Source organism: Plectrocnemia conspersa, unplaced genomic scaffold, assembly GCF_051122295.1.
Source record: "Plectrocnemia conspersa isolate PC_06_02 unplaced genomic scaffold, ASM5112229v1 ptg000011l, whole genome shotgun sequence".
Taxonomy (NCBI): domain Eukaryota; kingdom Metazoa; phylum Arthropoda; class Insecta; order Trichoptera; family Polycentropodidae; genus Plectrocnemia; species Plectrocnemia conspersa.
The window spans coordinates 9,043,343-9,187,521 of record NW_028277175.1 but is presented as its reverse complement, the minus strand read 5'-3'; the positions used below and the strand labels follow the sequence as shown (position 1 = coordinate 9,187,521).

The window sequence follows — 144,179 nt, the reverse complement described above, 5'->3', positions numbered from 1 at the left end:
AATAATTGTGGCTAAGACAGCGGCTTTAAATTTAGATACATATCATTAAAACTTATATTAATTTGTCGTATTAAAATTATTATTTTAACCATATTTTTTTCAAAACATATTCGAATTTATCATATTACATAATTATGATTTTCTTTAAATGTTAATTCACATTAGAATAAATGCTTCTTGATAAAAGTATTATTTTATTTTAATATATTCGAAAATTCCTTGCATGTTTAGTTAAAATTTGTATAGGTGGACTTACATTACCACCAGGCGCGTACGCTGAGATACTTTCCCTTTCGCTCGCTCGCGTGTTAAGTGACGAGAGTGAGTGAGAGATAAGGGCGTGCGTTCCGCACCGTGCGTATCTCACCGTACGCGCCTGATCACCACACATATTTTTTGATATAAACAAATATTTTCAAAACGTTAAAAAATATATATTCACTTACATATGCACATATACAATATAGTACTTAGCATGATTACATCATTTTACTATTAAACAACCTATCTAATAGATAATTATTATTTAAAACATAACATCATATAATTAATGTTATTTTCTTAATGTTTGTTATTTTTCTAATAAGAAATAACTGACAATATATTTAGCAATATTTAATAAATAGTATTCTAAAAAATCAGTTATATTTATTTTTTCACATTCAAACGAAATATGGCTGATCCTTGTAGTCTACTTTGGAAGGTTTTTATTCATGTTTAATTGCACTTTAACATAGATTTATTTTATAGCACATTTTAGTGACGTAAATTCCGGACAACTTAATTTGACGCGAACTATCAAAATTATAATTAAAATGTATAGCAATTTTGTATGTTTTTGTCATCAAGATACAATAACTCTATTAATATGTAAAATTACACGCTGATTTCAGCTTTAATTTTTTTTTATTTTAACAAAATATTTTAAGCTTTACCTTAGTTAAATTTATATAACTGGCTAAGGCTAAGCTATATTTAAAAAGATAGTATTTTTTTGAGCATTGAATTAAAAATATGGCTTTTTTTGAATTATGTGAAAATATTGACAAAAAATGTTCCTTATTTTTAATAGTGATCCTTAAATAATATTTTTTTACTATGCAGTTTCACATTACAGAAAAGATTAATTAATTTAAAAAATATGCTATAATTTTATTTGAAACCAATAATAAAATAACAAAAGATAAAAATAATAAAATAACAAAAGATAAAAATTGCGTTTGCGCTGTACACCACTGAGCGGCCAAGTCAAAACATTTACGGAAATTTGTCAGTTAGTTAGTCAATTTAATAACTTTGCCAGGTAAAAATATTACAACTAGATAAATAATATAGTTGTGAGTAATATACTTAAATATCAGTAATCAAAACATAGTTTTCTAACATAAAAACATAGGAAAAGCGGCAATCTGCATAAATAAATATTTTTTAATTCGCCTCTGAATCGTCATTCCGGGCATTTTTTTTTATATATAATTTATTACATCAGATGGTTGAAAAGGTTAATATTTGCATTATATTTTTTATTTTGTACTGTTATGCATTGTTGTTAAGATTTTATTTATTCTAACAACAGTAATAGCATACTGCCTGACGGTATTACCACGATGTAAAAAATTTCTATTAAAAAAGTACCTTTCGTCCGATACTCTCTCTCTCCTTTTTTCACATGTTAAATCTATATGCAAAGAAAAGTCTGATAAATATAGTAATATGTATATTTTAAACATTGTAAGGCTGTGCCTTCTTATTATATTTTTTCGTCTTTGGGTAATTCAAAGAGATCATATTCTCATAATTTAATGCAATCTCTAATATACTTTCTAAATTATCTAAATACCTATCTATCGCCCTCGTTCCATTTATATGCAAAAAAATCTGCTTTCTCTGTAACTTTTTAATTTCAAAATTAATAAATAAATTTTAATTTTCAGTATCGAACAACTTTAGACGTCGATTGAAATCCGGAAGGAGAAAAAAATGAAAATTGGTGCGTTCTTTTCACCCATTCGCCCTCTGCGCTGCGTTTATGATACTGTATATTACGATAAGGTTGGCAACCCTGACAGGGGCGTATAGTGGCAAGTTTACTAAAAGGGTCTATTGGCAAGTCGGTGTGTTTCGTCGGTCGTAAAAGGAGATTGGGCCGAGGTGCGGCGAGACGACGCGTATAAATTAGACAAGTATGCTGACTCGGTAAGTGATTTTGTTTTGCTCGACGAGCATTTTTTTCACTTCTCTCTTCGTTTTTTCCGGTCCGTGAATACACGTGCCGGACAAATTGTTTAAAACGCTTCAGATACAATCGGGGTAGGGTTTTGTTTTCACGTCACGATCGCACGTGTGACGCGAAAATGCGACACGCATTATCACGGATAATGGCAGTGCTATATGTGCTGAAAAAAGAGTGAAAAAAGCTTTGATTCAAGTCCAATTTATAAAAGAATCACTTAAGAATATCGTCATGACAATATAGAAAATTAAATTTATTATTTCACTGTATAGCACAATTAGGTTTACTTTAATCGTAATGTTTTATTAATGTTATTTTTATTTTTTTATTTGTGAATCGCCCGTCAGTAGTTTAATTCACAATTATTTGGCCCACATTTTGTCCCCATTTCAATCGTACATATCTGCTAGCATATACATATATGCTAGCAAATTAAATATTTTTAATTTATAGGTATATATAATTGATAAATCAACGTAAAATAATTGTAATTTAAACTATCTAAGAAAAAATCTTATTTATCTAAGTAAAATTCGACTATAACAAGTTTTATTCCAATAGAACAGAATAATTGCAAAACACATATGTGTTTTGCAATAACTATTAGCTCTTGTATGCTTGTTATTAATAAAATAATATATAAATTTTAGTTTTACTTATCTTTGACTCATATCTTAAAAATATTATAAGCTTCATGCTTATAGATATTTTTCTTGATACCCCGGGTTATATTATTTGGTAAATATGTGACATTTTTTATGAAACTGTGATATTTATAATCTGATTCTCAAAACATCATCATTTCCTGATCTATGAAAATGCACAAAAGTCACCCCTATTCATAAAAAGGGTGACAAAATATATATCAAGAATTATAGACCAGTCGCAGTGTTGTCAGCTCCTGCTAAATTATTTCAAATAATTATTCATAAATATCTCTATAATCACTTTCGGCAAGTTTTGTTAGACCAACAGCACGGGTTTCGTCCTGCCCGTTCCACTGTTACCAACCTTCTGTCATTCACCAAAACGGTGACAACTTCTCTCGATGCGGGAATTCAAGTAGACATCGTGTATACAGATTTTGAGAAAGCCTTTGACAATGTTTGTCATAGGTTATTATTAAAAAATGGTTGCTCAGATAATTTAACTCGGTTATTCTCGAGTTATTTAAGCAATCGTAGACAGTTTGTAACCTATGGTGGACGATTGTCAAAAGAATATTTTACCCCTTCGGGGGTTCCTCAAGGATCCAATCTGGGACCTCTGCTTTTTGTGTTATTTATTAATGACATAAATACAGCAATTAAAAATTCAAGTTTTTTTTTGTACGCAGATGATTTAAAATTATATAAATGCATTCGATCTGTTGCAGACTCCTTCTCTCTACAAAGTGATTTAGACTCTCTGTGGAGATGGGCTTCCGTTAACCGTCTGCCCTTTAGTGTCGGAAAGTGCCATACTGTGTCATTTTCTCGATCCCGTTCGCCATCAGCTTATTTCTACCATCTCGGTGGTAACATTTTGACTAGATAAACTTCCACTAAAGATCTCGGAATCACTTTCGAAAGCAAATGGAGGTTCTCTCTACACATACACGACGTCTGTGATAAATCTTTCAAGATGCTCGGCTTTGTTATGAGGAATGCCTTTCACTTTGACGATCCGTCAGTTATTCGCATCCTCTATGACACCTTAGTTCGTAGCATGCTTGAATCGGGATCTATAATTTGGAATCCCCGAACAGCCAAATAAAACCTTTTAGTGGAAAAAGTTCAAAAAAGGTATTAAAGATACCTTTACAAAAGGACATTTGGTTATTATCCATACTTATATCCCAGCGCCTTTATTTTAGGAGCGTTGGGATATGATTCACTGAGTTCTCGCAAAAAGCTGTATGTCGCTAAGCATTTTTTCAAATTACTAAAAGGTGCTGTCGACAATCCAGCCTTTCTCGAGGAATTCCAGTTTTGGGTTCCAGAACATTTTCGAGAATCACGATCGAGACCTCTTTTGATGGCCGTTAGGGCTAGGACATCCGCACTTGCCGACTCGCCTATAGCTGTGGCCATCTGGCTCCTTAATACGCTGGCATTACATATTGACTTGTTTAATGTTAGCTACGAGGATCTGATCCAGTTTATATCATTTAATTTTGATATTTTATAATTTTTTTGTAATGTTTAAGTATTGTTATATTTATGTATATATACGTTTTTTATGTTTTATAAATTTAAAATTTGTTTTCGACCATCGTGGCGCATTGGGGTAACCTGTTAGGCCACAATGATCTTAATTTAATCTAAAAAATAAATAAATAAATATAATTTTTTTATCGCAGATAAAAAAATTAGCAAAACTTTCGTCGCTCCATTTCGCTCATTCTCGAGTGCCACAAAGATCAAATCTGAGTCCACTGCTCTTTTTTCTATTTATTACCTCAGAAAAAATATATTTACAGTGTGACCTGGAATCAATATGGAGGTGGTCGATCGACAATCAACTACCTTGCAGTATCGCAAAGTGTCACGTTGTCACATATTCCAGATCTCCTTTTCCGGCAGAATTTTTTTATAGATGCGGAGGTGCTTTATGCAGAAATACTTTTGTCAATGAATTAAGAATGACGTTTGAGCAGGGATGATTTATTTATATGCACATCACTAAAATTTGCAATAAGAAATCGAAGATGCTCGGTTTCGTTATGCGGAGCGCGTGTCACTTTAATAATTAATGCCAAATCACGTTCTGTACGATACGCTAGCTCGTAGCGTCCTTATATGTGGCTCCATTGTCTATATATAAGTAAAGCAAAGCACTCCTTATTGTTAGAGAGAATTTTTAATATACATACATCTACAAGAGGAAGTACGGGTCGTATTTGTATCCTAGTGTCTTTTTGCTAAATTTATTGAATTCTTGGCGTAGCGTTGACTCAATGAAACACTTGCCCTAAAGAGTCACAATCGCGAAAACAATAATGTTTTCTGCGATAGCTATGAGGAGCTGGAAAAATTTATTCAGAACCCAAACTGTTTTTATTTATTTTTAAAATGATCAATATTTGGTTAGATTTGTAATCAGAAATAAAGACAAATAAACTGTTACATATATAAAATGACAACAGGATCATAAATATTCTAGCTGTTAGCCTTACAAACTAGCTGTCACAGCGAAGCCATGGTGAGTTAGTCGCTTTAAGCAAAAAGATACATCGGTATAAACCAATGAAACTCGAGGAATAGATTTTTGCTATTAATGTCTATAAGCAAACCGCGTTTCATCACTCAGTTTTAGTGAATCCAGATTCCCCGGATTACTAAGCTTGAGAATTCAGATAATTTCAGAATTTGCCTAAATAACTTCTTTCTCTTCCATATTTTGAAACGTGTAATTACCTAATAAGGTACATATTTATAATATGTTTAAAATTATGATGGAGGGTTATGTGATTTAAAACGCCCGTTATTAAATCATTAATAGGTTATTTTAATTTAAATAAATATTTTTTTATTTTTTTATATTAAATAAATTAAAAATTTACTTGACATATAAATAAGTTTTTATGTGGTTATATATTTTTTTTAATTTTTGAGTTCGGTTCTAACTTACTGATGATTTTTTTAAACAAATGTGAAAGCTTCTCATGCGGTTAACTCAAATTAGTGGCCAATATTATATTGAGGAAGGATAAATGGATTTGATTGATCGTTTCTCGGATTACTATGGAAGCGATTAATTCAAGTCAGACAGGAAAACTTTGTGGTCGATATTGTAATTAATGTTAAATGAAATTTCATCTATATACAAAATTCATACTACTATATAATAAAACGCCAGAAAGCTTACACAATATTACATAATAATTGTATAATATTATAAATGTTTAATTTAATACAAAATTAAATCTATATTAAAATCTAAATAGATAAAAAGATTTATATATAATATAAATAGATAATATTTAATTTTAATATTTTGTATGACGCTCGTGATTTAGAAAAATAGTACTTACCATAGAACGCAAATAAATATCAATATATTTGTGAATTAAGAATCAAAATAAAATGGATTGAGAATCAAAACGGATTGAATAACCACAATATAATCAAATAGTAATTACTAGAAATATTTATATATCTAATAACTATGAATTTATGTGAATTGTTAGCGCTGTTTTGTCAGTTGCATGACATTCTTAAAGTTATTAGTAACCACATTGTCAGATATAATTGTGGCTTATATTCTCCTTTGTATCACTGTCAAATTAATCTCCATGCTCCTCTTCGATTAGTTTTTAATTTTTCGCTTAAAACTTGAGAGTCAACCCAATACAACTAGATTTTTTTTAATGTTTATTGTTGTTTGTATAATGGGCATCATGATACATTGGGAAATCTTGTTATATCAAATTTTCCTAACGCGGCATGATAGATATGATGGTCAAATTTGTAATAAAAAATGTAATTAGTCCAATAAGTGATTTATATTAAATATTGTCATGTATTGTACATTTTTTTTTAATTGTTTTTTTTGCTCTTACGATTGCGCAAAAATTATTTAATTATTCTTATAAAAATGATTACAAATAATTGATGTGCGTATTTTTAGTAGATAACAAGGGCAAATAACGAGTTTTATATTACGACAATCTACAAAAATAGATAACTGTTTCCCAGAGTTAAAATTAGCCCTAATAAAGGAGCCATCGATTGATTGTAAATATAGAGATGAGAGATCTCACATCAAACGAAAACGAGATCCCATTAATAAAACACAGTGATAACATAAATTCTCAATTCAAAGCACGATATGTAAAATCGAATAATATATTATCTAAAAAGTACAATACCTCAAAATCAACAACGAACAATAGGTGGTGTAAAATGTGTATTAGTGATTCATAATCGGTAATATAGTAGACCTGAATAACCAGTCGAGTCACAATTTCAATGCCAACGTGCGGAGTAATTTTCCGCCAGCCGAAATCCGATTTTCTGACAACACGTAACAGTAATTTTTGTGTGGTCCTTTAGATTTTTCGTCACGGTATGCGCATGATATTTATATATCAATATCAATAAATATACCAGAATGTCACATCATACATTAATAAGCAATGCGATACAAATCTATTGCATCGCATTAAAATTAGTAGATTTGTTTAAATATATATAATAATCTATAATTATTTTTATAAATTATTCTCAAAAAATAACTAATTTTTTATTTCATTACGAATTTTACAAAATGCAAAAATAAATGTCTATGAAAAATCATTAGTCAAACTATTATTTCTAGTATTGCGTATTACCACTATTGATACAATGATACCTTGAAAATACAAAAATCATGCGGTAATATATTAAAATTGTATTGGCAATATCAAAGCAAATTTTGAACACATCGATTTTCTTCAAATAACACAGTTATTGAATAATACACTGGCATATCGTATATTTTATATGACAGCCCTACTAATATTTCCTCCCAGAGCTTTTCAACCCCTCGCAACCCCCTCATCGGCAGGTTGTATTGCGGGGCGTTTTATTGTCTTCACGTCAATCATATTCGCGGAAAATAGATAAAAAAAATACGATATAAAACTCGGTAATTCAATGTGCGGGCGCCGTTTGATTGGAAAGCACATCGGAGGCTTTTATGATTTACGACGAAATATTTTACAATGGCGACCGTAAAAATATACCCCAGCACGTTCTAGTTGTCGAGTGCCATTTTTTATATCAATATTTGTATGTATATGTATAAATAATATACATAAATATATTATTCTTATGGGGTCATAAATCATCATCAAGGCGATGATAATCAGTCTTCGTTATCTTCATAAAAGATTCTTAATTTTTGTTTTATTATATAACATATATTTACAGCTGCGGAAATTTTTAACGCTTAGCTTAAGTATTTTTTATTGTAAGAGAAAACATAAAAATATTATAAACAAAATAAAAATTTAACGTCCAATAAATAAACCGACGGAATATTTCGAAACTAATAAAATCGAAAACTTTTTAACGACTCGCACAGGGGTAAATCGAGTTAGAGAACACGATAAACTTTACACTCCTTTCCGGAGGGTGGTGAATCAATATTTAAAGTTTCGTTTTGAATTTATCCATTTGATTACGCTTCCCGAAAATATCCCAAAAGCGATTCCCGGAAAGCCTTAGCGACCGGTCCCCAAAATGGACCACAATCCGAAAACTTGCGTAATTTTCACGTTAAATATGCAGTGTATTAAAAAGTTCAATTAACTATAAATATTTAGATGTAATGCTCCAACTTTAATAATTATTAGAAAAATAAGTTTATAAGAAAGCTCTAAATTTGTATACAAAAAATTGGTAAAAACCTGACCTAGTATTTCTCTCTGTTAAAATTACCAATCAAAGAAAATAAATAATCTTTGATAAGGAACTGAAACAATAATGAAACATTTCTAGATAATTTTAAATAAATAAAATTTTAGTTGACAAAAATATTTTTGCGAAAATTATGACTGAGAAAAACGTGTCGTTTCAACGTGTAGCTCCAACTAGTAAAATCCGTGAAATTGTGGCTTTAGTTCGTTAAAAGTTTTCACTATATATAATATAGTCAAAACTTATGTTTTATTATATAGTATATAATATGAATAAGTCGAAATAGCATACAAGCAAAGGATCAATTTTTTTTACTAAGATCGTATCTATTAAAAAATCAACGGAAAATATATAAAATAAGAAATAGTATAAATTAAATTTTAATATGTATTACTAATGAATTTCTACAATATTTAATATCAATAAAAAAATTAATTCAATAATAATATATAAATTATTAGCTTGAATAATAGAATAGTCGGTGATTAATACCTGAATTCGAATTTCACTTAATTTTTATTGTTTCTGAAAAAATAGTGCTTATTATATAATTATAATTCCGATCGAGCATCAAAGATTAGGTTTTCCTTATTTTTCCAAATATTTTCACGTATGAATTTCGTGATAAATAAATTAAATAAAATCGAGATAGATCATATATGCTTTTATAGTCGCTTATAGTGGCAAATATTGAGTTTTAATAATAGATTATAATTAATAAAATATATGTTAATTTACAGACAGATTTTAGTCTAGTACTCTACTACTTATTTAGTAGGCGTTGATAATTTAACCCGTTGTAATGCATTTGTAATGCAATTTTTAAGTTTATTTAGTGATAGTAGATAAAGATTTTATAAAAAAAGAGGTTTTAATGTGCTAGCTATTGGTGTTCTTTGATATTTTAGCCGAAATTCCGTATAATTGAACACTCACAAAATTGGTGCATGGCACGCCCGTTGCTAAAAATATGCAAAGTAAAAATTTCTACCCGAATTAATCATCAAAACATTGTTGATGTTTTCCAATTTTAACTACGTCGGCACTAAATTAGTTTTTCGCTCTCCGCCACCCAAAAAACTTGCCACTAGAGAACTTCGTTTAACTTCCGACTCAGATAAAATCTGATAGGCGCAACCAAAAAATGACTGTTTGGGCAAAGGCGACAAAACGCTGCTCTACCAGCAGAGCAATAATGAAATAGAATTCGCAAAAAAATACGTAAACGCAAAACGAGCGCCGGATATGAAGTACAACACAACGGGACGCTGGCAAAATGGCCGCCAGCCCCCGTTAAATTTTAAATAAAAGGCTTAACGTGAAAGCTGCAATTTGTATGTTAAAGCCGTTTTAACCGTGCCGCTAAAACGAAATTATCATATCATAAATTATTTATGAGCGTTTTACATTCGCTATATCATCGACAGCGATCCGTCCCGCGGATAATTATGTCCGCGGACCAAATTAAAACGTACAAATTGCACGTGACACACACGCATAGGGTTCAATTATAACTACTTGTGTAATTAAATGAAAAAAATATTATATAAGTTGTGGCGACGTTGACAATGTTCATTCTTCCACAAACTTGGTCCCGTAAGAATAACTTTTGACACTACTCTATCACCCAGTGTAGTCGCTTTCTAATAAATATTTAAGGCAATTTCTTAAACATTATCTTCTCCTTACAGATTTGACAAATATAGGTAAACTTAATATCTTGAAACTTTTTTATTACTAACAGCTTGACAACATTGTCCAAAGGTTATTCCCGTGACCTTTCACTTAAACTTGTCAAGACCAAGTACAAGATACAAGATATATCTACAAGAAGTACGGGTCGTATCTGTATTTATATCCTAGTGCCTTTTTGCTTGGAGCGTTAGGATACAATTCATTGCCTTTTTAGTGTAGCTTCTACTCGATGAAATAGTTTTTGAAATACCGTGCCGAACAATGATCACTTCTCAGAAGGCTAAAATTTACGTCAAAAGCAATAAAATCGTGTCGTCGCAGTGGTAACGCTCGTTATTTTATTGCTTTTGCCGTGAATTTTTACCTTCTGAGAAGTGATAATTGTTTTTGCGCTCTCATATTGACCAAAATTCGGTTTGAATATACTTTTATCAGGCCTCTTATATTGGAGGTTCATAGTAATAGTAAGAATAGCTATCATATTTTTGAAACATAGTGTAATATCAAATTGCAGACAAACTGTAAAACAATTCTGTTTTATTATTATTATCCTATTCTTCCGTTTTTTTCCCCTGAGAGATGAGTTGGCTTAGTATGTGTTTTAGACTTGACCTAATGAAAGTTCTAAAACTATAGTTGGTTCAAGAACTTTCATTAGGTTAGGTTTTGGTTTGAACAGCAAATGAACGTTTCGCAACTGTCAAATTAGGTTTAGAACAGCATATTAGCGCATATCTACTGGCGAAAATGTATATGGACTTACTAGTAAAAATATAACCATACCAAAAAATACACATTCGCTATATCATTTATAAATCGGATGAAAATAAATAATGAAATGTATATAAATATTTTATTTACTACATATAGAAAAGTCGAAATCATATAATTTATATTTTCACTGGTAAAAATATATATCTACTGGTGAAAATATATTCTGATTTAATTTTACATAATTGATTTAATATAATTCAGCTAGTGCTGTTGTTGATTTTTCATTTTCGCTTTGCTTCTTCCTTAGGTATTCGATCTTAATTTTCAGATCGAATATCTAAATTTACTGCTACTAATTTACATTCGTTGAATATTTACACCCATGTCTATTATTTTATAAACGTTCAAGAACTAATAAAGTAAGCAATTATTTGCAAAAAAAATTTAATACTAACGTAGCTTCGTCAAAAAACTAAAATCTGTCCTTTTGAATAATAATGTTTATTATGAAAGTACTACTTAGAAAGTGGGTACTTTTGAAGGCAAATTAATCTCACAAAAAAAGGGTAAAATATTCCAATCTCAATCCCATCTCTTCCTTGTCTTATTTGTCTTATATTTCTGATTAATCAGAAATGCCTTTAATTATTTCCTTATCGTTATAATTTGTACTTAAGGTTCGCAATTAACTACTCCTCGATATCATCTTTATCAGATTCTGAGCATATTGATATTTTTATTGCTTTCATAATGTCTTTTATTTTTTAACGCTTTGCAATTTATCAACAAGATCTGATTCACTGCTTCTGGAACAAAATAATTATACTGGTAATCTAGTAATAATCCATTTAATTAATATCAATAGTCGAAGAATCTACTTCCATTTTTGATCCATTAGTTATATTACAATCGTGACATTTGCTGAGAAGCATTTCATCAATCTAGTTTAAACACTCTATTGATGGATGCGAAGGTGTTTTATCATGTAATAACAATACTTATTTTTCTTTTCATCAATAGGATTTAGATATTTTTCACTTCCAAAATATTTATAATAAAATCTATTATATTTCATAATATTTCTTTCATCGATGCAGACTTTTGTAAAATTGCCCTTGACACTTGTGTATATATTTGGCTTTCTTTGTATTGATTTCTAAACCTATTTTAGCTGCAGCTCGCCTGAAAGCACTAAGCGTGTTTATACCCACTGTCTCAGACATTCATATTGTATCTCCATCGTCAGCATATACCAGCTTGAAACATTCCTCTCTCGAAAAATCCATAACACAAATACAGTACACTCTCTATTATCTGAGCTAATACTGCGGAGGAAGGTCACAGATAATAGAAAAGCAAGAAAAGCCCGAACTAATAATTTATAATTGATTTTAAAATATGCATAATAAATTTACAATACAATTTTTTTTTTGTTTTATGAATCTCTCAATAATTTCCGAGTATCAGTGCGAATTTTTCTGAGAGAATTTATCGATATATTCCAACCCTCTTTGGTCGATGTAGTGTGATCAGTGACTTTCTATAACTAATCTAAATGTTAGTATCTTTTTTACTTATATTTTCACTATCACTCACTTTTTATCCTGTTTGAGTGACAATACAAATGATATCCAGATCTTTATATCATTAAAAACCTAGAACATTAGAATTGCGATCAAACCACCCCTTGATGTATTTCCAATCAACATTTTCAAAGCATTTAATCTGCATATTTTAGAGCCTCAATCTCTTCAAAAATTACTAGAATATGTAAAATTATTTTCTATGAAAAATTACCATTTTTTTTTACTCTTACTAGACTTGAATAAAATTCTAGAATAATATAGATAATTCTGAAATCTAAAATTAAATTCTCTTTAGTTATTCGTATAAACATAGTGAAGATAATGCGAAAACATAGAAAAGCTTGAGTTGAATGAAAAAATGAGTCACGGTCCTTATCAATGAGTAAACATCTAGAAGAACAGAAAAATCCATGATTATTTTGAAATGTCACGTAACTCATAAGCTCACGTGGGCCATATTTCATACATTTATAATATTATTATATTGTGGGTATGTTGCCATTAATGTTATTGTGCGCACATATAGTCACGATGTGTCAGCGCACAAAGTAGACCGAAAAGCTTCCGCTTCCTTGAAGCTTTCGCATGTCGTCAAAGTATACAGTTACAATTTTCATCATGCGCGCTCTAATTACATTTCCATAACTGTGTTAATATGCAAATTCACACACACACGGACACACGCTTTTAGAATATGAAATTATGCACCGGTCGTCCCTTGGCAGCTCGTCCCCGACAAGTGTTTGGGAGCTTTCAAGTTTTGCGCTTTTCGAGCATATTAAACGATCCCTGTTTAATATAACTAACAATTTTCCAAATATAAGCATCAATCGATCGTATATAAATGACCTCGTTTTATTAACGCGTATATACGTGATCTTCCCTAGAGAGACGCAGTGCTCTCAGACTCCAGACTCGTGCAGCTCCTCAAATAAAATAATAAAACGCTGAATATAAGTATATCATTGACACTTACTATAAACTTTAATTTGCATGATAAATCCGATTATTCTTTAATTTTAGCAAAATTTATTGAAAGCTTAAAGCTAAAAAAAATATTTATTTATATTTTACATTTCATTTTTAGTACTTATTCTAGACGTCAAATATGTATGTTGCTATTGGATATTCTTATTTAAGTTAATTTAAGTTTATTTAAGTATTATTTACAATTACTTAAAAAATCAAAAATGCACTATTATTATTTAAGTACATTATGCAAACACCAGCAATTTCTTTATAAAATAAAATTTTATAATACGTAATAAAACAGTAACGCGTGTCATTTTCGTTACTGCCACTATAAACTAACTACTAATAAAAGATTTTTTATGAGAATGCAAATATTGACATATTGCCGTCATTGCCGATTAAATTTACATGCATAAATAATTTAAGGACATGTACATTTGTATTGTCATATGATATAAATTATAGTCGAAGTACAACTTACATCACATAATTTTGTGCAGCATTCAAACAATGAATTGAAGGGATGTCTACAGGTTATTTGATTGCTCATGGAGCCATTGGTGGAGTAACACCGAGCATAGCATATCGATAATTTTATTAAAATTCAACAGCAACTCATAATATATGAGCATAATATAGACAAAATATAATGGGTGGAAATCTTCTATTTTTATTACTTCAACTAAAAACTAAAAATCAAATACTGTCTTATGTATTTTAAATTATATCAACATTACAACTATATTATTATAGATAATTTTCAATTACAATATATGTATAGTTATTAAAAGGAAACTGTATATTAAATATTGTATATTACTATTTAGTACCATCCCTTTTATATAGTCACAAAAAATATAAAATGACGATATCCAGTAATAGATGCAAACAGAAATCCTCTTTTTATTTATCTTTGTGACAGCGATAACTGAACGTTTTTATTTACACACTTGAATTTATCAAAGACAAACACGTGGTCCTTCTCTCTCTCTCTCTCTCTCTCTCTCTCTCTCTCTCTCTTTATTTGTCTATTTTCCTCTTGATTAAACAGAAACACATCAAAATAGTACATAAATGTTGCTTCTAAACGATTGAGTTAACTTAAAACCAGTAAATTATATTAATATTACTATAATAATATGATAAATAATAATTCTTCAAAGCACACATTAAATGTAGTGCGTTAAAAGTATAATACAATAATTAAATAATTGAGATATTAAACACGAATTTTTCGTATTTTGAGAGCAAAGGGGTATTGCTTTTTAACCAAATAATTTATTTAATTTATAACACACATATACATATATATAAATAAATCTAGACGGTGCCATCAGGTGATAGAGTTGAAATAGTAGGCCTTAGAAGTCGTCTTATATATATATATATATTATTTTCGACTGTGATTTTTGAAATCTGTCGTTTTATAATGCTGTTTTATGACAGCTCTAGCGTATCGCAGATGATGTTGTTGTGAAGCAATTGAATTTTTTCTTAGACACCCCCTACACTTTAAAATGATATATATGGCTATTCCGGCGATCGGTAACCTAAAAATTTAAGAACAATAGTAATGTGCGCATGCTATGTAATGTCTAGCGCGAGTCCTTTCACGTCTTGGGACAAATTGGGTAGTTTGTGCAATATTTCAAATTAAAATCGCAAGTATTTAGTCACGAGATTTCTCTTTCATTGTTTTGTAAATATGCTGTGTGTCAAATTAATATTTTTTAATTAATCACTATCGAGGCGAATTTTTTTTTTCCTTTTTTCGAATGTTTGTTAGAGTGACCTCTAAATCATAATAAATTGTGCTGGTGGTTATAACTCCCACAGAAAAATATCCATTGTTTGTAATACTTAAAAAAATGGAAATTCAGCGCATTAATATATACTTTAATGTATCATTAAAATCTTACATCAATTTTAACTAACACAATCTTTCATATTTTACAACACAAATATTCAACCTTTAAAAATATTGGATTTATGTGCACATCATAATCTTAATTATTAAGTATTTTAATTCAATAAAACATTATATTAAAAAAATAGTATAAAAGTTAATTTAGATATTTATTGCTTTAAAAATATTGTTTGTACTTACATAACTACGTCTAACAATAACACAGCAATGTTACTCACGCTTAACTTGTACTACTAGAGAGTTGTATTTGATTATCAAAATAATGTTAAACAATTTAATAGCCTTATAATATACAAGCCTAAATTTACAAACATTTAACAGATAAATATTTAACATAGTAAACCTAAAAAATACATGAAGGAAATTTAATTATAAATATATGCTTATAGCTTAATAAATATCTTTAAGCATATTTGTGTAGTTCTTTACAAGCTTATTTATTTTAAATTCTAGGTGTATGGTAAAATATTCTAGTGGTTTCATATAATTATGATCTCTCTCAGTTTATTTCCATGTCAGTAATACCGGTAGATATCAGACTAAAAATATACATCAGATAAGGAGCGATTAAATCATCTCTGTCAGCTTTTAATTAAAATACTCGAAATTCTCCCCCAGCTTTTCAAGTTTGTTCGTACCAAGTGCCTTGTTTAGACGTTGGATTTTTATTATTGCTCGTGTGCAAACGTTTTGGTGTGTTTGTAACACGCGCCTCTCGCGTAAAGCATGTGTTTTACGCGGCGAGAGAAAATATTTATTCAGATAAGTAAAATTTATCTGTCTAAAACATAGCACAGTAACTAAATTTATATTACATGCATCGCGTATATATTCCACACTGAAGAAAATTAATCTCGTCCCTACTGTTTTACAATTTTCGCCGTGCGGGAGATACACACGTGTGGGTATGTATATATGTAATAAAGGCAAGTACAATGTTATAAATGTGTAATATGGCACGGGCTCATCCAGTTAAATTCTGCGTTTGAAGTAAACTTTCAGAGGTATTTCGAAATAATCTAGAAATCCAATATCCTATTAGAAACATAATATGACATATTTAAACTCATATGTTGAAGAAAATTATATACTAATGCATAAGTTCATTATTATAAATGAGTATTAATAGTTTATTGTTATTGAGGCAGTTACTATGTTTTTTTAATGTATGTAACTTTTTTACTAATCTTTTCAAATAGAAATAATTAAAGAACACTGTCATTTGCCTACCAGAAAATAACATAAAAATATTTCTTTAAGCCACACTAACCCACTACGATAAAAACCTTAAATATAAATACACAAAGCACATATCAACGGTTTTAGACTTTTAATGAAATGATATATTTCTAATTACAAAACCTTTAAGCTTCTCAAATTATATTTTTAATTTAAAAAAATAATCTGATCTTAATGTTAATATTTTTTGATTTTTACAATTTGCCCACTTTATTGATAATCTAAAAACTATTTTTATCTTATCGGTACATAATTGTTCTTAACATCTTAGGGCACTATTATAATAGGCTTTTATATTGCTCGCGCGTATTTCTTATCTCATTTTTTATTAAGTTTCTTTTTTAAATTATGACGGATTCTTGGGAAAAGTATCGTTGTTTTTTTACAAGTAATAAGCTAAATAAAATATTTTATAATTACTTTTTAGGACCCAACTCAATATAGAAGCTCCATCTTATACATTAATTATATTTAATAAAACGCTTAAATTTTACTTTAAAACCCTAAAAATAACATCGTCACCCCCCTCCCCTTACATATTTTTCATACATTGCCATTCTCTAAGATCCGCTTTCTATGAATTTAAATAGAACAAAAATGACTCGTTCCATATAATATGTACACATGTAGCCTAATCTTAAGATACCTTGACAAGACTAAGCTTTATTCTGTTTTTTAGTACGGTTTGTGTAGTATAAAAATATTTTAAGACCCCAATAATCAATAAGATGCGTTCCAGAAATGCGTTTCTCGCATTCATGGGCCATCTTGACAAATATTTGTATACTTTCCCTTAACCCTTCGTGAGAAACGAACCCAGGTGCTTGATTTCTGGAACCCTTTCAATAATTGAGTCTACGATACTCAAAGAAGCGGGTCTGCCCCTTGTTTGCGACTACTACATATATTTTGTTTTATTTTGGTGTCCTGCTTTGTACAAAAATCTACGGCACCCTTACTGACTGACATGAATTTTAAGAGGAACTGTTATTCAAATTTTTAAAGGTGTCAACAAATTTAAATCTAAGTTGCACTTTTATATCAAATACAGTGCTCTAAGTTGCTCTAAGTTGCTCTCTCCCCCCCCCCCTTCCCCCAACGTATGAAATACACACATTCAAATATCATACACTAATACTCCTTTATCATTAATTTTCTTTCGCATATAATTTTAAAATCTATTGATTTAACTACAAACATTTTAAAATTCATAGTAAAGCAAAATAACTACATATTTATTGAATTAAAATTATTTAACAATTTTTTGCAAGACAAAAAAATAGTTGATCAACGCTGAAAAACAGCGCCGAAAACAGCTGTATGGTAACCACAGAACAAAGAATATAATAGTAGCTATCCAAAATGCGCATAGAAGAGCAACGAGGTGCAGGGAATAAAATATACGATTATCATCGAGTCGCTTTTCTATAGTTGAAGCTACAAAAATATGTTCTAAACCTTTGCTCTGCTAACATAAAAAATATTATTAAATTTCAATGCAAGCTCTTTTTAATAAATGTATAATTATAACCTTTATTACTTAAAAATTAATTAGTATATATTTTACAGTTTACATTACAAAAAATATACATTTCAGTAGTATAGTAAATAGAATAACATGGACAACAAAATTTCGCTGCGAAACTCCTATTCGCAAAAATAGTATGATTGAGGCATTAACAGTCTAAAATTTCTTTGAAAAGATTTGTGATTCCGTCATAAACTTTAGGTTGTGGTACATTTATTAAAATCCTTCCCTTGATTTTTTAATTCGTATTTTATAAATATTGATATCTTTACTTTTAATTCCATAACATGAGTTAAGACAAGTCCATCTAGGAGCTTACAAAACTTCATACCCAGATCTTTCAACATTTTGGTAGAATATTTTAAAAATCTTAGATTTTAAACCCAAAACTGGATACAGGGTTATTACACATGCAAAAATTTTACACAGGGAAAACTCTGATAATTACTAATAATTTTAACTGCCATATATTTTACTCTATTTTTGAGTAAAAATGTGTATAATTATAAGAAAATATAAGTGTATCGTATCAATGTAAATTATTAATATATTTGTATTATATTAAAACATAATATTTTTAAATTAAAATCATAATAGATTACTCATCTATAATCAGAATTTTTGATGTTTGAAATTTTCGCTGTGTGCAATTTTTGTTTGTGTGATAATTACCGAGCGCCTAAAATCATATGAAGTTTACAAATTGAATAGAGTGAAAAATTATGTATTAAATGATTTTTTCTTGATTTTGATATCAATGTTTTATCACCACTTTAAACATATTTTTTTCTTTAACCTCTCTGCCACGACGTTTATTTGACGCAAGTGTTCCCTCAGCGCATCGGATATTTAATCTAACTAAATTTCTAGCACTCTATGTTTTTCAGCTTTGTATTTTAAAAAAATACACAATTTCACTATTTAAAAATGATACAATGCCCATTTGATAATAATATAAATAAATATATAGACGAGTGTTTCAAGTCGATTACTATTACTCGAAAGACCTGGGTTTGATTCCCATATGAATCTTAGTATTTTTTTAAATAATCAAAGCAAAAACATATAAGTTTTAATGTTAATTTAAGCATATGTGAATTTTACTCGCCTGTGAATTTATACTCACACTTTATTACAATATTTCATCGTTCTACGTCTGATAATAATATTAATAATAATGCAATTATTAATAATAACAACTATCTTTATTTAGTTTTGGTAAAAACATGCGATATTATGAGCCAATTATATGGTAGAGTTTGTGCTGATGACTTGATTTGATTGCACATCGCATGATGGGCTTCGCGCTGAATGGGTTAATGCACTATCACTAGCGAATCCCAACACTAAAAACACTACATTGCTACACTCACGCCTATAGGGCATTAATCAAGGTTTTTCAGCTGTTTGTTTCCACTTTTGGTGTCACTTTCAATGGCATATGCTCGATTTGCCGGATGTGTGAGGTTATTTTTAGTACTGTTTTGTATTTAAGAAAATAATAATATTTTATTATTAAACATCCGATAAATCCGAACTATTTCTAGTGATTTATACTATACTTATATTGTATAAATACAATAATTTATAGTTAAGAGGCAACTCACATTTTCTATAAAGAGGATACCACACAGATCGTCGTTATGTGGAAGCTTTATAAAAAATATCTTTTCCTTTGGCAATGGATAATATAGTGTGCGTCCAAAATCACATTATTAAACGCTCGAACGTGATTAAGAGACCACCTCTCAGTAAAAAGTCTCAATTCGACTTAATGTACTTGTTTACGAGCAACCAATCTATACCCCAACCATTCGCCATTTAAATTCGCAATGAGATTCGGCTCTGCTGTGGCGAATTTACATAACCGACACACAGCCAGCATATTAAATAAAACTTAAACGCAACGACTTTTTTCCCTCCCGCTCATTTGGACGTCGTTTTAGCCGGCGGCCCTCCCGGGATGTTTTTTCGCATTATCTAAATGGCCATAACACCCTTGGCTACAATTGCTCTTTACGGCCGCGGCCCGCTTTTGAAAAGGCCTGGCAGCGTTATGTCGGACGTCGATCTGTGCTGCGACGTCGTGTCATGTCGTGTTTTCTATTTTGTTACATGCTTTGTGTCACTATCTCGCTGCTAGCCGCACAATTGGGCCGGCTCTATGGAAAGGATGTGAACGAGCGAAATTCTTAAAGGGAGTCTATGGGTTCAAGCAGAAATATTGCCTATTCTACTTGTATAGTGCCCGTTGAAATATCGAGGAAAACGTAATCTAATGAAAAAAATTATTAGAGACGGACAGAAACTATTTTGTATGAGTTTTTATTTGAAACTGTGTAAGGTTTTTCGGAAGTACTGAATGTCGACAAAAAAGGCTTTTATGATACAATAGCAAACGCTAACTTAAAAAATATATATGACATATATCATTTCTGTCAAATTCCAATCGGTTAATACGAAGTTATTTTTAGGAACGTCACTGGATTAAGAAGCAATAGGAGCACCTTGCAACTTCTTAACTTGACAGTTGACTGTTCTGTTACAGCGTTACTTAAAGAGTATGTTAATGTAAAATCTATTCTCGGCTCACGTACTGTAGTTTACAAACCCCTGATCTATATGAATACATTTATTTACAACTTACTCATAAAAGTTTCAGTTTCGTTTTCAACCAAAGCTAAAACACAATATTTTGTTCGGCTACGGTTTCACCCAAAAATAAACAGTTTTAGTCATACTCTTATTGTAACGAATTATACTCGCATATTTAAAAATACATACAATGTATACATAAAAACTTGAATTCCCTTTAGAGCAATCGTATCCACCAAACTTTTAATGAGGTCAAAAAAGCATATTTTTAGATATTTCGCTTTCCGTAATTCTACATAACCACTCAGATAAAAAATCTGTTGGATGGTCTGACTTGTGAGCTAAAAGAAGTTATCAGAATATATTTAGTGAAGATTTAAAACTACATTTGCAATCCCATACGATTGATAAATAATCTTTGCTTTATATTAATATTACTTTATTAAAAGTCACGAGTTTTAACTAAGTATTAACATAGATGCCATAAAAACATAGATAAATGGGTACAGTACGAAGACCAAAAGCACCGTTTTAAAGTATGTTCTTCATTAGTTCGCAAAAACAATTGAGAACTATTTTTTAAGAGAATCTTGATTTTGTGATGAAAAATGAATTTTTTGGGAAAACAAGAAGAAATCAGATTTTTTTATTTTGATTAAATCTTTCGCTGTAACCTGACAGGCGTAAGCCCAATGCGTTACAACGGGTAAATCTGTACCAAGTGAGTAGAGTCTGGTGAAATTATTATGTGTAATAATTTATAACAAATAAATGTGCTAGGGCTGGTTTTTTAATAATAGCGCATTTTTTTAAATAAAAATTCGAGTGCCACTGCCGGGGCTTGAACCCGCAACCTCAAAGTTATTAGTCTAAGACATTACAGACATTAATTTGTCAGCAAAACCATGCTTCAAAACCGATTTTAAATTTAAAAAATATATTGTGACAGTATAGTGGTATTCTAGATGTATTACTTTTGTGCTTGCACTACACTCTCTGGAAGTTGTCCGAACCGAAGTTCAACTTAAGTTGGCCGAGGTCACCGACTTCCAAGTAGTGGCCACACTGCCACAAATTTCATATTCCATCCGGACGGTGGTCATGAATGACGTCCGCATGGCGGCTGCTGTCACGTACAGCTGGCATATTTGCGCGCAATCAAAAAATGTGCCAAATAATCGTAATTTTTAAATTGTCATATTATTAAAATTACGCTACTGATAAATATAAAAGTTTGTGTGGGCACTAACCAACACAATATCAGTGAAAACTTTTCGGTCGTAAATATTCAATTTACGCAAAATCTTTGTCGGCTTTTGCAAAATGTCATAAGGCATATAAATGATATTTCAGAATACGAACACAACATCTGTGACTATCAGAAAATTTGTCGCTATCGATTCTAAATAATAATTCGTTATGGTGTACCATTTATATAAACCGATCTAGGAAAATACATAAGGATATTCGAAACGATTTTTTTAACAAAATCAAGTAACACTAATTATTTAATTTTATATGGAAAAAATATAATAATGATATATGTTAGAAGAATATACTATCAAAAATATAATTAATCCCTTTTGGTGCCCTAAAATATTCAAAGATGTCAGTAAGAGTCTGTTGAAGTTCCCGATAAGCATGTGGTATTATAACTTGACTACGTGACCACGATGCAGCGCTCGTCATGCGTATTGACCATAGGACGCCTACGCGCATACTGAAATTGAACCGAGTTACTCGTTCTATCTCAGTTTGCGAAAAACCATATCATTATCTCTCTCACTGTCGTCACTTAACACGCGAGAGAACGAAAGGGGAAGTATTTCACTACTCGCGCTCGAAAGAGCAGCTCCGACGTCGGTCCGTTTGCCGATAATGTTAGGAAGCGCTCAAAGCTGGCCAAGTCGACTGAATTATCACCTACTTTACTTCCCGTTCTCGGTAACCTCGGACAACTTCCGAGAGATTTTAGAGCGGGCAGAACCGAACTCGACCAAAGTAACCCACTATATTCTCCGTCTTTGGCCAACCTTGGCCAGCTTCTAGAGAGTGTAGTGCAAGCATTAAGCTTATTATTATTTTTAAACCAAGCGAGACAATTACATTGGAATTAAAATGTAGAAAAATTACAACAATTAAAAATATTAAAAATTAACTATAAGCATCCGATTTTATATACACACAGATAATTTGAGATATTAAACAAATTAGGAACGGAAATTCTGCGGGTTATCACATTTTTAGACATTTAGATTTATTTTTTTGAAATACAAAATTCAATAATCAATGATTTTATATCTTAACAACCTATAAAAATAAAGATTTTTATAAACAATAAATTCATTCATTGTTGAATCATCGGTATAAAACCATTTCTGTATATAAGGCATATAATAACGTTTTATAAATAGTAACTAAAATAATAAGCTTTAATTGAAAATAAAGAGAATAATAAAAAACATTCAATCTAGATATTTGTAAAATAAACTAACATTTAAATATGATGTGATAGAATCTGATTCAGTTACAAACTAGTTTAAGATATTATTTCAATTAGTAATACCTAGCATAAGTTATAATAATATTATTTCTGTTTCTATCTTATTTTAGATTACAGTTTTAATGCATCGTCCATTTTCATTAAAACTTTTAGCAGTCTAGATTTTCCTTAATGAAAGATTTTAAACTAATTATTATACTAGCGCATATTTAAAAATAAATCATAAGCTAATAACTGTATCAATAATATCATTTTTGATATTTATACATATATATTAAATTTATTTTTATGTTAAATAAACACAGTTAATAAATCGCATATCAGTCTTCCATTATCACGTGATCTTTTCGCCTTCGAGATTTAGAATTTTTTATTTCGTCAAAACGAAGCATGAAATATTGTACCTTAAAAATGGGCCACGATAAGAAACGGTTTTCTTTTTTTATAAAAAAACTGTACGATACGATAACGGTATGGAAGCAGAAAAAGGGGAGAAAAGAAGAAAACACACATTTTCCATTGATAGCCGACGTTCGGCACGCGAGCCGATTAAAAATATTTTCGATCTGATACAGTTATACGTATTTATTATTCGTTATCTATTCCGTTATTGGTAACGTTTCATCAAGCGAACGCTTTCGGTTTCTTGCTCGTATAAATAAATAACAAATAATACGGTTTTTCCTTTACGGTTTCCTTCCGACTTATGAAACAATTCGAGATATGTTCATTTTAGTTTACTTTCGGCTTCTATTTATACTTCTTATTACCATATACTCTTATAGATAGAGACCATTAAAGTTTAGTGCTTTTCGATCAACACAGCAGTGTATTTATATTGAAAATCGATTTTATAATATATACACATATAATTTTTTTTATTCCATATTATTGTGTAATTTAAAGTGGATAAAAACACGTTGTTTTAAAATTCATTATTATAAGGTCTTTCTGAAAAAGCAAGACGACGTCGCAATTCAAAAGTCGGAGATTGAATTTCAAAGCGTTGACCAAAAATATACACAAAGGCTCGAAATCTGAATCGTATTTTACTTGAATTGATTTTTTTTATCATCTCCTCTGTCTTTTTATATCTTTAATTATTATTATTTATTTTAATTTATTTATGTATTAAGTGGAACAATTGCTTTGAATTTTTTCACAAAATCAAATGAGAGTAAGCAAAATAAATATACATGAGTAAACAAAATACAAAATTGTTACATATCCATTCTAAAACGATGTATCTTACCATATTACGAAATATTAAACCTTTTAATAATAATGAGATATTATTTTAATAATTAATATTATACTCAAACTAATTTTAAATTCCAAATTTCTACATTTCGCTGATATTATTTATTTATACGAATATACAGTCTTCTACATATTTATATGCTTACCCTAATATATACATAAATATTTATCTAAAATTATTTAAATGCTTAAAAATAGAAACATTTACGCTTGAACAACTACAAGTAAATAAATACATATAATTATTACCAACGTTATAAATTCTGTTAGCACATGAATATTTAAAATGTAAAGTAGAATTATATCAGTTAAATATTTTTGCGTTTTGCTTCAAAATAATTAAACATAATATTTTAACACAATAAATTGTATTATTAAAAATCTTGCAACATTTACGTTTTTAACGTTACTTACTTAATGCGCAGTATCCTCAAATATGAATTTCTTGTATAGTTTTTAATAAATTCTGTATTTCTGATAAAAAAATTTCATTATACTTATTGCAAACCTATTTATTTCGAGATTATAGTTCAATACTATAAGTTTTGTTTTTACGAAGTAACGAACAATAATTTTATTCTTAATATCACTGTACCACAAAATAAATTAGCTACTCTATTTTTTTCTTAAGAACACTAATTGATTATCACAAGGGTAGGGCCCCCGAGAGCAAACCCGGGCCCTGAAAAAATAATGATTTCAGACCTCATGACAAAAATTGTGTTTTATGTATTTTTTAATATTGTAATATAATTTCCAGAATAAATAATAATAGGTACGAGTTAACCTTTTCTATACTACAAATAAATATAAAAATTTGCCACCAAAATATTTTAATTAGGCATTAAAAATTATTGAAAATATCCCCTCGTAATATTTACTTGAAAATATGTCATGGGTTTTTTTGCTGCTCAGTGTTGCCATATAGTGAATTTCCAGTCCAGGTTAAAAGCAATAAAATCGTGCCATCGCGGTGAAAACACTCTATTAATAAACGTTTATATTAAGACTTTTTATAGCAATATTACGAGTGAGAATCGAATAAAGTACATATACACCAAATTTTTCCCAATAGGAGAGCGCAAAAACAATTATTACTTCTCAGAAGGCAAAAATTCACGTCAAAAGCTAGAAAATCGTGTCGTAGCCGTCGCAGTGGAACGCAGTGGGACGGCCACGGCACGATTTTATTGCTTTTAATGTGGATTTTTGACTTCTGAGAAGGGATGATTGTTTTTTGTGCTTTCCTATTGGGAAAAGTTTGGTGTATATGTACTTTATTCGATTCTCAAAATTTGATTTAGATGTTCTTCATTCGATTCTTAAACGATGTTGATTATAAAAAGTCTTAATATGAACGCTCGATAACTCAGCGTTTAAACTGCTCCCACTGGCGCAGACACGATTTTATTGCTTTTGACGTGAATTTTTGCCTTCTGAGAAGTGGTAATTGTTTTTGCGCTTTCCTGTTGCCCAAATTTTGATATGAAAATACTTTGATCAGGCCTTTTATATTAGAGGTCCATATTTATATCGGTAAGGATAGCTATCATTTTTTTTAAACAGTGTAATATCGAAATGCAGACAAACTGTGCAGCAATATGTGAGATGCGATGTCTGTCTGTTCTTATTCTTCCGCTTATTTTCCCCTGAGAGATGAGTTGGCTTAGTTTGTATTTTGGTCTTGACCTAATAGAAGTTCTAAAACTATAATTACTTTTAGAACTTTCATTAGGTTAGGTTTGGGTTTGAACAGCAAATGGACGCTTCGCAACTGTCAAATTGAGTTTGATGCATATTAGCGCCTATCAGTTCAATTATATTTTTGCTTGTAGAAATATATATCTACTGTGGAAAATGTATTTGGACTTTACTAGTAAAAATATAATTTTACCAAAAATAATATATTCATACATCGGATTTAAATAAATATTGATAAATATGTAAATATATACTATATATTACTACATATAGAAAAATTGGAATCATATAATTTCATTAGCACCTGCCAAATAATTTATATTTTCACTGGTAAAAATATATATTTACTAGTGAAAATATATTCTGATAAGATTTTTCCGACATATTTTTAAAAATATTTTCAGGATAGATTCGAGACTGTTTTTTCTAGATTTTCAATTTAGGAATAAGCACATAAAACTGAATAAAATATTTATTTATTTTTCTGCATGAAATCTAGTTGTCAAATTACCGATAATGCAATCTATAAAAGCTGGTGCTGTTGTTGATTTTTCGATCTTTCTTTGTTTTTTTCTTAGGTATTCGATCTGAAAATTCAGATCGAATACCTAAGCTGCTACTAAATTATATTCGTTGAATATTTTTTCCTATGTCTAATATTTTTTAAACGTTCAAAAAGCAATAAAAAGAACAATAATTTGCAAACAAATTTTAACACAAACGAAGCCACGTCAAAAAAATTAAATCTATCCCTTTAGATAATAATGTTTATAGTACTATATAGAAAATGGGTGCTTTTGAAGGCAATGTTCCGCTCCTTTCACTTCTTGTATGTATTAAAAGGACTGAAGGAACTTATACCTGAAATACATTAGTATATACATCTTAAACTGTATTTTAATGCAGATTCATTATTTAAGGTCGGTTTTTACTTTTTTTATAGATATATCCTTGCTATAAAATATTTTTACAGAGTCAAGCTCTGGGAATTTGTTCCCTTTCCATCCCCCCCCCCCTTTCTATCGGCAGGTCTGCTCACTATCTAGGCCTTGCATAGTGACATATATTGATTGTAAGCTGTAATACTATTTAGTAATTAATAAAATATATTTTACTGATTTTTAGTCTAATGTCTCACTATTTTGTAATTTGTTGAGATTTTGTTGACTCCGTTGTAACGCATTAGGCTAACCTTTCAAAACTTTTATTGAGCTGTAATCAAAAATTATTATTTAGGTATATTTTTTTAATTTAGATGTATTAACATAATACATAGCGTAGGTAACGATAATATGTACTTGTGTTTGTTGAAGCGTTAAGATTTATCTGAAAAAAATTGTCTATATTAATCTAAAGAAATTAATAACATAATAATAAAAATAATAACATGTGAAAAGTCTATATTAGTATAAATTTATAAATACCTTTAGGTATACGATATACGTACATATATACTATGTCTGATTTGTCATCCTATTAATTCGTAATCGCATCTAAATCCAGATAAGCTACATCGGTCCCGAGTTGCGATTATCGTCTCTCGTGTAATTTCCAAAACATTGAAAATTATCAAAACCGTTGCTGCCAATTCCGCTAACGATCGCAGAGGATTAAATGCAATCCTTTTAAATTATTACAACGCGTCGCGTGTGTGCGAGTTTCGCCAATTAACTTTGTTATTTTACTACGGCGCTACGCCGTAGTAACTGCGCGCATTATCAACTTTAAGAAGTTAACAAACATCATCAAGCTTTATGTCACGGAAAATCCCCTTTCGTCGTTGGTAAATCCAAAAGCGAGACCACCCTGTTACTCTAGTTTAATTAATGAGATTTCAACCTAAAACCGATCCGCTCGCTCGAGGCATCTTTATATCGGCGCTAGACTGTAATCGAACTTTTAATGCGGGCACGAGCTGTCTATGGCTTTGAAACGAAATTGAGTGAAAATTCTAAGAAATGCTTTGATAAACCAATTTTTTTCTTAAGCGCTCCATAAATATAAAATAAGAAAATACCTGGATGTTGTCAAATAATAAAACTGTATGTGTATTGTCTTGATTTATAATCAGGAAAAAACACGCTTTATTTTTTAAGCACAAGAATATATATTACACGAAAAAGCTTGTTTTCCCATTACCATGGCCTTTAGCTTGTTTCCATGACGCCCCTGGTTGTTATCTCGATTATTTTTAAGTTTTCTAGATAAAATACATTCTCAATCGCACATAGGTTAGCAATAAATGCGTTCAATTTTTTAGTTGTATTTTATTTAAAAGTAAATTTATATGAGGTTTTTTTTATTTATTTTAGACACCACAATTTTTTACAATTTCTTAATCTATTACTGATGATACATATATATTTATAAAAAAATAAGGCGATAAGAAAGGTATAAATTTAATGATTATAAAATTAGATATTATCTTGATATTGTAAATTGACCTAAATTACAAAATCAAACTTCACACGTAGCGCGTGACTTCCCGTACACCCACCACTCAATAACTTTTTAGTTTGACTTTTATTATCAAAACCTTATTTCATATTTATACGTCAAAATTCTTATAAAACAAATCCTAATTTGGTTCACAAACTAAGATGTTCTATCGCATTTTATACTTATACCTAGGGTTTGCAATACCGGTAATACCGGTATTGGGACAAAAATCGACCTTAGTTACTGCCGGTATTACAATATGAAATACCGGAAAAATAATATATTTTTTTTTTCAAATCCGTATATTTTATTTGTTGAAAATTAAGTCTCCGTGGCTTAAAGCTACGAAAACGACGATGCCCATATTGCTGTAAAGCAGAAGCGTAAACTAAAATGATGCTTATTGTAAGGGATTACGCTAAGTAGTGTTATTAAAGTAGAGTATTAAAGTAGAAAAATAATGTGCAGCATTTATATCATTTTTATTCTATAATAAACAATTTTAACTTAAATTTAATTAAACTTTAACACGAGTAGAAATAAATTAATATACGAGAGATAAATCTTTTGAATGTAAATATTATTGAGATATTCTAAAATAAATAATAAATATGCAAATATTAAAACAAATCACTTTAACATCACATAAATCTGTTTTCAGAAAAAAAGATGTCGCATTTTGAACAAATTTCTTCCGTGCTCCTTTCTCATAAGATTCTTTCGAATAATCGTAACTGACAAAAAATGATGAGTAGTATAGGAATATATTTTATTGGAATAAATTGCCTTGTGGGGCTCTGGCCCATGGAGGCATCCAGAAACGGTCGATATTTTTCTAAACTTATTGTTCCAAAAAAAATATTTACCGCCCGGATTTTTAAATTTTTTTGTATAATGATTAAATGAAAGTGACGAAATAAATAGAACAAAAACAATATACACAATCGTCTTATTGGTTTTTATTGGTACTCGTATGTAACACAATAAAGGATCAGCGTATAAAGTATTTTTAGAAGTACCCGAATGTAAGGAAGATTGTTTAAATGCTTCCTTTTGCTTAAAACGCGAAATATTCATAAATAATCATAAATATTGTCAATTAAAGTTTAACTTTGAATGAATATATATATATTTTTAGATAAAGCAACTAAAAAGTGTTTAAATACACTAAACATGACAATTACGTTTATTTGTAATGTAATAAAAAAATAATTCAAAATTCAACAAAAAAATCTACAACTCATAAATTTCTTCTGAGCTGGATGTAAACATTGTAAGCATTAAATAATGATATAATTAAAATATTTAATATATTGAAACAAAAATTGCCTGGGAATTCTAATGTTTTGCTTTTACTAATCAATTAACATGGTGAAACATGCGAGAGGTACTCGGATTATTTTTTGTTTTATTACTGATTAATTAATATATTACTAGTAATATCAATACAGATAATACCGGTATTGTCTGTTTTTCTCTTAGTAATACCGGTATTATTTCAATCCCTACTTACTCCTTTCAAATGTAGTTTCGTACCCGTTGCGAAATCAACCGAAATATTAAATTAATCGACACTTATAGTCAATAATCATGCTTAAAATAAATCTATTCATAGACTATAAATATTTTTTACTTGTTATATATGTTGTACGTAATATAAAAGAGCTGTTTAAAATCCTTTTTATTGATTATGACAAATGATAAAAATATAGCATGTTATTTTAAATCCAGCTAAATAATAAAAATAGGCAACTTTAAAACCATTTATACAATATTTAATAAGTATTAATATATTAACTATTAATATTTTTTACAGAATCATAGAAAAATATTATTTGTTTTATTACTAACATCTTACAAGATTACTTAATATATATTGTAATTATTAATGTTTTGAGACACGCTGATTAATTTCTGATCTTGTGTATGTACATATACATATGTATATAGCCGAGTATAATTATACGTATTCATTTCAGTTAATTAATAACATTATTTCTTATAACAGCATAGATAAAATTGACATTGCCACATTGAATATGACTTCATGTTCTATGGTTACAGTTATGATTAAGAAAAGCAATTTTTACAACAACTCAAATATAATAAGAATAACATTATTTAACAGTGAAATTAATAAATTTGCCATTTATCGTACATAAATAATATGTGTTTATCAAAAAAGCATTGTTACAACTTCACATGCTTTTAGACATAAAAAACTATTTTTTATTTATTGTTATTAAAAAAAAAGATATAGCTTTAATATAAATTTAAAAATTTAAGATAATTGAGGAAGCAAAAAACATTCATTTCTCACAGAGATATCGTCGAAAAAATTGGTTAACTGATAAAATATGGAACGTGATCAAAAAAATAAATAACTCAAACAATCAGGTATAATAACCAAAAAATACAATAATGTTATGCAAATCTACACAGAGAAACTGTAGACATGACTAGAACAAATATATATAAATGATATCTGCGCCGAAATAAAAATACAAATCAAACAAAATATCTATTGAATCGCGGGTCTCAAAACCATGGGTAATTGAGAACAGCTCAGGAAGTCCCATATTGAATCTCGATAAAGTTTTACAAAAATGGAAAAAATTTTGCTAAGAATTATATAAAGCAGACTCATTTAAAGAATTTAGCACTCAATGCGAATTCAGCTTTGAACCAGACATCTTACCTGCAGAGATTTATAAAGCTAATAAAAAAACTGAAGATGAACAAATCTCCAAGTAGCAATGAAATTCCAGCGGAAATTATTAATGAACTTGGAGACAAGGGACAAGGAAAAGCGGAATATGCCCTCAAGACTGGGTAAAATCTATATTTATTCCCTTGCACAAAAAAATGATCGACCAAATTTAAGAGCAACTGCGCTTATATCCCACACAAGTAATAAAATATTTTTCGTTGCAACATGACAGGTGTTAGTAAATACAATGTGTTTCAACAAGGTAAACACAATTAACAACTACTAAATAAGTAATGAAACACCAAACTGAAATATAAAGCCTTAAATTAATTATAAACTTTGAGTACAGCTTCCAATCAATAGATATATGACCTAGTTTAATTTTATTTTAATTATTTACGCGTGAGATTAATAAAATCTTTAAAAACACCATCTGTGATGATCGATTAGAATCATAATTAAAAACTAAACATTTATTTTGATCTTAGAAGCCGATTGAATTACAAAATTATATTGGATAAGTCATCAGTAAGATTAGGAAAATCTAGAAAACCCTTTCTTTTTATATGGATAGTCGTAATTATACATATATAATAATAACTAATTTCAATCTCCCAGATACCGCATAATTAAAAACATATTAGAGTTCATATAAACTTTCAAGTAATCATTGACTTATATTACTGGTATCGGTACAAAAATGGAAATATGTATAATATAATAATTACGGTTGTTTTATTTAATGAAAATGTTAATAAATAAAACAACCGGAAGAATAAGATACTGTTTAGAAAAATATTTAGACAAAGTACAGCACTTTGAGTATCTCAAACAATAAAAAAAAAAATAATTGTGAAAATAATAATATAATACTCTAATAGTAAAAGTCATGCTTATTATTTTGATAGACGTGAGTTCTAATTCAACACAAACCTAGAAAGTTTTTTTAGTTTCTATTGTATCTTTAAGATCGGAATTAATATGTTTTATAATTACATTTCTTATCGATACTCAGATTAGAGTTTCTTAGCTTTTCTCAAAATTTGCGGTAAAAAAAATCATGCTGATATTCGAAAACCCTTATAAGATTATTAAAAATAGATTTCCCTAATACATAAAATAATAGTTTATCTTGGGATATACATATATACGTATGTATAATAAAACGAAATAAAATAAATAGTATCAGATTATTCGTATCTCAATTCCGCACCATTAGCTCGTATATAGTTAACAAAACGTGATAGAAAAGAACGAGATAAATTAAGAATATCTAACTATTACTTTACTACAGTAGTATATATCATGTAAATTTGATAAATTGTGTATAATTTATATTTAAAGCCATCGAAATGACCTTAAACGTAAATTATTCACATAAAAAAGTTTCACACAAACGAAATCTATCTGATTCTTGCAGTCAGCGCTGAAATTTTGTTTAATGCTTAGAATACAATATTCTTATAGAGTATTTTTAAAAATGTATCAATACAAATAAATGTATGAGAAAGCATCAACAAAAAAATAATAAAAAAAAACAATTGAATTTAATCAAACAATGTAAAATCTTATCGCACGTTTGATTTATATTTTATCTGAATAAATTAGTTTTCAACAGACAGTTGAGATATTTAAAAAATATAATATTCACCTTTGATTCAAATATTTTTTTATTTAATGAAAAGTATATAAAACTACACTCACCACAGATATTTGTAATCCTGTTTATGCTGCCACCATTCTCCGGCACGCTCCTCCTTAGCGAACATTACTTTAAAAAATGTACAATGCAACCGTTATCATCCTATTCACATCCGACCATCCGCAGCTTCCCGCGGCGACCGTCCTCTCCCTTCGTCCGCGCCTCCTGCGCCTCGTCATCGTCGCCCCATCGTCGTAGCCAGATCGCAACTCGCGTCGTCACTTTCTTTGCGCAAAGTTGCCACGGCGCCCGCTACGGACCGACGTAGACCGGCTACGAGCCTCTACGCGGCACTGGCACGGCGGGCGAGTCTTTGCGCCGAGATTGGCACCGTGCGAGCGCCACGATTCTGCGCAAATCATGCCGGCCTTCAAACGGGACAAAAGACACTGTGCGATATTAAATTGTGTCCTAGTTAATCAGGTGTGTTACTGATGTTGTAGGGTTAAAATGGCCATGGCGCAATGCTTTATTATTTATAAATATGCCAAACTAATATATAAGATCACCGACCAATTTCATACTGAAAATATCGATGCAGCTTATACATGTTATTTCATTATATTCGAAAAAGAAAGCAATTACGCATAGAGCTTTACCATAAGACGTGATGCATTTGCAAACACATTAATAAAAGTTTCAATGAATGAGTTAATGTAAATGCATAAAATGCTTCAGATGTGCTTACCGTTTTCGTGCCACAATATATTTTGAACTACAGACCCATAATACCAGCTATTTTAAGAATTTAAAAAAAAACATGTCAATTGTTAACAACTTCTCGAGGACCCTTATATCTCAAAAGGAGCCTCCGGGTGCATTTGGACACTATTTGAATCTGTTAAAAATCTAAATTTTAGGATTATCACAACAACAAAAATATAAGATTATTTTTTGGTTTATTAACAAACTATCATTTTTATACAAAGTCAAAAATACATTTTTTTTTATAAAATTTAAACCAGAATTATAACAATATTAATCAGCAAATATCGGCATTTTTGCATGTCACCATATAATCTAACGCGTGCTAGAAACAAAAATATGTTTAGTTAGCTTCTACACCAATTATCATTTGTTATTGAAAATTACGTTTTATATATTACAAAGTCTCAAGTAGCTACTGGCAACCCTGGTGACGTTGAAAAGAAGCACATTAACTTTAAAATAGTTTTTATTTAAAAAAATTAAAAAATCAAGCTTTTAGGCGATGTGTCATGAACCTAGATTGTAATTGAACAAAATTGTGTAATGGATTACATAATGTACAAGGGAAAAGAGTTGCATAAAAAAGAAATACTACCAACTGGCGGTTTTTAATAATAGCGCATTCTTAATAAATAAAAATTTGCGTGCCGCTGCCGGGGCTCGAACCCGCAACCTCAGAATTACAAGTTTATAACGTTACAGATATATATATAACTATAATTTCGATCGAGCAAAAAAATTAAGTTTTCATCGATTTCTCTAATCTCACGAATGAATATCGTGATTAATAATTAAAATAATATCGAGCTAGCTCGTACATATTACATATATCGATTATGGGCTTTAATAATAGCTTATAATTATTAAAATATGTGTCACTAATTTACAGACTTTGATTTCAGTCTGGTGTCTCGCCTTTTACTTAGTAGTTGTTGATTGAATTATCGTTGTAACGCTTTTCATAATGCAACGGAAGATTTACAATAAATATAATAAAAAAAAAATCAAAAGTTTTTAATATTTTAATATAACAAATACATCGATCTATTTACTTAATTTTAATACATCAATAGCTGTTGTCCAAATGTTGATATAACATATTTGGAATGCTCATTAAAGATGCTAAGTATATCGTGAGGTCATGTTTTAGTATATTATATTAATTATTAATAAAGCTCCTTCTTCTTAACAATATACCTAACGAAAATACATTATAATACACATTCCCAAGTGAAACCCCGTAATATGATAGACTTAAGCTTCAAGATAATATTCACAAAAAATAATAACCTCTAATGATAGATTTTTATTACATAATTTAGTAATAAAAGGTTATACAAAAAATATATTATAATTTATTTTAAAAATAAGCAAATTATAATATTACATAAATTATTCAATAATTTTGTTTAGCTTGAATGTATTTTTTTAAAGATATTTTCTATATTATTAACAGTTCATTTGCTTTATATGTTTTGGACCTAAATAATATTAAAAGTTCAAAGTGAACAAACAATCCACCTAAATTTGTATTTAAAAGCTTAATAAAATAATGTTTTAATACCAATACATATCGTTTATATATGACGATATTTTATAAATCATAAAATAATTAAGATAAAATATGCAATTTATTAAAACATTTTTTTATGTAAAATCACTCACAGTATTAAATCACCTGTATATTTGACATGTGTCAAGATAAAACTTTTTTTAATAGTATACAGATAATGCCATTTATCTAATTATAGTAGGTAAATGTTTATTTTTCAATAAAATCTTCAAGATTAACGCCTGATAAATTAATTCTTAGATTACTGGATTAGAATTAATTAATTTACATGCAATTAATCAACATAAAATTATTTATAAAAGTATAGCGTTTATATGCGCAATAATTCAATTAACAAGCCGGCACGAAAACATCGATTCGTTCATAGAGGAGTGCGAGGGATCCCAATCGGAACTGAAAGGATTAAGTGTTATTAAAGGACCCTAATCCTCGGGTATCTCGGGGTCCATCCGAGTACATATAAATCAGTGTCCTGGACAAATTATACGGAATTTATACGAGAACATAAAATCTGAACCTTTACCAACACCTTTGTTAATACCTGTCTAAATCTGCCAATATAGGTCGGAATATATATATTTCGCATACATATGTATGAATTGATAGTAAACATAAAAGAAATTCATTAACGATTGCGATCGGAATCGTCTGATAAGATAAGCGGTTGTAAATATTAATATTCCTTCATAAAAATGTTCAGTGTTGTATTTCAAAGTGAATCATATCACCTTATCGTTATTGTAATCATCAAAATTGCACCATACTAAATATATGTTTACTACTAGTTACTTTTTTATGGTGCGAATATTTTTAATATAAGGTGCAAAATATTGATATTAAAGTATGATACCTCGTAACGTTTTCTCGAGATGTTTCTAAGAAAAAATACAACGAGAAATTATTGTACATCTTTGCAATACCTACTTTTCCGTATATAAATAAAATGTTAAGAAAAATCATAAAAAAATATATGCATACATGATTTATAATAGGTATGTAAAATATATGTATATGAAGATAAAATAATCATTTAACTATTGTCAAGTTTTGCGTCTGGGATATTAATAATTTATTGATAAAAACATAAAAATTTGTTGATAGTAATACACATTTTTCATATGAAAATAGTACGAAAATACTATTGTTATTTGGTTAATTGAAGGGCACTAAATTATGGTTTTCAAATACTAATACTCATCAGTCACAGAATTAAAAAAAATCTATTAAACGTCAAAACTAGTTTACATTAGAAATTTTATTCCATTTTTATTTATACTCAATAACAATACTATCGCTACCATAGTTTCTAAAATTTCAATAATGTGAAAGAACTGATTTAAACTTAACAAGACAACTACACTGTCTTAAATAGTTAATATTTAAATATAATGATTATTTATAAACTTTTGAGACTCACGGACTACAAATATAGTTAGACGGAAGTACAGTTAACTATTTTAAATAGTTTTAATTAAAATACACAAACGACTTTTATGTATTGTCTCAGAAGTGATAATCGATTTGGGTGTCATATTTCAAGCAGACTAAAAATTTCATCACACATAGAAAACATGCAATAAAGCCTATAAGATGCTGGGATTTATTTTTTTTTTTATTTTTTTTATTTTTTTTTTTTTCGATTAAATTAAGACCATCGTGGCTTAACAGGTTACCCCAATGCGCCACGATGGTCGAAAGCAAATTATAAATTTATAAAACATAAAAAAACGTATATATATAAATAAATATAACAATACTTAAACATAACAAAAAAAATTATAAAATATTAAAATTAAAAGATATAAACCGGATCAGATCCTCGTAGCTAACATTAAATAAATCAATTTTCAATGCCAGCGTATTAAGGAGCCGTATGGCCACAGCTATAGGTGAGTCGGCAAGTGCGGATGTCCTAGCCCTAACTGCCATCAAAAGAGGTCTCGATCGTGATTCTCGAAAATGTTCCGGAACCCAAAACTGGAATTCCTCGAGAATAGCTGGATTGTCGACAGCACCTTTTAGTAGTTTGAAAAAATGCTTAGCGACATACAGCTTTCTGCGAGAATTCAGCGAATCATATCCCAACGCTCCTAAAAGAAAGGCGCTGGGATATAAGAACGGATAATAACCAAATGTCCTTTTGTAAAGGTATCTTAAATACCTTTTTTGAATTTTTTCTACTAAAAGGGAATATTTGGCTATTCGGGGATTCCAAATTATAGATCCCGATTCAAGAATGCTACGAACTAAGGTGTCATAGAGGATGCGAATAACTGACGGATCGTCAAAGTGAAAGGCATTCCTCATAACAAAGCCGAGCATCTTGGAAGATTTATCACAGACGTCGTGTATGTGTAGAGAGAACCTCCATTTGCTCTCGAAAGTGATTCCGAGATCTTTAATGGAAGTTTTTCTAGTCAAAATGTTACCACCGAGATGGTAGAAATAAGCTGATGGCGAACGGGATCGAGAAAATGACACAGTATGGCACCTTCCGACACTAAAGGGCAGACGGTTAACGGAAGCTCATCTCCACAGAGAGTCTAAATCACTTTGTAGAGAGAAGGAGTCCGCAACAGATCGAATGCATTTATATAATTTTAAATCATCTGCGTACAGAAGAAAACTTGAGTTTTTAATTGCTGTATTTATGTCATTAATAAATAACACAAAAAGCAGAGGTCCCAGATTGGATCCTTGAGGAACCCCCGAAGGGGTAAAATATTCTTTTGACAATCGGCCACCATAGGTTACAAACTGTCTACGATTGCTTAAATAACTCGAAAATAACCGAGTTAAATTATCTGAGCAACCGAGGCTCGACAATTTTTTTAATAATAACGTATGACAAACTTTGTCAAAGGCTTTCTCAAAATCTGTATACACGACGTCTACTTGAATTCCCGTATCGAGAGAAGTTGTCACCGTTTTGGTGAACGACAGAAGGTTGGTAACAGTGGAACGGGCAGGACGAAACCCGTGCTGTTGGTCTAACAAAACTTGCCGAAAGTGATTATAGAGATATTTATGAATAATTATTTCAAATAATTTAGCAGGAGCTGACTACACTGCGACTGGTCTATAATTCTTGATATATATTTTGTCACCCTTTTTATGAATAGGGGTGACTTTTGTGCATTTCCATAGATCAGGAAATGATGATGTTTTGAGAATCAGATCATAAATACATTTTAGAGGAGCAGCGAGACTGACTTCACAACCCTTCAAAATAAAATCGGGAATTAAATGTCTTACAATACGCACTTAAATTGAAATGCTCGAGGACACTGTATGCTTTGTATAATACTTCTCTGGCAATATGCGAAATGCGACGTCTGTCTGTACTTCTTCCGCTTATTTTCTTATGAGGAGACGCCTCGCTACCACTCGCGCCGACTATTTTTTTTTTTTTTTTGTGAGGAGAGGAAATCTTCTAAAGATTTCACCAGCGTCCAGATTGCTAGTGATTGTGCCGGATTCCGCTGCAAGCAGCGACCTACCGGCTAAAACCTCTTCCCAGCCCTCTCCTGGACGGCCGGTACTATCTTCCGATATTGCACTTCGGCTAGGCGCCGACTATTACTATAGAACTGAAGCGGTCGTGTTTAAGCTTCTATTTTGTAGTTATCGGCGGGTCCGGTTGACGATTTGTGGTAGGACGTTTGTACAGCGAACTGTACAAAGTGGCCCTTGCGAAATCTTCCAGAAAGTTCTTGACGCGTTTTGACGGTGATCCTTCGACAGTCGTCGATGTTAATCCTCGAGCGCGTGTCCTGGAGATGGTTGCTCAGACAGGAGGCGAGGTGTAGAATCAGCGTTCAAGAGCGAAGATGAGATCGGAGCGGCGAGTTGTAGTCCAGTGAGTGTTGCAGAGTCGGAAGTCCGGAGTCGAATGAAATGTGAACTTTTGGCCCCGCCTTATATTCCCGGTCGGGTACGTTAAGGTATCCCCACTCCGCGCGTTGCTTGCGGCTGCGGGAATGCGGCGTCATTGTACGACGCCGCTTAGTTCGGGTGCAAGGCTCAGCGGGACTTCACTTTTGCGTATGATGCGTCCCGGACGGTCGTCTCGGGATCGCCATAGTACTCCCCCTCTTAGCAATTTACAGTTGCGAAATTCAACCAAGAGGAGAAATTATGGCTTGTTCTAATTGATGTGGTCTTCGTGCGCAGCGTGGGTCGGCGCAGATGAAGCAGAACCAGATGGTTGATGATTGTGTGGACGTATGTACAGCGAACTGTACAAAGTGGCCCCTACGAAACTCTCAGCTAACGGAAAAGTAGGGGTTCGGGGTCCGTTTGTCACTTGCGCATGACATGGTCCTCCAATGGTGTCCTAATGTGCATAGATCTACCTTAAAATATAAAGAATAATATTATTACTGTAATTAAAAAAAATATATTTCAAGATACTGCCTGCGTCGTTGTCTGTATGTGTAGAGCTCGTCTGTCGTTTTGTTGAAGCTGTTGCTGGATGCTCAGTCTTTCAAGCGATTTGGGAATTTCACTGTTCTTCCGCATCTTGTCTGTTTGATTACGCGTTCAGGCGGCCTCTCGTCCCGTGGAGTAGAGTCCGCTGGTATTTCTTGAATAGGCGCCGTATCTTGATCCGTTGTCTGGATGTAAGCCGGTTTCAAGCGGTCGATTGAAACGGTTTTCGGCTTTCCTCGAATATTCACTGTTACGCATTTGTCCGTTCTGCTAATAACAGCGAATGGTCCGTCGTATGGTGGCTGTAGTGAGCCTCGTGCTGCGTCATGCCTCACGAAAACGTGAGAGGTCGTGTGCAGGTCCTTGAAGACGAAGGTAGAATGTGGTCCATGCCGCTTGGGCGATGTCGGTGTCAATTCGGCCATCCGTTGTCGTAGTCGTTCGGCATAATCAGGAGTCGGTGACGTGTAATTATGCGTGCGTGGAGCCAAAAATTCTCCCGGTAATCGGAGAGGTTGTCCGAATACTAATTCGGCTGAAGTCGCTTTTAGATCCTCTCGCCAAGCTGCGCGGATTCCCATCAAGACTGCGGGTAATGACTCAGTCCATTGCTCGTCTTGATGGCACATGAGGGCGGCTTTCAGCTGTCTGTGGAGCCGTTCGACCATCCCATTTGCCGCGGGATGATACGCCGTCGTCCTTATGTGTGTAGATCCGGTTGAGCGGGCCAATTCTTTAAACAGGGCGCTTTCGAATTGCCGGCCTTGATCGGTGGTTATGCGAAGAGGTGTTCCGTAGCGGGAAATCCAGCCGCTGAAAAGCTCCTTAGCGACGGTTTCTGCAGTGATGTCGTCGATAGGAAAAGCTTCAGGCCAGCGGGTGAATCTGTCGACGCACGTTAACATGTACGTTTTTCCCTCCGATTGTGGAAGAGGGCCGACTAGGTCGATATGGATGTGTTCGAACCGTCCCTCCGGGGGCGGAAAACTGCCGATCGGCGTGGAAACATGGCGAGAAATTTTCGATCGCTGGCATTGTTCACACTCTCTAGCCCATCGCTTGCAATCGGTGCGCATACAGGGCCAGAAGAATTTCTCTGCGACGAGCTTGGTTGTTGGTCGTCCTCCAGGATGCGATAGGTTGTGGCACAATTCGAAAGCTTGTTTTCTAAATTGGAGCGGTAGATATGGTCGCTCGTTGCCGGTAGAGCTATCGCACAAAATTGTCGCATCGGATCCAGGAATGTTGACGGTCCGCAAATTGGTATATTTTTCAATTTCCGGATCTGCAGATTGTTGGCGCGACAGATCTTCATAATTTAAAGACTGCACGCTTTCTATTCTGGATAATGCATCCGCCACGACGTTATCGCTGCCCGAAATGTGTCGGACGTCAGTTGAGAACTGCGCGATGTAATCGGTGTGACGGAATTGTCGAGGGGAAGCTTTGTCAGGCTTCTGTTTAAATACATACGTCAGTGGTTTGTGATCGGTATGTATTGAAAATTCTCGTCCTTCGATCATGTGACGAAAATGTCTCACTGCTCGATATATGGCTAGCAACTCTCGATCGTAAGTGCTGTATCGAGTCTCCGTTGGTGAGATTTTCTTCGAGTAAAAGGCAAGTGGGTGCCATCCATCCGGTGTTTGTTGTTGAAGCACTGCGCCGATAGTCCTGTCCGAGGCGTCAGTGAAAAGTCCGAGTGGTAAACTTGGGTCTGGATGCACTAAGCAGGTGGCATCCGACAAGCCTTGTTTACACGCCGTGAAGGCTTTTTCCAATTCTTCACTCCACGGCACCGGATCGTTGTTGGATTTACTTCCCTTCAATTGATCCGTGAGAAGTTGTTGATTCGCGGACGCACTAGGGATAAACCTCCGGTAGAAATTTAACATCCCTAGGAAACGTCGTAGTTTCTGCATGGTGTCCGGGCGGGGAAAATCTGCAATGGCTGCAACCTTTTCCGGCAGTGGCCTGGTGCCTTCGTGGGAAACGCGATATCCCAGGAAATCAACTTCTGCTTTTCCGAAAACGCTCTTTGCTGAATTGATTAGCACTCCGTATTCCTTTAGTCGGCCGAATAGCTGCCGAAGGTGTTCATCGTGCTGTTGGTGGTTTTCGGATGCGACGAGTATATCGTCGATGTAGACGAAACAGAAGTCGAGTCCTCGAAGTGCTGAGTCCATAAATCGCTGGAACGTCTGTGCTGCGTTGCGTAGGCCAAACGACATAAAGGGGAACTCATAAAGTCCGAACGGTGTAGATATTGCTGTCTTCTTTATGTCCTCCGGAGCCACAGGTATCTGATGGTACGCCCGTACCAAATCGATTGTGCTGAAGATTTTCTGGTTCGCCAGTGCGTGGGCGAAATCCTCAATATGTGGCACGGGATAGCTGTCGGGTATTGTTCTTGCATTCAGTGCTCTATAATCTCCGCAGGGTCGCCACTCGCCAGGAGTTTTCTTCGCGACGAGGTGAAGAGGCGATGACCATGGGCTGTCAGATGGTCGAACGATTCCGTCGTTGATCATCTTCCGGAATTCCTCTTTGGCGATGTGGTACTTCTCCGGAGCTAGTCGTCGAGGGCGATTTGAAACTGGAGGGCCTGAACTGGTCCGGATGTGATGCACTGCTGTATGTTTCGGCTGAGGTCGCAGCGATGTCAATCCAGCTGATTGCGTAATTTCCGGAAAACGTTTCAAAATGTCGTGATACGTCGTCGTTCCGGAAATAGCTTTGATCTGCGGCAAACTATCTGTGCCTTGTACAATGCATTGAATGTTGAATGCAGTTGTACCGTCGACCAGGCGGGCACGTTTTAAATCTACAAGTAGATTAAAGTGGTGCAAGAAATCGGCTCCAATGATGGGTTTCGTTACGTCGGCAATGATAAAACGCCACTGAAAATCCCGACGAAGTCCTAAATCGACGGAGAGTTGTTTCCATCCGAACGTTTGGATGATGGAACCGTTGGCTGCGAAAAGGTCGTACGGAATAGCTGGAGTTCGAAGTCCTAATTTGCTTCTCGGATACACGGACAGGTCCGAGCCGGTATCGATTAAAAACTGTTCCTTTGTTACTTTGTCGGTAACAAACAGGCGGCTTGACTTCGGCCTAACATCGTCCGCTACCATTGACGAATGCCGGATTAGTTTTCCGACCTTTTCGAGCACGGATCCTTGCAACGGCGCGCCTTGTCCCCGAAAGTCTCGTGGTAGTAGCACAGTCCTGAATCGTTGCTTGGGCGTTTTTTCGAAGAGGAGCGACTTCTCGGGCGGTTGTTGTAAGCTCGGCTCCGGCTTGAGCTTCTTTGACGGTCTGTAGTAACGACCATCTTCTCCAAAATTGCAGTCATCCGGGACAGCTTTTCCTCGAGCATGTCCAATCTTGACGGAGTGGTTGGTGGAGGCGGTGCACTGACGGCGGCGGTAGTATTGTATCCGCATGGTTCGGCGTCCATCAATTTGTCGGCGATGGTGGCGAGTTTATCGATGCTCGTGTCGTCCAAAATCAGCATCATTTGACGCACGTGTGAAGGAAGACGGGCCATCCACACCGTGCGTAGGCCTAGCACGGAAAACTCTGAACCGGCGAGTCCTTCCAAGTGCCGTAAAAACTGAGATGGTTTCCTGTCGCCCATCTCCTCGCGCTCAAGGCATTGCCTTAACTTCGTTTCGCGTGATGATGAAAGGCGGCTGATCAGAGCAGCCTTTAACGTGTCGTACGCGTGCGCGGCCGGTTTATTAGTGATAATATCACGCACCTCTTGGATGGTGCGAGGCGGCAACGAAGACAACACCTTGTAGTACTTCGTTTCGTCCACCGTAATTCGAGCATGGGCCAGTTGTTCTTCAAGCATGATGAACCATAGGATAGGGTCATCGCTGGTGAAGGGCGGAGGCGTCACGGACACAGCATCGGAGTTGGCGGTTGGAGCACTGGTGTTGGCTGGAGCTTCCATCGTCACGTTTGAGTAATAGCTTCTTCGGGGAAAAAAATATTATAATGCGTTGGTGTCAAACACTGCCGGGGTTATACGCATTTAAAAATACGGTTGTGTTGGGTTCCGTCAGGACAGATATTTTTTTTGAGAAAAAAAAATAAATAAAAAAAAGCGTTGGTGTCAAAAACTGCCGAGATTATACGTATTTAAAAAAAAACGGTTTACGCATCAGAAGGGTGCGTTAAATATCACGTCGGGGTCACCAATGAAGCGGTCGTGTTTAAGCTTCTATTTTGTAGTTATCGGCGGGTCCGGTTGACGATTTGTGGTAGGACGTTTGTACAGCGAACTGTACAAAGTGGCCCTTGCGAAATCTTCCAGAAAGTTCTTGACGCGTTTTGACGGTGATCCTTCGACAGTCGTCGATGTTAATCCTCGAGCGCGTGTCCTGGAGATGGTTGCTCAGACAGGAGGCGAGGTGTAGAATCAGCGTTCAAGAGCGAAGATGAGATCGGAGCGGCGAGTTGTAGTCCAGTGAGTGTTGCAGAGTCGGAAGTCCGGAGTCGAATGAAATGTGAACTTTTGGCCCCGCCTTATATTCCCGGTCGGGTACGTTAAGGTATCCCCACTCCGCGCGTTGCTTGCGGCTGCGGGAATGCGGCGTCATTGTACGACGCCGCTTAGTTCGGGTGCAAGGCTCAGCGGGACTTCACTTTTGCGTATGATGCGTCCCGGACGGTCGTCTCGGGATCGCCATAGAACCAAACAACCTAACCTTTTTTTAATGATATTGTATTGATTTGTTCTCATTTCGGTATATCTTGTAATTGTCCAGCATCATCCAATCTATGACCAACTAATCCCGCGATCGCAGTGGCGTATGAAGCGACGCCTGTGAGTATTTGTGGAACTGATTTAGGCGCCGGCGTGAAACGTCATCGTGACGTCACTGTGGCGCTCTAACGCATGTATATTGGGAATTAGCCTACGGTTGGTGCGGTCTACCGTCACTAATAATTTAACTGATTGCCTTAACATATGTATGAAAATCAATTTGATAGTTGCAAAACGTCCATTATAAATCAAAATCAAAAACTACACTTAGTTTACATTGGGTCATATTTTTATTATTCTATGTTTGGTTTGATTGTATGAATTTGAAGCGTACAGACTGCACTCTTCAAATCCATAGAATCAAACCCAACTTGACTCAATGAAAACTAACTATATGTTTTAAACTTTTATTAACACAAGCTAGGTTTGGTTAATTTGCTTAGGTTAGGGTTGAGTTTTAACAGCAAATGGACGTTTCGCAATTGTTAAATTGAGTTTCATGTACATTTTATAGCAGCGTACAGGTCGTATGTATTAGCTTCGATAATAGATCTTCGGTTGCGTCGTCAGGTCCTTCTTCAGAAAAATTAAATATTAAAAAAATAAAAACAAATAACAAACCGCGGTAGACAGTACGCCAAAATAATTTTCTCGTCGTAATAGACTAAAATGCCTCCCCAAAAAATGTCACCTATTCATCTCGAGCAAATAAAAAACATTACTTACGAATAGCTTACTATATTTTCTTTAAAAAATAACTTCATGTACTCACTCGATGAAATATTCAGAAAAGGGATTCGATTAAAAAAATATTTTAGCATACTTAACATAATGTTTTCTAAACGGCAGATGACCACTTTTACATTTGAACGACTCACATGCTTTATTTTTATAATTGTAAATAATAATTTGAATTTATAAAATAGTTTTACGAAATAAACCACGCGACACTAGCGCCACTTGCTCATTCGCGCAATGCACCTGCAACATTGCGCAATATTTTTAGTAAACAAAACAAAATGGACGACTGCACTTTTCAGAAACATCAATAAATCTCGCTATAAATAACCTTACAAATACGTAAGTAGAATGCACGTGTAATATTTATGATAAAATACACTTTTTTTAATATTAAAAAACTTTTTCCCCTTCTTTACTACGCGGTTGACGTTTGCGGCGTTTGTCAGTCGGCGACGATGGGTCCCCTGCTGCGGTTCGCCGATTGCCAGCTGCTCCGTGATGGCCGCCTCCGAAGAGAGGACCTATGGGTCAGAGACGGAGTCGTTGTGGACCCCGAGGTGGTCTTCTTCATAGAGAAAAGTCAGGCCGACCACACGCACGACTGCCACGGCGCCATCCTTGCACCAGGATACATTGACCTCCAAATAAACGGTTAACGATCAATAATCTCTTCATGTATCCACGCACTGCATCGAATGCAAATGTTAAAACAAATAATTAACGGTAATGTGTATGGTGATTAAGTTCATATTTAAAACGCTCACATGTTCACAATTTATCTCACTTACTAAAACTTATCAGTGAGTGTGTGTGAGAGGTCAATACTTTTAGGCCACGTTGTTTAGCATTTGTATCGCATATAAGGAAATTTAATTTTTAAGTAAACATCTATTCACTTATCTTCATGCATGAATTGCTCAAAAGCAAAATTTTCTGGTTAAAAATACTACACAACTTAAATTTCCTTTTGAGTGAAAGTGTGCATGTATAGATTAGTAGTTCTTAAACTGTTGATTCTCACACTTTTCATGATTCCAGAAATTTGCTTTCTCTGATCATGTCCAAGAACAAGTCGAAATATTTTAATCGTTGGTCACATTTTTCTCAGGAATGATCTTGTAACCCATCTTAAACTTAGGGTTAGTTTCCATTTTTAGGCAATCCTATAAATATAACCATCTCAGTTATTAATTCCATAACACGAGTTAAGATTCATCCGACTAAGAACCGTCTATAATTCAACAATCATATCCGTATAGCCGAAATAGCTGTGAACATGGCTAATTTCAATCTTAAATAAATAGTCTTCGACGTCGACAATAATATTTTATGACAACTTTTGGAACTCTGCCTTCAGCAAAGCTACAAAAACAGATTTTCTTCTCAGGCTTGAAAGTGCACTTCAATGCATTTTTGAAGAATCCATCCATTAGTTGGAGCACATTTTTGTGATAGGCAATAATTAGCAGAAAATAAATTCGTATGCACAAAAATGTCTCAAAGTATTATTGTTGAAAATCTAAAATATAATCTAACGTGCAATGCTTTTTGCTCATTTCTATTTTATGTTACTTTATAGACCTGAAGATGCGAGTTTTGTACAGCTCAAAATCTTAGTAAGTAAATTTGAGCTTCTTTTGATTTAGAATTTCGGATTTTTGCGAAATGCTTATGCATCTTAGGAAACCTCATGTTATCTCCAAAGATAACTTTTCCACAAAAGCACCAAGTTTTTTCAACTTCATATTTGCCTAGAAAACACATGAACCTGAATTTTAAATAATCTTGGTTGTACATAAACTTGGCTTATAACAATTTATAGTGAAGAGGTAACTCATCTTCCCTAGAACTTATTTATACCTGTTTTAGAGGACATATTCACACAGTTTAAGAACCCCAGAAAAGTGAAGTTAAAAAATCAGTATTTTTTAAATCCCATTACTATCTTTAATGTAACACTATTAACGTATTTCAGGAGGATATGGAATCGACTTTTCCCACGATACGTCATCAATCGAGTCCGGAATCACGACCGTCTCCCAAAAACTTCTCAAACACGGCGTCACATCCTTCTGTCCCACAGTAGTAACGTCGCCTCCGAGCACCTATCACACAGTGTTACCGAAAGTAAACAAATGTGCAGGCGGAAAGCACGGTGCAACGATCTTGGGAGCCCACATCGAAGGTCCCTTCATAAACAAAGAAAAGAAAGGCGCTCATCCAATAGAATGCATTAAAGAACTGGATCGAGTGCGTCTTATCTCTGATAAGTACGTTTACTCTGCTTATCGTAAAAGTGATCATATGTTGTTTGTCACAGGGAATGGATACGCTATTGGAGATATACGGATCTTTAGATAACGTTAGGATCGTGACGTTGGCCCCGGAACTTGAGAATGGGAACGATGTCATTAAGAAGTTAACCCAGAGAGGCATCACAGTTTCTTTAGGACATTCCATGGCCAATCTTGTAGATGGAGAGAAAGGCGTATGGGCTGGAGCTACGTTCATTACGCATCTGTTCAATGCTATGCTACCAGTCGGTATTTTACTTACTGAAATATGCTAAAATGATCAATTTGGTATTATTTAATAATAATTTACAGTTTCACCATCGAGATCCTGGACTCGTTGGATTATTAGCATCAAATAAACTACCTCCGAATCAAAATGTATTTTTTGGAATCATCGCCGATGGAGCACATACACATCCGGCTGCTTTAAGGATTGCTTATAAAACGCATCCAGATGGTAATAAATATCAGTGTTATGAGTAAATCTATTTTTTCATCATTCTCATCAAATTCTCATATTATATCAGGTCTTGTGCTTGTTAGCGATGCAATGTCCGCTCTTGGACTTCCTGAAGGTCAGCACCACATAGGACAGCTCACTGTTGACGTTCAAGGTGGATTGGCATACGTAGCTGGAACTAAAACACTTTGCGGAAGCACGTCAGCTCTGGATCATTGTGTCAGATGTTTTCTTGAATCAACAGGTAGAAATTATATTAAGTATAGTGAAATAAAAATTGAGCCTACATTAATAAATTATCTATTATAAAGGTTGTTCAACTGAATATGCTTTGGAAGCTGCATCTCTGCATGCTGCAAAAACAATCGGTATACACAACAAGAAAGGAAACTTAAACATTGGATCAGATGCAGATTTCATATTACTAGACAAAGATCTTCATGTTTTATCTACGTGGATTGCTGGAGAGTGCGTTTATGAGAAGTGATATAAATGTTAAGAAATCTCTATTTTTATTACTATATTTTAAATGAAACTGACTTATACATACATAAATGAAAGCATTCAGTTTTTTAATAATATATTAATTTTATATGATTGATTTGTTCTTATTGAATGTAAAATGAAAATCTTAATTGTGCCAGTAGCAGCACAAATCCGGTGTGCAACACGATAGCAGTCGTGCTGTCTGCTTTATGTTTATGAGTAGTGAAGAAATCGAGTCTTGAAATTCATTGAATAAAATTTAATAGTGCGAGTGGACTAGAAAGTTCCAATATAACTCGATACTATATTTGCGTTAACAGTCAGTTCGAGAGCTATCCATTTCATCATTATTCATAATTGAGAAAGAGATGGCAAGTTTGGGTTTACTCCACTACTATTAACTCTAAAATACACAATACAGATATATACGTTCGATATACTAATCATTACTCCTGTATATATTTTGAACAAATTTATAGAAATTAAAATTATTACTATATTTTTTATATTTATCGATCAGAGTAATGATAAGTATATCCATATCATGTGTTTTAAAGCTAATAGTAGGGGCATAAACCCAAACTTGCCATCTCTTTCTCAATTATGAATAATGATGAAATGGATAGCTCTCAAACTGACTGTATAAACGCAAATACAGTAAAGTGATATAGCAGTTCACGATCAAGTAAGGCACACTTAGTTGTAACATAGAGTCCATTGCAACAGGAAGTAACTAAACAAAATAGCCTCACTTCTGGAGATGAGCAAGGTTGTTATGTTAGCATACCAGTTGACTAGAATTGAAAAAATTATGTATTGATACCAATCTACCCCTAGGCAGTAGAATTGTTATTGAAGATAAGATCTTGCTTCATTACCAGTAGTCTGAAACTAAGAGCGTGCAAGAAATGGTGCCATATCTCCTCATAAAAACTGAAGAATCTGTACAATCTGCCCACTCGACAGTTGCAATAGACTAAAATCTGTAATTTAACTTAAACATCTTTTAAATGCCTTAAAAAGTTAAGCACTAGAAAATTTGTAATGAATATCACCGAGACTATGGTAGAATAATTATGTCCTCTTTCATTTGACTCACCCTCTTTTACTTCACCTGTATTAGATTATATTATCATAGGGAAAAATGGAATGTCGGATTTGAATAACGATTAGTTCCAAAGTTTTTATTGAATTATATTGTTCGTAACCAGTTAACAATGATACCATATTAATTCATCTCACTAGTAATACAGATCAATCTAGGATCAGGATGAGGATATAGCACAGGATCAAAATAATAATACAAATAAATGAGCATTCATTTCTTTTATATATTTATTGAAAGTAAATATATTTATAAAGTCAGTACAATTTAAGGTCAATAGTATCCAAAAATATTTAAGATGCAGGAGCATTTAATACAACCCTGCTAATGTATTATTAATAATTATTTCTTAATTAAAATACAGGCTACATTAAAAAAAATAAACAGAAAATATATGAACGAAAAGCGCGTTAAAAAATTAAGACGGGCCCCGAAACACTGAACCACCTCAGATTGTGCTTTGAAAGTATCATTCGTCACAAAGAAACAACTAGAGTAAAATGGCGCAGACAGATTAACGCAATCAACGACCATCCGAGTAATTGACATTCGCCAAAAAATGTAACAAAAACTAAAGTGCCCGTGTACTCGGGCGAAACTATTATCTAGGCACAATTTAGTTTTTGACCCAGTGTCGTCTAAAAAAATTTCGTTGACGGTTAGTATTTATATATATTTATATAATCCATCCGGCCGATTACCAACTTGAGGAGTGAAAGTAACGCTGACGTTTTCTAGTTGCAGCTAATCTGACAACGGCAATTTTAATTTACAATTAAAAATATTTTTTTATAAGTTTTAAAACCCCTCTACATGCATGCACTAACATACATTATTGTACAACTGTTCTGACAAAAACGGCCAAATACTACAAGCTATTCTGTAGCGAAAACGGTAAAAATTTGTAACTTTGTCGACAGTAAATACAATGTGATGATTCAAATATATTTTTCTTTAATATTAATTATTAAGAATAAAAATATTATTAATTGTATATAAATGTATACATTAATATGCCGATATATTTATATGAATATATACAAATATATACGAACGTGCGTGTACGCAAATACGCGTGTGAGATAACAGATCGTCAAATAAATTTTAGAATAATATTATTGCGTCAATTCATTGTATCACTTTTAAAGCTATTTGGTTTTTTATCTTTCAATAAAAATAATATAATATACACACACACGTTTGCGCGTATACTTGTATACACACACAAAACCAAATATAACGTTTACAATTACCACAGATTACATCGGAAAATATATTATTAGGAACAAAGTAAATTGTGATTAAAATTGCAGTACTTATTTGGCATCGTATTTACAAATCACAAAAATCTATCATTACACAAATACAAAAAAAAAATAACTACAAACTACAATTAATAATAATAAAAAAAACTATACCCGAATAAGATGCCATTTTTCTAGGATAACAATGTCAGATTCAAATATATATATGTAAATATAATTTGTATATATATATATATATATATATAAATACATGGAAGTATTTTTTTTAGTGGTTTGTGTGAGTGTATGTGAGAGAGCATGTGTAGTTTTAAATATTCGTTACGTTTAAAATTTACGAACAAATCAAAGGATTGCGACATGTTAATGTATGTATGTATAAATATGTATATATATATATACATATATATATTTTTACTCGACACACACAAAAAATGCGTGTAAAGTAATATCTAAAATAATCATCTTATGTTGTATATCATATAAATATAATTGGTTTTACCTTTTCAGAACGATACGAATACAATGAAGATTGTTAAAAAAATATACATAGTTCAACGAATACTTAAAATAAAATGCGCACAGTTGAAAGATTTATATTTGTTATTAACACATCAGGGATCAGAACTAGTTATTTTTAAGGTACTCTTGTGCATTAGGTGATTTTAACACATCTGTTGAACGAAATATATTAAGTTAATCAAATTCGAAATCCCCTATGTTAAATAAAAATATATAAATATACATGTAAAACTTTGGAATATATATACGAATATTATTGCCTTCGAATATTTATAAAACACAAAAAATAAAATTTACAATAACAACAACATAACAAAATAGTTAATCCCGATCCCTGACGAAGAATTGACTGCGATTTACCAGTACACGTTAAAAATTTACGTTTTATGATACTATATTTATGGCGTTACGAAAAACTCGAATTAAAAAGCCGATGGTACATCCCTACGTAATACCAACAGTTCACCATTAATAATACACATATATTAAATGTATATACCATACACATACTTCTTTAGAATTTCACAATCGTTTCAAATTTTACAATCGACAATCACGTCTCTTAAAACTTACAAATTCGACAAAGGCTCAAATATGACACATAAACAAACAAATACTAAACAGTTAAAATACAAATCTGGTAACACATCACTGTTTTTTTATTTATTTATTTTAATTTGTAACACACTATACAAAATAGAGAGTAGACGCAATCGAACTACTCGCAAAAATATGAAGAATTTAACACGTCTATTCAAAATTAACGAGTGATGCATTGACCAGAAGAGCATTTCTCTACCAATAAAGACAAACCCTGATCTGCTGAGTTGGTACCTAAAACTTTAATGAAAAAAAATCTTTGGAAAAAATTATCATTTATTATAAACACGTATACTTAAATATATGCACGTGCATATCGATCGACACTCACGTTCACATATAAAAAATATACGCATATACTGGTACAGCTAAGACACAATTAATTTATTCATACAATGATAATAGTTTGACACAAAAAATAGATGACATGTAAAAGCACATGACATTTTGTTTATTTTAAATATATATATACGTGTATATAATAAATCTAGCGACAATCTTAACTCTTAATACGCCCGTAAATTAATGAATATATGAATATATATTTTTATATATATATATATATATATATATATATATATATATATATATATATATATATATATATATATATATATATATATATACATATATATACATATATATACATATATATACATATATATACATATATATACATATATATACATATATATACATATATATACATATATATACATATATATACATATATATATATATGTGTGTGTGTATATATGTATACATAATTATCATAGCATATCTACTACGTGACTACGTTATATAATGTGTAGAGTATAGAAAGATATCCTGAGGACAAGGTTAATGTGTATATAATGTAATATATAATATATTTGTATATATAAATATACACATATATATATATATATATATACACGCATACATACATACATACATTATACATACATACATATATATACTTGATATGTTAACAATGAAAAATCACAAAACGATCTATTTTTTTGTTTATTAACATTTAAAAAATAAATAAAAGCTCACTTAACGGACATTAAAAATAGTTACTGCCCTTAAAAAAACTAAATGTAAATTACGATTCCAGAATCGTACACAACAAAATAAAAACGTACATACTATAAATAAGTAAAATACCAATATTACACGAGTGTATTTTTAAAATATTTGTACTTGTACTGACTAAAAGGAAAAAATGATATACAAGTGATGGCTAAAATACCCTACAAAAATATCGTATTTTTTGCTATGCAAAACGAGAAAAAATCAGGATGTAGGGGATCGAACCAGACGCACAAAATGTGGAATGCAATTTTACACACATAATACACAATAACCTCACAATAATAATAATCATTTCAATATACATATAATTTGTGTATATATATTAAATTTTCATATTAGATCAACAATTAATATATATATATTGTGTATATATATTTTTCAATTTAAAAGCCTAAATCTGAACTGTGATATTTTATTGCACAAGCACATAACACGGCTCAAAAAGAATCCAATATTGGGAAAATAGCTCACAACCATTTTTACTTAAAGAGATATATACGTAAGAACCGATTATTGTTTCGAAAGAACGTTTCCAAAGAAAAACTGACAACCTCTTGCGAGCCGAAAACCTTCCAACAATTAAATATCAGAAAATAAAAATCGACGAAAGTTTCGATCATCTTACACACGTGCTAAATGCCTAAGATATTTTATATATATAATAATAATAAATATTCTTCCAAAACATTGATAAATACTGAAGGAATATTGAAATGTCCTTTACATATGTATATATATAAATATTCTTTTTTATATTAACAATGGAAAATTTTAGTGCGTAAATTTTTTTCATCAGGAATAAGGATACGATATCCTCTTCCAAACTTCAACAACGCGGAAGACGCGAGCCAAGAGGCCCAACCACCTGAACTGCAAAAATTCACAGTGACGGTGCAGTTCCTGCTCCACTAACGCTCATAAGACTTGTGCACTGTTCATTCCATTAAAAAAACGATGGAATGATAAAACTGGTTAAATATTCTTTTTATACAATAGTAAAAATTTAATTTTTTTATTGCTGAATTTTTGTGAGGGCACATTCACTTAGTGATAAATCTTAATTTTTTAAATATGTATATATGCATACACTAGGGTGCGCAACGTTCGCAAAGAAACGCACACACGCCTACAGATAATCTTCAAAACTCGGAATCAATACCTCAGATAGATAACAGTGATACGTTTTTTAATCGACTCGGTACAAGCTGAAAAAAGTATCGGTAAATTCGTATTTAATATATATATACTACACAAGAAATACGCAATATATATATGGTCATGAGAATTGTTCATGTATTTTTCTTTTATTAATATATTTTTTTAATTTTTTTTATCATTTTCAAAAATTTTAAAACTAATTATGTCAAACTATCACCCCACTAATAAATTAATAGGTACGCATAGTTCAACACAATAATAAAAAATAATAAAAATCTATAATAATATATTTGCATTTTTAACAGGAATTTTGTACATGCTTAATGACTTGTAAAAATCATCAAAAACCTCATCACATTTCTGCAATAAACCACTTGTATTACTCTTTTATTGAACCCTTAATTAATAATATAGAACACTGACCGAGAGTCAATCTTGAATCCGTCGCGCAGCAGGTGCACTTCCGAAGCGCACCAGCTCGATCGTAAATGTGTAAATGCACACGGTAAAAAGAATGACGGCACACTGTTCGTAATGACTAATTTTCGTACACAACTAAGACGATATATATATATATATATACCCTTAAGAAAAAATAGATCACAATCCTAACAAAAACGTTAACAATAAATTTTCAATATTTTAAAAATAAAATAAACGCCTGTTCTCACATAAAAATGGTATGAATTTTGTTCACTCACTAATGGCTAAAAAAAAGTAAACACAAAATATTTATATGTATATATAATCACTGGATAAGCGACATAGTGACTATTGTGTAGTATAAATAGAATTTTTAATAATTTAAAAATAGTATAATTAATAACTAGAAACTCAAATTTGGCAGTAAATTCGTAAATATTAAAAGGCCAATACGCTAAGGCCAATCAATTTGATAACAATATACTTTGCATAGGCCAAAAGGTCCAATGTCCGATTACCAACAGTATACTTAAGACAATAATAATAATAAAGGCGGGATTAGTATGTTCTGTTAAGAGCAATGACTTATTTATTTTTGAGAAAACCATGCTATTTTTAAAAATACAATTTTAAAACTTTCCTACACCGACGTTTCAAAAAATATATACATACACATACGTATACGTATGCATAAATATATGTAAAATTCTGGGTTTATCTATGTACAAAAAATGAGTCACATGTCAATGAACATAAGGTACTGTCTTGAAACAAAACAAAAATAAACAAATTAACCTAATATATAAAATAGTATATGTAAATGAAAAATTAAAATAATCACATTTAAAAAGACGAAAACTTACATAATACAAAAAATAGTGAATACTTAAAGGTATTTGCAATTATTCATTACATTATTAAAGAAAAAACTAAAAAGCACAACACAAAAATATGATTATTTTTTTTCATATTTTTTTAATTCAGTCATCATAGTCTACTATTCACAAATATACATGTATTATATTTCATGATGAATCAATCAAAGAACCGGCAGAACGTTGTGTAAGATTCTTTTCGGCTCACGTTAAAAACTAATCAAACTTGAGAAATATAATACAGGTTTGTTGTATCTGTATACGGTTCAAAGTAAAACTTATCAATCAAACATATTGCTTTTTTTATTTGTTTTTTATATATTTTTTTCATATTATATAACAAAATAAAAATAAATATTGTAAAATGTAAACAATAGTTGTAAAGTTTTTTCCATAAAATTCTAAACAACAATGACTTTTCAATTATTAAATACAAAAAAAAATATTGGAAACATAATTACTAAATGAAATAACAACAAATAAATAAATTTGACAAATTTTAAAATAATAGTTTATATATAATTATAATAATATATATAATAATAATAATACACACGCTTGGCATGTTAAGCATCATATGCCAGTTTTTCAATTGCAGATCCGAATGTGAACATAATTGAAATTACTCAAAAACAGGTATCGACGAAATTTTAATATTGGTTAATTCCTCATGACTAGGACGCGAAAGACATCTAACAAATAACTGAAAAATTTGGTGGTATAATAAAGTTAAAATGTGTTTACAAACATATGATGCCTGTGAGTATAACTGGTCTTTAAATCAAAGTGTTTAAATCAAAATAAAACTGAAAATGACTAAAATCAAAGTGTTTGGAACAAATTTAAAGCTTAAGGCAGTGTACATTATAATTAAACGCTTATTATAATTTAAAATAAAGTAAGATAGATTAATAGCATTTTTAAATTTTATATGTGTAAAAACATAAAACGTTAAAACTAATCCTGAAGAATTATCACAGGCATGTGTTCTGACAGTAAAAATAAAAAGTTCCACCGGGTAATCGTAGATGTCTGAGAAACTTTAATGTTATACATAATAATTTTAATTTGGATGTCCATGAACAATGCGTAAAAATAAAAGCAATAATCTAAAACACTTTGTTTTTGCAATAGCATTTATAAAACTTGAAATAATACAATCACACTTTATCCTTCTTGGTATTGTTTTTATTTTTCCTCATCTCTCGTTGAAATATTAATTATAAAAATAATATTGGACATCTCTGCGAGATTCTAAAGATAAACTGGGCAAGATCTGTCATATATATGTTATGTATATACTTTTTTGTGTATAAATTATGCGCCAAAATATATAATATACGAACAGACAAACCAAACATTGCCAGTGAATACCACAGTGCAGGCCAAAAAGCTCAACACCATTGACAATAGGGTCCATGGCTCACGGCGAACTCGCGTCTGTCTGCCATAAACGACTGGCGTTATATTCACATCGTAGGTTTAATATATAAGACACATACTGTTCATATAATGCCTTAAAATTGAATAAATTTACAAGTTTCGAGGGAAAAAAGCTTTGTAAATACTTTACAGAATTGTATATTATCAAATGCAATTCAGTAGAAATAATACCGTAATTTTTGAAAAAAGTTTCACTAAAAACTATACGGTAGATATTATATAATCATATAATATATACTGTGAAGTATACGAGAAAACGTTCGATCGTCGATATTCAAAGTTGTAATTTGTCTCCAAAATCACCATATCAGCGTAAATGGAATATAAGAATATGGCATATTGAAGTCGATACCGAATCGTGAGCTAACGGCGTTTATAATACAGCTCGAGAATATTTTTAAGTAATCATATAGTTATAATAAAATGTCTACACCTACAGTAAATCGTCACAATCTCGAACAAATAAAAATTTCAAATGTAAAAAATGATGCTCTCAAAAAAGAGTATGTGAAAAATCATTTAACTTTATAGACTTTTCTGAATATATGGTAAAGATATATTTTAATGGACAATATATAACACATATATATAAGTATACCTAAAATTTAAATGGCACATGAATACAATATGTAGCCAGGCCCAAAGCCAAGCCACTACACACTGATATGTGCTCCTTACACAACAAAGCTACGATACATAGCTAACGCAAACATCCACGACGTTCATAAAAAAAATACTACATTCACACCCCACTGAACGGCTTTGAGCCACCTCAGTCTCTGGCAAGTGTTGTGCTAGAATTCCAATCTTCTCCCTGAAAAATTTCACGATCAAAACAAAGTCTGAATAATAAAATAAACATGTTTTTTTTTCTTCAATAATTTTGTGCCACCGACGTAGGCAGTATGGATAGTTGAAAGAAATGCACACACGCGCAAACAAGTGTCACAGTGCGCACGCGTACTCGTATATGAAAGGCCTGCGTAGGTGCATCCACTTGTGCATGTGTATATACAGACAAACACGCATTCGAACATCCACACGCTAATTGACAAATGTAAATACATTCAATCCGTTTTTAGGAACATTTCTGCCAATATTATCAAGTACTATTGTTATACAAAAAATAAACATAATAATAATAAATATTATATACGTGTATAGATAAATATGTACTAAAATAATTATTTTCATATAACCTAAACTTTGGATCGCTAGTCAACTAAATGCAAAGTTATTTAAATGTACTCATAATAAAAATGATATATCCTACTCAGTACTTTGGGGTTATTATGACTTCTTTGTATTTAAAAAAATATATAATAATATAATCAGACCATAGCGATAACATTGATGTAAAGTAGGAGTTGAGGGTGTACCCCAGTGAGTTTGAAAATTATAACAATACCAAACAAAACAAAATTATAATTACAAAAAAAAACAAGAATAGTGGAAATAGCATGAGATCAACTACTAATTGGAGACAGCGAAGTCTGATTCAAACCCAGTCCTTTACACTATGTACAGCGTGTTGAGGACCAGTACGTGATGATTGTTCTTTGCTAAGGTAACAATGTAGCCTTCCGATGTAATCTTCAATCCGCAACAACGAGACACCTATAAAATAAACAAGTACATACATTATTGACAAATCGTTATTCCACATAAATTATCAATACATGCCATCTATGATAACTTTCAAATTTTGTGTAAAAAGTTTTGATCAAAATTTTTGATTTTTGACCAGCGTAAACCCAAAATAAAAACCAATGTTAGATAGAATATTATTCATTTAATGCTATAAAATTACAATTTTTTGTTAGTGCGACATTTGCTGCTGCTATTTTGCAAGCAAATTTGATATACATGGTTACAGCGTGTTTTCTGAGAGACGAAGCGCTGAACTAACATCCAATCGATTCCCGTTTGGTTTTTATTACTGAAACTGTCTTTCCACACAAACATGAAGTTGAAAAAACTACCAAGAATCTTGTATTCCCCGAATCGGGTGAACATTTGCACGCGGCAATAATTTCTTGCGGACCAGCGCTGGTCCGCAGACCACCAGGTTGAAGACCACTGCATTAGAGCACTGGCTTGCAACTTTTTTGGACGGCGACCCATTTTTATAAAGCCAAGCGACTTGTGGGAGACACTGATTAAAAATTTATATTATCACTTTAAGTTTATATAAGCACAATCAGCGCTGTCTAACTGACGGCCTGTGAAATTTATATTTGTGTAACCAATTAATTTTAAAATGAAATTTAATAAATAATGTTATAAGTTAAAAAGCTATAAGGTCACCTCAGATATTTTAAAGGATGAAAAATTACAGAGGTGACCTTTTTTGGCACTGAATATCCCATAGATTAGGAGCCCGTGCATTAGAGGATCATGAGTAGCTGGAGGGTTATAAATATTCAAAATGTCCAACTATTTGCTTTATATGATGTAAATCAAGGAGCCAATTTAGGATATGAAATATTCATATTTTGACATGCACGTTTGAAACCATATATTGGGTTGATGCAAAAGTTTTGACATTTTTTTATAATCAAATTTATCAATTCATAATAATTAATAACATCTGTTTTTTAATTATTCTATTGTATAGGAGACGCTTCTTCGACACTGTCTGCCCAGTTTTGGCTTATTCAACAAACAACAGAGCCATAATATTTTTTTTAAATGTCTACCGAAATGTAATTATTCTACAGTGTTCACTTTATGAATTTCTTAAAGGTAATTCTGCAACTGTGGCAATCAAAAACATTTGCGACGTGTACTAAAATTCTATTAACACAAAGGTGATTTAAAAAATGTTGGTCTAAAGAACATATCTGGCAACCTTTGAAGCCTGATGGTGACAAGTTGAAAGTCGTGATTGCCATTGCTTCAATTCAAAATACCTAAGAGATTACACTAAAGATGAGAGTCAACCAGTTTGTTTTTTTTTTATTATATTACTGTTTTTTCTATCGATTGATATATGGACATGAAATATGTTGTCTACAACAATGTTAAACGAAAAAATATTGGGCTATACCTGGGCAACCCCCATTAACCACCCTGAAAGCAGAAATCCATTCAAAAGTGTAATGCGTTGTATAGGGTGGAATTACAAGGGTATTGTGTATTATGAACTTTTGGAATGCAACCAAAAAATTACAGCCAAACGTAACTGTGATCAATTAACAAAATTAAACACAGTTCTTAAAAAAGTTATACCTCAATTGGTCAACAGAAAGGGGGTAGTTTTTCACTATGACAATTCACGACCTCATTTGGCGATGATGACCCAACACAAGTTAAAATTTGAATGTTATGCACCCACCATACTCTCCAGACCTTGCTCCTTCTGATTAACATTTTTTCAGGGCATTCAAAAATTGTTTAGATAATAAAATAAATTGAAACAAGGATAGGTAAAAAAAAAGCTCGTATATTATTTTTTTGCATCAGTCACAGAAATTATATGTTAATTACATAAATAAGCTTCTACAAAAATGGAAGAGTTATAACCGCCAATAAATATTATGTAATTGTTTAAATTAATACAGAAATCCAAAAAAAAATCAACGTTGTATGAAAAAACGTCTAAACATTTGGATCTACCCAATAGTTAGCATTCATAATATCGTGCTCATGTTCAAAAGATATATCTGTATTAGTCCAGTCAAATAAGGCGAAATAAAGGCTAAATCTCGGAATGAAAGATAACAAGCTGAAATTTTGCACAGACCTTCGTTTTGATGTTCTAAGGACAGGGTGAAAAGTCTCATAAAATATCGTGTCTGCTAATCAATATGTCAAAGGTCACAAAATTTGTTTTTTTGCAAATATCTCGCGTTTTATGCGTCGCACGTCATTAGATGCTTAACAAAACTTGTAAAGCATAAAATTTTCTACAAGTTTGGTTAAAATATTTGTTTTGTATCATTAACCGTTTTTGAGATATAGCGCGAAGAGTGGGAGGCGTACATCCGTTTATAGAATCCAGCGAGTATTTCTACCTGCTTAACTTGGTATAAGCTTTGAAAAAGTAAACAATCGTGAAAAAGTGGTCTCAGCAAGTCGTTTCAACCATAATTTTATTACTTTCTTCATTGTATTATTAGGAATTAAGAATGAAATATTGTTCGACAAGAAATTTGTGCGAAAAAATTGAAAGAGTTGAGAGATGTCCTTACGGAGTATGTACCAGATGATAAGATCATTTCCAAATTAAGAGAAAAATATTTAACTGATATTATAATTACAACGAAGATTGGATCATTCCCTATTTTTTCTTTTCGCGATGCTCAAGCTTAAATTTTATCCATAGCTTGGTATGAAAATAAAAAAGGCACTTCGGAAGAACACTTGCGCATAGTGGAAGCTGCTGCGGCGATTATTAGAGAAGATATTCGATCTTCTGTTGTTGAGACCAAGTCCTATCCGCCCCCGAGTAAAATATTAATGAAGAAATTCCGAAAACTTTATTACATTTTCTGCAAGAAGTTATTATAAAGAACAGAAAAGGAAAGACGGGGCATTTTAAAACGAAATACACAGCTATAATTCATGCTATAATGACTTCCATACGAAAACAGTCCTTTTCTTCGCAGTTATTAATAGGCCTATCTGTATTTCTTCATAGAAGAAATACAGATAGGCCAAACATCCAAAAAGACTTTTGGATGTTTTGTCAAGTTTAGGTTTTTTCGCTTCATATAGTGATACTGTAAAATATTAAATTTCAGCTGTTTATCACCCACAGCCTCGTAATCAACCATCAGAGTCAAGTGCCTTAGTGCAGTATGCAGCGGATAATGCAGAAAAATATTTATACTCTTGATGGCTATAATACTATTCATATGAGAATGATAAAAATAATTACTTCAAAATCTGAAGTTATATCCGATGACCGCATAAAGAAATTTACAACAAAACCAAGTGCAAAGGAGTTAACAGCACTATCACATATACCCCTTCTAGTGTATGAAAATCATGTCGTACCCGGATTGAGCAAGAGATTCAAGTTAAAAATTTTAATGATGTAGAAGAACTAACCGAACAAATATTTAATGTAGTTGATTTGTTGTGGATGTACGGAAAGTGGAAAAATATCTCACCGTTGCCAGGGTGGAATGGATTTATTGAACAACTTACAAAAAACAATGAGAACTTTGTAGCTACTCGGATTCTGTTTCTTACTTTTATTCATCATCCTGCGAGTAAAATGGACACAATTTACACCACATTACAGTGTGCTATAAGCACTGCCAAGAAACATGAACAAAGAACATGCTTAATAACTTTTGATCAGCCGTTGTACATAAAAGCACGTGAAATCGTAGCAGCTTCAGATGCTAACTCAGACTTGTCCAGAGTAGTTGTGAAACCAGGAGGCTTTCATATGCTTATGTCTTTTATTGGATGCATAGGGTATATAATGAATGGAAGCGGAATCAAGGAAGCTCTCAGTACAATTTATGCTTCGAATTCTGTCGACAAAATGTTGGTTGGTCACGCTTTTGCAAGAAGTATCAGAGGCCATACGCTATTACTTTTTGCATTATCGATGATGATTTTTGAAGATATGGAGATTGAAAGTTATAATGCTTTAGATGGGTTCATTCAGCAGATAACAATTTGCGGTGTTTCCTATGAAACTGTGGAAGAATGTGCAGGTAACTCTGGCTCCGTAGTTTACATAGCGTTATCCTATAAACGGATGCGCGCTTCCCACTCCCCGCGCTATATCTCGAAAACCATTAACCATACAAAGAAATAAATTATAACAAACTTGTAGAAAATTTTATTTTCTATAACTTTTGTGAAACATCTAATGACATGCGCCGCAAAGGAGGCGAGATATTTGCAAAAAAACGATTTTTATGACCTTTGACCTTTAATATCTTGATTAGCAGACACGATATCTTATGAGACTTTTCACCCTATCTTTAGAACACCAAAACAAAGGTCTGTGCAAAATTTCAGCTTGTTATCTTTCATTCCGAGGTTAAACCCTTTTTTTGACTGGACTATATGTGTAAAATAAAATTTTATTTGAAACATCTCTGTATTACTTCACATTTGCGAATTCAAGGTGTATTATTTATTTATCCTAAGTAGTCAGCATTCTGATGTTGAAATCTATGATAAGATACTTAGATACTCTTGATAAATCGCAAAAACCACCCTAACAAATGCATTATAAATTAGGATATTATGTGTTCCTTGTGTTCTCGAGTATTTTATATATATATGTGTAGTTTTATATTTTTTGTCTGAACCCAAATCCTAGACCCACTTTTTTTAGAACATATGTAAGAACTACTTTTTATTAGAACATATGTATAACCTTGGATGTCATTCACAGACATAAATATTTGCTTTTATATTAGCTACTTTCTTCACCTCTTTTATTTAAAAATAATTATTTTTCACTTTTAGAACAAATAAAAAATGAATATCTTTTCCACTTTCTACGTATATTATTAGAAAGACAATAAAGAAGATTTTACGTATTTTTGGTTTAAAAAGTGATTTATTGTGTGGTTAACGTTGTGTGGTCTTATTTTTATCTTATAATCTACCACAAACAATGTTATCTAATATTGATTTTTACAAATAGTTTGATAAGCTCGCAATTAATTGAATGTTATGAATAAAATAACTGATCAGCAATTTATAACGATTCTCTATTGCTCCTGCCCTATATTATAAGAAAAAACGAATATATTTTACATACCTTGACATATGGGCACTCAAATTCGGTGACTAATTCGCCCTCACGAGTGAAAACTGCAACGTGGAACCTATTACCGTGCGAATCCCCAATAAGTACGTCGCCTGCATCCGAAACGTCGATGCCATTTGGATAATTGGTAATATTTTCGTATCCAATACGACGCAAAAACTTTCCCTCGTCAGAAAACACAACGACGCAGTGTCCTTTGAAATCGCAAACATAGAACTCTTTTCCTAAAATGATACATAAAATTAAAAGATCATAATAATTGTATATACATTGCACATGAATAATGCAAACCATTTATGGCAATATCCGACGGTTCACGCATACATTCGCTGCAGTCGAACCAGCTGAGTAGATCGCCGTTCTCCGATATGACAAACACGGTGGGAGTGACGCTGTCGACGGCGACAATGTTACCATCTTGCGTCACAGCCAGACCGGCCACAATGTCGATATAACGCACAGCGATTTTCTTCAGAAAATGTCCGTTCTTGGTGAATATCTGCATACGGGAGCGTTCGTTTCCACGATCACACACGACAAACTTTCCAGTCGCACGCATCATGGCAACTTTGCGCGGATACCACAGTTGACCTTCTTCTTTGCCGGCGGTTCCGAAGTGGAATTTGTACGTGCCAGTCTTTTCAAAGACCTTGAGAAATATTAAAAAAATAATTATTTGTTCAACAAACTGGATTAAAATGTTTAATTGCTTTCTTACAGTTATGCGATGGTTGTTGGTATCGGCCACAATGATGTCCTCTTCGTTACCGAGGCAAAAACCATGTGGAGAATTGAACTGGCCTTTACTGCCGCCCAATTGACCAAACTTGTATCTAATATGCATGGGTGTAGCTTTGCTAGAGCGCGGAAACGGACCGACGGAAGGCGTCGAAAGAGCGCTATCTTCTCCGGGTCTAGGAGACGGAGTAGTCGGCAGAGTCAACATCGGAGGAGACCGACCTTGAACATTACCGACTCCCGGACCACCCAATCCTCCACCGTTTACTGCTAAAAAATAATTTAACCTTACAATGATCAATCTGAGTGGATTAAAGGTTGAAAATCTTATTGAGTCTGTATGCCAAAAAAAGAGCGGATATATTCAAGAAAAGTTTTTGATATTTTAAAGTATATTTTTATTTATTTAATTTTGAGTACAAAATTTTATTACAATTAGGAAATAACATTTTTCGAAATAAAATATTACAGAACAGGAAAAATAACACGAACAATAAAAACAAAAAATATGAGCGCCTTTTGGCTTGTTCGTCGTAAAGGTCTCTATGCCATATATATAAACGTATTTTATTTTTGGAACTTAGCCTATACTTTGGATCTTAGATAACTGGTACTTTTTTGTAGGTCGAAATATTATATTCTTCGACCGATTATATATTTGTCTACATATATGGTATGCGTATGGATATAGTTAGAATAAAAATTGACCAAGGGTAATGGATCGAAAAAATGGCGCTAAAACTCAATATGATTTCCACCCTCCGTTAAAAGAATTTCCATATAAATTACCTGTGTCCAATCCCAATTTGGCGAGGGCTTGAATGTTGTTAAACACTTGAGTAGAGTTTATATCGTCGGATAAAAGTTCCGAAAGAATGAGCGATCCAGGTGCAGGCGAAGTGTGCGCCGGAGGAATGTCTTTTTGCAAACTAGCCAACTGCTGCAGATTATACTCAGCTATGGACGTCAGCGGTGGAAAGGAAGGCGCTAAAGGTGTAGCGACAAGCGGCGATGTAGGAGGTAAAGTGAAATCTTCGAAAGAGTTCTGCATGGAAGTAGGCATCGGTGCCGGGGACGACGCGTTCAACGACGCCTGTCCAATAACAAGTCCACTATCGCCAGTCTCATTTGGACTATTTTCAGTCTTAAATTTACCAAATTTTTCCAAAATAATACTCTCCATCTTATCGGTGTTGGTTTCGAATTCAAACGACAATTTAACATCCAGCTTTGGGGCGTCGTTGATGAGATGCATGACTTGAGTGGAGACCACTTTCTTCAGCATGGCTATTTCGGTGCCGTCTCCTTTTTTCAACAGACGAGACGTAAACTTAAATGCGTCCTCCAATTTCTGAAAGGTGTTATTGGTGTTGTTGTAGAGATCCATCACTTTCAACTCTCTCTCGGAGTGCAAATGATCCAACTGCTCGAGAGATTGATCACGCGCTCTCTGCAAAGCTTTTGCATACGATTCGTAAGACTCGCGTATGATCCTTTGTGAATCCTCGCGCTGTTGCTGCAATTCGGTGAGAGAATCGTCCAGGTGTTCCCTAGTGTGTGTACAGTCTACGAGACGAGACGCAGACATACGAGCTAGATTGTTCAGTTGAGACCTCAAGGTCGACTCGGCCTCGGAAAGTCGCTCGCAGTGATGGGCTGGTGAGGTTTTATGTAAACGTACAACACACTCTTGACAGACTGCTATTTCGCAAGGATGACAGAAAAACGAGAGACTCTCTCCCGAGTGTAGGTCGCAAAAGATCGGCTTATGAATGACCAACGTGTCATTAGAATCTCGGATGGCCTCGAATGGTACCACAGAGTGATTTTCGAAGCATACCATGTACTCGTGAGCGGATGTACAATTCGGACACAAAAAATGTGAGCAATCAGAGCATCTAGCAATAGCTTGCTCCTTACTTTTGCAGCACGTGCACACGATACTTTGATCCGGTGAGGAAACTTCTAATATATTGGTGAGAATATAATCCGACGGTAACGACGAGAGTCCAGAACTGGGTACCTTCAATAGACATTGCGATAGTTAATTTTCAGTTACAATTATTGCAAATAAAAATACATTGCATTACAACAATTACCTTAGTCTCCTGTTTGCACGTCGGGCATATAATCAAACGATTAAAAGCCAGTAAATCTCCCGCTTCGGCGATAAGCAGCTTCTCCAAACATAATTCACAAAATACATGCAAACAGCTCAGAATAAGCGGATTGCATAGTTTATTGCTGCAGAAATAAAAATGTAAATATAACATTAACATTTAATAAGCCAATATTGACTATCTCAGAAAACTAGAAAGTTATACTCACTCGCAAATTTTACATTCTTGGTCCTTACTTCCGCCGGATTCCGAAGGCTCAAGAGAACCTCCCTCATCGCCCAAACCGACTAGATTGTCGGGAAACAATTCCCCGTTCATTTCTTCGATACCGTTCACAGCCATCGTAGACCGATTAGCGAACCAAGGATTCACGGCAAACTAGTTGTGTCAAAGTTTATCCACTATCTCAATCGCTCAGTTCACCTGCAGCTAAAATAAAAAAACAATATTCATTTTTTCGTAGTAATGAAATATATTTTGGTTTAAATATTTAACTTCAATATTTGTATGAAAATAAAACGAGTGTCATATAAATGAAATTCTTTAATACACATAAAACTGTGAATAGTGCACATTCCAAAAATTTCTCCTTGACAAAACAAATATTAGATATATATTTGCATTATAACATACAAATATATTCAAGTAAAACAATAATCACATTTCACCAGGAATGCAATTCAAGAAGTCATACATGTTAAACAAATGGATTACTTCTCCAAAGAATGTGTATTTTTAATAAACTCATTGACCTGTTAAGAATTTACTTCAAGTCTGACTCATTAGCAAGTTTTATTTTATCATTTAAACATGTTACATAAAATTATTTTAAACTAAAAATAAAATTAGTTCATTTCATATGTGCATAAAACAAGATTCACATCTAAATGCTTATCATATCATATGAGTATGAAATTTATCGGGTATATGAAAGAAAAACATTTATGACCTTAATCCTAGGTCAGACCACAGCATCTTGTGGTTAATTGGTAAACAAGTATTACATTTTTTGAAAAATAAAGAATATGTTGATTACATTCAGAAGTATGTACATAACATTTAAACGTATTATATACAGTAAACCAAATTCAGTTATTATATTGAATGGAAAATATAAAACAATATTTATTAAAATCTAGTGGAAACTTTAATACTGTGTATTTGACTTTATAAACTCAACGAATCGTATCATACTCGCAAAAAAATCTAGACCATTTATGCTGACCTAAACGAGTATAAAATCTGCTAATTGTCCACTAAGTAAATTTTAAAAGTAAATGCATAGATTATGATTAAAATATTAAGAATACTACAAAATACTGCATATCATGTTAGGAAAACTCTAGAAACTGGCTGAATGGATTTTATTTAAATGTATAACGAGCAAGATAAAACAAATATTTTTGTTGTAAGCATATGTATATGTAAAGGTTAAGATATTAACATATGTATGCGCAAAATTCATGAATATCATAGGGCAAGGACATGTTAACCAACATAAAAGTAGTTTGGATATATTTAGACATGTATAATTTAAAATTTAAATACAGATATATGATGCTAATGGTTGCAATATTTTAAGAGCAGATGGACAGTATTTTATGTATTTCCGTCTTCAATATACGTTTTTTTATATTTTGTAGAAAACTTTAGTTAATTCTAAAACTAGAACTAATTTATTCTATAATGGATTATTTTTCAATTATATGTAAAGGCATATGAGAAAGTTACCATATGTAACTTGTTTATCATATGTAGTTACTCCTCGATTGCACTATTTGTTTAATACAAATATTGTTTATATGTATTACTGACAATATTGAATAAAATTTTAAAAAATTGGCTCATTGAATATTAAATAATATATGATTGGAATTTATAAAAATCATTGATTACATTAAAATAAATAAAACACCATGCAAGATTATTAATGCAAAGTTGTAATAAATGGGGCTAATTGTAATAAATGTTTTAAATTTCAATTTTAGTTATTATTTAACAAAACTTATAAATTTGGTAAGCATAACAAAATGCAAATAAATCGATGTGCACAAGAGCAAAAATAAAGGAAGCTGTTGCAAGATGGTGGTGCCTCTCAATGAGTACCATTATTGAGCAGCACTGTTATGTTATTTTTTTGGGCAAAATGTAGGCTGCAAAGATCGACAAATAAATGCTGCTATGGGTATTGTCCGTCTACATAAAGTTCTTCGTGATGAACAAGTATCGAAGACGAGCAAGAAATTTCCACGGAGACTAGTATGCACCGTGCTTATGCTTCCTCATACAGTTATTAAGGCCAAAACACATTGGGCATCCATCCAGTCCCAAACCTCCTAGTGATTTATATCTTTGATGAGAGCGTATATCCGACGATGAGAAGTTATAAAAGGAAGTCAGAACTTCGCTCCAACTTCGTTAGAATTCTCCACTATCGGTTTTCATAACATAAACTGTCTTTCAGAACATAAATTTTAATTTAAATAAAAAATAAAGAATTGTTAGTCCTAACTTGAGGAATCTTGTCTAGATTTTTCAGTCAAGTTATATTAGATTTACCAAAATTGTCAGTTAGAAATGGATGCTATTTAACAGGGAATAATTTTTGGAGATATGTGCATTTAAATAAATATTTTGTTCCATAAAACGAATTGTTTGTGCATTAATATAAGGTAAATATTCAGATTTTTTTCCGGAATAGGATTCATTGCAAAGTTATTCATAAGATGTTCACTGTTTCTGACCAATGCTCACTCGCTCGCCACCTTATTCATTGGATCTCATATTAACGTATTTTCCCCTTTTCCGCCATATAAAAAACAGGCGAAAGTCATTAAAGGTTCTATAGAATTTAGAGGCTCTGAAACTGCTAATTTAAAAAAAAAATTAGGCATTTCTGACAACTTGAAGTCATGAGTTTAATCAATGTCTTCCCCCCTCTCCCCCATTATCTACTATCAACGATTTGCAGAAGATAAATCAAGTGTCGGGTTGTTCCATGTCTGTGTTTTTTTTCTTACATTTACAAAAATGTATAACTTTTTATAAATTAACGATAATCTCACTATTATTTTGGTGTTTTGTTAACAGTGGTCATATCAATGATGCTATTTAGTAATGGGATATTTTTTGTTTCGATATTTTCAAACTTAAATCAACAATGGCAGTAAAGATAAAATAATCTTAGTTAAGCTATATTATGCTTTATGAGTTTAAACTCGGTCATAATGCGACAATAGCAGCTAACATTTGTACAGCAGTGGGCAGGGATGCATTAAATTTAGAAAACGGCAAATGTGGTTCTAAAAATTTCATTCCAGGAATTTGATAACAAACATTAAAGTAAGGTTCGGTAATCCTTAGGGGTTGCTAGTGAGGATATTAGGGCTGCCATTAAAACAGGTTCGAGATCAACGATACAGAAGCTAACACAAAAGCGCAACGTGTCGCCTACATCAGTTAGTGTTAATTTTCAGAATATGGGTATCTCATAAATTGTCAGGAAAATCTCGCTCAGTGAATCTCAATATGCCAATAGTTAATGATTTTAGAACAGAAAGATTCATTTTTCAGTAGAATTTTTACTGAAGGTAAGTAGTGAATCTTTCCTTTAACACGCGACGTAAAAGACAGCGGTTGAACTCCAATCAACACCCAACTCCAACCCCGAGAACAGAATTACACTCCAATAAGATTATGTTATGCATTTGGTGGGATATGAAGGGCATAATTTATTATGAGTTATTGGATTATAGGCAGACAATTACAACACACATGTGCTCAGCAAATTCGTTTAAGTGACCCAGACCATAAAAAATACCTTTACTTATATATTAAAGAAGGGTAATTTTACACCAAGACAGCGCTTGCCCTCATGTATCCATGAAGACTATTCTTGTGAACTCCTTTCTTACCCACCATATTCTTCAAACATTGTTCCAAACGACTTATCATCTATTTACATCCCTGCAACAACTTTTAAGAGAAAAAACGACATTAATGAATTGATTGCTTCCAAAAATACATTCTTTTTCGAATCTGATTGAATTAAATGTAGAGAATAATTGTAGAAAAAGATGAAGACTATATAATTTATTAACAGTATTACACGTTTTAATTTTTAACTCATTTAACCCTCACCTTTAAAAACGCAAAAACTTATGGAACAACCTGATATATATTGAGTACTTAAAAAAAAGACCAGAAATAAGTCCAAGATTGGTAAGTATATCTATTCGGTGTTGATATTGAGACTAGCTGTGGAACTGCAAGTGTGTCAGGTCAATCTGCAGAGCAATTCAAAGAAACTAACAAATTCTTAAATTCTTTTTTAGCTATTATTTGATGAAGCCTGGTTCTTGGCTAGCCATGTGAGCACTTCCCGGTCATAGTACTTTTTTAAAAATGACTTAAGAAATAGTTGCACGGACCCACCCTTTCCTATGCAGTGGTATAAAATATGCCATTGTTGTTAAACATTTGAAAATACTTGTACAAATTTAATTTTTAAGAAAAAAAGCTAATATGATAATTTTCTCCAGAAATTTGATGATTTTTTAGATGAAAATACAAATTTCCGAGTTAACTCAGACATGACCAGGAAGGGGTTAATTTTTAAATCTCAAAATAGATTAGATATTGAGACCTCGGACTTGTTTTGGTTCATTAATGTTTTACTAAATAAAAAAAATGAAAAAAAGTATGATTCTTGTATAATATTTATTTCAGATACAATAATTACAATCCTTCTTTTTATCTAACCTCCAGGTTTTGTCAAATAATTTCTCCACATTGCGCTAATCTCTGTCCAACTACGACTGATGCACAAGTTGCCAAAATATTTGTGCAATAATATTTAATAACTTTTAATAAACAAACGGACCATTCATCAGCACGTGTACAGCTGCATAATCAAGAATGACCGAAAAATCTCCATAAGTGAAACCTTTCATCAACAAGAACTGCAATGTACATTCAATATTTGATACCGGAAAGAGACCTACGACATTGGTTCGCCAGCCTCAGCATGAGACACCCGAGCCATCAAACGTCGACGTTACTTCAGGCTCGGACAAAGCAGGAAAACGCCTCTCCCTGATGTGGACCTACCTGATCTCTTCGATTCGGCAGCAACTTTGATGTCCACCTGAACGAAGCCATCGCGAGAAAGAACAAAAAGTCGGCGTAAAAGAAAAAAGTTTAAGGGCTCCTGCTTTAATCGTAAGTGCGAAATATCGTTGAAGTTATTCGTTATATAAAAGCATATTCGCAGTCAACCCTGACCTACCCCAAATGTACATTCGACTAAATCAATAGCTCGTTAAACAGATCGACCCACACCATTGTTTCCATGCGATAATTCCGCAGCCTCGAATGACCTACTTATTTGACCCTGTGCAACTGGAACGCTCTGGATCGTGCGAAAAGAAGCGGTAGACTCGGTCGTAATATTAAATGGTATAAAAGGAACGAACGCGAATCGAGAAGAATAAAGGGTAGCAGCAGTAGGCAGGGATAATCGAGCGAGGGGTCGGGGTCGCAAGTCGGCTGCACGGCCCGAGAGGTGGGGGCGACCGAGACGTATAGCGCAATGCGTTCCCGTCGGCCAATGGGTCGCCGGGGCCGCAACGTGCGACCGAGCGGCGCGAGATCGATCGCGAACCGCATCAATCGAACGACGGAGAAAAACGGCTAAAATCGATACGAGACGGCGCCGGGACAGGGACAGGGGGGGGCGAGATGGCGCCACCTGTCCCGGGACGCCGCAACAAAGGCGAAGGCGCAGGTCGCGGGTGCTCACCTCGGGCGGGCGGCGGGTCTCCGGGGCTCAGACGGCGGCTCACAGACAAAGGCGAGGGGCGCGGGGGGCGTCGGGGGCAGCAGCGCCCATCACCGACGTCCGCACCAAATGGCCGCTCGCCGCACAACTGGCAACCTCTTTCCGGCACCACCAAAGCCCAACTGCGACGCATGCGCTAACCGTTGAGCGCTATTATAGCAATCCCTTTTCACGCGGTGGGCTAACCCATGTGCGAATCGTTTTATTTTTTCAATTTAATCATATTTGCTAAAATTTCATACAATCGCATATAGACAAATATTTATATAATCGCATTTTAGACAATGTGTTACACATGTTTAATGCAGCTATTTATTATGACAAAAACATATAATAGCTTCTTTTCATTGGAATCCAAACAATTAAAAAGTATTTTAATTTTTAGGAACCTAATAAAATTAGTGCAATATCAGATGCAGACATTTTAAATCAGTCCTTGAAGCTAAAATACAAATATCCTAAAGTGTTTACGGACCAATTAAAATTTTAAATAATTCAAGTAATATCGTTACTATTAAAAAATTATCATAGCTCAAAGATCTCGATAAAATAGTTTTCGAACTTAGTAATTTCAAAATATAATTATATAAAAAGCGAATTCTCTGAAGTTTATACAGCATATGTATTATTTTTTTCTCTTTACCACTTACTGTGACTAGTATAGAACGTACATTTAGCAAATTAAAATTAATTAAAAAATAAAATTTAATTAAATAATATTGACTTGATGAACTTGCTATATTACAATTAAGCATGAATAAGCTTAAAAAATATCATTGCAAAACGTGATTGCAGAATTTTCAAATATAAAGACGAGAAAGAAGGACACTTTAACATGTAAGAGTTATTAATTTATTTTTTGTAACAAAGACTAGCTCTTTGCTAACTTTTATATGCGAGCCAAATATTTCTAATTACACCACTGATTACATGTCTGGATTATTCCGCGATCGTCCTGGTCAAATCATGCGAAATGCGACTAATTAAACCATGGACGTCATTTCAGCTTTTTCTAGGGGAGATGGAAGTAAAACTATGTCAATTGGTGGTCGTTTTTTAAATATTTCGATTTCGCGTTAAAAGCAATAAAATCGTGCCGTCGCAATGAAAATGCTCGGTTATTTGTCGTTCATATTTTGCCGACGAAAGATGACGGGTGGCAATTAGACACAGATTGAGCCGCTACAGTAGTATGTTTATTGACGATAACGTTGTTACATGTTGGAATATACAATGAACGGGGCGTGGGCCCGTGGGCGTCGATCAGAGAAGAGAAAACCGTTACACTAGTATTACCAGAGTGCCACCAAGAATTGGCGATAAGGAAAACTAAATATATATATATATATATATATATATATATATATATATATATATATATATATATATATATATATATATAAATATATATATATATATATATATATAAATATATATATATATATATATATATATATATATATATATATATATATATATATATATATATATATATATATATATATAAATATATATAAATATAACTTGTGAAAGTATGTAAATGTATAAATTACTACGTATGAAAAAGTTTAAATCACATCATTTTATTCTTTAATTATATATTATTACTGATAAAAAGATATTTACTAGTGAAAATGTATTCTTATATGATTTCGTTGAAATCACATATTTAAAAAAATATTTTTCTGATAGATTCGACACTGTTTTTTAGATTTCTTTAAGGTATACCCCGAGAATTTATGGTTTACAACAGGGGTAATCAGTTCAAATGATCTTGCGGGCCACTTTGGAAATGCATCATAACTCCGCGGGTCACATATAAAATTATATATCCCCATTCTAGATTTAGATACACTATAGACAATTTTCCTATCGCCGGTTATTCTCACCCAAGAACCCGGTTTTCTCCTGGAAATAAACCGGGATTTTTTCCTGTGAATAAACCGGTACATTATGAGTTCGCAAAATATAATTTAATTATTCTGCGAACTCATGAATAAAACAGGCAATATCTGTCATATATTCGCAAGAATATTATTTTAAAATCAAAGTTCATTTTTTAATCATAATTACGACAGTTCTTTTTTTAATATATAGATGCACAAATAATGTATTTTTTAGTACATTGGTTTTCATTACTTTGACCATTATAAAATAAATATATTTTGTAGAAGTGTGATGAATCTCGCGGGCCGGAAAAATGTTCAAGGCAGGCCGCATGCGGTCCGCGTGCTGTGGGTTGACTACCCCTGGTTTAAAAGCATGTCAATTCAATGGGTGACAAATGTTCATACTTGCCTCTTTTTCCAAATGACGTCCTTGAATTAAATCTCGACATTTTCTTCACAGAAAGTATTACATTTTATAAGTAAAATGTCAATTTTAGGCTCTACGTGGCAAACAAAGCCTCGGCTGGTTCAAAGAAACAATATTTAGTTCACTTCAGTATTTTTTTAAACACAAATTTGCTATTTAGCTATTGTCGACATCTGAGGCTTGACACAAGTTACTGGTTTATAATCATTTTCATTATTCCAATTGTGTATAATGAAGAAAATAAAATAAAAAAAACATGTAAAATTTTTAAGCGCCGTTTTTATACATATCGATACAAACGCTTGATATACTTGCGTGTTTCAATGATTTACCATCGGCAAGAATAAAAATTACTCTTATGCAGTGTTATTTCAAGCAGACGAATTTGTCTTACTTTTAAATCAGAATGAGGTTATGTTACGATGGTTATGCTGACAGATAACAGATCGATAATAATAAATTACAGAGTTGCACAAAAATATAAATACAAAATAACTATTTTCGTCATTGATAAAACGGTAAAGGTGACGATTAGCGTTCGATATTGTCAAGTTGGCAGCACTGCAGAGCACAGCTTACACGTACATGCACACACACTTACTCATTCAAAGTTTGACGTTTGGCGATTATTGCGCGATTGGCATTGCATTACTGTTTCTTGATCCCACGATGGCAGGAAGACGACAGAACTCAACGACAATATTCATAATATATCCTTATTTACTATTTATCTGTTCGAGTCATATCTACACGAATTTACTCAGAGATGCACATTTTTTTAAATTACTAATTATCGATAAAATAAATAACAAAACTTTATTTTGTATTCATGTTCATCATTTATCTATTAGGTATGCAGAAGCTGATATAAACAAATGTCATGTTATGGATGCGCGCGCAGCATTCCATCAAACGTCAAACTGCGAATGAGCATGTGTGCGTGTGCGTGCAATGTAGTGCTGCCAACTTAATAATATCGAACGCTAATCGTCACCTTTACCGATAAAACTATAATGCTTCCTCCACCCTCTCTGGAAGTACGCCATGGTTGAGCAAGGACGGAAAATAGAATGTGTTAATTCGGGGCTACTTCGGTCGAGCCCGGGTCTGCCCGCTCTAATGTCTTGGCGACCTCGACCATATTCGGTAGACCTTTGGTTCGGTAACTTCCAGAGAGTGTAGAGGAAGCATTACATTTCATAATAAAAAGAATCACAAGCATTTAAATGTGTACGCAAAAAAATTGTTTATTTTTAGTATTGGCAACACTGCTAATGTCAAATATTGAGTTGAGTTTAGAACGCGTGGTGCCGAAACAAAATGAAGGAATTATTGGTTTCGAATTGTGAAAAAGCGTTCGTTTTGAAAGCAATCGCGGAAGGAACAGTAAGTTTTGATTACATACAACTTATTTTTTACTTTGTAATCAAAACAAGCTCAAATATAATAATAGTCAAAGTATCTTGTTTTTTGCGAAATTTCCGTTATAATTTAAGCCGGTTATATCGTTATATATTATTATGCATCTAAGATTGTTGGCGATGTGTAATTATTTGTATTGTCTTAGAGGCTAGATGGCAGAGCGTTGGATGAATGTCGACCTTTGAAGATATGCTTTGGATCTACGTGGGGAAGCTGTCACGTGTCACTAGGCGAAACAAAGTAAATAATCGATTTAATTTGCGGGATACTTAATTTAAATTAATTTACCCTTAACTATTCTAGAGTTGTGGCTCATGTATCATACAAAATAGAACCGCCAAAGCAAGCCAGAGCGAACGAAGGTTTATTGTACATCAATCTTGAATTGGGGCAAATGGGAGCATCTACTTTTGAAAAGGGCCAATCAGACTTGAACGTTTATTTAAACAGATTGATAGAGAAATGCATAATCGACTCTAGGTGTGTCGATTTGGAGTCACTATGTATCGTAGCTGAAGAAAAAGTGAGTTCAAAAATTGATATATTTTTAGATTTTTAGATTAAATTAAGACCATCGTGGCCTAACAGGTTACCCCAATGCGCCACGATGGTCGAAAGCAAAATTTGATAGTTGACTTGATTATGATTTATTTTAGGTATGGGCTCTCAGAGTTGATATCCATGTCTTGAATCATGCCGGTAATATAATAGAATGTGCTAGCATTGCTGCTTTGTCTAGCTTAGCTCATTTTAAAAGACCGGATGTAACAACAGATGGCACAGAAATAATTGTACATTCGTATGAAGAGAAGGATGCCATTCCGACAGTTTTGCATCACTATCCTGTCTGCATAACTTTCGGCTTCTTCAGTGACGAGTAAGTTAAAATTATATTAACAAAGTTACTTAGTCTATAAAATTATTTTTCTTTATCAGATTGATGATCATCGATCCATGTTTATTAGAAGAGACTGTGTGTTCAATGGTCGGAGCTATATTTGTCGTAGGAATGAATTCCTATAGAGAAGTTTGCTTATTTGATCTAGCGAGTGCCGCGATCACATTGGGACCTCCTCATATTTACAAAGCATCTCATCAGGCAGCAAAGAGAAGTCAATATATTGTTGCAGAGATAAAAAAAGCTTTAGCTGAAGACACTGAAATGAGGTTAGTGTATAAATTATTTATCTGAAATACTCAAATTAATAATTATAAATTACAAATTAGGTCTAAAGATGAAACAGTTGGATTCGCCAATGCAATCCCAACTGATAAAATACTGACATTAGCTTGCGATAAAATGACAATACGTCTCAAGAAATTCGATCTAAACAAGTCAGTGGAAGAAATGATGATTGTTAAAAAGGACGAGAAAAATGTCAATGATGGTAAGTAACAGAAAAGTGTCGAATCTATCGTATCACACTATAGTATTTTACAAGAGATATTTATTCAGTGTCTTAAGTTTGTCAGAAGCTAAAAGAATTGAAACAGCACAAATGTTTAGTCAGTCTCACTGCTGGAACTAGGCGTGCTCGAATTATTTGACAGATTTTCTTATAATTAACGAGTCGCCAATAAACCTCTAAATATATTTTTTTTAAATTATATACAGGATAATATTATTTCAATAAGGAAAGGTTGTTCTATGCTCAGAGTCGCTTTTAAATGAATTAGCTCACAGCACACAGGTGACCGGATTATTGCGCACACAAAAATTCTGAACATATGTGATTGTTTGATTGTCAAATATATTCTACTTTTATTTCCAACTGCTTCATATTTTTCTCTGTTGTAAGTAAAAAAAATGTGTAATAACAGGGAACGTAAGCGTATAATGTAATGTACTTGCTAATATAATTGTAAAATATTTTAAAACATGATATTTTAAAATTAAAATCACATCTATTATGTATCTACATTATTTTTATATATATTGACATATTCTTAAGTATATTTATATGTGTATATTGATCATCTATGATCAGAATTTTCGATGTGCACAATAATCATCGAACCGAGCACACTATGTATCTGTTGTAATTATCTGTCCATAATCAAATATTCATTATGAATTATGCACCAAATGCATAACACTCTTATTAGGGTGTAATCCTATTCTCACGTTTGAAATTAGAGGTTTATTTGTGTTTAAATCACTGCCTTTTACGTTGTGTGTTAAAGTAAGGGATCCACTTTGCATCTCCAAAAACAATAAGACTCAAAAATAAATCTTTTTGTTCTAGAATCATTAATGATTGGCATATTGAGATATGTTGCGTGAGGTTTTCTCAGCCAATTGATGTAATACCCATATGCTGCAAATTGACACCTTCCTTAATTTTTTAAATATCTGTAGGCGACATGTTAAGCTTTTGTGCTAGCTTCCATACCGTTAATCTTGGATCTGCTCTGATGGCAGCCCTAATATCTTCACTAACAACCCCTAAGAACTATTTGCCCAAACGTCAAAATTCCTGGAACGAAATTTTTAGAACCACATTTGACACTATAAATCCAATGACATCCTGTCCATTGCATTACAGGTGTTTTTAACTGCTATTGTCGCATCATGACAGAGTTGAGACTCAAAACATAATATAGCTTAATTGTGATTCTTTTATTTTCACTGCTATTGTCGATTTAGGGTTGAAAATATCGAAACAAAAAATATCCTGTTACTTAACGCTTAAGGCGACTGAATCCGATTAATATGCTTTTTAGGGACTTGATCCCACAGCCGGATGCATGTTAACATGCTTTTCTGAAACTCGATTCTTAACCGACTTACTGACATCTTGATTATTTAATGGCACCAAAAGGGATTAATTATATTTTAGATAGTATATTCTTCTAACAGATGTCGATAATATATTTCTTTCCATACAAAATTAAATAATTAAAAAATAATTAGTGGTTGGAGATTTTGTAAAAAAAAAAATTTTCGAATATCGCTCTATATTATCCTTAATTGGTTTACATAAATGTCACACCATAACGAATCCTCATTTAGAATCGATGTCGAAAAATTCTAGGATAGTCACACATGTGGTCGTATTCTGATCATTTTATGACTTATGGCATTTGGCAAAAACCGACAAATATTTTGCGTAAATTGAATATTTACGACCGAAAATTTTTATAATTATCAGTAGCGTAATTTTTAGTAATATGACAATTTAAAAATTGCGATTATTTCGCATTTTCTTCGACCGCACCCAAATATGCCAGCTGTACGTGTGTTTTTTCGCGCAAAAGTGCGGCGCTTTAGGTGTTAAAGTATCATTGATACGACTACTGTTAACAAACAGAAAAAAATACTAAAATTATTATTAATTTACAAAAAACTACCGTTTTTGGAAATGTAAGAAAGTAACGCAAAGACTGAATGGAACAACCTGATATATAGCCGATACTCTGCACTTTGATAGATATACACTTTGTTCAAATAGTTAAATATTAATCACGCAAATCATAATCGTGTTTGAAAACCCCAACTAATAGGTATGAAAGTACTCTCCGAAGATGGCGTTGCAGCGTTGTTACCAGAGAAATCGTTACGTGCAGCTGAAGGTGTTTGGGTTCAAATGGGTAGTGCAGATGAAGTGTCCGATAAGGACGACGATGATCCCAAAGAATCTGACGACGATGTGCAAATATTAAACGTCGTCAAACCTAATCAAGTCACAGCAAGTATAGGTATGTGAAAATGCATCTATTTATACTATAATATATTTTCCAAATAAAAAATTATTGCATTTGTTCGATAAACATATTTTCTCACCTATATGTAAATAAAGTAACAGACTATTGTACTTTCACAGATATCAATAGCAGCAGCAGCGAGGAAGAGGATGTGGTTACATTGGAAAAAGAACAAAAACAGGGTAACAAGAGTCAAACAAATAAGAAAAAACAACTGTATCCATTCTAATTGATTTAATAAATGTACAACTTACAATAAGTTCATTTAAATAATAAATTCTAAATTAATACGTTATTAATTTCGCAATATTCACATACGCCTCCTATCCGACGGTCACGATCCTAAACACTATTTAACACGTATAATATTTATATAACCGTAAATTTATATCGATTCGTCAGTTCTATAGTAGTTTATAGCATGCGAGCAATTCGAGCACTCAAACTAGAAGGTCGACATGGATCAGACCGGCTCCGAGTTCAGGCCGTTCTTCTGCTCTAGCTTGTTGCCGTTGGTCTTCACCATGTAAATAAAGTATGTCAGGATCTCCTTTTCGTTCACGGGGATCGATTTAAAGTGTTTGTGTATGGTCTGCAACAAAATCACACATTAGGCGAATTATGTTCGGTCGTTTGATCGAAAATAATTACGGTTTTGGACTTACATCGGCCAATTGGGCTTTATTGATGCCAGGCCTCGTCGATAACTTAAAGTGTTTTTTGTATCTTCTCAGCGTGTTGACCTGAAGTTGATAAAGGTCGACGTCGGGTGCTTCAGTGTCCGTCTCGTTGCTGTCGTCCTCGGAGTCCTTCCTGCGCCGCTGCTGCTTAGTCCTAGCATTTTGAATCATTGTCTTGTGATGGTCGCAAATGTATATGTGCCTTGCCTATCGATAAATTTTCTTATTAGTTATTTTTACACAAAATTGTTAGCAGGTCATAGATAAAATAAAGGCATATTAGATGATGACAAGGAACTAACATATAAGGTGTAGCAATTTAATTCCCGGGTTGATGCAGCAGCACTGGAGTTACATGAAATTAGACCAAAAGTTAAGCAGCATATAATAGATCACAGTTTAATCATTAGATGGTGCTCAAGCCGAGATCGAACGGCCTACAGTTTCTGCGCAGTAACCTGGTGCATACATTGTGTTTCTGTCAGACATCATAGGTCAATGAGTGAATATTAAAGATTAGTGTAAATTAGAATAACTAAAGTGACGACACTAGAACGGACAAAGTTCAGATTTGATAGTAAAAGTTAGTGTTATTGTGGAAAAGGATAGAAAAATTACCCTCAAATGAATGAAGCAACAATTACGAGATGATTTGAAAAATATTTCATGGAGATTTGAGAAAGAGAAAGGTTTTAATAAAAAGGAAATTAGCTAACATTAACACTAGATTTACGGATATAAACCAGTCAATTTGACGGGGGAAATAGGTATATGGTGACCAGATTTTCAAAAATAAGAAGTTCCCGAAAATAAAAATAATGTTTATATATTTGCATTGTTCAAATAAAATAGGTCGTAAAAAAACCCAGAAAAAATACTGTCTGATACAAATCAAATCAGAAACCTGTCAATTTAACGGATTTCGTAAATATAGTATTAAATTTTGCCTTAAACGTGGTAAAAATGCCACCGAAACGCAAGAAATGATGCGCAAAGTATATGGTAGTGAGTGTCCGGCCCGTTCAATAGTGGTTAAGCTTATTTCGTGATGGTCGTAAAGACCTTGAAGATGACGAACGTGCATCGTCGGCAAAAAAGACTAGCATTGAAGGAAACATTGAAATGGTGAAGGAAATTCTTCGTTCCGATCGTTGTGTATCTGCGAAACTCATCGAGGACTTTGTGCCATCTCCAAAAGCAGCCTGCCTATTGGATTTTGACCGAAGATTTGGACAAACAGAAGATCTGCGCGCGCTTCGTACCGCACACTGACGGATGACCAAAAAGATGTAGAGTTGAGTAGTGCAAAAACATGAAAAGTACTGCCGGAAATGATCCGGAACTCATGTTAAGTATTGTAACTGATGTTACCAGTATAAGCCACTCACAAAGAACCTGAGTTCGGTTTAGAAGGGAAGAGACAAGCCGATAGACATAAGTGCGCGTGCAGAAGAGTCGAGTCTTTGCGTTCTGAATCATTTGTGTGCCAGAATTCATCAAATTTGGCAGTTGATCGTTGTTGCATGATAATATGCACCAGAGCACAAAGCGAAAATTGTACGCAAATTCTTGGCCAATAAAGGCATTGTAGTGCTCAGCTACCCTCCGTATTCACCTGATTTGTCTCCCTATAACGTCTGGCTAATCCAATAAATTTTGCGTTGAAAATAAAATGTTTTGACACTATTGATGACATCCAAAAGAGTTCGTCCGAAACCTTAAAGGCACTTCCAGAAAATTTCTATGATCGTCTCCAGCACTGTATTGACTCAGAAGGGGTATATTTTGAATAAATGAATATAATAATATAGCCGAATAACAAACGTCTTCTATCTGTTTTTTGATTAGTCCTCGCGGATTTGGGACGGTGTATGAATGCCATTTAAAAGGGCAATGTATAAAATAATTGTTCCATAAATCTGTTTGTGCATTACTGTTAGACAGCTAAGTCCGAGCGAGTATTGGTCAGAAATAGTGCAACTCTGCAACGAATCCTCTTTCGAAGAAAAAATCCAAAGATTTACCTTACATAAATGCACAAATAATTCGTTTTATGGAACAAAGTATTTATTTAAATGCACATATCTCTTAATAATTGCCTGTTAAATTGGACCCTTAAAATTTTTTTATGTTTACTACAATATATATATAGTATATATAAAAAAAATGTGTTTAAGACTTAATAGAACGTTAGGGAGTTTTATTGATTAATAACTAATTATAGTCTTAGAACTTTCATTAGTCCAAAATATAAACTAAGCCAAACTAATCTCTCGGGGAAATAAGCAAATGAAGTACAGACAGATGTTGCATATTGCTCCATAGTCTGTCCGCAATTGCTTTAAAACCAAGCTCATATTGCTCTTATTGATATTTCACCATGCTTTAAAAATATGATAGCTATCCTTATCAATATTATTACAGACTTCTGATATAAGTGTTGGTCAAAGTGTCTTCAAACCAAATTTTGGTCAATAGAAGGACGCAAAAACAATTCACTTCTCAAGCCATAAAATTGTGTCGGAGTCATCGCAGCGGGAAAGCTCGATAACGAGCATTCCCACTGCGATGGCACGATTTTATTGCTTTTGATGTGGATTTTTGACTTTTGAGAAGGGATAATTTTTTTTTAGATATGCTTAAACCACTAGACAGTTTGGCCTGAGCGTGATTTGCGCATGGAGTTTGTTCATATACTGACGAACCCGATACTTGTTTCGACTTGCAGTGTTTACCGCGAGCGGAATTCATTTTTTATTATACTTTTAGTTCAAAGTTTGTAGCATCATCAACACCGTCACCATTACGTTTGATTGGTAGACATTTTATTGAATCTATACTACGTATGGTAAATAAATACAGGCCTATCCGACATTGCAAAATATGTTTCTCACAGAAGAATAGAAACAGCAAAAGAATTCAAGAGGAGATAAGATACTATTGTTCAGATTGTGTATTGAATGTTTCAAAATATACCATACCAAAAAAAACTTAATGAATAAATTCTATAAAAACATTGCATTAATATTACTTAGCAACTATTTTCTAATAAAATGCAAAAAAAGCTGTCAATTTTTGGACACCCTTTCTCACCAAAATCCAACTGTTAAGTGGATTTTGATTAAATATATCAACTACGACGGCACAGTTTTATTACTTTTGACATGGATTCTAAACAGGTACCCCCTCAAATTTGGCTGAATCATAATGAAATGGAAATATTAAAAATCTGAAATGACGTCTCTGCATATAAGCTCCTCGTTTATAATTTAGATTAGGATGTGTGGATTGCATTCTTTGAAACACATTTTATGACACACAAAGCTATCCACAGTATCATAGATTAATTAATAAATAAACAAAGATGTGTCATAAGGATATTAGAAATGATATATTGTTGTCTTACCTAGCAATATAGATAACAGTTCAATAAGTAAATAAACAATTTTGAATGGTTGATGCAGATGATGCACTCACATAGTATAGTATAGTATAGTATAGTATAGGAAGAGGCAATAGTGTATGACTAAATTTTCAAATGATGAAATAGTAATATGTCAGTAATAGCGATATAATGGGAAACAATGAATACTATTTGAGTCTTACCTTACCGTAATCGGACAGACTAAGATATCCATATGATGAAATAATAATTAGTAAATATAATTACAAAACAGAACTAGTGTTTATAGATTTAAAGGTGGTATCGAATGCTTTGCTTCGATGGTAAAGTGAACGATGGTGTAGACGGATCTAATGTTATATTGTAGAATATAAGTACCAGTACGATCAGAGCGCATTGTATGGAGACAAAGTCTAAGGATTACTAAAGCGGCAATTCTAAACCTAAATGAAAGTAGGGGAGCATTGACAAGCAAGTGTGAATAATAAAAATGGCACAAAATAATTCCATGCATTTTCACAATCTCGTTGACTCATTTTTTTATGGACAATGATTCATAAGAAAAATGCTTATTTGATAATTTGTATAACAAATTAAATGCAACTAACATACTGGCCAATTTGAAATGACAGTCGGTTTGTTCCAAATGGGCAATTTTGTGCAATAACAACAGAGATATCAGCCAATTTGGCGCAATAACAACAGCCACGTTTTGAGCGTACCTTCGGTGGTGTGCAAAAGTGGCACTGCCACGTTTTTGATCGGGGCGGCCGGCGACCGGGGGTAGTAGGGAAAGGAACTCACCAGAGAGTCGATCTGAAGCTTGAGCCTCTTCTGCGCGACGGTCTTTTGAACGCGCTTGTTGTAGGCGGCGTTGCCGGGCGCCCTGCGACAGCGTTCTCCGTCGTCGATGAGGCAGCAGGCGTCGCGCTCCTCGTCCAAAGGCCCGGCGCCCGCCCCCGCCCCTAAGCCTCCGACGCCTCCGTTCATCCGATCATCCGATCAACCGACCCCCGACGCGGCGCCGCCGAGACTCAGCCGCTCCGACTCGACGGACCGAGAGAACGACAGACCGACAGACCGACAGCCGACGGACGGAACGCGCGTCGAGCGCTTCTCGCCCATTGGCCGGCGAAAAGCGGTCCGTTCGAATCGGACCAATCGCGCGCTAGCCGCTCGTGGCGCCGCGTTTACGAGTCGCGGCGCGGGCTACGACTGTCCGGATCTCTGCGGCCGCAGCAGGTGAGCGTCACAGCGTCCGTCCCGCCGCCGTAGTCCGCCGCCATTATCCTCCAAAAGCCGTCCCACCGATCCAAAATGGCGGACCAAAATCCCAGACGCGCCAACCTAACCGCTCTCCGACCGCCGCGGCGTCGCAAAACAAAACATAAAAAAAATGGCGGCCGCGTCTATCGTTCGCCTCGTTTATTTTGACGCCGCATCTTCCGATTACGCAACTCTTATCGCGCGCTCCGCCCGCCCGGCTCGCCCTCCGGAGCCCTATCCGATCCCGTCGTCTTCGAAGCGACGCATATCTTCGGCGCTCGTATCGATTCGGGACCGCGGCGCGCCCTTTGTTCGCCGGCGGGCCGCGGTTTGCGACGCCCGCCCGGCCGCCGGATGCAACTGCATCTTCTGACGCTTTCCTGCGACGCCCCCCACCCCTCGCCTCGCTTCGCCGCCGACGCGCCGTAGATATAGAGCCTTCGGAAAATTGGCGAAAAACTCGCGACGCCTCCCCGCGCCCCGCTCCTCCTCTCGCCGTATCGATCCGCTCGCGCGAACGATTCTTTTGTTGTTTACGTTTTTAAATTATTAATTAATTCAAAAATCAATTAACCGACTAAAACGCCGCATATACAAATATGTACACAATATTTTCTCAATTTTAATTCTCAACTCGACAAAGAGGTGTGCAAACTTTTTTCTGTCTACACAAATATTTAGAAAGGTCATTTTACTATCACAAACAGAAATATATAAACATTTTTTGTATCTATTAATTCCAAAAATACAAGCAGATCGTCAAACTTTTGAGCCAGAAAAGCAAAATTTAAACATCAAAAACAAAGCAGAGGTCCCCAACTTTATGAAATACGGGCCAGATGAAAAAAATCATATACGAATATATGTACATACATATATTTATTTATCTATTGTAAATCTCCGCTGTAACACGACAGGCGGTAGCCCAATGTGTTACAACGGCGTAAACACAATCAACTAGACATCAGATTATGTATCAATTTTATTAATTATAAATCATTTTTACAGCTCACAATCTAAATGTAACCTCACGACATACTTCGATTCTATTTTAATTATTCCTATCAGATTAGAAAAATCTAAGATGATCGATTCAAATTATTATATAATTCTATAATAATCACTAATTCCGATCTCCCATACGCGATAAAAACTTTTTCAGTGATTAGTCACCAACTATACCACTAATTTATTGTGCTGGTTACCACAAAATTAAAATTCTAGCTGAAAAGTAACTTGGCCTGAATGTATCAGTTGAAATCATTTTTAGCCAAAATGATTTCGACGAACAACTTGCGGATACAATGCCTTAACCCTTTAGTTGCGAAATACAATATACAGCAGCGCATTGACTTACGAGTTTAATTCGTTCCGTGACGGAGCTCGTAACTCAAATTACTCGTATGTAAAATCAATTTTCCCCATTGAAATGAATTAATGGCAATATTGAAATGGTAAATACATACTACCTAAATAAACGTTTTTTCTTTTAATTACGCATTACGAAAAATACTTGTAAGTCGATGTTCCACTGCATCAGCTTTTACTACTTTGCCGAATCCGACGTTATTGTTGAATAAAGAATCAGATACATTTTTAATGTGCTGTAGGGTAGCGCTATCCAACTTCTTTTAGTTTGCGGACCATTTTTCTTTTGCAAACATTTCGGAAGCCAAGAAGTATTTTGCTGTTGGGAGCTTTTTACCTATGCATGGGTAAACGAACAAAAATGTCTGAGGTGACATTTTTTCCGCTCTCACCAGCAGCCGTAAAGAATAGAAATGTCCGAGGTGTGACCTTATTTTTAGGTCTTTTTTTTTAATTTCATTTTAAAAACATGAATTGTTTCGCGGGCAGCAAAAATAAATTTACGGCCGCCGGTTGGACAGCGCTGCTATAGGGTATTTCCTTCAGGGGTAAATATATTATTTTTATAATGTAATACATCGATATTTAGATAGTATGCTCGAAAACGATTATGAAGCAGATAAAAATCGTACCCCATATTAAAAATTCAAGAAAGTGCTTTTCAATAAATTTAAAAAAAAATAAACGGGCATTCAAAATCCAACGTGAGCTCTAACCTTTCCCTTCCTATGATGTACACCTAATGTACATGTAATATCTCTTATGTGCGATTTTTTTTACAATAATGAGAGCGTTAAAAACTCATGTATGGATATCACGAACTGCATAAAAAATAAAGTATAATATAATCATCGCAAAATATTGTCGATAAAAAAATCATTACAGAACGAGACTGAAGTTGACATAAAATCAGTTTGTTAAAAACATCAATTCTGTTTATTTGTTTTTATTTCGAATCGGTTCGTATGAAAAAATAATTAATAGTTTTAGATAAAATTATAGTTCCAATGCAAAATTCTATATCAATTTCTTTTAGATTTTCAATCGAACCTTTGAAGTATTTTTGTTTTCTTGAATCTTTAATATTATCTTATGCGATTTTTGGTATATTTTAACTCATTGCTTTACTTTAGTTGTATATAAATATAGTACATATATGTTTATAGTGTTTATACGGTTTTCTCTGAAACGTATTGACGGTGTAAAAAACTGTACTCCTATACATATTTTTCGGAAATTCTGGGAATTTACCGAGATTTGTTACAATTTATATGTTCTGAATAGTAATTTCATAGACCATAGTTCAAAGCCCCTGACAAGTTTTTAAAAATCAAAGTTGAACTTATTAGAACCGAAAATTTTTAAATTATTTACCAGCTCAGCTCTTTCAATTTGTAAGATATTTTTTACAAATTGCGCTTTCACCAAAAGAAAACAGAAACCATTTTTTTAATTATATTTTACGAATAAATTACTCGTGTGTTAATGTTTTACGTTAATAAAAGGGTCAATGACAAATTTTTAAATAAAAATTCTAAAAAATCCCGTGTCCAATTTGGCCGTTAAGTTTGAAAATTTCAAATAAATTTGCTGATTTATTTTATAAAAAAATATATCCTAGATAATTTCCACACGTAAAATGGAGCATAACTGACGATAAACAATACCAAATTGATTATTACAACCTGGACTTGCTAATTAAAATTTTCTGTCATAGGAATATTTTTAATTTTTGACTCATTTGTAGAACGCTAGCTATTGTTGTTAGAAAATATATACCGTATGTTTCTTTTTGAATTTGTTCATATTGCATACAACTATTTTTATATCTCGTTGAACTTTTAAATCTTAAAGGACCGATTCTAAAAGCCCTTAACTTCTCTAAACTGGCCAATTGAATCTTAAGTAAAAAAATTAAGTTATTTGCAATTTGTCACAGTGTTATTTTATTATTTATATGATAATACACATTTATCAACCATACAAATCATTTGCTTATTCATCGTAGTAATTATCTATTTAGTAAAATTCTGCGCGCAATTGCTTTCTCTTTCGAGTTTAAATCATTATCTCGACTTGAGGTTCGATCTTATTTACGAGGACCTTTCAGTACGATTTTTATTATCTTTCCCTGGAACTTGTGTAATATTGGCTTTGTTCAAGACCGTCTTCTTGATATTATTAATTCATGTGATTTCGAATCTCAAAGAAGTCCAGTTTTAAATATTATCTGGTTGAGATTGGAAAAGCATAGTTACGTTATTAGGCGAATAATGTTTATGGAGTAAAAAAATCTTGCTTCTTTTTGTCAATTTTTGACAATTCGCTTTTTAAGATGGCCACACACGTTACGGTAGACCGAAGAGGTCTGCCTGTACATGCGGACATCTCCGGTCTACCGTAACGTGTGTGGCCGCCTTTATGATGGGATAAGATGAACTTCTGTTTACTAGAAAGCCCTGGATGTGAACACTCTAATTATACATAATAAGCATATAATCATTATTAATTCAGGTTTCAAAAGCTCGTGATTCACAATTCTATAAATATTGCAACAAACACAGATTTACCTTGTGATAACTACTGTTCGGAACGACTTTGTTTATCGTAAAGAATTCAATCAACAATATATGTTTCAAAATGTGAATCTGTTTATTTTTTAAAGCGAAATGCAAACAATTTGGTATTCTTCTGAGAGTTCGTGCGGTACCCGCGTTTCTCTCTGAAGGATTAAAGGATAAATATTTTGCACTTTTTCATTGGAGGTAAAAATATGGTTTCTGTCACAGTTACATCGTTTACAGACATAGATTGCGTATGTATTAAAAAACAAAATAACATCCGATACTTTATTTAAATATTTTTTCGGTAAAATATATGTTCAGAAAAATTATTATTTTTCACTGGAACAAATACCTTACAGACCATGAAAAATGTATCTGATTCTTTTTCAATAATGACATCGCATCCGGCAAATCTCGCCAAAGTAACAAAAGCCAATATATAGAATTTCGGCAACGAAAGGGTTAACATTACGGCGTTTTAGTATAAAAGACTGTTTTCGAATAAAACATCTGCAAGATGAACTGGGATTATAAAAGTCAACGATTATTTTTTAAAAGAAGCCCTTTTAAAAAGTTCATAATATTTTGTTTTTAATTTTGGAGATTGCCAATCATAGTTTATTTTCGCTGTAAAAGTTTCGCTCGCCTTAGGGTTGTGGGGGTAGAGAATAGGGGGAAGTTATGGGATAATTTGCGCACCCCGTTTGCCTTTGTAGCATTTTCTAAACATTGCGTGGAAAATGGGGAAAATTGGAAAAATCCAGCTAAAAAATAAAACATGTATTTGATATGAAAAACGAAGCTATATATATATCTGAAAAATGAAGACCTGAAAATAAAACATTACCTCTCTAATACTATGAAATGAATTACGATCCGATCTTTTGAACAATAAGATTTTTTTTGTGGTAAACAGTAAAACTAGTCCACATAGTTGTTACGTGCATTAGACCTTTACGACCTTTTTTGATTAGAATTTTGCAAAACAAGCAGCGTTTGCATTTTATCAAGTTATCAGAGTGATGACATGACCTTTTAAACACCGTTTAACTTTTGTTATTCATTTGTATTTCCGCACGATATAAGAAATTTAGTAAACAGGATAGTAAATGCGTGAGACTTGTGAATAGTGCATTTTATTCGTAAATCTGGATAGTATTGGTATCTACAAGTAAAGCTTTTAAATTGTATATGATTATAAAAAAATTAACCTACTACATAAGAAAATACATTTATATGAGCACTCAAATGTCCAATAAAGTATTTATTGCATCTACAATGGTTTCTGAAAGTGTTTGTATATTATTTTTATTGTACTCATATTGACGAAATAAACTGGTTTTATTATATATTATTGTTTTTATTACATCTCACTAAAGAATATACCTGAGATAATATCGCTAATTTAAAGGTACAACTCATGTAATATATTTTAAACTGAAAATTTTAGTTTAGTACATTTGAGTATATTTTCTAAAGAAAAATAATATAAGAGTTTTACCTTTAAACCAACGATATGAATGATTGAGAATATGAAGATTCCAAGTTTCATATTTATGTATTTTGATCAAAAATTGTAATAATAAATATCTCGTTCTTTAAATTTTCAGTCTATATTTTCAGTCATTCAGTAAAAAACAATTTTAAATATATAAATGAAATATCTGCAGATATAATACTAGGAGTTTATTTTTTTTAAATATATATATATTATTTTAATCTAATCATAGTTATTAAAAATATGGTTAGAACTCTTGCTTGTAGATTCTTGAAAGATATTGGTTAAAATGCATATAAAATTTTAGCCCTTCATTTTTGTTTTTATGCATACTATAAAAATTGTTTATAATCTATTGTTAAAATTGATGAGCATTAACCCAAAGAGTTCCAACGAAGAAAACACAATCAACTACTACTAAGTAGTGAGACATCAGTCTGTAAATAAGTGACATCTATTTTTTAAATGTAGATTTTATATAGCTTGCACTATGTCCTAACTCGATTTTATTTAATTATTCATCCGTGAGATTAGGAAAATCTAGGAAAACGTAATCTGTGCTTCTCGATCGTAATCAAAATTATTTAATTAAAAAACGCTATGATTATTATTAGATTTGAACCCAGGTCTTTCAGGTATTAGTAACCGACACATGTGGTCTAATCGAGAAAATAGTATTTTTTATAAATGTTGATATCTCATGACCTGCTAATGTCTCAGAAAAAATATTAATAAGTAATGTATGATTTAAAATACATAAAACTGCTTGATTTTTAAAGCTATCTCATATACAAACTGTTAATGTTAAATAAGTGAAAAACATTGTATCGTATCTTAAAGTTAGTCTTACAATGCATACTGAAAAATAAAATTATAAAAAAAGGAAAATACTTAGTTTTGCATATATAGATTTAAAATGCTGCTATTTCATTGAAATATTACGTTGATATATAGATAGTAAATTGCTTACAGTGTTAATATACTTATTTTTTCTATAGCATTAACGTTTTATAAGATATCAGAATTCAAAGATTAATTCCGTTTTATATCTACCTTGTATGTGTAATTTTTAAAGCTCAAGTAATATATAGCAACATTTGACTTATAAACATATGTTTTATCAAGCTTAAGTGCAATATTTACAGCCCTTTGTTGTAGACGAGTTTTGCCTTAAAATTTCAGAAATTTTGTCGATAATTTGCCTATAATATGCGCGCGCAGTAGTCGGATACACGAAGCTACCAAGAATACTCAGTAAATATACCCAGACTGATTAGAATCTTGCTTAACTTTCAATGCGACTAATTAGAAAACTGAAAAGTATACTTGCATTGAGAATGCCTATCTATTATAAACACATCGCTACTCTTATATTATAAATCTAAAAAAAACGTTATAGTTATAGCTTCACCTATCCGTTTTTTCATTCGATTTTTTAATATATACGCCGGTACCTCAAAAAAAATGGAAACGACTCTCGGCCCTCGGAGATTGTGTACTGTGGTATCCCAGTTTATTAACAACCGGTTTTGTTCACAATTAAATCTCAATAGTCAGAAGTGGGTGAGGCAGGAACTTCATGCCCAGCGATACAGAAAAAAAATCGGTTCAATATCAATATTCTCTTTAATCTTACGTCTTTCATAATTTAAATTTCCTAGTCTTTGAAAAAACCAAATGTCAATCCTATTTATAAATTCAGTTAGAATAATAATGACCTCACATTCAATACTAGTACATACCCGTTGAAATCACAACGGAGTGTGTAAAAAAATCATAGTCTTTGTTTATGAAATTAAAACTATTAAAAGTATTGTTTTTTTTAGATTTTAAATGCTATATAGGTTTATTCACCTTTTTAATATTAAAGATGAGTAATTGTTTATTGCACTTTAATGAAGAGTTTAATGCACATAAAAATTATAAAAGTATATTGATTATGCATGGAAAATATAATTTATTCTTATACATAATTGCAATTTAAAAAAAATTCATCTATTCTTAAATATATAATAAAATCAGAATGTAGCAATATTATTTTATATATACTCGTATATGTATATACGTATCAATTTAAAATTGTTTCATTCACATTTATAAATGTTTTTTTAATAAACGGTAAACGAACTAGTAACCATAAATAAAATATATATTGACTCACCAATTTTTTAATAATAATTTTAGTAAAAGCCTTCATACATTTTGTATTTTTATTTATTAACTAGCATCTTATAGAACAATGAAATTAATTTAAAAACATTTTCCAATAATTGCTTACAGCATAAAAAAAATTGCAAATGAATCACACAATCTGTTATTGAGATAATCGTGTACAAACAAACTAACATACCTCAAATTGAATATCTACTATGTATATATGTATATGCACTTTTAATAATAACAAGGCAAGAATATGTTAACTAACATAAGAGTAGTTTAAGCTGTATTTTTATAATTTATAACACAAATATACTGTTTAATGGTGAGTATTTTTCTATTTATTATATATACATTTTTGTTTCAAGAATTTTTATTGCAAAATGTCTTCTGTTCGTCAATGATAGGTAGATTATATTTTGTAAAAATGTATTGCACAACCTCAAATATTTTTATCATATTTTTTTTCTAAAATAAAATTTAATGGTAATTCATGTCTTATCTAATACATGTTCATTAAGTAGCAACTTTTATTCTCACCTTCGTCATTAAAGTCAATTTATTAATATTGCCATACATTCTTGCCTTATTAATTTATTTATTTCAATTAAATTAAGACCATCGTGACCTAACAGGTTACCCCCAGTGCGTCACGATGGTGATAACAATACATAGTATTATTTCAATAACAAAAAAATATAATTAAAATAATACAAAATCATAAGGTATTTTTTTTATCGACTCCCACACACATAAATTAACTCGTAATAAAATTTATGGCTTCCCAATAAACAGTCAAGTTGTAATTAAAATAAAATTTACCTAATGAATTAAAACTGGTGTTCCTAAAGTTGTTGTTATTGGTCTTTAATATTCAGTAATTATATATAACACTATATCCGTTGAAAAATAAACGGAGAAGCATTTAAATGCAGAAGCTATAATATATTATAATGATATTTATTTATTGTAAATCTTCCGTTTACGCGCTCTGGATTCTCGGTGATTTTCATTTCTCGAGAAATTAGAATTTTCATTTTCTCACTTCATATATTTCAAATATCTTCATTGTTTTCATTTTTGTAATATATTTTTTCCAATGTTTAAGTATGTAAATTATATTAATTATAGTAATTAAAACACATGAAATCGGCTATCTTTCTTCTTTTTTTGTTAGAAATTTTTTTGTGGACAAAAAACTGAAAGGCCATCACACATTTTTGAAATCTGCCGATTCCTACGCGGAGCGGTTCCTTTTTATCCGAATATTAATGCAGTTCTTAGTGTACCAAAACAAAAATAAGGCCGATTAGAATAGTTGAGAAAATCGTATACAATTTTTTTCCATTCAAATACTTCAGATTTTTATAAAAAGCTTCTTAGGAAACATGCATATTTTCAAACATCTGGCATAGACCCACCCTTTCTTAAACATTTTAAAAATTCGTAGAAATTTAATTTTTAATAAAAAGGCCTTATGAAAATTCTTAAGAAGTAAGAAATTTTAGAGAAAAAAAATACTACTTTATTTGCAACATGATAAGAATTAACTTATCACGTTACAACGGGTTAACCTAATCAAATACTAAGTAAGTAGTGAGTTACCAGATTATTCATATTTCGGTTTTATTTTAATTATTCATCCGTGAGATTAGGAAACTCGAGAAAAACTTAATCTATAGGATAATAATATATGGGATTTGAACCCAGCTTTTATAAATATTAGTAACTGACTTACACCATTGGTCTATCGTGCTCATCACGATAGACCAATGGTGTAACGCGATGATCACGTGCACCAACAAATACATAGCCGTCTAGGCTTTTATCGTATAATAATTTAAAATATTTCATTTGAATATTAAAACTTAAATTAAACCAACTAGTTATTAACATCTACGTATTAAAAATATATTGTTATATTCTTACACCTTTTTTCAGAGTGTTGGTATTGTGTGATTGAAGTGAGAATACATTGGTCTATGTTTGTTAGTAAAAAACAGTATTTAAAACACTGAAAAGAACACTTTTTTATTTACTGGTCCCGATCTCACTCGACATGTTCATTTAGGCTTTTCTTCTCTTTTTTATAAATGTTTGAATGTTTGTGTGGTTTTTAATGTTATCTTTTCTTTTGAAAGTATGGTTAAAACTCACTTTATGTATGTTCTATATTATAATTTGTAAGGCTTATGTTAAAAAATCCAAAAATAAATACGATGTTTATACAATATAATTCTATAAATTCTTGATGATATGACTTTTGACGTATATCAATATTGCACACCAGCACACAAAAGATCAATTTATATTCAAGGGTCCGTAATATTCTTATGTGGTATGGCGTGCCCTCTATCATTATGGCCCAAGGGCGACAGCCTCCCTGTCTCGATGGTAGATACGCCCTCTGTGGACTAGTATATTATTTATGGTAGGACCTTTCCTTAATCAGTTTTTTTAATTATTAATCTATCTAAAAAATTATGTGTATAAAACTTATCAGATGTTCCTGATTTCTTTGACTCTTGCTATAGACTTATGTTATTCTACAACCTATCATACTCCAGTTATATTCTTTCTTATGACATTATATAGTTTAGTTAAGTAAAGTAATATAATGTAACATATACATTTGACTTTAAACATTTACTTGTAATTTACCAGCAATTACATAATGCTCGTATGTGTAACACCTGTGGGTAGGCAATTACGGTTTCCCTCAAAATATATAATTTAAAGTAAGTTACAAGAGTAATTTATCACGTATAATTATATAATGGAATACAATTTTACTATTTAAAAAATCTGATAACATCTTTACCACTAATAAATAATATAATAAAACCATAATTTTCAGACCTCATCAAGATGAATAGTCCTACATAATTTTCACATACGTTGAAAAGTATTTCGTTTTAGTTAATATGTCATACTACTTTATGATGCGCGGCTTAATCAGTATTCACGCTTTTTAAAGATAATTGAGAATGACAATCTATTAGTAAAACATTTTAAAATGGAACCAAATTACAAATCAACACAAACAACATAAACTTATATTTATAAAAAAAAATATATCTAATACTTAATTTATGACATAAATATAATTTCCAAATGGAATATATGTATTAAAACTAATTAAAAAAATTAAAAATTACCTAAAATTAAGCTAAAATAATGAGGAAAGTCGTGTAACTTAACTTTTTCTACCATATATTTAAAATTGTGACGAATTTTTTTTCTGAAAAACTAAAATAACAGATTTTAATTTATTTAATAAATTATTATAATTTTGAGGAATGTTTTTATCGATAAGCTTCAAGTTTAACTAATAATATGAATATAATTAAGAAATAAAAGACTAATACACGCATTTTAAGTTCATACTGCAGTCTAGATTCTAGACTGCAGTATGAATTAGATTGTCTAGATTCTAGAATGTCTGATTTTTTTGCCGCCTAATGTTACAAGTTTAATTCAACCAGTGGACTGTGTTGAGGAGATAGTAAAAATTACATTACTCACAAGATGGAACTAACTTTTGTTAAAACTTTACTGCACTACGTTGACCAAAGAGTGATCAAACTTAAGTTCTGACCTGTTTTATCTTCGGATTTTTTTATTATTAATCGAAAATTTGATTAATTTCGATAATAATGAAAAATAATATTAATTAAATATCCACCTCTGGACCTTTTGCAGCAGCCGATCCTTTATGTAATATTTATTTGTTCATTTCGGACGGTATCTCGGCTATAACTTGGCAGATGTTGGTTTTTAGATGCTCAAAAGATTAAAAAAAGAAAGACTTAATGACGCCACCTGACCACAATGCGCACCAAACAGTAATTTTTAGACATCTAATAGATTTTCCTTGTCCCGTATGCAGCAATTTTGCTTATTAACATATCCAGAGAGGTGGAAATGTGCCTCATCAGAGCAGGAACGTCATTTCAGTTTTTTCCAGGAGGGAGCAAAAGTTGGCCAGTAAGTGGTCATTTTTAATATTTCGATTTCATTAAAATTCGTAGTATTTCATTGAATGGCATGCATTTTTCTGGCCTTACCTGCTTTACTTGCCCCCGCCCATTCCCCCAATGTCGTCCCTGTTTAGACTCCATGTCAAAAGCAATAAAATCTCACTTTGTATCTAGCGTTCATATTAAATGACATGCATTTTCTAGAGAAATTCAAGGGGAATACTATCTACTCAGAATTCACGTCAAAAGCAATAAAATCGTTCCATCGTCGTCGCAGTGGAAACGCTCAGTTATAACTATCGTATTTTTAAAATATGGTGTAATATCCAATTGCGGACAGACTATGGAGTATTATGTAAGATGCAACATCTGTCCGTACTTCATTCACTTATTTCCCCCTTGAGAAATGAGTTTGGCTTAGTTTATATTTTGGACTTGACTTATTGGAAGTACTAAGACTATATTTAGTTCGAGAACTTTCGTTATGTCAAATTGAATTTCAGACATTTTAGAGCAGCATATAATTTCACTAGCGTCTATTAGTTAAATTGTATATGTATTCGCTAGTAGAAATATATATCTACTGGTGAAAATGTATTTGCACTTCACTAGTGAAAATAAATATAACTTTACTGTAACATTTATTCATCACATGAAAATTTACAATTATAAATATGTTGAAATTAGTTGAAACACATGCCAGATAAATTATATTCTCACAGGTAAAAATATATATCTACCGGTGAAAACATATTCCGATACGATTTCACTGAAATGACATATTTTAAAAAATATTTTCGGGATAGATTCGATACTGTTTTTATTTAGATAATTGTTTTTGCGCCCTCCTATTGATCAAAATTCGGTTTAAATATACTTTAACCAATGCTCTCATATCAGAAGTCCGTATCAGTAAGGATAGCTATCATATTTTTAAAACTAACTAACAGACTAACTATTGAACAATATGTGAGAACGGCACACCCTATCTTCAACGCTTCCCGTTTCTAATTTTTTTTTTACTACGTTGCGAATCCGTAGGACGATGAAATTTAGCATAATCTTCCCATAAATTTCGATACAGACTTGTAATTTCTGTAGAATTCGTACAGAATTGTATTTTTGTGGTAGTGCGGATTCATATGTTTACTAAAACCAAATAAAAATTGATAGTGCGGATTATCCGTGCTTTTTCTCCCCGGCATTAGACCGGATAATCGAGAGTATGCCGTATATTAAAAAAGCAATTGTGAAAATGTCGACTATTATATTTTAAAAATTAAACTACCTTTCGTGACGAGAGCTTAGATATTTGTGCATTATAATAATTGTATACTACGCTTTAAATTTAAAGCATTCGTCATGGTGTCATAATATAATCTGACCCTTAGGTAGTATATGACAAGTATATATGTATAAACAATTTCCAATCGTTTTGTAATGTTTAAAACATTGCTATAGTTGGAGCCCTGCTTTAAACGATAAAAAACTTTGATTAAAATTCCTGTACCGCTTATCTAGCGCTTCTCAAAGCTTTCGCATAATCGCCGCGCGCGCAATCGAGATTTGCCTAGAAAATTACCAAGCTCAGGGTGGGTGTAGGAGGACGTAGGATGGAGGTATACGTACACGTAGGCAAAAATACATTCACGTGTGTGTGTGTGTGTGTGTGCGTGTACCCTCCAGGCGAAGGTCGAAGGCGCTTTCGGCATTGCGCATTTAGCGCGCGCGGGGTTGCAGATGGCGTATCGTAAAATTTCCGGTCTTGCTTAATTCCCGTACCCTCGTAAAATTTAGCACCCTCCCCGGCGAGATTTTCATTTTTTGATCGTTCGCTCGACGCGCGTAGGCGAAACGCAAACGACCTGCCCCCACCCCGGCCACTATCCGACTCACCCCCACCGCCGCCGTCTATCCGATTTAATTAAAAAAATCGATTTTCCAGCGTGCGCGGGCGCCCGCGCGACACAAACCCGATTTTATATTTTCGACCAGTTTCGTCCGATCCGAGTTCGTCGACCTTCCTCTCTCTCGGGTCGATCAGCGTCCGACGATTTAACGGCCGACGGGCAAACGTGTTGAAGTTTCAGAATGGAGGGCGACCCGCTGTCGTGGCTCAGGAGCAAGCTGGGGCTCGTCGGCACAGGCGGCGCCAGCGGAGTGGGCCTCCTGCACACGGTCAGAGAAGTTCGTCTCTTGCGTAGTCCGCTTCCCGAGGGTTCGCTCGCGCGGCGGCCGGCAGCGCCGTGCGAACGCGCCCTTAGCTGCGCGTCCGTCTGAAACTTGCCCGCGCGACTTGGTGCGAAAACGTACGATAAATCCTAACAAAAACTCAGTTGGGATCGTTCGCACGCGTTCGCCTATTTGAAAACCACTGGTTATATCTACATCAGAAACTTTTACATAGACTTTTCGACTGACATTATTATCAGCCTGCATGACTTAATTCGATTTTATTTTAAATATTCATCACGATATTCCTCCGTGGGATTAGGAAAATCGAGGAAAACATAACCTGTGATATTCGATCAATTAAAATTATATTGTATTTAACAATTTCGTTCTCACAAACATAACATAAACAGTAAAGTCAATATAGGGTTCAAACCTGGATTTTTCAGGCGTTAGTCACCGACTTATACCACTGGTTTATAGTTCTGTGCTATATTTGTATAGACACAGAAGATATTCTCAACTTGTTCATACTATCGGCACCCGTTGATGAAGTTCTTAGATAAAATTCGCAAATGAAAATTGATAACTGTGCGATATTCCTCGATCTAGTCGAGAGCAATAGAGTACCAAGTTATAAAACGCGGTACTGAAATAGTTGTCGCGATAAACTTACATTCTCAAACTTGTGTTTAACCTCAAGATATATATTATAATTCTATCATATTCAAGTATTTTTTTGGTATTATATGAGCAATAACAAAAATTGCCTTATAGTTGCTTTTTGTTCCATACTTCGTGAAGACAAATTTTAAATTAATTTATTTGCTTGTTTCTTTCTGTCCTGGAAATTATATTGGAAATGTTTTGTGTCGAAGTGTCTTTTGATATTATACTCTTTCAACATTGTTACATTGTCCTGACAAAGGAGTCAAATGGCATTGTTATTTAAGTCAGTAAAAAGCGTTTTGTTTTCCATTGTTCCTTGAAAATACGACACTTCTGTTCGAATTTTCGTTTTCTATTCATTTTCGTGTGTATTTTTTCTACTGTAATAACTTTAAAAAAATAATGTATACCTGTAGATATAAACTGAAATAAATACTTTACGAATTTCATTATAAAATATTTTTAATCACTGATTATTTAACGGAAATATTTTTTTAATATTTGATAAAAGATGGTGCATTTAGCTAAAGAACGTAGTCGATGTGTTTAAAGGGTATTTTTTTAAAAAACTTTTATGAAAATCTAATTACATCTTTGGCAGTTACCGTGTCCACAAAAACCGCAATATCACTTATACGAGATGTTTTAAAAAAAATGTAACGACAACTTTTGGATTTCGTGCCCTATTCGCTATTTCTTGTGCAATCGAATGGTCTAAAATGGTACAGACATTTCAAATAGGGTCGTAATGACGTCAAAGATGATAAGAATTGAATGAATAAATACATTGTGCTTAGTAATCGCTGAATCACAATTGGGGAGATTTCTGAAGAAAATCTATCTCGTACAATTTATGAAAAGCAATTTGCAACGAGTGGCAGCCAAATTTGTTCCAAAACTGTTTAGCTATAACGCATTAAAACATGTGACAAAATGATATCTAAGGAAATGTCTAATCGTTTAACTTTAAACGGAAGCGCACTAAAGAGCCAATACAAAAAAGCACGTTGAGTTCAATCGAATTTCAAGATTTTTTCTACTGTTTTATCCTATTATGACACTATGGACCACTAAAATGTTTTAAGATTAAGTCATACGGTCAATAAAGAGTTGCAGTTTTATGCTTTTTACGCGAGAAAATCCATAAACACTCAGGGATTTTGCACCACGATCGTTATCTTTCAAGTATCGGCTTATTATTTTTGGTTTAAAACGATCACGCAACCACCGCATGGACTGGAAAAGGAATATTACAAAATGAGCATATCTCTCCTTGACTACTATTTCCTGTTTCCACAGATATATATTAACATTAAAAGGACAAGCTTTTGCGACCATATTTGAGATAATGGCAAATGAGCAAGCTTAGTACTGTATCAAATAGTGTACTCCACGCTCAAATTTGCTTAAAAATATTTATTTTAAAAATTACAATAAATGTGCAGGTTATGATAAATTATTTCATTATCTTAGAAATTATAATGTATTTTCAGTTTTACTATTCGATATTCAAATAGTTGTTTCGAATATTTGGAATCTCTAGTATAGACGCTCTATCGCTTTTTTTCCGTGAGCATCCACACACATTCGCTATTGAACAAACTGAAACTTACCATTCTCATTCAATAATAAGTCGTACCCACAATGAACCTTCTTCATTTATGTGAATTTGTCATCTTTTTTATATTTTTATTTAATTTTAAAATTTATTATAAAACATTTTTGATTGCTTTACTTTTATCTCAATGATTCTTTTGACGGAGTTTTATTTTTATATTTTGAAGTAGACGCCGTTTTAAAACAAGATGGCGGATCAAACTGCTAACAAACTTAGATGAGATATTTATAAGGTTAATTTAAAAAAAATATGAAAATTTGATTCCACTGGATTTTTATCGAAAACCATTTTTTTAATTTTTGCTTTTTAACAATAATATTATAAAGTGGGGAGGAGGGGTAATATTTTTTTTATTATTTATGGATGGATTATACATATAAGAAGTGTATTCGTGTACTATTTTGTTGTTGTCATATGTTTTAAGATTACGATACCGATGTGTAACCCTATGTAAAAATGCGAACGTTTCACATGAAAATAATCGCACGCGCTATACCCCAGCGCGGTCGTCACGAACCAGCGGCGAAGAGACGCTTCGCGGACGTTCGTACTTTGTCCGGGGTGGCCGCCGAGGGCGCTGGCGTCCGCGTATCGAGCGCGCCGTTCGCCCGTCGCCGGTTAGTTGCCGCTTCGCGCGGATAGCGTACGGTGCGGTGACGGCGCGCGCTCGCTCTACTATTATTATTACATCGCGGCGGGCGAGACAGTGCGGCGGGGGCATGGCGGCGCGCGCCAGGTGACGGCCCGGCGCCATGTCGGGGGAGGCGGGTGGGCGCGCGTGGCGCGGCGACGACGCTTGGTGGCCGCCCGGGGACCACCTGCAGCAGCAGCAGCACCAACAGCAACAGCAACAGCACCAACAGCAGCAGCACCACCAGCAGCAGCAGCTGGCCGACGCGCACGCCGCGGCGCACCTACCCTACAAGATGGACGGCCCGCCGGGCGCCCAACAGCCCCAGCCCGCGGCCTACGACTATAGGATGCCGCCCCAGTGGTGGTACTCGGCCGGACCCGCTCCGGACCAACTGCACCATCAGCAGCAACGCCAAGAGGAAGACGCACAAGTCCGCACGCCCTTTGTTTGTTTCTTTCGAGGCCGAAGCTTTCGCTCGAGCTTTCAATCGATACGCCGCCGCCGACTAGGGCTGCCACCTCTCCGCTTTTCCTCCGGAGACTCCGCTGGTTCATTGTTTATTCGATTCGATCGCGATCGGCGCTACCGAAACTTTTTCACGAGCGCAATTTGCATGTCTTGCGTGGATGCGGGTGACGCATATACGCGTCATTCCCTGTTCGGAGCTTTAACCGCCTAAAAATATGACTGATACGATATTCAACTTCTTATAACTAGTGGTAGTAAACTTTATTTGTATTATCTCAAACATTGTTGCATATTATTTAAAAGTTTAATGTGTAGTGTGTTAACACTAATGCAGTTTAAAATGCATCTGCGATCCAAAGTCTTAATGTTAATTTTAGTGTATATGCAATAGACCAATAACTCAACAATATTCAATTAAAATTGCACTATCATTACATAATCAGTTAACAATATCATTTTTATACTTTTTCTCTATCCCGATAAGTAATAATAATCTGAAACAGTCACATAAATGCCACTTTTTAATACGCAAAATTGTGCAATAATTACGTTTCTTGCGCGAGACACGTATGTGGCATTCGGAGCTTTACTTGCCTTAAAAACGTGACTGATATATAATTGTAATATTACAGTTTTTATAATTCTTAAAATGACTTATCAGTGGTAGTACCTAGTTGTTTTATAAAATACAGTATACTGCGTATTTATCGCAAAAATGTTTATATTAAAGCTCGACTTGCACCATTAGTACTTCAATGTGCTTTCGCGATCCAAATCATATTATATTTATTCGAGTGTTTGTGCAATACACCAATAACTCTAAACCCAGCAGAGATATGTTTTTAACATTGTATTTTTTTAATATATCTTGCCAAACCTTTTACATATTTTTATTATAAATAATTTACCAATACATAACCTAATAATCCAGAAATAACTTTGTTTCTTGCGGGTAACGCGTATTCGAGTCATCAACTGTTCCGAGCTTTGACTACTTAAAAAATATTATTGAGGTGTATATTAATTGAAGTGATTTCTGCATGGGCCTAAAACAAGCGTTTTAACGGTGCATATACCATAATTACAACGAAGTGAATATAGAAATAGTAGCAAAAGTAACAAAAATTATACTTGCGCTGGTATAATGAGATTGTACTAATAAACTTTAATTATTCGTTCCAGTAGGGATATAAAAGGATATATTTACGTTCTGAAATTTCTAAAATGCATGGAATTATGGGTGCAATTCAATATCATTATTTTCTAATAAGCTTCATAGATTTTTTGTAATTCTAGCAACCCATTTTTGCGACAGCAGCATAACTTATTTAAATACATTAAAGTTTCAGTGAGGAGAAATAATCTCGCATTGTGGTTGCACATTTCAAAATATTAATGGCGAAGCATGTACTCAGTAACACATGCTTCAATTGAGTTTCGACAAGATACATTTTTAATCGACTAGACGAAAATATATTTTTGTATTATGTAATACATTTATATTTAAATAGTAATCCCAACAGGTTAACGTTTAATACTAATTTGCTTTAATATTTTTAAACGCTTAATAAAAGATACATCAAAAAACCCTCTGCTATTTTTATAACATCAAAAAAGTCGCTTTCGTGCAATGAAATATATTTTATGTAACTTACTTGTATATAAAATATATTTATATATTAAATTGAGAATTTCAACCAATCTTAATTATACTAAAATATTAATAATACCCAACCAAGTTGGCTATTTATGATTAATAAATAAAACAATTTCTCGCTGCTCTGGCTACACGTTCTATACATAAATAACAATTTATTAAGAAAAATATGTTCAAAATCATAGTAACTATGCCATTTTCTTTAAATAAAATAATAGCTTATTAGTAACTTGTGAATTTAATATTAATTCAATTTAATAGTATAATAAAAACTAAAAATCGTCTATGCTCTATGGGACCACTGCTGCAATATATCTTACGTTACGTTTAAATATAGCTTTATTCAACAATTTATATCTTACTAAAATAAATGTAACAGCTTTTAGTTTCATACCTCAAGTTTGTACATCGTTTTAAATCAACGTTTTTGTTTTAATAATAATGTTAAACAGTAACTCAAATTAACTAAGAATTATTCTGTAACCAGCTGCTAGCTTGATATTTTTTTCATTCAGTTTATTCCAATAGTGTCGAGATGTAATGTGTAAAAGATGTTTGTATTGATATTTTTGCGGCATTTGGCTTTATCGTTGATGGCTTTTTTTACTGCATCTAATGCACTCTGAAAGACGTACGAAGCAAAGTAAGAATTACTCTTTTGCTTCCCAAAAATGATCGAAACCTACTTCTTGCAAAGCCTAAAATTTTAAACTAATTATTGTGAAATTTCTCGCTGTATGGCTTAATTTAAAGTGCAGTATTATTCAAAGGAATACTGCACTTATTTATAATATGACTTCAAAATTGTATTATAATAATAATTTTGATTTTTTTCTCTATTGGCAGCCCTAACTCAGTTACACAAAAATACTAAAATTTTGTTATTTAAACGCGTTTCTAAAATGTTAAAGTGGCAACCCTGGCGTAGGTTGCCCGAGCGCGTCTTTATCCGAACAAAGAAACAAATGCATAAAATGTCAATAATAATAATAATATAAAACGAAATATCGGGCGGGGCCAAAAATCCTCTTTACGACTAGGAAGGGGGTAATAACCTCCCGTTCCGGCGGATGGGGGGTCGTGTGTTCGAGGGGGTGTAGACCCTCCTCTCGATCGGGGGTGGCGCCCGCTTTTAATTAAACGCCGAGGGTGTGGGGTTTAAAGTTTTCTTTTGGATCGAAAGTGAATGAATCTTTTCGTGTCCGTCGAGACGGGCATCGGCGGGGTCAAGGACGGATCGAGTCTTTCCCTCGAGTGCTGCTGGCGCGAGGTCGCCGTCTTTCGTCAGGGTTGCCATGTTTCGGTTCCAATGCGAGGGAGTCTCTTTGCGCAACGGCCCCCGATAAATATCGTGGACGCGAGTCGAGCGCAGCCTCCTTTGACGCATACGAAACGATGCATTAAATCGGTTTATATTGAACCAGAGCGACTATTTGCGACTCAAGTTACCAAATCATAAAGCATTCTGATCTTTAGAGTGAAAAAAATGAATATAAAGCATCGTCAAAGGTTAAAACGCACTGATTGGGCTTGGTATGAGTTTGTGGGTTTAACAATAGCTGCGTGTAGTTGCGTAGCTAGTATTTGTGCTGCATGATCCTAAACTCCCCCCACCATCTAAGCTACATACCCTTCAAATATATGCATTTAAAACATGTGCAAAACAGTTAAACTTTGATGAAATATGTTAATGGTCATCAGAATTTCATTATTTTAGCACGTGTCTGACTCGAACAAACAATGGGGAACATCTGGTATAACTTTTACTGGCCAAATTTTCGGGTCGGCCAAAAATATTTTTATCTATAGCGGTGGCATTTTATGACCGACCGGGTCATAAAATCAGTTTATTGTTTTCACATATTTAACTTAGCTCTTACCCATTTGTGGATATATGTTTTTTTAGTGCATTCAGCTGAAGAACCACAGTACACGAACGGTCCTTCCATCGCGAAAATGCCGCCCCCAAGCAAGTGCCACCCGGGACGTTCCCCCCCCCCATCCCCAGCTACGCCACTAGCTGCATATAATCATCAACCTCAAAAAATTAGTTAGGTAAGACACGAAATGTCTTGAAAGCGCCTATAAATATAGATTGATAAATTAGAAAGTCACTCAATGAAAAAACTACTTTGAATCGAAAGCTAATAGGTCATTCAAATAAGATAAAATTCTAAAAAATTATATAATTATAGATTTTTCCCAATAACTGCATTTAGTAATACACGAGGGAATTAGATGCATCAATAGCTTTTTTTTAATAGAGAATTCTCAATTCCTAATATGTACACCCTAGCTCTATTTTTATAAATGATTCATCTGTAAGATTAGGAAAATCTAAGTAAACCTAATCTGTGCTGATCTTGTCAAAATATAAAGTTCCCGAGGAATCTTATTTTATATGTATTCTTTCGACTTTAGACGTAAAAACTACAGTTGAAACATTCTGTAATACATTATGTTTAATGGCAGGCAAAGGCATTCGAACACTTGCTTAAATTGGTAAGCTTTCAGAATAGCTAATAATATGCATGACATATCCTCATATTGAAATAATATTTAATGCAAATATCTTTATTCATCTAAGGATTATGTTAAAATAACGTCGTTTTCTATAGTAAAGATACATCTATGCCAAGAACATGATAAGTTAACATGGCGAATGATTGACGATAATTAGAACAAAACGTTTGAAAGTCAAATTTAGAATGTGATTTTTTAATGATTTGTTTATTTTGTGTTCGTAATGGTAAATGAATGAAAAAAAATATTTAAAAAAAAGGATTGGGAGCCACTGACCTACTTTAAACGGGTCGAAACCAATTCAGGTCCAAATATTAATAGTGAAAAACTCGGAGCGGTATCGCCGTACATGTACGGTGGTCGATCTTTCACTATTTTGAGGTACTCCAGATAGTTATATATTTACATATATTATATAACCGAATAAATATAAATAAAATACATTATATATATTTTTTATACGGAAAATAATACACAATAAATTAATGAACATAAAAAATATTATATATTAATTTTATAAAAAATATTGAGAGCTGAATTAATATTAAAAAAATCACAAAGGCCGAATAATATGTAAAATGAACTAACGAACTTAAAATAAATTATAAAGACATACTAATACAAAAAAGTTTTTAATTAAATCAAAGCAATAAAGCTTTGAGAATCACATTTTTTTTATAATGCAATATAAAATAATAAATAAATAACAGTAACGTAAAATTAAATCACTCCTAGAAGTAGTTCAAGAAGATATGGAGAGGAGGATATCGATTTTTTTAACTACTTTAGTTAAAAATAATATTAGTATAACACATTCAGCCAAAGGACTAAATAAAAAAATACGTTGCAGTAAATAAGCATACTGTGTTATATGCACACGGCTTTCAATTGTAAATTGCCCTGTATTTATTTTTTAATTCATTGCAAAAAAACCTTTTGATATAAAAATGAAACATTCCAAAGTTTAATACATAACTACAGTTGAATATTCTGTTTAGAACAATCTCTTACTGGTATGACAATATTTTATTTGAAATAGCTTACTATATTTTTTCAAGGATATATCCTCATAGGTTCTTAATTCTGTCACTGATTATTGTAACACAATTCGTTTTTTTATATTGGAAAACAAATATATGGTAAAAACATGTTAATTGCAATTTAACACCTTTGTGAATTCCCTGTACTTTTTATTATTTATTGTAAAAAAACATGGATTTGTTTTTTTCGACATTTGTCATTAAAACTGCAGTTTATTAAACACTCGAGTTGAATCTTATAGTGTTTTCTGTTTAATGATATGCAAAGGCATTTTAATAATATTGCTAAAAGAATATTTCATTAGAAATAGTTTACAATATTTTTAATAATATATCCTCAAACATTCTGATCATAATTTTTCAGTAAAATAAATTCATATCTTATTTAGAAAGGCATAAATTTGTTTATTATTATAGAAAGTTACAATGTGACTTTCTATAATAATAAACAAATTTATACCAAGAACATGTTCTGCAGTTTAACACATTATTAAATTTACCTATATTTTTTTATGATTTATAGTAACAAAAATAAAAAATAAATGTTATTTTATGTATTTTTTCGACTTTTGCCATGAAAACTTTGTTTTATCAAAAAATCATAGCTGAATCATATTGATTCTACTGATTATTGATATATAAAGGCATTTTAGACAACAAATTCTTATTGGTAAAAATATTTCATTTTAACTACATACGATATTTGTTCTTACCTAAAATCCTACCTAATTCTTCCAGATGATTTTCTAAAGTAAAAGAAAATATATATAGAGAGAGCATGTTATCTGCAGTTTATTCTTGCTGTAAATGATATGCAGTTTAGTTCTTCAATTGCTGACTTCTTGAGCAAATGAGACTGGGTGTAGTAGATATTACGACTCATTTTTGAAAAATGAACGAATAAGTTATTGCATAAACTGTAGTAAAGCTCCAGTATCTAAACTATTTTATTTTTCATTTCATACAAACATAATCGAAGGATTGTATGTATATATTTTATAATATATAATAGCTATTTTATGTTATTAATTAAATAATTACTGACAATTTATAGAAAAATATTCTGATTGTTGATTTAAATTTATTGAGCCTATAATAAATACATCCATACAAAAAATTCACAAAAAGCGTTGAAAATTTTATATAAAGAAGTTTTTGTTGTATTTTCAAAAACACGTGTGATGGAGAGAGAACATAGTTTTTTCTTTAAAAGTTTTTTTTATTTATTAAATTTAATTATTTTGGTGCGCAGCGAGAAATTTTTGATGTTTCCGTTGCGATGTAAAATTATATGTTATATAAATGATAAAATTTCATAGGTTTTCAATGAAACTGCGCGTAACGAGGATTTTTTGGATTTTTTTCTCCTTTATTTTTTTTAATATGTATTATACATTACGATACAATGCGCGTGTGTCAAGATTTTTTATCTTACGCTTATAAGAACTTACTCTTTACGTAGAATTGTATGTGATTATAAGAAATTGTAAAAATTCGTTACGTTTAATTACTTTGAATTGAATGTATTTTAGAACCCTTGTATAAAACATGTGCGACTTCAATAGTGTTAAAAATATTAAGCTTACTTCAAAATCAGCAAATTATTACGAATTCTGTATATAATTTTCCTTCGTAGAAACTTTTGTTGAAATCGTCTGCAAAATTTATGAATTTTATGCTAGAAAATTATGTTAATAAATGATGAATGAATTCATAGATTATTTTAACTTTAAAGTAAATAAATCATCTATTATAATTACAAATAAGCATGTGAATGATTTATTTATGCATCCCCATAGCAAATATCTCATATGTTTGCAATACCCAAACTCATGAATAGTACTTCAAAAAATATATTTCGATACTAATGTTATTATTAATCAAGTATCAAAGTATTTTTAGGTTCAGTTATAGGGAAAAAATTAAAAAAAAACTTATTTTACGGTGGACTATCTATCGCGCTCGAAGGGTAAGATCGCGCGAAAGACTTGATTCTTCCTTCTTTCCATCTATCATGGACCGGATGCGATTTATGCGGATCTATTCCTATAACATTTTTTTACTTTTCGATATCCACGCTGCGATCGCGCAGCGAAAAAATACACATGAAACTAATTATACTAAATCGAGATAAACTAAACTACAAAGGCCCAGAGAATATTTTTTTCAAGGTCGACCAGTTTCCGTCCAAACCTGTATATCCTTTAGTTTTAAAACGAAACGTAACGTTTATATACATTTAACTTTTATAACATAACGCAAAGCGCCCGCTTTTTTTCTCCCGCTTTACGCTTAAAGCTCGTACGTGGGGGAGTTTTGCGATCAAGTGAAATTCGACATGGAAAACTTTACTTTGGTGATTTTAATACACGAAAAGTTCTAAAACCAATTACCAGATCGAAATTATTTATTATTTTAACGAAACCCGCTACACCTAATTTGTTTATTTTAAAAGCTCTGTATGCTTTGGCATCATGCTATTCACCACTCAAAACATACATATAAATAAAGGTGACTAATCGTGTTTCTTCGACGTAACATTTTAAATTACTTTTTAATCATTGATAAATAATGAAATTTACAATTCAAATTTTTATCTTACGGTTTATTTATTCCTGATTTCAAAAATGTGTGGAACCAGTTCTTAACCAATTTTTCTAGATGAATGAATTCCAAAATAAGATTTGCTTATGAACAAAAACCAGTGGCTTTCAAACTATGCTTTTCGATCGCGTTAGATTTAATATGATTTAATGTTTTAAAATGTAATGCATATTTTATAATTTTTCCTTTTTTGCTTTGCAGCATCAACAAAGTCAACAGACTCAGCGATCATCGCAGCAGTCGGCGTCTCAGCAGAGTCTTCAACAGCAACAGCAGGCCCAGCAGACGCTGCAGCAGCAGATTCAGACTGCGCAGCAGCAACTCCAGTCCGCTCAGCAGCAGCTGCAGTCCGCCCAGCAGCAGCAACAGTTGCAGAACGCACAGCAGCAGTTGCAGTCGCATCAGCAGCAGCACTTGCAGTCGCAACAGTTGCAATCGCAGCAGCTGCAACTGCAGCAGCAAGGTTTGCAGCAGTTGGCGCAGGCTCAGGCGTTACAAGCTGCCCAGCAGGCGTCTCAGCAAAAAGGCAGAATGCCCAGGGGTCGGGCGGACAATAAACCGCGCGGGCGGATAACCGCATACGCCTACTTTGTGCAGACGTGCCGCGAAGAACACAAGAAGAAGCACCCGGACGAGAACGTCATATTCGCCGACTTCTCGAAGAAGTGCGCCGAGCGATGGAAGGTAACGGTGCAATCCAACGATTCAGACGTAATGTTATGGTGAATCTTTTACAACGTTGTTGTTTCTTATTATAGACTATGCTGGATAAGGAAAAACAACGGTTTCACGAGATGGCCGAGCGCGACAAGAAGAGGTACGATCTGGAGATGCTCTCGTACGTCCCGCCCAAGGGAGAGAAGTTGGGCAGAGGGCGAAAAAGAAAACAGATCAAGGATCCGAATGCACCTAAGCGTTCTCTGTGAGTATATTATTATTTTTCTATAATAGGATTACTTCAAATAATCAATTTTTTTACACTTCTGTATCGTTCATCTTGAAAATACAGTGTTGATAGCATATCTTACGTCAAGTAAATTGAGAAAGCTCTTATTTATAATGTGGTAACAGAAAAGCAATTAATTCATTAAATTGATTGTATGGTTGCAATACCAAGTTCGTAAATCATATTTTTTTCTTCTCTCAAATCGTGGCTCTTAAAATTGAAATTAAACCTTTAATTTTATATGAATATATAATTAATTCATCACTGGAATATAAGAAGCGCCCCCCAGATCATTTGGCTCTAAATTTCACATAGTTGCTTGGAAACATTTTATGTTGTATATTTCGCTACCATAACGATGTACATAATGATTCCATCTGAGCCATATAAATTTATTTTACCCTCATAGGCTCTTTTTCAATCCAAGACAGTCGAACTTTTGAGTCATTGGTCCATTTCATGGGTGTTAGACTCAATTCTTTAGTCAATATCGATATTTTGGCAGGTATATGACTATATCCCCTTACCTAAGCCACAAAGGTTGTCCACATTTATTTATTTATCAAATAATTCGCATATACTCACTGATAATCACCACAGAAGTTTTATGCCTATCGTTTCAGGGCCTTTGTAGTATCATTCGGCCTTCACCAAAGATTATTTTTACCCTTAACCCGATTTATTGCACCCATTACGATATTTTTTTTCGAGTCTGAACTGATGATTAACTGTCCGACTGAAATTTGTTTTATTGATAATATGACAATAAATCGCATTTTTTTACTTTTAAGTAAATTATGGACTATTTGGCATTATAATTTTTATTAATATTTTCATTACAAAAATTGGCTAGGTATCCATTTAAAAGCAATATAGATATATACCCTTAAATGAGTGATGAAAAGTTCCAAATAATCAAATGTTATCTAGAAGTTTTTTGCACGTTACTGTTTGTAAGGCCTGCAGGCAGAAACTTTTTAAGTAGTGAAATGGTCTTGATTTATTTGCTTGCATGGTTATCTAATCTAAATTGCACATATGACACATCTGTGCCATCCGTAGTTTTGAGTAAAGGATTGCCGCCCTATGAACATTAAGGTTAAAAAAAATTGTGCTTTATATATCAAATGATCAAATAGCTTAATTTATTTTATAAAAAAATATTTGAGTATAGTTTTGTTTACATTAAAATAAAATTTACTATGGCGAGTTTGATGTCTAATGGCACTATTCAATTTTATGGCTATTTATGACTAATATCAGCTATTTTATTTGGTTTATATTTTTTATACGAAGTTTTTTTCCTATACTTGTTTATTCTTTGCGGTCAAATTTATTATGGTCTATATTATTTTTATTAAGCTCAAAAATATTTTATATTTAATATTATATTATACCTGCCAAAATACTCAAAACTATGTTATAAATTACTTGCAACACATTTTTAACAATATGTAAAATTAAAATATAAATAATAACTTAGACAAACCAATTTTTAAATACTTGTCCATTGTATGCTACTTTAAGAGAAAATGTGTAGGTGTAAGGTGTAGTAGAATGATCTAAACCGGATAATTATTTATGTGTTTGGAAAATTTCTGCAGCCTTTATAATTGACAACTAAATTTATTAAATTACTTTCTGCGGAAAATATAAAACATAGGTGCACCAATTTCTTGATTTTTTTACAAATACATTTAGATTTCTACCCATTTTGTATAGAAGAATTACGAAATTATTTTTTATTGCAATTTATTGCTAATGATACCTGTGGGTATATTAATTTAAATTAATAAATGAAATTCTAATATTATTATTGTTTAGTATTATATTTCAAAATTGCTTTTAAAGATGATGTTTTTCTTTGCCATTTACTCGTCATTAATCGGAAAAGCGAAAACCACTATTGTCATATGTGTAGTGTCGTTGAACCTCTTGATATTTTAAAAAGTAATAACAAAAATTTTAATTTACAGTTCCGCTTTCTTTTGGTTCTGCAACGATGAACGCTCGAAAGTCAAGGCTTTAAATCCTGAATACGGTGTGGGAAACATTGCCAAAGAACTCGGACGGCGTTGGGCAGATTGTGATCCGGAGACAAAGGCAAAATACGAAGCCATGTCAGAGAAAGACAAAGCTCGCTACGATCGGGTAAGTTTTGTTTCGTAGACTGTATAGCACACAATGATCTTGAAAGTTAGTAATCATTGCGTTAAACTCTACAGGAGATGACGGCGTATAAAAAGAAGCCCAAGGCGGACGTGCCTTTGCCGGAGGAGGAAGATGATCCCGAAGAAGATGAATTTGAATAAAGAGCACCGATGCGGCCTCTCCATTCGTAACAATAAAAGGACCTCTGATAGTTCTCTCGTCTGAGTAACGAAATGGCAGACGCGTGTACCTGTGCACTATCTGATTTAAATTTATCTTGTAACGTAGACGAAAATTATTTCTATGACTCGTTTTCATGTCAAAATGTTTATCGGGAAGATGTATATGGCTTCTGTTTTAGTGTTAATGTCTTAATCGTGTCTGTCTCGAGTGCGTTTATAAGTGCAGCGGCTCGCAGCGGAGTGAGACGACGGTCCCCGCGAGCGACGATCGCCGAGCCGCACAGCTCGTTCAAAGTGGTGTCGGATTGTTTTTGTCACATTGGTGAAAGACGAGAAACTCACCGCATGCAAAGTGCTCAAGTGTCTTTGTTGATTGGAAGTGTGGAAAAATTGTAAATAGCAATCATAAACGTATTTTTTTTATATAAATTTGCTAATATCGATTACTTAGATGTTCATAGTGTAGAATTGTATTATTATTATTCGATACGGAAGTCGACGTCGTATGCCCAAATTTGTGTTAAGATGTACCTTTTTCTAGTACTCACCTTTTTCTATTGGACATAGTAATAATAACAAATCAAAAAAATGTTTATAGCCAGCACTGGATCGATAAATTGCTAATCTTTTTTTGTTTTGTTATTATTATTGTTATTATCGTAATGGAATTTTTGACTGGTGGAGACTAGAAAATGGCCTTGTTTGTCGAGTCATCATAACTTAAATTTAGCTGTAGAACGTCGACTCGCATTCGAAACGCGCATACTTCTCTATAGTGTGTGAGAGGTGTATGCCTTCCTTTTTTCGAGATCTCGTCGCGGCGACGGGCCGCGTCCTAAAGAGTTTCAGCCGGAAGCTTTCGCATGTGATAACGCAGATGTGATGACCGTAAGTAATGCAATAATTCGTTATATAACATATATAGGTGGCATATCCATGAAACAAAGAACCTTGTCATGATGTTAGGTGTTTTGTGAGTAAATCGTCCGGTGATCTTTGGCGATTTGATTAAACCGCGGAAACAGAAAATTTTAATAATAGATTTTCTCAATTTCTCTGTGTATTGTTAGTGTTTAAATGAAAAAAAAAATAAAATGTTACTCGTAAGCTTTTCCATATTTTTCTCGACTGTACTCGAACGTTTTGTCGCGCGATTCTTCGTTTTCGATACCACAGCGACGGCCGATTACGAACGGAAAACGTGTTACAGTGTTTCCGACTTGCAAAACATGTAACAGCCACGCGAGCGAGAGACGAATCGGTCGATTGAGGTGAATGTTTGATTTGAAACCGCCGGGATCAACTGGATAACGTCCAGTTTTCATTTTTGTAACTAAACGGAGTCCAGGTTGACTTCTGTTCGTACACGAATGAATACTCATTTTTATATATGTATAATTTTTTAAAGTGAATTGTAAATAATACATTGCAACGTTGTTGCCATGCATTTCGATTGTTTTTATCGAAAAACAATTACAGTGGCTCCGTCGGAGCTACTTCTACCATCAAAAGTTGCCATATTGTCCCGTATGCGTAAACATACGTGACTGTATCCACAATTCAATAATAGATACTTACTATATTGTATAAGTCATTATTATTATTATTGTAATATTATTTAATGAAACTGTAAATATTTACAAGTAATGGATGTGAAAGTGTTTTTTAGTTAATTCATTATGCGCGAGTTGATTCGAGTATAGTAATTTATATATTTTTCATTTTTACTGAAATTTCTTTGAAATTTTGTTTTCGACGGATTTGTTATATGATATCGTTATCAATTTTTGACTTAATTAAAATATTAGTTGCAATATTTTATTTTGTACGTTATATAGTAAAATTACATTATATGTTATCATCGATTGGAAGCATATGAGATAATTTAGAACATGCAAATGTAACGTGAAAATAATTGGTTGACATTTGATATGTATTATTTGTAAGAACTTTTTAAGCAATGTTTAATTTCTATCTTTTTAAGCCAATGAAAGTTTAAAAAAAATATCGTCATTTTATTTAACTTGAAAATCCTATTCCTCTTCCTTAAAAATATACTAAATATATAAAAATCAAAAAGTAATGCCAACATTTATAATTGAATAACTATCCAACATATGATTTTCTCTACAATTTGGAATTTTCTCAATACAGTACTTTGCACTTTTCTTAGCACTCTTCAGGGATCTTATGAGGTGATAATATTTATCGCTCTTTTAACTTTGTCAAAAGACAATATGCTAGCACTTAAATTTTTATGCTTTATAGCTTTTGATACTTTCATTTAATAAGAAGAGAGAAAAGAGTATGAACTTCACAGATTTCTTTAAGCAGATCATTTACCGACGCTTCTTGTGGTGTTCCTCTCTACAAAGGTACCTGTTTTAAAAAGTACCGTCCATTGAAGAACTATTAAAATTCATATTTATGTAATAAAACATTTTTTTCCTAACAAAGTTTAAAAAATATGTATTCGCCAAATTGTTGTGATTTTTAGAGCAGATCTTTACATATACAGGCTAATAAATATAAAAATAATAATTTTAATTAAATAGAATGTGTGAAAAATCGCAGGCATTTATGTAATAGCACTCGCACACAATCGTCTCGCGGATTATGTGTTAATACACATAACTTTTTGAAAACAGTTGGCAAAGCTGTCTATAGATATTGCGCTTAATTCACCGGTTACGTTTGTTAAATATATGGTTTTTTATTTGGAAAAAGAATAATATTAATTACGCCATTTTCCATTAGAATTATTTTATCTTATATTTCATAAGATTTGTGAAATTTTCTTTTTACTTATGTTCAACTTATCTACCATCTTTGGTCACAATTTCACATACCTTTGCGATTGAATCTGCATTCTTAATAATCCTTTATTTTACTTGAGCTTTTACTTATTGCTTCATGACGTCCTACAAAAACCTGACATCTGTTCGATCTTGACTATTCGATTCTTGAAGATCATTTTAGGCTGTTTGCTCTTTAGTTAGTGTGACAAAAACATTAGCTAAGAAATAAATTCAGATATTGTAATTCGTTATTTTATAATTTTTTAGATAGTAAATTTAATACAACAAAAATATATACCTGTCATAAAATCAGATTTGAATCCAGCGAAAAATTCTACATAAAATAAGGTTATGTATTGATTTTTTGTGGAGAAAATTTTGTCTAATAAAAATCAGCTACGCGTCACACTTATCTCTAAAAAATATTTTTCATATGATTCATCGAGTTTTCGGCACTAGATTAAAATTATGAATTTTTAAATATTAAATTAATATTTAGTAAAAATTTTAGTTTCAAACATTTTTTTGCCATTATGTACAATTTTTGATATACTTAATTGTGATTTCAGCTATGTGTAAAATATATCTATTAGGTTATCATATCACAAAATTCTAAGCAATCGTCCTGACCTCTTGAAAAAAGTTCAGACATTTGGCTAGTCCAACTTGAGAGTTAAAAAATTGGTCCCTTTAAGAAAATATTACTTACACGGTTTGCCTTTGAAGCTAAAAATCATACAAATCAAATTTTGGTATAAAATTAAAATATAGACATTTTCTCATGTATTAAAAACCGAGCCGGACACCCTAAGTTGTTTATAGAGATTTTTATACTGAAAATTTTCCTAAGTCCATAGTTAAAATCTATACTCTGATTTATCTAAAATTGTACCGGTTGAAACGAAAGTTTGTCGTTCTGTTCACGACTCCCATTACTCCAAATAATTCAGAGTCACAGGTGTAGAAAATTAAAAGAGAATTATGTTGGTAGTACGAGAGGCGTTATAATCGACTATATCTAAAAATCTTATAAAAAAATACAAAATTATTGTATCTTTAACTTACCTTTTACATGTGTTTAGTGTTAACTATAAAATTTTTTAGTCAAATTTATCCAATGTGTTCATTGATCCAACTTAAGTATTTAGCCGTATCGGTAAAAACCACATAATAATCTGGATTACAAATGGGTTTGTCATTACGGGAGACAGCCACCGAGACGATTCCTCGAAGATAAAATGATGTCTTGTTGTTCGATTCGACATTCGGTATGAATAGACCGCCGCCACTATCACCGTTACAAGCAGAAGTACCTATTTTATAAGAATTTCAACAATGATTTTAATGTATTAACTAATAAATCTATTGTGGTCAATATTAAATACTAACCTTCATAATTTAAGTTTCCGGCACATAACGAATTGTTATATACATAACGGTCAAAGAAATTAGCTCTGCTCAATAAACATTGTACGTCTGATACAATTGTAACATTTCCTTCTTTCAGTTCATCAGATAATGTTTCGTTTTCGTTCAAGCCCCATCCTACAATCTTATCAAGCATTAATTGGTAAGTAATATTCTTGCTGTAAAATATTGATAAAAATCTATATTAATACCATTCCTATTTTGTTGAAGACTTTTTCTTTTTCAATGTCATTTTCTGGCCATAGACACGCAGGTTGAACGTAACGGTCAAATGAGACTAGCGTTGCTAATTTTATTATGGCGATATCATTTCTTAATGTTGTACTGTTGAAGTTATCGTGCACAATGATTCTGGTCACCTAAATAAATGTATTGATTAATAATATCATTTCTAACATTTCGATTTATATGTGAAATTAGACGGTAATTTCAAACATACAATAAGCTTCCCTCTTATAAGGTCTTGCTTGTTATACATAATCTTCGCTTGATTGATTATTTTAGAACTCTAGTTTTGAGTCTGGGATATTATAATGATATTAAAAACAAACAATGCTGAACCCAAAAAAACCAACGCAAAGAAAGCTATCGAGTGTGACTTAATCACTGGAAGAGTGCTAAATGTACTTCCAGAAAATTGTTCACAATTGATTACATTTATTTATAATGCAATTATGATATATTTGTTGGGTCTTATTCTTAAAACTCGCGTTAATTTACTGTGACCAAAATGATCATCCATCAACAAGCGTAAAAGTTGGGACCGGACAAAAGCCCTCTTTACGATCAGAACGAAACTCACAAATAAGACGCAAATGTTCTTACTGTAAATATTTTACGCCATTGAAAGAATATTTCTTTGTTGCGAACTACAAGATGAGTAAAAACATAAGATATTCTACCAATTGTATTTGTCCTCATTCTCTATATTATATTTCTATGGAAATGTTTTATAGTTTATATAGTTTTAAGATAACTATTAACCTGTCTCTCTTGGGATCCGGCGTCGCGTCCAATTAAACTATATTTTCCCATGATTACTACCAAAGAATCTGATGGTCTTAGTTGGCCTTTGATTGTAACACAATGTGCGGCTGAAACAATATTTTTTTAGGCTTAAAATTATATTTATTAAAAGTTATATTATATAAAAGTCGATTATATCATTAAACTATAAACCAATTACTAATCTTGTTTCATTACCTGTGATGATTGTCGAGACTGAAACCAATGTACCACCACATATGTAAATTTGATTTCTTCTCTTATTATCAAAAGCATAAATAGCTACATGCCATGGCCAATCGCCGTATCGGGTTGACTTTCCTTGAACTATCAATTCCGTAAAATCAATTTTGCGACTGCCGCAGTATTTATTAACAGATTCCCTTGCTACTGTAGAAATAGCTGTACTCTTGGAACCAATAATTGTTGGTGTCCACTTTTGAGGATTCTTACAAACACGCTTTCCGTTTAACTTAACACTGACTATGTTCGGAAAAGGTTTATTTTGCGGAGCTTTCACTTCAAACCATATCGTTTTTTTGGGATCGAACACTTCAATTCTAAACCCTAAACCATTCGCAGACACTCTACCCATTTCTTCGTCCTAAAATATAATAACCTTTTTAAAATAAAGTTGTTATTACTCATTTGTAAAATAAAATAAATAATACCAGTTTTAGAACGGCAGGGTTATCAAGCAAGAGATTTATTATAGCTCCAGGTATATTTTTATAAGCACTAAGATCAATCGATCCTTTCCAATAGTTTTCTTCTGAGGGACGTCGGCCAATTTCTCTGTCTATCCAAATGAATCCATCTTCGCAAGGATTGAAAACCTCAAGTGCTAACCCAACATAAGACATATGTTCTTCATCGTCGTTTTCATTTTGACAATAAACATTATTTTTCCAATTGATGATGAGAAACAACAATATCAAAAATTTATTTGTCATTTTATTGTATCTAAAAATATCGAATTGTTTTTACAGCTATTAAATGCAATCAGCAATCAAATTAAAATTAATTTCAACTTACCGAACAATGTTGTACTGTTGGAGGTCAGAGATATACTGGTAGAATCAACATTATGAAGTATTAGTCAAATGCAAGACGAACTTGTTTTACTAGAATCATTGAATGACGCATGGAATGTTAAAATCTGCATATACATATGTATGCACTTAATTTTTCCTTGTAATATAAAGACTGGTTTTAGTATTATGAGTAAAACTTGTCAAAATTGCTGATAGTTTTTTCTTTATTTTATTTGAAAAATATGGTGGACTGTGAAATATTTTTTTTACCATTTTAACAATTATATCTAGCAATTTGCTCCAATTTATATACATATGCTTATTGTAGTGACCAACAATTAAGATGCTTTATATAAACCGACACATAATATATATTGACCGAAAACATCGATGGAATAAAGCTGTATGTGTTCAGCGTGAGGTTCTATGTCCAGGTTGAATCTCAGCTAGCTAGATCAATGTGCAACTGCAGGACTGAATTACAGCAGTCCCTCAAGGAAGGCTGGCAAGAAATTAATCATTCACCGACTTACCAATTGTGGTTCAGCGTTCGTGAGCCAAGAATAATATGAGCTTGCGTAAGCTACACGGTTCGGCAATGAACAATTGAATGTCGAATGTCTTTGTAGTGTTTTTGGTGGGCTTTATATACTTGTTATGGCATCTGATGTTCTTTTTTCCGTTGACAATGGCCAAATTTCAACTGGTTGAATATGTAAGATTTCAAATTCGTTTCTAACGAAGTTGCTAATTGTATAATATACGGATGTTGATTTGCATATGATGCTGTGAATGAATGAATGGACTCCTTATCTGGAAAACTCATTTTATAATTTTACTCTAAAATAATATCCCAGCGATTTATCACCTGTCAGTCGCTCTTAATCGACGATCCCCACAAATTTATGTGTTTTAATGTAAGGCGTCCCTCTGACACACCACCTTTGTCTTAATAAATCTATTTTTCTGAATATCTATGTTTAGGGAACAATATAGAAGTGATGACATTGAGACCCTGTCGACGGCTTGTATCTCCGCTCCTGTGAAGATGATGCTTTATTTTTTCTGATTGGATTTATCGCAGTTCTAGCGAAAATAGTCGGGGTGTGTTGAAGAGAATAATTAAAATATAATTAATCAAGTGATTCATTATATTTAAATACAACATTAATTGAATAACATTTCAAGCCATATCCTTTCAACATTAGGCACAGCGTTTTCTTGGCAGAAGTATTAGTTTTGTGCAAATTTTAGAAATTAAATACAGGTTGACATTAAAAAATTCGGCAACTTCTGAATCTGAGGAATGCCGGATTTTTAATGGTTATATATAAATGCTGTATATATTTTACAAACTTAACATAATATGTATTATACTTACATATAGTGATTTAAGGTCTGCCCTCCAGGGGAGAGTTTTGGTAACGAAAACCAGGAAACGGGGTGGATGCTCTAGAAATAATACAACGGTAGTTCTAGCGACTCTCTGATTGAGTTCTATCTTATTTGCTTAATTCCTCCATATTTATAGTAAATATTTAGGGGGAGGACTCGCGCTTTGGTGAATTTGGTATCTTTTGCTGAAGACAAGCTGTGAAAAAAGTTTGTATATGTAATGGGGAGGCTCCGCTCTTTTCTGCGCGAGTCCTTCCCCTGTATTTGATTGAGTACCTATTGCAGTAGAACGTAATCTGTCATCAGCATGTCGCTGTTCAGCTTAACTTTCAAATAAAAAGTTAAAAATAGCACAGTTGACTTAGAATGGCAGCCAAAATGACATGTGCAAATGTCACATCGCTACTGTTCACTGTTTGAGATTCTTGTGACAGACAAAGCACGTGGATTTTCTGTTTTATAGTATAGATTCTGATTTTCTTTGTTTCATATGAACAAATGTTGGATTTCTTGTAAATAATCCTAATGAAAAGATAGTACGGCTAGAGCATTCAACCGATCTTGACTAATCGAATTGTTTTAATACGTGTTAGAGTGCTACACTGTTCAGCATCATATTTTTTTATCAGATTAGGTGACGCAAAGTGTTCTTGTTTTTAAACTATTTCAAAGTGATGGAATTATATACATTCAAATGAGTCTGCGTCAGCTGGCTCCATGTGCCGCAGCGACGGCTCAGCTCTATCAACTTAGTAATGCACACACCCGCCAAAAAAATGTATTGAGTCTTCGGCTAGAGATTACTGGCCCTAGCGACCAAAATATACGACACGTATGCAGCGACGCACTGGTCACAGTCTTCTCACGTTAAATTATTACGTTTGCGTAAATAACAATTGATTAAAGGATGTCAATTAAAAAATTGCATACTTACAATTGCATATTTAATTTTTTTTAATCTAAATTGTCTTGAATAATTCAATAAGTATGACTTAAAGACGAGCCGCCCCTGAATGAAATTAATATTGCATAAAGAGGGAAAATTCGAAGGTAAACTTTAGATTATTCTTATACATCTAGGGAATTTATCTAAAAATTGCTTGCGTTGCACGATAAAATTTTGGGTATATTTAAGATTTTAATTTATGAATATTTGTGAAAAAATAAATATATGGCAATTTAAACATAATTTTTTTAAACTATTTTCGATGTCGCCTGAAAAAAATAGGTTTCGTGCCCATATATTATAAATTTAACTTTGTTGTAAATATCGCATTCATTACAGAAAAACCTGATTGAGAACAAAGAAAACATTTTTTCATAATGCCATCCCACTCCCCACCATATTTTTGCTGCAGTTGGTATCACTGTAAGTCATAGACAAGTGCGTCGCTTGTCGATGACAGCTGTCATCGGGCGCCGGCCATGGTGTCGGGCGCGGCGAGCGGAGAGCTGGCGGCCCTCAAAAGCGTCGTCACTCCAACCGACGGCTACTCGCGTTTTACAGATGACAACTATGGATCCAACTACACAGGTAAATTCATTAGTCTATTTTTAACCATCGACCGAAACTAATTATAATTACCATCGCCTGTCACTAGTGTAATCGGACAATTCCGTTTCACTAACTCGGATAATTCACTGTTCTTGTTTACCCACTAGAAAAAACAGCTCTACACTGAATGACCCAGTTAATCATACATGATTATATTTATAGATAAATATAGTTATTAGAGATATTTTACAGCTAAATTTTATTGATTGTTTACGATAATCATTAAAATAAAATAAACAATATTTATTGCCTTTAATTATAATGTATTAGAGGAACTTATGAGTAATCAATCAATACACATATGCATAAGTTTATTTTTTTTTCGAATCAATACTAACCATCATTATCCACAACCTTTTACCATATTTTCTGTAAATTTTCGATTTCTTTATTTTATTTTACTTTACTTTATTTTCTGTTGATCAGAACCTTCCGTTTCTTCAATCATTTATTATGTATGATAACAGCATTGATTAGGAAAAAGCCATTTTAAATTGCTATATTGAACCCATTTCACAGTTACGGTGAAGATTCTGCTTAGAAATATATTAAATTTTTCCGAACCTGAATTCCTTGTCCAGATTACTTTCCGATTTTATGAATATGTCTTTGTACTGTTTATCAAATGACCCTAAGTTTGTCAGCTATTTCTTGCATGGTCAATGAGTATTTTTAAAGCACAAAAAGTTTTCAAAATCAATATAATCACTTATTGACTTGCAAAACATCTTGTATAATATTCAATCACGAAACAAAGTGCAATGAGCTATATATTTTAATATATATCCAATAAAAACACGTCAGACCTAAGTATAACTGAATCTAAGTTAGGTTAAGACGTAGGTATTAAACCCTATTATAATATAATTTTTATTAATATTAAATGTTGCGCATTTTTGCATAACTAATTTTTCATACACAGTACAACTAATAAAACGTAGTTATGAGTCATAATTCTCATGCTATACTTTTGATACACGCCCTGAATTGATTTCCTACATGTAATATAAACTATTTTTATTTACAATTGTAATTGAATATTAAAAAGTTAAAAACAAATAAAATTATTTTTTTAATTAAAGATAAAATGCATTGTTTTTAACAATACATTTTATCTTTAATTAAAAAAAAAAAAAATTTATTTGTAAAGTTTGACTCAATCTCAGCTAACAATAAGTCATTTATATTGTGACATTAATTGTCAGATTTATAAAATTATATCGTCGTTTAATTTATGTATAATATATTGTTCAGAAAATTATGTATAGAAATATAATGAAAATATTGTAACGACTTTAATGTGGACGCAAGTAAATGTGTATAATACAATCTCGCAATCTGTGTAGCTCGAGACTGATATAAATGGGCCCAATAGCCTTTAGTTCGCTAGACTACAGTAGGGCAGTTTCGAACGCTCACGCATATGAAAAAACACAAGCGCTTGGAGAAGTAATCAGTTCCCGGTCTGTTACACACATGTATGTATGAATATTATTTCACAATGTTTATGAGCTAAACTGACTATATGCAAGGGTGAATGCCCTTATATTAAAATTCTTAAATAATTAGTAACGTCTATAAAAAAAGTTAGGTGATTATTTGATTATACAGCATAATTTAATGAAAAAAAAGTTTCTTTTTATTTGGTTAAAGAGAAAAAAATTTACTTTATCTTTGGATAATTCGGCTTTTAGCTAGCAATGCACTATAAGGAACGTTAAGGAAACCGCCCTCATTCCGAATAATTTGTGGCTGTGGGCGTGTAACGAGCACTTATATTGTTTTAGATAACTAATACCTATCATTAGATAACTAGTATCTATGTGTAAGATCTTACAATACAATTTTTTTTTTAAATAAACCGCACAATTTTTTACAGTTTTACACAACCAATATTTACTAAAAATATCAGGTTGTTTCATAAGTCTTAGCGTTTTTTAAAGTGCGGGTTAAATGAGTTAAAAATTAAAACGTGTAATACTTTTACTAAATTATATATTCTTCATCTTTTTCTACAATTATTCTCCACATGTTAATAATTGTTTTTTATATTTGTTAAATAATAAATAAAATAATGTATTTTTGGAAGCAATAAGTTCATTAATGTTTTTCTTTATATCCGTTTTTATAAAATATTTTTTTCCACCTAAAAACTGTTTCAGGGATCTAAATAGATGATAATCATTTGGAGCAATGTCTGAAGAATACGGTGAGTGAGAAAGGAGTTCCCAAGAAAATACATTGATTTTTTTTATCGTGTTCTTATATATATATAAATACATAATAATTACTAATTCCGATCTCCCAGACATAGTACAAATTCAAAAACACTAGGGTCTAAATAGGTTTTGAACCCATAACTTTAAGGTTTAGTCATTGACTTATACCAATGGTCTTTCATGCTGATTTAATTGAAGATCTCAAGGCATGAACGTGGTTTAGATATATTGAGTTGCATAATATTTTTTTTTAAGGACGATGATTGAAATAAGCAGATGGAAATATTATAATATGTTTGATATACGTTTTTTTAAATTTAAAACTAGAAAACTGTAGTTAATCATTCTGTTACATTATTTTTTTAACGGTAGGTAAAAACATTGAAGAATTTCATTAATTGCATTGATTATATTTCGTTAGAAATAGTTACCGATTTTTTATTATACTATTTTTAACGTAAATAAATTTATGCCTTACATAATTATTTCTTTCATTAAATAAAACAATAAAAATCCATAATAAAAAACACATTAATGAAAGAAACATGTTAAATATATGGTTTTAATATAAAATTGTATTTAACATTTGTCTTTTAGCAATTTTTGAGCAATGCGATTAGTTTATTTAATAGAGCTTATAAAACATAGCCTAATTGATATTACAAATCATTTCCAATTTATTTTCTTGTCTTCAATATATAATTTTTAAATATTTATATTGTTAAAATTTTCTTTATAAAAAGTTAATGAACGTCTCCTTGTTTAACCTTCGATTGTGTAAGTTATTTTTGTAATATAAAGATTATGTAAATAAAAGTTCGACTCAATATTGAATAAAAATTAATCATTTATTTTATGACCTCTATTGCTAAATATTATATTTATAAAATAAAATCGGCGTATAATTTATGTATAATATGATTTTAATATATTTTTTTTATATAAAATATTAACTTATTAAAAACAGATAATTAAACCTTTCAGGTTTTAAGATTTTTGTTCAAATTAATTGTTTTTTTTTTACTTACTTTAATACTATTGTAGATTTACGGCACCCTTCAAATTGACAAGTTTCAGATTTGTATTCCGATTTATCAGACAGTATTTGTCCTGTTTTTTTTACGACTTTTTGTATCTGAACAATGCAAATATATTAACACTATTTAATTTTTGAAAATCTGATCACTATATACCTATTTTTAATGACACCTGTCAAATTGACAGGTTTATATAGTGTTAACAAAATACTCTAAAAAGTTATTGCATTTTTATTATTAATTATAATATATAGAACATATTTATTTCATTTAAACTTGGATTTTAAATTATAGGATATGATTATGTATTTTATAAAAATCACTACAAAAAATAGCATATATTTTTTTTATTATCTTAGTAATTTAGATATTTTTTTGCTAACTGCGTGTGACATGTAAGTTATAGACAACAAACGTCTTAACAATCTGGTTTTTATTAAAATGTATTATTAGCTGTGCATGACAACACTTTACATATGACAACAGATAAAGATACACATTTTAGTTTTGTATGTATTTTTACTTACATTTATTATAAATTGAATTATCTATTTGATAAAAGGTGCAAATTATTATATAACGTCTACGTTAGTAATTTTACTTTTATCTCTGAATATACTTTTTTTATTTATCTGTTCAAGAAACGTGAGAGAGGCATGACCTACTATGCATCAGAGTAATTATTTATTTTTTCACAATGTTGTATCATATAACAATTTAGTTGATATATTATCAGCGTTGTACATATTACACTATAAACAAATTGATAAATGTATGAATTGCATTATTTTATGTAACTTTTAAATCAATACAATTAGATCTAACGTTATTCATGTGAAATATAATTTTATTATTACAATGATAATGCAATTGTCTATGATTCATTAGAATCAAGTTCGGCTATTGTTGATATTTGGTACGTTGTTCATCGCCATATACTGTTTATTGCAGAAGTAACAAATCCAGGACTCAATGCAGAAACTGCAGCGGATCCGGTGCGGAGCGCCGTCTTGGACCTTGGCAGCCGATCATCTCTCAATCGTTCGAACAATGAATATTTGACAGAAGAGGATCATTGGGAGATGAACTATCATGAAGGCGCCATATATTTAGAAGTAATTTATCATTAACAAAGTACCTTTCAATAATATATATATATAATATATATATTTTTTTATGAAAACAGGAAGGTCAAAATAATGAAAAGTTTGACTCGCATCCATCCAGTCCTGGTGAATTACCAGCTTACCTCAGGGTTCACAACCCGTGGTATCACGGTCTCGATTTGGCCGCATCTTTGATTCTAATACTGTTGGCATTCACTGAAGATCCCGCAGTGCCTTTATTCCAAGTAATGAGGTTGTAATTGATGAAATTACTTGATTATTTAATATAATATTAATTGTGTTTTAGCTTCCCGTTGGTATACATGGGACAGTAGAGTTATTAGCGCTTAGTATAATTGGCGTGGAACTTTTTCTTAAGTTAAAATGGATTGGTTGGAGAACTATTTTGAAACATAAACGCACAATGCTTAAGGTATATATGTACTCCTTTATCTTCAAATTATTTTTTAAAATTTTGATGATTTTGAAATTCTGATATCAATATGTGGTACCAGACACCTTTTAAGTGAAAATGAGATTTACATTCATAAGATATTTTTGTGCAATAGAAAAATTTAAAACTACTCCAAAATTGGACTAATTTAATATGTTTTGTTCCTATATTTGTTATTTCAATATAACAAAACCAATTCCTCGTCTCTTCTAGTCTTTTGTAAGAACAGACCAGTCGCATACAAGTAACAATTAAAGTCAATTTAGTGACAATTCAGACTAGTGGTTGTCATACAGACTACATGAATAAATTACGCTATACAACTACTTTTTATATTTTTTCTGCCACGATAACGACATGACTTAATTCTTATGTAAAATTACACGCTGATTTCAGCTGCGTCGTTAGTTTTCTACAAAAAGGTCTTGATTCTAAAATATAATCAATTTTGTTATTGAATATTTTCTAATATATACTTTATAATATTTCAGTGTATTACTTTATTCATCATGGTATTAGAAGCTTTCATCGTTCTCGTGCGACAGTTATCTCACTTTCGAGTGACAAGAGCATTGAGACCAATATTCCTCGTCGACACTCGTCACTGCGGTGGCGTACGAAGATTTATAAGACAAATTCTCCAATCTTTACCTCCAATATTAGACATGCTCGGTAATAAAACAAATCCATTCTCCTTATTTTATTATTATTTTTCTAAAACAAGACGTTCACTTTCAGGACTGTTATTATTTTTCGTTACTACCTATTCTCTCCTCGGTTTTTATCTATTCTCCGAACACATAGACAATCAACATTTTAACTCGATAAGCAACTCGTTTGTCAGTATGTTCGTCTTATTGACGACAGCCAAGTAAGTTTTATTTATAATGTTATAATGAATTGTTTGAACTGTTAACTAATATTTATTTTAGCTTTCCAGACGTTATGATGGCTTCGTATGCTAAAAACAAATGGTACGCTATATTTTTCATCTCGTACATTGCCACCGTTCTCTATGTCTTAATGAATTTGGTTAGTGAAACTTTGTTATTAATTATTCATATCAAGATCTACTTTTTATTGGGATTTTGATATCGATAGATGCTCGCTGTTGTATATGAGACGTTCACTCGCATAGAACGAGAGAAGTATCGCCGATTGCTTTTACATCGGAGACGAGCTTGTCAACATGCATTTCGTTTACTCGTCTCTAAACAAGCTCCGAATGCAATACGCTTCAGACAATTTCATGGACTCATGAGATACTTTGCTCCGCATAAAAGTATTTAAAAGAACATTAAAACTATTGCTACAAAAATAAACATTAATATCTCTGATAAAATACCTCAATAACGGCCCTTTAGGTACTTATTACACGGCATAAACTTGTATATCTCTTGTTTACAATATCAGATATAGAGATATCTGGTAATCTTGTAGTGTTCTATTATCATCAAATTTTTCATCGGAACTTCAGTAAACTTGCCAGCTTAAAAATTGAGATTGTTATCAATTGCTACAGCGATGTATATTTGTATTCGTCATTAAATCCTTTTAATTTAATGAAAATATGTGCTGGGTGTGACTTTGTTAATTGTGACGCTAATTTATCTGGTATATATTTTTATTGCATAATACAAGGTGTCAGTGTCGAGCATCAGAGTCCAAAATAGAGTAGTCTTAAAGATCTGATAATTTGGTGCCGTTCAAATGAGTGTGTTTGTGTGTGTAAAATCCGATTTATTGCGAAACCTTTTATATGTTTTCTATGAGCAGCTTTGACGATTGGTGAACGGGTTTATTTCGACTAATTAGTCTGTATGGTCTATCTCCACCCATATATGAGTGATAATTTAACAGTATTTTTACGCGAATAAATGAAAACATTTTTTTTTGCCATATTAACCAGGCGCTTAAACGATGAGATACATCAATATGTATGTCCTCGTTTAAGCGCCCGGTTAATATGGCAAAAAAAAATTGTTTCATTTATTTGTGTTTTCATTTTTCAAACATGACAAATGCTTAAAAAAATATTAAAAGGAACGGTTCATTTTTATAGTTTAGAGGAAGCTGTTCGGAGAGCTTTTACGCTTTCGAAAATCTGTGGCGATCTCTATTTCTGGGTGTCTTCATATCGCGTTTTGCCTAAATCAGGGACGGCCAACCAAAATGATCTTGCGGGTCACTTTGGAAATGCATTATAACTCCGCAGGCCACATATGAAATTATATATCCCCATATTAGATTTAGATATACTATAGACATTTTTTTGGAGTGAGAAATTGAAACGTAATGAGTTATTATTATTCTTACATGTAAACATAAATAATATAATAATAATGATACTAAACATACATTGTAAAAATTCTCGCGGGCTGAATTTTTGACTTCTGAGGAGTGATAATTGTTTTTGCGCCCTCATTTTGTCCAAAATTCGGTTTGAATATACTTTGACCAATGCTCTCATATTAGAAGTCCGTAATTATATCGATAAGGATAGCTATCATATTTTTAAAATATAGTTAATATCAAAGTGCAGACAAATTATGAAGCAACATGCGAGATACGACGTCAGTCTGTACTTCTTCCGCTAATTCTCCTCTGAGATTTGAGTTGAATATTTGTTCCATTGTATCTGTTTTTGTTTGTGCTTCCCCGGACCAGTAATTGTTTATTTTTGTTTGGACTAGATGTTCTGGACTTCTCGGTTTCTTTCTATTGTTTGTTGTCACTGTTTGCTATTCTAGGTTATTGTCCATTTTTTTGCGTCAGTGGTGTGATGCACTTGTTTGGCCGCGATAACGATAATTATTTTATACACACACACTCACTAATTATACTTGGACTTTGAATTTGCGTTTGCTTTGAATTTGCGTTTGCTATTCGAACGACCGTTTCGATTGAGCATTGTCTTGTAACTGATAATCTATATAATAATAAATGATTTTTGAATACTTTCAAGGCGAATTTTTTAAAACAAAATTAACATTAGCCTTAAATTAAAACAAGGCTAATAAATCAGAATATTCTACCTATTAATTGATTTAATTTATATTTGTAGAAAATATTTCATTTACAGTGGATATGACTTATCTAAATCGATGAGTCACCCCTTATCTTACTTTTCATTTAAATAGATTTTATCTGCAAAATTTAATAAATAAAAAAGGAAGACGTTCACATTTATTTTTGTAGCAAAATTTGCGATTTTTATGTATATTTATTGTATTTTATTTTAATATAAATTTTAATTTATAGATACACTAGACGTTTTACTCATGTTTAAACAGCTGAACGCTTCTGGTACCGGTGCTATTAGCTTGGACGAGTTTTTGATGGTTTACGAGTGCGGAGCCCTTCGTTGGGCCCCTCAACATGGTAGAGCTCCGTGGTACGGTTCTTTAGGCCCTATTGAAGTCATCGGAAGAACTGCTTCTATCATCGTTAATTGGCCATATTTTGAGCATATTGTTTGTATGTATTTTAGATATTGTTCATACAATATCTGCAATATAATATGGATTGTATGTGAATGTTTGTTTTTATAGTTGCGCTGATAATTGGAAATGGAGTCTCAATGCTGATACGCTGCTTCGAAGTTGCTGGAGGCTTACAAGACAGTGCGAGATTGTTTTGTGCTTCTTGGGACACCTGGCTGTTTTTGATATGTAAATTTGTTTTTTCTTAGAATCAAAGTGATATATATATGAAAATATAATAGCCATATTAAAATTTCATATTTTTTAGTATTCTTGATAGAAGCTGGCTTAAGAATGATAGCTCAAGGTATGCGAGTATATCTGTCCAGCGGTTGGAACGTTTTTGATCTGGTAGCTACATTGCTTGGAATCCTAGGCGCAATTGTATTAATTCTATCCCCAAATTTCATCATTGTCGTCATATTCAGACCTTTACGGTAACTTTTTGTTTTGCTTGAGTCAACTCCAGTGAAAATCCATTAATTAATTATTTAATTCAGATTAATGCGTCTCTACAAACTGAAGAAACGGTATCGTGACGTGTTTGGTACTTTAGTGCTCCTCTCTCCGTTGATGTCTTCAGCCGCTTGCGTCATGCTCGTGATGTATTACTTCTTTGCTATAGTCGGAATGGAGCTGTTCGCTGGATATGATATGAGAAACTGTTGCGTGTATGTACAATATTTCAATCTATATCTATCTATGTAATTATCATAATGTTATTCTTACATCTATAGAAATACAACCGTCGAAGACTTCTACAAGTATTCGGCAAATAGTTCAACGGCTCTGGGATACTACTATTTGAACACCTTCGAAAATTTGCTTACTAGCGGAGTCACATTGTTTGAATTAACCGTTGTTAATAATTGGTTCATTATCATGAATGCTTACGCATATGTTGCTAATCAATGGAGTCGGATATACTTCATGGTATTCTATTTGTTCACTATGGTCGTATTGACGATTGTTGTTGCTAGTGTATTAGAAGCTTTTCGCTTCAGAATTCATTACAAAAGGAGCACCAGCAAAAGAGACGGTATTTCATATTGTATTTATTACTTTCATGAATATTTTCATAATAAACTATTATTTTAATCTACAGAGGAAAAGCTTTTACATGAAGAAGTACACATCAGTTGGGAAGAAGTGCAAAGACTCGGAGTCGACGGTCCAATGTCAGACCATCTCAGACCATATTTGCCTGCTGGAGTAATATATTTTTTAACACTTCACTTTTTAAAAGCATTTTTTATGATCTTAATATTTTTTAGAATATGATGACATTCATCGGTTCTAGACCAAGAACAAGAGAAGTGTTACAGCGTCGTATGTACACAAACGAAATTGAAAAGTGGTTAGCTGAAGCAGCCGAAGAAGAAAAGGAGAATGTGTTACCGAATGCAGCTATAGAGGAAGAAGGATCCGATCGCCAAATCCTTTAACGTCATTTTTAGATGCTTTTATGTACGAGTGCTTCCATAATATCATATCGTCTGTGAAGTGTCTCGAAGCTAAATTTATTGGTCTCATTTCGAATGCGTAATAATCGTGTAATATGTAACCAAAGTTGTGTAGTTTTGTCTTACATGTATGTATGTATTTTTATTGTTAATGTGATTTTTGAATAATACTTTATGTATCATTCCTTTATAGACAAATATTTTATTTATTTTATATAGAATTTATTTATTCATCCTATATATTGATAATATTGACTCATAGATTGTATGATAAACGACCAGTATTCTTAGTGTTAGATGAACTGTAAAAGGTATAAAATATGATATACATAGATCTTTTGATATGTAAATGTATATCGTCTCATATGAATTATTTTGTTATGATCTGTTGTTGAAATGAATGAAAATTATCATAAAATTATGCATTGCCAATAAAATATTTTTTAATATTACACAATTGATATTATCAATCCTCAATCAATGAGATTAATCAATACTTTTATATAATGAACTTCATTTTATATTTTTATCTGTTGCATACGTTGCTTATTATAGAAAAATATTTACATGTAGCATTAAGCTTTTTTCTTAGCGAATTAATTTGCACAATAGTATTTCGAATGAAATTTTGATAGCATTAGCACACGTGCATTACTAATGGTGATATAAACATATATTAATTGTTAAAAATAAATTAATTAGGAAGAGTATTAACGTAATGTAATACGTTTTAGAACTAATAATAGGTATATAACTAATTTGTGATTTTTTGCATGAACAAATTATTTTTAAATTATTATTACGATACTCATAAATTGCAATATCAGTATTTATTTATCAATTCCATTTATCATCAAATACTTAAGTAACTTGCCTGAACCATTATGAATTGTTTTGACTTTGATATAATTTTTAATACCTGATGTACCTAACATAGTTACTTAATGATAATAAAATATTTACCTCTAATTTGAATCGATTTTTATTTGCTACTAAACACTTGAATCCATGGAAAGTTGGTTGAGAATATCATGAATAATGCTGTAATTTTTTAATACATAATCAGCCAAAGCAAACATTACACACACAAGTCTTAGAATAGTTAATGAATGACTTGCACATAACAATCGTGCACTATCTAGTTGTAATATAAAGGCTTTATATTATCAAATACTAGGTATTCAAATTGTATTTTAAATAGCTATTACTGTGCTGAACTTTCTATCTAATGGGACAAATATAAATTTTAGAATGTAATGTATAATATCAACATGACTTAATTTCAAACATCTCAAAAGAATTTTCCACTATAATTTTTTTATCTTGAATATGTAAACTTAAACACAATTCCATCTCCCCATTCATGTGCTCCAAATTTTGCTCAGTTCCATCTAGGACTAGTCACTACCTCCCGTGATATGAATGTATATTATATGGGTTAGAACGGCGTAGTCTGTAAGGAGCCAAACAAATAATCCAGAGCCATGGATTAAATCTGCAGTATAGTTATTTTGTAATTCGCTTTGATATTGCTTATATTTGTGTACTATTTTTGAAGAATCGTCTACCATACGAATTTAAATAAAACAAGAAAGCACTCTGCAACCAATCACTAATTTATTTGCGTTAAATCTTAATTCCTAGATTAATTATTCACTGTTAGTATATAATAAAAGAAAACATATCTAATATATTTACATATAAATATTTTTCAATATTAATAAACTAATATAAAAAACGGTCAATGTTGTTTTGCAGCGTTTCTGGGAAGTATAATCTTACAATTCTTGTCATTCGAGAAGTTTGCTTATTATTTATTGATTATTAATTTAAAAAACGCAATCTTCTACACCAGGGCTGTCCAAAACAGGCAAAACAATTCTGTTTTTGGCTGGTGAAACTTTTTCAAGAGGTCACTATTTGCATAGAGCATTGATTCCCAAAGTGGGCTTTGGAGGAATCTGGGGGAAGTAAGGGAGTTGTTAAAGAGCAACAGTAAGCTATAAGAAGATGGTAAAATCGAATGGCAAATTCATTGCTGTTCATTGTATGATATATCGATAGCATTTAATTATAAAAACTTTGGTGATCGCCAGCGTCGCTCATTGCAATTCACAATTACAGCAATTAGAAAAATAATAAACCATGCATTCAATGATTACGATGAATACTTGTACTATATTATCTTATACTTATCTATACATAAATGAGGCTTATGCAACGTTAGCTGTAAACTTTCAACCACCACAGTAAATTTACTGTCTTTCGCTCAAAAGATATAAATGGATTACTTGCCAGCATACAATAAACCCAGCGTAACTCGATACATCTGTTTATCCTGTGCCGTCTACTCCACGGAGGTGTCTGTTTTGAGAAGTACCATTCTTCGATGAACTATTGAAAATCATATTTATGCAAATATATACAAAAATATTTATTTTAGACTCATTCTCAAGTGCAGAATTGCAATTACCAATAGTTGATATTTAATAAAGAGTATTATGAGTTCTGGTAGCAAAATCAGATACACATATTTTATTATAGTGACCAATCAAGAAGACGCGTGATGGAACTATATTATATTATATTTTTATTTGCTATATAAGAATACAATGAACAGGTGTACGAATTAATGGCCAGTTGCGGAATAAGTTGTATCTGATTGTCCCTTCTCACGATGGCTTCTTTCAAGGTTCACTTTGACCTCGGTGAGCGGCGAATGTCAGCTGTCTTTTAGAGCAGAGTTGTGGACCAGATCAGCTGACTCTTAAGGTCGGTCGACAAAAAAAATTTCGTCAACGGGGTTGTTGAAAATCTTAGTATAGGACTTGATACAATATACTGATAATGACGGTTCTGAAGGCATTTCTCGAATCAGTAAGATTGGACAGATCTTTTCTATAGTAAACATAATCTTGAATTTAATTTAATTTTCTATCGACCTATGTATTTAATATGATCTTTATATTTATATATGTATTCATCGTGTGAATCCAATAAAAATAATATTATTGCTACATTACATAAAAAATATTTAATAGTGGAGAGTTTATTTAATTTAACATTTTATAGCCTATAAATGTATGTTGTCGTTCGTCATTGTAAGCCTCGTTTATAACACAATTTATGGTAAATTAAGAGCAGAGCAGACAATCTTTGTATGCTTTTAATAAAATCATTATTTAGACAAGCGTACTTAATATGATAGTTATAAAACAACTTTAACTCTGTCATAATCATAATCTTCATCATTAATACCAAAAGTTGAATTGAAAGTATTTTTGAGTTGATGACGAACGATCGCAATCAATAGACGAAGAAAGTCGGAAGGAGATGTATCTTTAATTTGCTCATCAGCATATTTTTTATTTTCTACTATTTCCTATAAACACAATAATAAAACTTTTTGCAGTGTACTTTATTGCTACATACTTATTATATATGTAGATACGTGCATATGCATACACTTATGTAATTATGGAATTGTCTCTCAGTTTCATTGATCAGTCAAACAATTATCATTCACTAGTTACGATTCAAGTTTTTTTTTTATCAAAAGCAGCCGTTGTTTACCTGCAAATCCAGTTTTCATAATGTGTTTTGCGAATTTTGCCTTGTCTGAGTTATGCGCTATGGCATTGAATAACTTTAAGAACGCTTTGATTCCGAATTAAATTGTGGCAAGTTATCGAATGTAGAAATTTGGTCCACAACAGTTAACTGCGACCTTCTAGCACGTGCTCTTTGATTTTTTTTATGATGTTTTAACTCTCAAATCGAAAATATAATCGATTTATTAATACTTAAAAAAATAGATACATAATACACGCATTTGTATATTTTTTTTTTTCTCGAGTCAGATTTATATCCGCAAAAAAAAATATCAAAAAATAATCGCTTCATTTCTTGTAGTTCATAGAATACACATACATAAAATTCAATACTACTCATTGGTCAGTTTTCTAAGTATTTTACTGTTTTTTATTTTATATGTATTTTACTTATTATCCATACCATACCTTTTCATTTCAATAATAACGAATAACAGTAAAATATTTTCTTAGAATTGCTTACACACATTTATTTTATACAAATAAATATTTAAAATTATATGTACATATACATATGTATATGTATATATAACCTGTACTTAGTTTTTTTTTTATGTTATGCTACTCACAAAATATTTAAGTGAACTGAAGATAGTATCAATAACAAATAAATTCGAGACTTATTTAGTTTAATGCACATATTATTCGTTTTAGTGCACATTAAAAATAAAATATTATTCAATCTAATATTATTATTATTGTATTGCACAAACAATTCGTTTTATGAAATAATTATTTTATACATTGTTCATTTAAATTATCTTCAACGGAAAATAATCAAATATCCTCATATAAAGGTATATCAAGAGCATTTTCTGAACTTTATCGATTATAGTTGGTTATTCGGGGATTCCAAATTATAGATCCCGATTCAAGAATGCCTGAGTGAAAATATTTCTATACGTTTTATCATGCATATTTTCATATATTAAAAATATGAACACATATATCCTAAAAACAGTTACTGATTATTTAAAAATGGAATTCTGTACAATAGACTGATTGCTAAAGAAAAAAATAATTATATGAAATATATTGGGGATTCCTCAAGGGTACAACCGGGGTCCTTTGCTCTTATTAATGACATAAATACGTCAATTCCAGACATAATAAGCTGTGCAAATTTAATGACTCTTGAGCTCACCGTACGAGAATTTTTGCTGCTCCAGCAAACATCTTTACTTCTTTATAGTTAATAATGCCATGAAAGCGTCATTTAAATAAAGGCGTTTCATGAATAATACCTTAAAAGAAATCGTCATATAACACACAAGAGCCAGACGTCAACAATGACCACTAAAAACTTGAAAATCATAAACATTAATTACCGTAACCAACAGCAGCCAATAAACGCCATATTGTACTATGAAGCACGCATCGAAACAATTACTGTTGTATCGCTTCACAAATAGTTATTATAATTATTGATATACATATTGTAGCCGTCAGTCACAAAGTTTCATTTATGGCGAGCCATGAACATAGGAGAAATTTGGATCCATTTGGACTCTTCCGCACTAGACACCGCCGCCCGACACTGGCACATATGTACTACTATATACAAAATAAATTGTGCAAAAAAATATAATACAAAAACAAAAATTTATAATAATTGCTATTTCATTCAGTTAGCTTCATATACATTTGGTACATAGAACAGAGAGTAGTAGTAAAATTACTATTAAACATTTATAGCCCTAGAAATTTAAAATCAGAGGAACTTTGAAAAGATATGTCGAAATGAGATTCGGTCAGATTTTTTCTACAGCAATATACGCAATTTTTCGACGTCATATCCAAATGACGACGCAATTCGCAAAGCGATCGATCAATGGTGAAATTTAAAATTGGCGTTTTTGGCGCCGGCGGCCAAACATGACTAAGCAGTGTTGCCATGTGGAAGATTTTTTTTCTAACAAAGAAAATTTATTCAAAGGTCACGAGACTGTTTAAAGAGAAAAACACTGTCATGCAAATTTGGTACGTTTTTTCATCAAGTTCATTCTTTCAGCGGCAGTAAAGTTGAACGTCGTCTTTTAGAGGAAGATTTATTAGTATTTTTATCTGATAAATAAAGGGGGAAAAACAATTCGGCGGAGACATGCTCACGTGAGCTTTTGGCAAAAAGCGGCCTTGTGACCTGTTGCAAAAAAATAAATCGAAAATCCCACGTTGTTCTGAAACCTGTTCTGCTGGATCTTCTCGACGGCGACCGACCTCTTGCGTTGTCTGACAAGCTTTTCATTCATTTTTTTTTATTTTCCTCGTGTCTTAGCCAACGAAACCCGATTGTGAATCATCGTTTCGATTTTACTCGGCGGCTACCGGCCAAAGACTTGACATTTGGAATTCCTATTGACGTAAAAACCTCCCACGTTTAAATAATCACGTTGGATTAGTCATTGAGTTGATATTGTGTCAATAGAAAATAGTCGTATCATGGCCATAGTAAATAATCAAAAGCTGTATTTGCCGTATAAAAAAAGCTTCAAACAGGTATTCTATTTTAACAAATTAATATTTATAACTTACCATATAAATAATAATCAAAATTTAATATACTCAAGATGTTATTCATATTTTCTTAAATCTGATAGAGTTGACATTATTGATGTAACTTCTAAATTAATTTTTAAATTATAGCTAAATCAATGCGTAATGAAATGGTGTTAAATTTGTTTTAAAAAGGGCGTTGGTCAATTTTTTTGTGTTAAGACCAAAAACGTCAAAATAATTGAGAGCGATGAGCTGGCGCACATTTGTATTGTTAAGTTCTAAAAGTCAAAGGGTTGCCATATTTTAAAATATTTAATTATATTATTATTTTTGATTCAGGATGTTTATTTATAAATGTAATTTAAAATAAAATTAATATATGTTTTACCGCATCGCAATCCGTAACGTCCAGACCAGAGGACATTAACCGGTAAGATTGACCAATCAGATAAGACAAGCCTCTTGGCATAGCAACAGTTGTATTTTTGAAGATCCTTAAAAAAATATGTTTCACGGTTGCAATAAAAAATAACTCCTTAGCTCAATTTCAGATTAGAATACAGGTTTTCAGTTTTTATAATTTAAATATTAGTATCAAAGCGTTGAAAAATATACCAGTAATAAAAAAAATCGAAAACTATAAATCTTAAATAATAACTTTTGACTTACACAGAAATTTACGATGTATTGTATAAGACATAATTATCCATATAAATGCATATATTCTCCAAAACTAACACCTCTAATTGTATTATTTTGTTATTATTTTTTTCCATAAATTATGACGCGCTGTCATTAAAAAAAATGTCGATGGCCTTAAGCATAATTTGTCATTTTTATAACATAATTTAACATTTTCTTCAAGGACACGAAAAATAAGGTGTACATATATAAACTAATTAAATTTTTGCCTGTAAAAAGAACTGGAGATGTATCATTAAGCATAAACTTCGTTTCAATTAATTAAAGAAAGCAACACAGTTTTTTGTCCTTCATATTTGTTAGCCGATTTATATTTATGGCCGTCTATATAATAAAATTAAATAAATATTTTCATCAACATCTATTAAATTAAAATTAAAATAATACCAATTGATTATTTAAAACTATTGTTGCAGTGAAAAATTTCTTAAATTTATTTACATTTATTAAAAATTATGTCTTTATATTCAATGGCAACCCTGGTTTTTGATTATTTACATATATATAAACTATTCAAAGTAAAACTATTACATAAGACAGGGGCATACTAATCTAACTAAAAAAATGTGAGATATCCTAGTGCTCCAAATATATATAAACATTTTTGACAAAATAACGAAAATATTTACGGTGCGTAGTCAAAATATATGCGATTTTTTCTTTAAGTAAAATATCATTTTATAAGAAGAAAATGTTTTTTCATTCTTTATTTTGTGATTAAGGGTCTTTTAGGTACGTGCGATATTTATTTATATGCAAAATTCAACAAAACATTTTTATTAGAAAAAAATCTCAGTGCGCGGCCAAATTTAGGAGGTAATTTGGTTCACTCACTCTCAACGCGACGATAAATTACGTAGATGCAACCTTGCACTTGTTCTTCTTTCATTCCACTGTTGCTAATACAATAGTATTTGTAAATGCCTAAAATGGGCATTGGGGATTAAAATATTTTGGGATCTCTGATTGACACGTGACACATTCAGGGACGTCATTTCAGCTTTCTGAAAGGGGGGGTAGGGTGGCAAAAGTTGGCCAGTCACTGGTTTTCTTTCATTTTTCATTTTCATTAAGATTTATAGTATTTTATTAAATGACATGCATGTTGTAAAGACTAATAGCATTTTTGTTTATTGCGCTTTTAACGCGTATATGCAATATTTTTTTTTCTGGGCCGGTCTCAGATTACCAATGCGCCTCTGACTTAAAATCAAATTTATTTCAGTCGCGTGACGACAATATTTACGAAACATAAACAATCATGGGATGTTCGACATGAGCTACAATTTAATGTTTATTTTTTTATCGATTTCTATGACACAACACTTATATAAACAACCATGATCGACGCGCAATTTATTATTTTATTATAACATCTATATATTGTATTATAATATCGTGTTTTCTTTATATAGTTAAACATCAAAAAAACGGAAACGACTCTATGAAAGTATTAAAATAAAGACAAATAACTTCGTTATCAATTCATGTAAAAATAATTTGTTTTACATTATAATAGTTATCTCTTAAACGTGTACACAAACGATAGCGTTTTAGACTATTCTGATGGTTATATGGCCACGCTAAGACGTAAAATAAAACGTGAATCACGTTCGTATCACGTCAATGCGATGTATATAGTATATTATATATTTTCAATACGTAAATAATATTTTTAACAAGATCCACTTTGATTGATGTTTACAAAATTCACCGCAACAACCTATTAGTTGTGAGTTAAAGCGGTAATTTAAGCAATTGTTTCGAAACATTGTTTCGTACAAAAAACGCACTTTGTATAAGGTTAAAAATTTGCACAACAATGATTTTGTAATACAATAATTGGTTCTGGAAGTAAATCGCCTAGGAAGTAATTATTTAGGTGATGAAAATCTTACACTTATAGCTATGGCAAATGCTAACATATAAACAACTGAATTTTCAGTTTTGCTTGCTTAGTGTTGATTGTATGTAAATAAACCACTATCAAACTGCTCGAAAAAATGTAAATAACTCATTTACAAGACAGATTATTGTTTGAATGAGTCAATCTTATATTGTAATTGAAACACCTGTTTATGTTATACTTAACAATACACTTCATTGAAAACATTGTTATTCAAAAATAATATTTTTTTAGATATACTACATATAAATCTATTTATATATTATAAGTATAGCCATTATATAATGATTTTAAATTTCTTAAGTCATACTTCAATTAAATAAGGAAAATTTCCATTTTGCTATATTTGCATTTCCATCGAATGAATAAGTTTTAGGGAAAAATCTTAATCTTTCTCACTATTTGACATTTATACTATTGTATTTTCGTTTGTATAAAAACTAATAACATTAATGTGATCTAAGTCATCAATTCTCAATGAAAATTCTTGAAACAAAATAGAGAACGTATTATAAATGTGGTAAAATATAAAACAACGTATTTGGAATTTAATAAATAGTTCTTAAAATAATTATCTGAAATCAATATTAGATCTTCTTCTACTTTCGCTACTTTTTCAGTTGTCCGTCCACAACAAAGGAGCATTGCGATACCTATCTACTGTTCTACAGCATCCAACAGCAAGGACCTCATATATTATATATAAGGCTAATTACACTCTCATAAGTATACTTGTCTATTTGTATGTTTGCTAGATAATACTACATAAAACAAAGATCGAAACCATCACGAAAGTGCTTTAAACTACTTACGTATTACAAGTACATTAAATAATTTATTATTTATTCGTTTACGTGTATTATAGACGTATTTTTTTAATGTCTACTCTTTTTTACATATAAAAAAATAATAAAAATTTATTACTCAAAAGCAATAAAACTTTTTAAATTTTATTATGGTGTGATGCATTCAAAATAAATTATATATACTCTTTCCTTGTATCGCCATTTTGCACAAGCGCATGCAAAAATTAACTCTCGAATTCAGAATAATACCGTCACAACTCAAAACTGGTTATTTCTCATATTTTTACGCAGTTATTAATTGTATTGAAATCTTTGGATAACGTTTGTGACAGTATTGTCAGTCATTTCACGTCAGGATAAACGCAATATTAAGGCCAGACAGCTCGCACGTGACGTCATCAGGGAGAGGGATAAACTGATTTTTAGTATTAGTTAACAGCTACTAGTACACGATACAAATAATTATTAGTACATTGTATAATAACGAGAAAAAAAATTTACAAGCATTTTAATTTGTAAGGGATTACAATTATCGTTTTGATATTGTGGCAAATATATGTACACATATATTCATTTATTTAAAATGTCAATGCTATGCGCGAAAGCATATTATACATGCCCTGACGTTAGTGACGTCACGACAAAGCTGAGGTTGGTCTGTTAGTATTTATATAATTGGTATTAATAAAATAATCATGGTATTTCAATTTTTAGTCCAAAAAAATATTTTGCGTTTATATGCAGAAGTGAAAAATATGATTTTGAAAAATATCTTATACTCATGAAGACAATGATAATACGTTGCCTTTTACTGATTTTTAAGCATTGAATCAATATTAAATATTTTAATTATAACTATACCAGATACAAAGGTACTAAGTTGGTTATAATGTGTGGTATAAAGGAAATGGAAAGGAAAGAATATGAATCGTTAATTGGTATGACATTTTGCTCCATGTCTGTTAAGAAAAAATATATATTAGAAGATTTACATATTGCATATACTTCTCATAAGTAGTCATGTGCAAAATTAGTGATTTAACAGGGTATTAGAAAAGTCAACAAATCTTTACTTACGTAGTATTCAGGCAAAAAATTGCAAACCGTAGTGTGTTGAAGGAATATGTAATAACATATTCAAAATAAGTAAAGTAATGCAAATATTATTATATTACATAGAACATATTATAATTTATTGCAACTTAATTAAACCTATAAAAAATATATGTATTATAGGGGTCAAGAAGGAATACACTTATCATTGAAATTACAAAACTAGAAACCCCCCAATATATTAGTTAAATGCGAAACCCTTTTTTAAACAATAAAATATTAAAAAAAATAATGTTTATTTACTAATTATTTTGTTTATTAATTTACTAGTCGTCAGTTCTTAAAGGTAAAACCTCATTAGAGGTTGTTTTCAATTTTTTTCCCTTAATGCAATTTTAGTCGTATTAGGTTTAGTGGTAAGTACCACATGTGGTCTGGCACTATCGTCATGAAAACGATGCTAATTTTGTTCACAAAATACGACCGTTTTTTAATTGCGGCCTTTGGTCTTTGGTCTTTTTGTGCAACATTATTATACACGAGCAACTTCTCATCAAACACACATAAAACATCAATTAGCGTTTTTTGACAAATCATGTGCTATTTACACGTTGAGCTTTGACTAACGTTTGATCAATATACAATCTTACTTGGGCCGAACTCATCTTTCAAGAATAAATTCCCAAAACAAAACTTGTGCTTAGCATATGATCGCGGTAGTTGGTTTACTTCCTTTTTTTAAATTTGTATAACATACAAAGTCAGATACGAATTTTACTCTCTGATTTTGTCAATTTTATGGTTGGAGTCAAAAATAGAAAAAAAACGCTGACCAGCATAAGATATGATATTACGATATTTTATACGATAACAAAATTATGTTATAAAACATGTTTGATCTAATTACTTTTATCTAGGAGTTACATTTTTTTATTTTGAAAATTCAATTACCATGTAGTATATAAGTAATCAGTTGTTCAAGACGACATTTCAATGTAGTTTAAAAAAATCTAAATATGGCGAAAAAGTTTAAAGATTG

The 144,179-nt window shown here is 32.2% G+C and overlaps 7 protein-coding genes across 11 annotated transcripts; 4 read left to right on the top strand and 3 right to left on the bottom strand.

Annotated features, from left to right (window-relative positions):
- Positions 1 to 45,872: 45,872 nt before the first annotated feature.
- On the top strand, positions 45,873 to 48,768 carry LOC148229393 (N-acetylglucosamine-6-phosphate deacetylase). Its single transcript, XM_088196449.1, has 6 exons — positions 45,873 to 46,068; positions 47,393 to 47,667; positions 47,738 to 47,956; positions 48,024 to 48,168; positions 48,239 to 48,415; positions 48,483 to 48,768. The coding sequence occupies exons 1-6, from the start codon at positions 45,873 to 45,875 to the stop codon at positions 48,656 to 48,658; spliced, it is 1,188 nt and encodes a 395-aa protein (XP_088052575.1). The 3' UTR covers positions 48,659 to 48,768.
- A 9,763-nt stretch (positions 48,769 to 58,531) lies between these two features.
- mei-P26 (E3 ubiquitin-protein ligase meiotic P26) lies at positions 58,532 to 72,693 on the bottom strand. 2 transcript variants are annotated; one of them, XM_088196447.1, is made up of 8 exons: positions 72,529 to 72,693; positions 66,937 to 67,157; positions 66,708 to 66,852; positions 65,398 to 66,631; positions 64,589 to 64,878; positions 64,162 to 64,519; positions 63,862 to 64,094; positions 58,532 to 58,739 (listed from the first exon to the last, which is right to left on the bottom strand). In XM_088196447.1, the coding sequence occupies exons 2-8, from the start codon at positions 67,068 to 67,070 to the stop codon at positions 58,635 to 58,637; spliced, it is 2,499 nt and encodes an 832-aa protein (XP_088052573.1). In that variant the 5' UTR covers positions 67,071 to 67,157; positions 72,529 to 72,693; the 3' UTR covers positions 58,532 to 58,634. The 2 variants fall into 2 exon arrangements, with proteins under 2 accessions (XP_088052573.1, XP_088052574.1); XM_088196448.1 differs by having other exon boundaries at positions 64,589 to 64,875.
- Positions 72,694 to 76,072: 3,379 nt separating this feature from the next.
- On the top strand, positions 76,073 to 80,305 carry Rrp45 (exosome complex component Rrp45). Its single transcript, XM_088197537.1, has 8 exons — positions 76,073 to 76,269; positions 76,451 to 76,545; positions 76,609 to 76,828; positions 76,962 to 77,182; positions 77,242 to 77,472; positions 77,533 to 77,693; positions 79,810 to 80,004; positions 80,130 to 80,305. Exons 1-8 carry the CDS (start codon positions 76,204 to 76,206, stop codon positions 80,237 to 80,239), a joined length of 1,299 nt encoding a protein of 432 aa, XP_088053663.1. The 5' UTR covers positions 76,073 to 76,203; the 3' UTR covers positions 80,240 to 80,305.
- Positions 80,230 to 85,129, bottom strand: Sap30 (SIN3-associated polypeptide 30). Of its 2 annotated transcripts, XM_088197542.1 has the most exons (4): positions 84,898 to 85,129; positions 80,993 to 81,035; positions 80,676 to 80,897; positions 80,230 to 80,602 (listed from the first exon to the last, which is right to left on the bottom strand). In XM_088197542.1, exons 3-4 carry the CDS (start codon positions 80,859 to 80,861, stop codon positions 80,474 to 80,476), a joined length of 315 nt encoding a protein of 104 aa, XP_088053668.1. In that variant the 5' UTR covers positions 80,862 to 80,897; positions 80,993 to 81,035; positions 84,898 to 85,129; the 3' UTR covers positions 80,230 to 80,473. The 2 variants fall into 2 exon arrangements, with proteins under 2 accessions (XP_088053668.1, XP_088053667.1); XM_088197541.1 differs by lacking the exon at positions 80,993 to 81,035.
- Positions 85,130 to 85,304: 175 nt separating this feature from the next.
- On the top strand, positions 85,305 to 114,685 carry LOC148229389 (high mobility group protein DSP1-like). 3 transcript variants are annotated; one of them, XM_088197539.1, is made up of 6 exons: positions 96,072 to 96,135; positions 96,793 to 99,104; positions 110,513 to 110,995; positions 111,070 to 111,233; positions 113,234 to 113,408; positions 113,483 to 114,685. In XM_088197539.1, exons 2-6 carry the CDS (start codon positions 99,018 to 99,020, stop codon positions 113,567 to 113,569), a joined length of 996 nt encoding a protein of 331 aa, XP_088053665.1. In that variant the 5' UTR covers positions 96,072 to 96,135; positions 96,793 to 99,017; the 3' UTR covers positions 113,570 to 114,685. The 3 variants fall into 3 exon arrangements, with proteins under 3 accessions (XP_088053666.1, XP_088053665.1, XP_088053664.1); XM_088197540.1 differs by lacking the exons at positions 96,072 to 96,135; positions 96,793 to 99,104 and adding an exon at positions 85,305 to 85,335; XM_088197538.1 differs by lacking the exons at positions 96,072 to 96,135; positions 96,793 to 99,104 and adding an exon at positions 99,793 to 102,449.
- Positions 114,686 to 116,626: 1,941 nt separating this feature from the next.
- On the bottom strand, positions 116,627 to 120,899 carry LOC148229388 (chymotrypsin-like elastase family member 2A). Its single transcript, XM_088197535.1, has 7 exons — positions 119,857 to 120,899; positions 119,493 to 119,784; positions 119,020 to 119,425; positions 118,801 to 118,910; positions 118,008 to 118,175; positions 117,778 to 117,940; positions 116,627 to 117,701 (listed from the first exon to the last, which is right to left on the bottom strand). Exons 2-7 carry the CDS (start codon positions 119,772 to 119,774, stop codon positions 117,499 to 117,501), a joined length of 1,332 nt encoding a protein of 443 aa, XP_088053661.1. The 5' UTR covers positions 119,775 to 119,784; positions 119,857 to 120,899; the 3' UTR covers positions 116,627 to 117,498.
- A 1,727-nt stretch (positions 120,900 to 122,626) lies between these two features.
- Positions 122,627 to 133,535, top strand: LOC148229387 (two pore calcium channel protein 1-like). The gene is made up of 15 exons (XM_088197002.1): positions 122,627 to 122,784; positions 127,013 to 127,176; positions 127,248 to 127,412; positions 127,475 to 127,600; positions 128,113 to 128,293; positions 128,360 to 128,492; positions 128,554 to 128,653; positions 128,723 to 128,903; positions 130,883 to 131,098; positions 131,173 to 131,292; positions 131,372 to 131,540; positions 131,604 to 131,774; positions 131,841 to 132,142; positions 132,209 to 132,315; positions 132,378 to 133,535. The coding sequence occupies exons 1-15, from the start codon at positions 122,676 to 122,678 to the stop codon at positions 132,546 to 132,548; spliced, it is 2,415 nt and encodes an 804-aa protein (XP_088053128.1). The 5' UTR covers positions 122,627 to 122,675; the 3' UTR covers positions 132,549 to 133,535.
- The last annotated feature ends 10,644 nt before the right edge of the window (positions 133,536 to 144,179 follow it).

Bases quoted from the DNA above. Each gene is read 5' to 3' on its own strand.
- LOC148229389 (XM_088197538.1), top strand. From the start codon at position 102,138: ATGTCGGGGGAGGCGGGTGGGCGCGCGTGGCGCGGCGACGACGCTTGG. The intron at 102,450-110,512 runs GTCCGCACGCCC...TTTGCTTTGCAG, and splicing joins GCCAAGAGGAAGACGCACAA to CATCAACAAAGTCAACAGAC. The intron at 111,234-113,233 runs GTGAGTATATTA...TTTAATTTACAG, and splicing joins AATGCACCTAAGCGTTCTCT to TTCCGCTTTCTTTTGGTTCT.
- LOC148229387 (XM_088197002.1), top strand. From the start codon at position 122,676: ATGGTGTCGGGCGCGGCGAGCGGAGAGCTGGCGGCCCTCAAAAGCGTC. The intron at 127,413-127,474 runs GTAATGAGGTTG...ATTGTGTTTTAG, and splicing joins CCGCAGTGCCTTTATTCCAA to CTTCCCGTTGGTATACATGG. The intron at 128,294-128,359 runs GTAATAAAACAA...GTTCACTTTCAG, and splicing joins TCCAATATTAGACATGCTCG to GACTGTTATTATTTTTCGTT.
- LOC148229393 (XM_088196449.1), top strand. From the start codon at position 45,873: ATGGGTCCCCTGCTGCGGTTCGCCGATTGCCAGCTGCTCCGTGATGGC. The intron at 46,069-47,392 runs GTTAACGATCAA...AACGTATTTCAG, and splicing joins CATTGACCTCCAAATAAACG to GAGGATATGGAATCGACTTT. The intron at 48,416-48,482 runs GTAGAAATTATA...TCTATTATAAAG, and splicing joins ATGTTTTCTTGAATCAACAG to GTTGTTCAACTGAATATGCT.
- Sap30 (XM_088197541.1), bottom strand. From the start codon at position 85,083: ATGAACGGAGGCGTCGGAGGCTTAGGGGCGGGGGCGGGCGCCGGGCCT. The intron at 80,898-84,897 runs GTGAGTTCCTTT...ATTTATCGATAG, and splicing joins AGCTTCAGATCGACTCTCTG to GCAAGGCACATATACATTTG. The intron at 80,603-80,675 runs GTAAGTCCAAAA...ATTTTGTTGCAG, and splicing joins ATAAAGCCCAATTGGCCGAT to ACCATACACAAACACTTTAA.
- Rrp45 (XM_088197537.1), top strand. From the start codon at position 76,204: ATGAAGGAATTATTGGTTTCGAATTGTGAAAAAGCGTTCGTTTTGAAA. The intron at 77,473-77,532 runs GTTAGTGTATAA...ATTACAAATTAG, and splicing joins GCTGAAGACACTGAAATGAG to GTCTAAAGATGAAACAGTTG. The intron at 77,694-79,809 runs GTAAGTAACAGA...CCCAACTAATAG, and splicing joins CGAGAAAAATGTCAATGATG to GTATGAAAGTACTCTCCGAA.
- mei-P26 (XM_088196447.1), bottom strand. From the start codon at position 67,070: ATGGCTGTGAACGGTATCGAAGAAATGAACGGGGAATTGTTTCCCGAC. The intron at 66,853-66,936 runs GTGAGTATAACT...TTATTTCTGCAG, and splicing joins CAAGAATGTAAAATTTGCGA to CAATAAACTATGCAATCCGC. The intron at 58,740-63,861 runs GTATGTAAAATA...TTTATTTTATAG, and splicing joins TTGAGTGCCCATATGTCAAG to GTGTCTCGTTGTTGCGGATT.
- LOC148229388 (XM_088197535.1), bottom strand. From the start codon at position 119,774: ATGACAAATAAATTTTTGATATTGTTGTTTCTCATCATCAATTGGAAA. The intron at 118,911-119,019 runs GTAATGAAACAA...ATATTGTTTCAG, and splicing joins AGTCTCGACAATCATCACAG to CCGCACATTGTGTTACAATC. The intron at 118,176-118,800 runs GTTAATAGTTAT...ACATTTATTTAG, and splicing joins CCGGATCCCAAGAGAGACAG to GTGACCAGAATCATTGTGCA.